The 144,179-nt window shown below is 39.5% G+C and overlaps 1 protein-coding gene across 2 annotated transcripts; it reads right to left on the reverse strand.

Moving 5' to 3' along the window:
* Window positions 1-14,435: 14,435 nt before the first annotated feature.
* JAKMIP2 (janus kinase and microtubule interacting protein 2) lies at window positions 14,436-70,659 on the reverse strand. 2 transcript variants are annotated; one of them, XM_068980926.1, is made up of 20 exons: window positions 70,531-70,659; window positions 58,009-58,506; window positions 54,336-54,545; window positions 52,405-52,503; window positions 50,552-50,698; window positions 49,496-49,636; window positions 47,397-47,453; window positions 45,951-46,070; window positions 44,615-44,743; window positions 42,099-42,182; window positions 41,360-41,422; window positions 38,764-38,862; window positions 37,295-37,393; window positions 35,128-35,181; window positions 34,010-34,075; window positions 30,740-30,808; window positions 28,124-28,201; window positions 26,049-26,252; window positions 18,214-18,279; window positions 14,436-14,486 (listed from the first exon to the last, which is right to left on the reverse strand). In XM_068980926.1, exons 1-20 carry the CDS (start codon window positions 70,657-70,659, stop codon window positions 14,436-14,438), a joined length of 2,463 nt encoding a protein of 820 aa, XP_068837027.1. The 2 variants fall into 2 exon arrangements, with proteins under 2 accessions (XP_068837027.1, XP_068837028.1); XM_068980927.1 differs by lacking the exon at window positions 41,360-41,422.
* Window positions 70,660-144,179: the final 73,520 nt, after the last annotated feature.

Consider the following 144,179-nt stretch of genomic DNA (forward strand, 5'->3'; position numbering starts at 1 on the left):
AAGCCTTTGACTGTGTGGATCACAATAAACTGTGGAAAATTCTGAAAGAGATGGGAATACCAGACTACTTGACCTGCCCCTTGAGAAATCTGTGTGCAGGTCAGGAAGTAACAGAACTGGACATGGAACAACAGACTGGTTCCAAATAGGAAAAGGAGTATGTCAAGGCTGTATATTGTCACCCTGCTTATTTAAATTATATGCAGAGTACATCATGAGAAATGCTGGGCTGGAAGAAGCACAAGCTGGAACCAAGATTGCCGGGAGAAATATCAATAACCTCAGATATGCAGATGACACCACCCTTATGGCAGAAAGTGAAGAAGAACTTTTCACTCTCCTGATGAAAGTGAAAGAGAAGAGTGAAAAAGTTGGCTTAAAGCTCAACATTCAGAAAATGAAGATCATGGCATCCAGTCCCATCACTGCATGGCAAATAGATGGGGAAACAGTGGAAACAGTGGCTGACTTTACTTTTCTGGGCTCCAAAATCACTGCAGATGGTGATTGCAGCCATGAAATTAAAAGACGCTTATTCCTTGGAAGGAAAGGTATAACCAACCTAGACAGCATATTCCAAAGCAGAGACATTACTTTGCCAACAAAGGTCCATCTAGTCAAGGCCTTGGTTTTTCCAGTGGTCATGGATGGATGTGAGAGTTGGACTATAAAGAAAGCTGAACGCCGAAGAATTGATGCTTTTGAACTGTGGTGTTGGAGAAGACTCTTGAGAGTCCCTTGGACTGCAAGGAGATCCAACCAGTCCATCTTAAAGGAGATCAGTCCTGGGTGTTCATTGGAAGGACTGATGTTGAAGCTGAAACTCCAATATTTTGGCCACCTGATGGGAAGAGCTGACTAATTTGAAAAGCCCCTGATGCTGGGAAAGATTGAGGGCAGGTGGAGAAGGGGACGACAGAGGATGAGATGGTTGGATGGCATCACCGACTCAATGGATGTGAGTTTGAGTAAACTCTGGGAGTTGGTGATGGACAGGGAGGCGTGGCGTGCTGCGGTTCATGGGGTCGCAAAGAGTTGGACATGACTGAGCGACTGAACTGTAACTGTTGTACACTATTGTTTGTTTCATGTATGCATGGGTTGTTTCTCACACAAACTGAAGCTCTTTGAGTGTCAAGCGTTCATACCAGACCACAGGGATGGAAACATGAGGGATGCTCCTATAACAGACTCCAGTTAACTTGTTATATCTAGTGCGTCTACAAGGTAGAGAAAAAGGTTGATAAAGGAAAAGAAGTAATAGCTAGATAAGAATGACAAATAGCTGGCAGGATTCTTCCCCCAACTGTATTCAGAGCAGGCATGCTAATGACCACAAACCTCTCCTCGTGAGTGTAAATTCTGCCTTGGACTCCTCACCACGGTGCCCCCTGGCAGGTACAATAAAAAGTTCAGAGTGGACAGATGAGAAGAAATCTATTTACCATCTCTGATATAGAGTTTGTTCTCTGACATTATAGGAATAACCCTGATTTCCCTCACCTCGTTTTTCAAAACTAGTTTAAGTAAAGAACCCACATGCTAATGCAAGAGATGCAAGAGACCAAGTTGGATCCCTGGGTTGGGAAGATCCCCCAGACAGAGAAATGGCAATTCGCTTCAGAATTCTTGCCTGGGGAATTCCACGGACAGAGCAGTCTGGTGGGCCACAGTCCATGGAGTCGCAGAGTAAGACATGACTGAGCACGCACACACACACACACATAAAATGAAAACGTACGGACAGTGAAGGTAAAGTTTTTAAAAATGCAGCTTTTTTATTTTTATATAAACTAAAACACCAGAGCTTATTGATTCCTATATTAAATACATAAATTATAAAATAACCATTCATAAAACTTTACATACAATAAGTTGGTTCCAATCTCTACGGTAATACATACAGTACATGTACATTTTCAGTGTACTTCAAAGGATCATTCTGGTGAAACTCAATTTATATTTTTCTTCCATTAATAAACAAGCACTGAAACAATCAATGGAGCCATGCTAATGAGATGGAGAGAAAGAATCCCCACTGCAGCAGATGATTGAATGAAAGCTCTGAGAAACTGACTCCCCTGGCGGTATTAACACAGTAGATGCCTGGGGAGTTATGTATCCTGTGCACTGGCTCTACCATACTCTGCTACATAAGTCCTACTGAGTCCCTGCAAAACTGGATCGTGAAGGTTCAGGTGGGCATGAACCCTTTTGGGAATGAGATTGTTAGCTGATACAAACATGGGACTTTGGACCAATGTTAATACTGTAGATTGTGCTGGATTCTGTTGCTCTTTCCAGAAGACCACTGGCATTATTAGAAGGCTAGGTGGCAGGTCTGAGTAATTGGAAAACCAATGAGTAGTTCTTTGCTTCAGTCAGAAACAGAGAATAGTAGTAATGGACAGAAGGTAGAGAAAAGGGAGGAGAGACAAGCAAGGAGGGGAAGACACAGATATCAGATGCTGAACAAAAACATGAGTTACCCAGCAGCCTCAGAAAACCCTTTCCCAATTCCTCAATCCTAGGACAGAAGTACATTCTGTAAGCACTCACACCATCATACTATATACAGAATATATATGTGTATATATCTACATCACATATTTATAAAAGTGTTTGGATTGTGATCTGCCTCATTGTGGGAAGTTATGGTTAATGGGGGAAAATAGGCACATTTTGTGACTTATCAATCAAATACAAGTGACTGCTATTATCACTGGATGCTGGGGACCTTGTTTTGGGAAACTCCTCATCCACACTAGAGTTAGTTCATGGAGGCTTGACTGTAGGCAGATTTAGACTCCAAGTTGTTCATCTACAGCGCTCTCACCCTACAGAACTTTGATATCACAAGGATGGAAATATAAGCATGGGAAGAAAGACCTCAGTGCAAAACTACAAAGATAAAAATAGGGAACTTCACCCAACCAACTACCTGTACTTCTGAGTTTGATATACTAGGTTGAATATAGCAAATTATAATCCTTCTATTTTTGCCACATTGCCCCTTGAAGTTTCTCTTTAGCGATTTTGGCTAAACATTGGACTTAAACTCTCAATAACAAAAGACTTATTTAGAAAGAACTAAACTGCCAAACTAAAGGCAGTAAAGGAATGTGAATCTGCTGTGCGCAGTACTGAAATGGGATCATAGAGGATGAATTCCAGCTTCTATTATGTCTGAACCCTCCTGCCACAATGCCCGAGGCTCAGTCTTAAGACAGTATATTATATAGAAATGACAAGGCAGTTGAACAGGATGGAAGTGTTTGGCGCTCAAGACCTTGTGCCCAACTTTCTTCCTTTTAGAAAGTGGGAGTCCACTTAAGGGGAGGATTGGGCCATCCTGGAAGGGTCAACTCACAACAAACAGTCATCCAAGACTTGCTCTGATAACTGATCTCTGAAGTTATACTGAACTATTTCAGTATAGTAGATAAGTATATATATACACACATTCATATATATATGACTATATATATATGCTGTGCCATTCTTTGATAGATCAAGAAATACAATTAAATATTTTAAAAAAAGTCTATGCTGCCCATCTATTTTGACAGATCAAAAAATGCAGTTAAATATTTTTTTAAAATGTCTATGCTGTGCATCTATTTTGATGTAATATAACACATAAGATCCAGTTATTTTGCATCAGCACAGAACTGATGAATATTATTTTTATAATTTCCATGAAAACCTAAGAAGGTTAAAAAGACACGCTTCATTTTAAAACAATGAACTTACGAACTAAGTTGAAGACACTGAATACATAAATTACACAATGGGCTTATAAAAAAAGTTGACAATCAATAGGCAAAAAAGAACAAGTTGGCCAGATTTATTTTAAACTAAAAACCACCAAAGTAAGTCGAAATAAAATACTGTAGCTAAAATCATTTGGCAAAACTTTATTTGTTCCATTACTAGTGGAGAATATACTTGTCCTACTTCAGTGATGACCCATGAGCCCTACATCATCTCTGTCCTCCTGAAGATACATGCCACGGATGTGAGCAGTTTTTTTTTTTTTCCTTTTTTAAAAATACAAAGCAAGATTTATTCTTCTACCACTAAAACTTCACTGTTGGCAAAAATTTCATTTATATGGCATAAGTTAAAAGGGATTTTGTAGCTATTTTTAGCAAATTCTAGTGTTACCTAAAACAACACTTGGGTGACAGCTAATTCAGCATCTGTTGATGCTTTCTGGTTTTACAGTCAAATATAGTCTTCAATTTCTTTTCCTTTTCTTGGGAAACTTTTCCTGTTCTGAATAGTTATGCTAAATTGGGGCTTTCATTTTATCTCAAACCTTTTTTTAATGTTTTTGGTTATGTTTATTTTCCAAGAGATGAAGACTTTAGGAAAAGTTAAGTAAAATGAACCCTGAAGAATGCTGTTCTGGTTGTTCCTCATTCATGGCCAAACATGTCAGGATAGCTAAGATGAAGAAATTAGGTATTAAAGATTGGAGTGAGGATCATCTGATCCCTGTAAGAAGTAGAGCCACAGTCAACCTCTCAACTGCTGAGACACTCTTTTTACTCTTGCTGATCATGACATGCAAGGGAAGCATTCATCTGGATATGGTCCATTTCCTTGGATCCACAAGTGACCGGAAAATACATGTACAATTTTGCTGATGATTTTTATAATTGTGGAAATGCATGACAAAATATTTAGCCTTACTCAAAGATTTGTTAATTTTGAAGATCATGAGTAAAGTATGATAAAAATACCATCTTTTAGCTTAAAATCTTAGAGAAATTTACTAACCTCCTTGATCTTAAGCAAAAAGAAAGAATTCCTTTTTTTGTTTTTCCTTGCATTTTCCCTAAACATATCTAAAGCTGCTTAGATGGTCATACTCACGGGGATTGCTCTTGTATGACTTTGTGTATGTGACACAATCCAATTTATAGCAGATAAGGTACCTGATTAAGCTACATTATTTGAATAAATATTTCTCATCACTCGAACCATAGTCAGTGCTTGAATATAAAACTTAACCTACAAGTTTCTTGGTGGGGAAAGCAAGATGAAGAGGAAGGAAGTAGGCTTGGTGGAGCAGATGGAGTATGAATTTTCTCAGATGCACCCTGGGATGGCCAATGGAAGAGACAAGTCATCTAAAATATGGGAGGGTAATTTATCCTCTTCCATACATTCTGAGATTTGAAAGTGTTGGGTCACAAACTGTAGCAGCACCCTTTTGTACATTGCTTGCACAGTGAATGTACTCTTCATATTTGATATGGAAACTACCTGTTGAACAGAGAATCCAGCAGAAGGATGGGTATATTGTACATCCCCAGTAGGACATCTACAAGACCTCCCCTCAAATGAAAGGGATATCCATCAGACTAATTATGTGATACTCTCAGTTCACTCCAAACCTTAATTTCATGTCTGACTCTCTTATGATAAGGGAGGACTTCTGTATTATGGCATGCATATGCAGTAAGGAGAGCTAGAAGATGCTTATTGTTGAAATGACACATTCTTCTATCTTGTTAAATAGCATGAAAATAATCTATTTACTATAGGTGATTAGAGCTCCTGGTTTTGGATCGCTCAATCTTTATTGCTAGTAATTGATGGGAAAGCTTCAGGAAACTGAAGCACTATTTTATTACACAGGGGACTCTTTTTCTCAACAACACAAGAAAGTCAGATATAGCAGTCATCATAATTACAAAGCACTTTGTGCTACTTTAAGCACCTCTTGTTCCAGAATTGCAAAAAAGAAAGAAAGAAAAACCTTATGAAAAAGCATTTTAACCTCATTTTGCAGATGAGGAAACTGAGGCACAGAGAGGTTAAGTGACTGGGCCAAAGATACCTGGGTCAGCAGTAAATATAAGAACAAAAAGTGGGACCCCTGCATTGTAGCTTTAATTGTACTTTCTTCAGTCACTGTTCTGGCTTTAAAAATGCCAGCGCCAAAACTGAAGAGTAAGATACTGAATTCACGTATGGAAAGACTTGTGTAGCATTTCATAGAAAGAGTTTCTGGCTCCCTACACACATTCTTAATGCATGGGAATGCTAGCCCTGTAAATAAAATCTTGACAATTTGAAACATTGAGGCTGTTTTGTTATCTACAGTAAATGAGGCTAAAATTAGCTTTTTTAGGAACTTTTATTTGCTCTCAGAGCTGAATCCAAGACTCAGTATTACATAACTTAGGAAAAGTACCAGTCTTCTAATTGTCTATGGTAGAAAATGACCTTCTCAGTAACACAATGTTACTTTTATATAAAAAAGTAGAGCTACCTTGTTGCTGTCATATCTCTGGGAAAAAAAAATTGTCAGTCTAAATAACAAGAGGTCAGAATGCTCTAAGCATATCAGGATACTTCTAAAAATAATCATATTTTCACTTAATAGTCACATCTCTGTGGAAAATTCATTTGTTGATAGAAGTTTACTTATCGCCTCTATTTGTATCAAATCACATGTTATTTGCAGGCAATTTTAAGCAGCCATTTGAAGACCAGTATTTTGGAAATGGAAAGATTCAGAGATGCCTCTGGCCCTATAGTCGGTGGCATTCTTAGACAGCACTAAGTCAGGGAGCTTGTGATCTAGAGCGTCATCTTCTTAATTTTCAATAAGAATGAGATCAGTTTGTTGTTCTTGGAAGACCACAGAAAGCCAAGGAAGCATCTGCTTTTATGCATCTTATGTTGCATTTGCCTGGATCTTTCACACTGGTTGCCAGTTTAGTCGGGGTCACTGTGATCCGCTTCTCATCTGTCATGTGTGGAATGCGTTCCACAAGCTCCACTGTTTGCAGAAAAACCGGACACTGTTTTTCTTCTCACTCACATTGCAGATGTCTCTGTTCCTGAGGTTTAAACAATAATAAAGACAGAAAAGCAAATCCCTGTAGTAAGAAACCAGACTTTTCAAATCAAACATTTTATTGTAAACAGCTCCTCATAGGTATTCCTCGTGCTTCGATCCCCACCCCCCTTATCTTTTTGTTTTGATTTTTTTTAATGATGTTTATTTCAGGACTAGTATTTCCATGGGGTGTGGTGTTACATTAAAATGACCCCCCCTGCACAGCAGGGGTAGAATGTTTCTTTGTAACTTTGGTTCCATGCCCAAGACACATCTTTGCTTGATCTGCTGAAACTGTTTCCCTTGCTGAATTGTTTTCTTTCACACAATATATGTCTATAGTTCTTTCCTTCTGGTTTGACATATACAGGTTTCATTAAATGCAGCATATATTGTAGATTTTCAACAGGGTCATGTAGGAACTGTCAAGTAAGAAACCTTGAATAATGGCTTTAAAATACACAGGTGTAGTCCTGGCTACAGGATGGGTCTTAGCTTTTGATCTCCCTTTCACTGCTGTAAACATTTCTGCCATCTTTGAAGGTTTAGAAGTATTTGCTTTTCTGCGGTCTTATCCGTGTTTTCGGTTTCTCTGTAAAACAGAGGGAGAAATGCTTTAATCATCATTTCAGTCAATAGCTGAAACAGGAAAAAAAAAAGCACAAATTCTTCTTTTTTAAATTAAAAAAAAAACACCATTTTTATTCTTTACCACCTCTTGAGACAGTATAATCTTGTGTGTGTTATGTAAAGAAAGTCTCTAAGCTTAATTTCTTTCCTTTAAAATGAGAGAATAGAAGTATCTATTTCAAGGGTTGCTGCAACGTAATACATATAAAGCAATTAACAGTTCTTGTCTCATATTAAGTTATTATCAATATTGTCTTTTTCTCTGGGACTTTCTAAGCCAACACCTTTAGAAGTTCAACTAAGATATTACTTTAAATTTAATTTTTTAAAATTTTATTGAAGTATAGATGATTTACAATGTTGTATTAATTTATTCTGTATAGTAAAGTGACTCAGATGTAAGTGTATGTATATCTATAATATATATACATATATATTTTATGTTCTTTCCCATTATGTTTTGTTACAGGATATTAAACATTGTTTCCTATGCTATATAGTAGGACCTTGTTGTTTATCCATATAATAGTTTGCCTCTGCTAATCCCAAACTCCCATCCCTTCCCTCCCCTACTTACCAACCCCCTTGGCAACCATAAGCCTGTTCTCTCTCTGAGTCTGTTTCTGTTCTGTAGCTTTGTTAATTTGCATTGTATTCTAGAATCCACATGTAAGTGATATTATATGGTATTTGTCTTTTTCTTCCTGACTTACTTTGCTTAGTATGAGAATCTCTACGTCCATCCATGCTGCTGCAAATGGCATTATTTCTTTTGGATGGTTGAGTGATACTCCATTGTGCATATACACCACATCTTCTTTATCCATTCATCTGTTGATGGACATTTACATTGCTTCCATATCTTGGCTATTGTAAATAGTGCTGCTGTCAACACTGGGGTTCATATATCTTTCTGACTTATAATTTTGTCTGGATATATGCCCAGGAGTGGGATTGTTGGATCATATGGCAACTCTACTTTTAGAGTTTTGAGGAATATTTTTACTGTTTTCCATAGTGGTTGTACCAATTTAAATCCCCACTAATAGTGTAGGCATGCATGCATACTCAGTTGCTAAGTCGTGTCCAACTCTTTGCGAACCCGTGGACTGTAGCCCGCCAGGCTCCTCTGTCCATGGGATTATCCTGGCAGGAATATTGGAGTGGGTTGCCATTTCCTCCTCCAGGAATAGTGTAAGAGGGTTCCTTCTTCTCCACATCCTTTCCAAAATTTGTTATTTGTAGACTTCTTAATGATGGACATTCTCATGGGTATGAGGTGGCACCCCATTGTAGTTTTGATCTGCATTTCTCTAATAATTAGTGATGCTAAGCATCTTTTCAAGTGCCTATTTGCCATTCATTTTCTTTGAAGAAATGTCTATTTAGGTCTTCCACCCATTTTCAATTTCTTTTTTGGGAGGCTATTGCTGTTAAGTTGTATGAGCTCTGTATATTTTGGAAATTAAGCCCTTGTTGGGAAAGACTGAAGGCAGGAGGAGAAGGGGACGACAGAGGATGAGATGGTTGGATGGCATCACTGACTCAACGGACATGAATTTGAGCAAGCTCCAGGAGTTGGTGATGGACAGGGAAGGCTGGTATGCTGCAGTCCATGGGGTCGCAAAGAGTCGAACATGACTGAGCGACTGAACTGAAGCCCTTGTTGCCCACATGAAATATTACTTTAAAAGCAGGTCTGTCTACACCTTTCACTGACTTACTTGTATGTCAAAATTTCTCTCCAACAACATTGTTTAATGGCAGACGGTCTCTATCCCAAAGTCCTGATCTGAGGCTTCCCTGGGAATTTGGCTACACAGGTTTCCTGTTTGGCCCCAGAGTATCTCTGAAAAGAAATTTCCCTGGACGGTGCCAGTCAATATATCTATCCCCATCCCTCTTTAATTCCATGTATCTGGGTTTTCACTTGGGTAGAAGCTTAGGACATAATACACTCCTCCAATAAAAGCCAGAAAATGGCACAAAGGATATTTTATCATTTACTGCATAAGGACGTGAGCTTAAGAGTCTGAATGGATGGATGCAGAAAATGAAATTTCCATGAAAAAGCCATTTAACTTCTCCAAGGCTTAATTTCCCCATCTATAAAGTAAAGATACTAATTCTGTAGCAGAATTTAATGGTACTCCAGAAATGGTGACAAAGATCCAAAGTGGTGGAAAAGGAGGCATGCAGTATCTTAGGATGCTTCCAGTTCACATACAGAGGCAAATCAGAGATTCAAAGAAATTTCTGCCACAGGTGCAAGTCACAACTATTTGGAACTCATATTTGCAGAATCACTTGGTTCATTCCCAAAGGCCAGATCAGACTGAGATAAAAAGTGACCGAGTCACAGGAGAGTGAGTAGGAAGGAAGTACAGAGATTGGGATGAGAGTATACTGTGGGAGGGAGGTGTAGGTGCCAAAGAGGCAGAGAGATTGGCGGTGCTGGGACAAAGGAGGGCATGCTCAGTTGCTTCAGTCATGTCCGATTCTTTGCAACCCCATGAACTGTAGCCCCCAAGTTCCTCTCTCCATGGGATTTTCCAGGCAAGAATACTGGAGTGGGCTTCCATTTCCTGCTCCAGGGGATCTTTCCTACCAGGGATTGAACCCAGATCTCCTAAACTGCAGGCAGATTCTTTACTGCCTGAGCCACCAATTCAGCCCTATAATATTCCCATGATTCTCAGTAAAGAAGAGAACTAATCTGAATGTGTATAAAGATGCATTAGGTGTGTGCATCTCTCTCTTCTCTATATATGTATACACACATATAGTGTATTTTTATATAAAATAAGTATGTAACACAAAATAACCAAACAAATATTTTCCTATTAGTGATTTATATTCTGTTCTTAAACCAAAGACTAACTTAAATTATATATAAAGATAGCTACATTAAAAATGAAATGACTTGTGCTTCTTTCCTTTTAGCAATTATCTAAGTCAACCTCAGAAATAAATCTTAAATTCTGTTTCAAAGCACATATGCACCATTTCTCCCCATCACAACTAAAGTAAAGCCCGTCATTTGAGGAAAATCATGTTGGCTTTAAAAAGCAAATGGACTTACAGGCAATCTCCCCGAATGTTAAATTTCTGTAAATTGAGTATCTGTGAAAGGAACTATGATTTTTACAGCAAAGCCAGGTTTATTCAAACTGGCATTATGAATAACTGAAGTATTATCTAATAGGTCACTATAGATGAGCAGTTTTCAGTGAGTTAAGGGTGAGTATTCTATAAATAAAACTGTAGAGAATACAAATTCACCTTTGATTCAGAAGCCCCTTCTGGATATCACAGAGCCTCAGGGATTCTTTTGAATGTGTTGCCCTGTAGAGCTGAGCTTTGAGAGTTTATGACATGCCACCAGACTCTAAGTCAGGGAATACAGTTATGTCACTGCTGACTTAGGACTCTAGTATCCAAGTACCTGCCGGCTTGTCTGTTTCACAGAAGACACTCAGCATAATGTGTCAAGATCAAACAAACAAACTCATAGAGAAAGAGATTGGATTTGTGGTTACCTGAGGTGAGGAGTAGAGGGGAGGGATACTGGATGAGTAGTCAAAAGCTGTTATACAGACTACCAGTCATAAGATAAATAAGTACTAGGGATATTATGAACAACATGATAAATATAATTAATGTGATTATATGTTATATATGAAAGTTGTTAAGAGAGCAAATCCTAAGAATTCTCATTGCAATAAAAACATATTCTATTTCTTTAATTTTGTAGATGTTCATTAAATTTACTGTGGTAGTTATTTCACAATGTATGTAAATCAAATCATTACGCCATACACCTTAAACTTATACAGCGCTGTATGTCAATTATATCACAATAAACCTGAAAGGAAAAAATGAATGCACGAAGCACATGGTATCTCTTGAAACCATGTGGGGTTCCCCCTTGCTGTGCTTAGTCACTCAGTCGTGTCCGACTCTTTGCAGCCTCATGGACTGTAGCCCGCCAGGCTTCTCTGTCCATAGGAGTTCTCCAGGCAAGAATACTGCAGTGAGTTGCCATGCCCTCCTCCTGGGGACCTTCCTAACCCAGGGATTGAGCCCAGGTCTCCCTCATTGCAGGCAAATTCTTTACCAACTAAGTCACCAGGGAAGCCCAAGAATATTGGAGTAGGTAGCCTATCCCTTCTCCAGGGGAACTTGCTGACCCAGAAATCGAACCGGGGTCTCCTGCATTGCAGGCGGATTCTTGACCACCTGAGCTACCAGAGAAGCCCTTAAGGTAAAAAGTCCCAGTCTAATGCATGGGACTGAGCTATTTAGTCAGCAACCACTGAAAGCAGTGAGGGTACCTTCTTGGGAGCCTGCAACAGTTTCTAGATCATCCCTGACCAAAATGACTTAGGTAATTGCTAAAAGGAAAGAAGCATAAGTCATTTCATTTTAAGGTAGCTATCTTTATATATAATTTAAGTTAGTCTTTGGTTTAAGAACAGAATAGAATATAAATCATTAATAGGACAAATATTTGTATGGTTATTTGCAGTATGCTTTTGCTACTTGCTAATAAGTGAAGCCCTTTTCTTCCTTACCTCCTCCTTCCTCTGTCTCACCTGCCTTGGGCATATAAGTAGAATTAATCAGTTGCCAGTAATGTCTTATTCACTTGTATTATTTAAATCCAGATTATTATCTGAAGAGAAGAGATGAAAAGGTAACTACTCATTTTGGCTTAGTTCCTAAACAATTGTACTTGGCAGTACTAGAGGTTTTATTTTCAAACTTGTATATTTGCAAACTCAGTATATGTGATAGCCAACTTTTATTTCATAATAATAGCTAAGAGTTGCTGATTACTGAACCATGTGCCAGTCAATCTGGCAAATTATAAGCATAATCTTATTTAATTCTTTCAACACAATACCATGATGTAGTTAATATAGTCACAATCATTTCATGGAACAGGAAACCTAATTTTGGTCTAAATCTACCATGACATGCTAGTATTTGGCAGGATTGAAACTTAACAGTATATTTAACTTCAAAGCCATACATGTTAAACTACTGACTTTTTCCTGTATGCATTTTATATTATCCAGATTCATGGTACCAGGAATTTGTTACATAATTATTATTAATTATAATTATATTTTTTTCATTTGACCACTCCGAAGTGTCAATTATGTGCTACTCTAGAGGAAAAGCAAATCAAATTTTGTATATCCCTCAAAAAAATTGGGGAAAGGTATGGGGGATGAGCATACAGCAATTTTAAATCCCAAGAGCTATGTAGTAGTATACAGATCATAGAAGACACCTCTGATTGCTGATATATATACACATAAGTGATGCTCAGAATGTGAGAGAAAGGCCTCTTTCATGTGTGAGGCACAACAGGGTTAAAAGTGGACTGTGGCATGAGGCTGCCTGGATACAAATCCTAGACCTGTCCACTGTAGCTATATGGTCCTAGGAAAGTCACATGTTGTAGTTTCTCCAATAGCAAAAACAAAAGAAATAAAAGCAATACCTACTTGCTAGAGGGGTTTGTGAGGATTAATGTATCTGTTACTTAGAACAGCATCTAGCATGTGGCTTTTAGTCATTATTGATACTAATGTTCAAACTTACTCCTTTGCTAGCTAGTATTTACGAGTTTACGAGGTTTGATTTTTCTTGCCTACACCGCCACGTAGTACTTGTGCCTCACTGAACTTTACTTGCCTCGTTGACCGATTGTTATTTGGGGGTGGGAACTGCTTGTTTTCTGATGCGCTGGCCATTCTGATCCTTTTCTAGAGAACCTTGCCCATTTTTCTTTAGATATTCTCATTCAGTTTAAGAGACTAAGTGCTCTTCTTTGTGTGCTGCAAGGCTACTACTCCTCTTGTCAGATAAAGGATAATTTTCAGTCTTAAAAGAAAATCTTTTGGAGTAAGGAATAAAGCCCGGGAATTGGCTCTATAAGGATACCACTTGCTGGGCATTTCTGCTTTACTTCTTTCTTGTGTCAGGTCATGCTTTCCTGTTCCACATCCAGGTAACAAAGTTGATACCCCCAGAGACAGAAAGCATCTCTCTCCCATTTTTCAACTTATTATTGAAAATGTTAAGTAACATGGGGTGGGAAAAGATCCTTGCGTAATATAACTTAATAAGACAACCAAAGTAGACACAGACCGTGGTAAATGAACTTAGAACAGCAGGTAGGCCTCCTTTATTTTTAAGTAATGGTGTTAAGGTTTCTGCTTTCTGTACCTGGGTAGACATTAGAATCACCTGGTTAGCTTCTTAAAAATATAGATCAATCTTATTCTCCACTCCTCTCATCCTCTGTCTCATCTCCGTGTCCGATAATCTGTTTCATTAAATTGGTAGTAAGGCTTTGAATTCTGTATTTTTACAAAGATTGAGAATCACTGTCTAAGATTCTTTTTACCTACATCCACTTACAAGAAATGGATTTGATAATATAATAATAGTGAGTCTTCATTTTTTTCTAGATTGACATTGAAAACTATCTTATTTGAAAACAAGATCCAATTTTCCTAAATATCCTGTTTTCCTGAATTCTGATGAAAATGAGCTAGGAGAAAGGGTTAAAAAAATCAGTCATTTTAACTTGTTAGATTTATAGGAGCACAATTTTCAAGCTGGAGGAGTCACTGAAAACATACTCCTGTTTCTTCAGTTTGTAGAGACAGAAGTGACTCTTTGAGTGTAATGAGAGGCTTACAATGAGAATTCAGAGATCCACAGACATTACGATTTTCCAAAGCAAGACACTTAGCTAGAAAAAGATTCTTGACTTTCATCATGCTTCATTTCTTTAATAATCACCCAAATGGACTGGATTGATTTCTCATTTTATGGCATTTAAGACTGGCATTCTTCTTATCATAGAAGTCTTAGAAGCACATTTTGAGAATTAAATGGAATCTTACCTGTAAGAGGCACCTTGACATCAAGGCCATAGAATGAAGGCAAGAGAGAAGAACAAGAATAGAAACAGAAACTGCAGAAGAAAAAGAAGAGGATTATGTACATCTGAACTCTTGCAGGGCCATTCAGGTTGTATAAAACCTCAGCTTTTCCATATCGCTCAAATCTGATCATTTCTCACATACACACAAAGTACCTTTTAGTTAAAAAAACCATACCTTTTATTCGTTCACTGGTAAAGCAATACAGTGACTAACTGGTGTTCAGCTAACATCGACTGATACATTTTTGAATTCTGAGAGGGTCTTACAGGTAATTGGTCTAAGCTCTGAATCTTATAAGTGAGAAAAATAAACACAGAGCAGTTAATCAACAGACTAATTGCATATAATTTGATGGTACAGTGAAGCCTAGAGCTTAGACTTCCTGAGTCCTACTCTACTATGTGTTATTATCTCTATTTTTAATGTGTGAGAATGTAATTAAAAAATTTAAAAATGATCAAAGCGTATGCTTTATCACTCAATGCTATCATTATTTGGTTACTATGGCAGAGCAGGAAGAATATTAATTTGCATGGTAAACATTGATTACTTATCCACGGTGGGCACTCCTGAGAGGGAAATGGAACAGTATTAGTAATTACATTGGGGTACCAGGCATAACCTGGGTCTGTCCTGGGTGAGTGAGGGTATGTGGTCCTCCTACAGGTATGAACTATGCTTCTACATCAGAGATAGCTTCAGACATATGAACGTATGCTGTTGCTCCAGCTTGTCATGCTTCTGAGATAGATGTCTCCTTATTTGACTCATAGAAGTTAAATGGAGTCCGAGCTGTCTCTCTTCACCAAGAACCTTCACCAGAGAAGCAAAAACTTGGGTGGAAAACATACTTTGTGTAGCACTGGTAGAAAACCAACTGTATACTAATTAGAAAATCTTACAGGTCAGATCAGTTTTCTCAAATACTGATTTCCCTGGGGATTTGCTCTTACAGAGTCATGAAGTCTTCTGACTTGTTATAACCCTTCAGGAGCATTCTGTTCAACATGATAGTTTTGAATAAGTCCTGTATGGCAGTCTCATATTGGGCATATTAATCTGCCTATTTCCTTGAATGGCACTACTTAACAAGGCTCTTGCTTCATGGTGGCAAAACTGCATGAACAAGTTATAAACATGGTGTGAAGAACTATGTATTAGAGACCAGTCTAACAGAATGAGGAGCAGAAACTCTTCTTTTTTTCCATTCCTTGAAGATGGGTAGTGATAGGATGTCACCTGTAGTGAGAGTGGATGAAGGAGGGGAATGGAAGGCTTCCACTATTCCCATGAGATGGTCAGGTACCAGGGCTACCTCTCTGGGCATAAGGGATGCTTATCACTTGATTTACGATGAGAGTCTAAATTCCATGCCACATGGTGGGCAGGCTGTGGACCTCAGGGTCAGACACCTGACCTCTGCTTTTGATTTGCCATAGACGGGTTATATGATTTTGTGAAAGTTGTTTGATGTCTTCGAGCCATTGTTTCATTATCTGTATAAAAGGGGAACATAATATCTGCTGTGTCTGTCTCAATAATCAGGAGAATCAAATGAGATGATGAATTTGGCAGTGCCTTGGATAAAGTGAAGAGCAGAATGTAGGAAGCACTGTAGCTATGTTTGTTGCTATCCCCTGATTTACACTGTGTGCGTGGGAATTGAGGACAAAGAAGGAATATTGTATGTGTCCTGAGGGGGTGGTCACGTACCCCACAGGAAAGAATGAAGACTATCTCTGACATAAGTGATCGTTAGCCTTTTTACTATGCTTGTGGATAAGCAGAATTGAGGTCAAGTGAATAGAAGTTGCTTTATAAACCTCATCTCTCATTCAAACTTCTAATCAGAAATCTACTAGATTGCCTTTGAAATGGCTTAGTTTAGTACTACATACGGAATTTGCTGATTTAACACCTAAATAATCCTCATTTTCTGTTAAGCGTGTTAACCTATTATAAATATTTAGGAAGTTCAGACCTGTAGAATGAAAAGTTCACCTACTTCAGCTAGGGTGGTGACATAACTAGATATAAAAATAATTCCTTTTTCTGTTTTCCCTAAGTTGTATGGGACTGAACTGAGTGAAGTTACTGGGGCAGAGCTGTCTTCTCTGCAATTTCCTCCCGGAGCCACTCCAGGACTGTTTAAGAATCAGCAGAGAGAGTGACTAGGATAAGGGCAGTTCAAAAACATCGGAAATGGAAGGCATCAGTGGTGTCCTTTGACAACCATGGAAACTGTGGATAATCCCTGCCTTCTTTGGGCCTTTCTGCCAAACAGTAGGAAACGAGACTCAGCTTTTAGTTTGTTACACTCTACCTTTCTCTCATTTAATCCCACAGAACTAAATAGGACACTTCAGAAATGAGGAAAATTCAAACTTGCAAGCTTACATAAGATATGCACTTCACATTTAGACATTTTAAAAATTATACTTTAATTTGACTTATACTTTCTTAGTGTTTCCTAATTTTCATGTAAGTGACTTCATTTTTTCCCTCATGGAACAGATGAGAGGAGGTGAGGGAGAGTGTTGCTGCTGCTGCTGCTGCTAAGTCGCTTCAGTCGTGTCCGACTCTGTGCCACCCCATAGACGGCAGCCCACCAGGCTCCCCATCCCTGGGATTCTCCAGGCAAGAACACTGGAGTGGGTTGCCATTTCCTTCTCCAATGCATGAAAGTGAAAAGGGAAAGTGAAGTTGCTCAGTCGTGTCCGACTCTTCACGACCCCATGGACTGCAGCCTACCAGGCTCCTCCGCCCATGGGATTTTCCAGGCAAGAGTACTGGAGTGGGGTGCCACTGCCGTCTCCAGAGGGAGAGTGTTACCACCCCTATATTTTAGATACAGCTTAGACACCGTGGATAAAGTCACTTACCCAAGCTTAAATAAGTACATGAAGACTCAGCCTATGTAAGAATCTAGGGGTCTGATTGTTTGGCTACTGGACCTTACCAACTTCCTCTGAGAAGGACAACTATAAAAGCAATTTGGGATGAACCAAATTCTAGTCGTTATCTTGGAAATGGCGGGTGGTTTACTACTTGCTCCTTGGGTGCCCATGGAAGATACTGCAAAACAACCATGATTTTTTGCAACACAGGGGTTCAGGCAGCTATTTCCAGTCAATGAGATTGGAACTCCAGAGAATGCCTCTTGCCATCTCTGCTGTGTCCCTCCTCAGGCCCAGGGGGCTCCTGGCATCCTAGGCAGGACAATTTTGTGTTAATTATGCAAGACTGCCGAACTCACTGCAGCCAAGCAGCACCCCTGTGTTAGTCCTCTCCCTTCTTCCAGAGCACACACATTTCCAAATGCCATCTTCACTCCCCAAGAGTGTTGGCTGACTAGGAAGAAGCAGTTCTTCTTTCAGACCACTGGGGAAATGACATGAGGGCAAAATTTTCATGTGTCAATCTAAGTTTCTGAACACATTATTTCAAAAAGGAAGAGGAAAGCAGAGTAATAAAACTAGAAGAAACTTTTGGAAAAGATGTGAAGATGGGAAAGGGAAAACTGAGGAAAGAAAACACTTACAGAAAAGAACAGGAATCAAAACAAACGGCAAAAATATATAACTGAAAGCAGAAGTTTTGCCAGAACCCTGGTGCCTGACTACAGGCAGAGATTAACTATACCTGCCTACACACAACACACAATAGCTGAGAAGAAAGAAACACAGTGAGTGAAACAAATACTACTGTCTGATCTAAAAAATAAAGATTGAAATACACACTGAAGTTCACACATACCTTTTCTTCTAGGTCCTTTATTTGTCTTTTCTGGATGTCTGTTTTATCTTCCAAGTCACGAATTCTCTGAAAAAAGGGGGAAAAAAACCAAATGCTTTACAAAGTGTTAAGTTAAACAAGACCATTCACCAGCCTAAAACACAGAACTTCCCATAAAAACATTAGCATCTGGAAATGTCATGTATACATTTTTCTGCATCCGGTGGGTTATTGCATATTTCAAAAATTGCTTGTATTCATATTCAAAATGATTGTCATTGAGTGTATTTTAAAAATATTTGCCATCCTTTTCCTTCTGGGTAAATCTATCTCTGCAGACCTCTTCCCTGTGACAGAGGTATGGTTCTCACCCCACTGCACTTGACCTTGGTCAGTTAGACCTGTTTTGGCCAGTGGAACATGAGCTGGGCGTGAGATGTGGGAAAGTCACCTTTTTGTGGAGACAGCTGTGTGTCCCAGAGCTAGAGAGAAAGAAACACACTTTGTTAACAGTAAACCATTTGGATTAAGTTTTTGATTGTTTATTGCCTCATTAAAAAATGGCTAAAAGTGGCTCACACAAATGCCACTAGTTGCTGTTCTACTTTTTTTTCAATCTTATTTCAAATTTGTTTCAGGGTACAATCTTCTCATAAAACCAAACTAATCAATTTTCATAAAACAAAGTTAGAGACTACACTTCAAAAAAGAATCCAAAGAAGGAACTGATAACTTAGGGGAAAAAACAAGTGATCTTGAAGATAAAAAATGCTCAGAAGCATCTTTGAAATTACCTGTAAACTGTAACAAAACTTCAGTAATTTGAATAGCACAGATTTGAAATCAACATTACATAGACACTAATTTGCAAGTGACAGAGGAGAGTGAAAATGCTGGCCTAAAGCTCAACATTCAGAAAACAAAGATTATGGCATCCAGTCCCATCACTTCATGCCAAATAGATGCGGAAACAGTGACAGACTTAATATTTTGGGGCTCCAAAATCACTGCAGATGGTGACTGCAGCCATGAAATAAAAAGACGCTTACTCCTTGGAAGGAAAATTATGACCAACCTAGACAGCATATTCCAAAGCAGAGACATTACTTTGCCGACTAAGGTCCGTCTAGTCAAGTCTATGGTTTTTCCAGTAGTCATGTATGGATGTGAGAGTTGGACTATAAAAAAGCTGAGCACCGAAGAACTGATGCTTTTGAACTGTGGTGTTGGAGAAGACTCTTGAGAGTCCCTTGGACTGCAAGGGGATCCAACCAGTCCATCCTAAAGGAGATCAGTCCTGAATGTTCACTGGAAGGACTGATGTTGAAGCTGAAACTCCAATACTTTGGCCACCTGATGCGAAGAGCTGACTCATTGGAAAAGACCCTGACTGGGAAAGATTGCGGGCAGAAGGAGAAGAGGATGACAGAGGATAAGATGGTTGGATGGCATCACTGACTCAATGGATGTGAGTTTGAGTAAACTCCGGGAGCTGGTGATGGACAGGGAGGCCTGGCGTGCTGCAGTCCCTGGGGTCGCAAAGAGTAGGACATGACTGAGCACCTGAACTGAACTGAACTGAACTGGTTTTGTAAGTGAATAAAAGTTTTCAAATTTCCTCTGGCAAATTAAAGGCCTTATATGTTCATAGTATAGGGTTACACAGTGTAGGCTTGTAATTTAGTATAATTAGTCTTTTGGGAATAATTAGAAAATGGAGAACTGGAGTCCAAGAAGAAAACAATGGAAGCTAAATGATGTGATAACATAGAAAGACCAGTTTTTACAGTGCAATGTGGGGAGACAAAAATGCAAGCTGGAACAAAGAACAGTTGAACTTGGAAACTACAGCCCCTCTCTCTGAACAGTGGTTCTCAACTAGGGGTGATTTTGCACCCCAGATGACATTTGGCAATATCTGGACATTTTTAAATTAGTTAAAGTGATCTTAGTATATTCACAAAGTTGTGCAACCATCACCAATAATTACCCAGACAGTTTCAAATCACATGTGATCACCAGTCACAACTAGCATCCAAGGGGCAGAGGCCAGGAATGCTCTAAATAGCCTGCAGTACACAGATCACTCCCCGCCAACTTCCACCAAGAAGAATCATCAGACCCAAAATGTCAGTCAGGCAGAGATTGAGAAATCCTGCTTTAAATGAAAGGGGGTGAGGTTTCTGCAGGAGAGGAAGGTGTGTTTTTTTAGAAGGACTGTGAAATTATATGACAATGAATGCTGATATGTGTGACAATGAATGATAAGTAAACGTGTGTGATGTGTGTGCTTGTGTGTATTTCCATAGTGCTGCTTATGCTCCAAAGCTACACAGTGAAAGACTAAATTTGTTAGCTATTTCTACCTTGAGTGTGCAAGTATTTCCTTGATATAGTCTATTGGATGTGGAGGCAAGCCTTACATCAAGTATATCATGGGCATGAGAGATTAGTGTAGTGTCTACTCAGCCTCCAAGTCTGTGCTTGCTGGGCACCTGCTTACATGTACAGGATTGTGCTGGATGTAATGGAGAACACAAGTAAGGTGTCACTTAGTTCTTGATTTCCAAGAACCATCACATCCAGATGGGGAGATAAAAATGGAAAACACAGGAAAAAACAGATTATGTACAAAGCGAAAACAGAGCAAAACTAAGCATAATTCCATCACCAATCTCTAATACCTCGTACAGTGCTTAGTTGTACAAAGGAGCTGCCTATACATATTAATTGAGTTAGGTCTGCTCCATTGTGTGCTGTGGGCTTTATTTCTTTTTCCTTCCCAGCTTTTCCCAGACTGCCGTCTGATCTAACAGGAAACCCTGCAGAGTCCAAAAGAGATCTCTTTTCTACCAAGTAGGAAGGGTTCTCCTGTTCTCAAGTGTACCAAGTCCCCCATCAGAACTGCGACCTCCCGCATCCTACACCCATCTACAGCAGCCAGTGTGAACTCTTAGAACGTGAAACGGTAGGCTTCCTTGGCAGTCCAGTGGTTAAGATTCTGCGCCTCCAATGCAAGGGTGTGGGTTCGATCCCTGGTCACGGAACTAAGATCCCACATGCCATGTGCCACAGCCAAGAAAATATCACACACGCACCAAACAAAGAATGTGAAATGATCACAGCAGTGCTTGAGCTTTAAGGGGCAAGGAAGAGGAAGAACGGAGAGTCAGCCGAGTTGCTCTTAGAATAAAATCCAAACTTCTTCAGGCCCAGCACGATCTAGCCCTGTCTCACCTCTGCAGATTCACCTCAGTCGCCTTTCCTCTGCTCTGTGTCCTCCTGCCATACTGGCCTTCTCTCTGCTCCTTGAGTATCTCAAGCATTCCCACAGTAGAGGCTTAGCCCCTGCTGATCCTAACTTCTGGCCACCTTGCCAAGATCTCTGTGTGGCTGGTTCTTTGGGATTTCAACATCTTCAGACCAGCCAGTTTGGAGTGGTTAACGCTACTCCCGAGCTCTCCTTCTCACACAACACACACACACACAGACACATGCATGTGTCTTCAGAGCACTCTCTGAAACTGCCTTGGCCGCTGCTTGTTTGCCTTGTCACCCCGTCTCTCTTCACCTGCAGGACACATGAGAGAAGTGACCTTTATGTCTTCGTCCGACATCACATTCCCAGCACCCAGCACAGGCAGGCCCTCAGTAACTGGTCTTGAACGAGTGCATAAAAAAGTATGGTATATATATATTTTTCCAGTAATAAGTGATCCATTGTTTTCATCTGGGAGAGCATCCTGAAGGAGATAGAGCTTACACTGGGATTAGAAAACATTCGGATAAACGCAGCAGACTTTGAAGGGCATTTGGGGGTCAGTAGTCAGGCAAACTGGAGAAGGCAATGGCACCCACTCCAGTACTCTTGCCTGGAAAATCCCATGGACAGAGCAGTCTGGTAGACTGTAGGCCATGGGGTCGCTAAGAGTCGGACACAACTGAGCGACTTCACTTTTACTTTTCACTTTCATGCACTGGAGAAGGAAATGGCAACCCACTCCAGTGTTCTTGCCTGGAGAATCCCAGGGACAGGGGAGCCTGGTGGGCTGCCATCCATGGGGTCGCACAGAGTCAGACACGACTGAAGCGACTTACCAGCAGCAGCAGCAGTCAAGCAAACGAAGGCTTACAAGTGGAAAATCATGGCCTCAAGGGTAAAGGAAGAGTTCTGCACAAATAGAGGAATGTAAGCTCTGGAGATTGTCTTAAATCCAGTTTTTAGGGGAGGGTTAGCCAGCTACTGAAGGACCTGGAGATTTCTGCATGACTAGACTCAACTGGAAAGTGGGATCATGGAAGCTTTTGAGGAAGAAGGTGTCATTGGAAAAGGTGAGAAGGATAAGAAAAACCCCAGCATTTTCAGCCTGAGTGCTTTGAGATATCGTAGTTCCACTTCCAAACATCTTGTCTGCTGTCGTCCCCTTCTCCTCCTGCCTTCTATCTTTCCCAGCATCAGGGTCTTTTCAAATGAGTCAGTTCTTTGCATTAGGTGGCCAAAGTATTGGAGCTTCAGCTTTAGCATCAGTCTTTCCAATGAATATTCAGGACTTGTTTTCTTTAGGATTGACTGGTTAGATCTCTTTGCAGTCCAGAGGTCTCTCAAAAGTCTTCTCCAATACCACAGTTTAAAAGCATCAATTCTTCGGTGCTTAGCCTTCTTTATGGTCCATACATGACTACTGGAAAAACCACTGCTTTGAATATACAGATCTTTGTCAGCAAAGTAATGTCTCTGCTTTTTAGTACCCTAAGTTTGTAACAGCTTTTCTTGCAAGAAGCAAGCATCTTTTAATTCCATGGCTGAAGTCACCATCTGACTTTGATCACCATCTGATACTGTAGCCCAAGAAAATAAAGTCTGTCACTGTTTCCATTGTTTTCCCATCTACATGCCATGAAGTGATGGGACCAGATGCCATGATCTTTGTTTTTTGAATGTTGAGTTTTAAGCCAGCTTTTTCACTCTCCTCTTTCACCTTCATCAAGAGGCTCTTTCATTCCTCTTCACTTTCTGCCATAACGGTGTCATCTGTATATCTGAGGTTATTGACATTTCTCTCGGCAATCTTGATTCTAGCTTATGATTCATCCAGCCTCGCATTTCACATGATGTACTCTGCATATAAGTTAAATAAGCAGGGTGACAATATACAACCTTGACTCACTCCCTTCCCAATTTAGAACCAGTCTGTTTTTCCATGTTCAGTTCTAACTGTTGCTTCTTAATCTACATACAAGTTTCTCAGGAGGCAGGTAAGGTAGTTTGGTATTTCCATTTCTTTCAGAATTTTCCACAGTTTGAGGTGATCTACACAGTCAAAGGCTTTATAGTGTAGTCAACGAAGCAGAAGTAGATATTTATATGGAATTCTCTTGGCTTTTCTATGATCCAGTGAAAGTGAAAGTTGCTTAGTCATGTCCAACTCTTTGAGACTGCTCCTCTGTCCATGGGATTTTCCAGGCAAGAATATTGGAGTGGGTTGCCATTTCCTTCTCCAGGAGATCTTTCTGACCCAGGGATGGAACCTGGGTCTCCTGCATTGCAGGCAGAGTCTTTACCATCTGAGCCACCAGGGAGGCCCTATGGTCCAATGGATGTTGACAATTTGATCTCCATTTCTTCTGCCTTTTCTAAATCCAGCTTGTACATATGGAAGTTCTTGGTTCATGTACTATTGAAGCCTAACTTGGAGGATTTTGAGCATTACTTTGCTAGCATGTAAAATGAGTACAATTGTGCAGTAGTTTGAACACTCTTTGGCAATACCCTTCTTTGGGACTGGAATGAAAAGTGAGCTTTTCCAGTCCTGTGGCCACCGCTGAGTTTTCCAAATCTGTTGGCATACTGAGTGCAGCACTTTAACAGCGTCATCTTTTAGGATTCGAAATAGCTCAGCTGGAATTCCATCACCTCTACTAGCTTTGTTCGTGATGATGCTTTCTAAGGTCCATTTGACTTCACACTCCAAGATGTCTGGCTCTAGGTGAGTGATCACACCATTGTGGTTATCTGGGTCATCAAGATCTTTTTTGTATAGTTCTTCTGTGTCTTCTTACCACCTCTTCTTGATATCTTCTGCTTCTTTAGGTCCAGACCATTTCTGTCCTTTATTGTGTCCATCTTTGCATGAAATGTTCCCTTGTATTTCTAATTTTCCTGAAGAGATCTCTAGTCTTTCCCATTCTGTTGTTTTCCTCTATTTCTTTGCACTGTTCACTTAGGAAGGCGTTCTTATCTCTCCCTGCTATTCTTTAGAACTCTGCATTCAGATGGATATATCTTTCCTTTTCTCCTTGGTGAAAGGCAATAGAAACTTGAGAATATAACACACCTAACAGCTCAGACCAGATTAACTTAAACAGAACCTTCTCTTTTGGGAGTAAATACCTTAGCTGATTGAAGAGACACTTAAAAGCATTGACAAAGTTTTAATCATAAATAAATTTAGATAACTATTTCTCCATCTTAAAAATAAACACTTCTACAGTTCTATGACACACCTCCCACTTCGCTGAAATTAATTAAATGCTACTGCATTCAAAGAAATATTTATCTAGAGGACAAGTTCATTCCCTTAGAGAAGCAATGATTCTATTGAGTCTATTATTAAATGCTTTAAAAACTCTCTTCAGAGCTGAAATCCAAAACTTTATGATGGAATCTCACGAAATGCACATGTTTATTATCTTTGGAACAAAATGGCTTTAGCTTTAACTTGGGTAATTTACTAGCCTATAAAGATCCACAAAATTCTTGGCCACAACTGAAGTGTGGTAAATGTCATGTTCCCCATAAACTGTTCTTACTGGTGTCATAAAATAACCCGTTCCTTTGCTACTCACCTTGATCTCTAAAGACCACATGATTCTCGCCTCTTATCTAGTGCATCTGGATTTCATACCAGTTGCTTATTACAGCTTATGAGTACCAAGTACTCTAGCCTGGAACTTTCAGTTCTGGAATTATTACAGAATCTGCTTTTTGACCAGCACCCTAGTCTTTGCCTGCCAAGGTATGATATGAAAAAATAGTTGAAATTAAGAATGCTGGTTATAAGTTAATCCTGGGTGTTTATTCTGAGCCTTGCTGGTCTAGAAAAGTCATATAAATGATATGACTCATGCTGTGGAAGACATTATACCGCAACGTTTATGTGCACTGGCCTTGCAGTTGGGCTGATCTGGGTTGTAATTGCTGCTCTGTGGCTTACTATCTGTCATCTTGGGCAAATGACTTAAGCACTTTTTTCTTCAGTATCATGATCTCTTTACGTTGCAATAATAAGAATACTTACAGCTGTGGGCTGTTATGAGGATTAAATAAAATGATGGAAGGAGAGCCCTTAATTTAGTTTCTGACCTACAGCAAATGCCAGTAAATCAGAGGTGGCTTCCAGGCTTTATTGTTGCTGCTGCTGTTTATTCTGAGAATAAAGAGAAAGGCCCTTGATCCCTTTCACCCTCTTCTGATGATTCCATCAGGTTTGGTTATGGACTGGGGTGAAAAACAGCATGATCTCTGTCCTGGAAAAAGTCCCAAAGAGTCCCTTCCCAGGAAAACGGATATGATCAGGTTCCATGAAATTCAAAGGGTATTATTTCCTGACAAAGTTGTTGCAAAAACAGTAGCATGACACAGTGGTTCTGAACTGCCAATTTTCTTCAGATTAATTCATTAAGAAACCATCACCCTGCTTCTGAGTGTAGGCGTAAAACAGCAGCTATTTATTTTGCTCTCTGAAAATAGCTTCTAGCTCTCAGGATTCTTCATACCCACATCAACACTCTGTACTAAGCACTAGGTCTCATGTGCTAAGCACCACCCAACACAGATGTAGCAACTCCATCCTTACCTGATGGGCCTGCTGTAAGAGCTCCATTCTCTCCTGGAGAATCTGACAGTCGTACTCTCTGCTCTTCCTTAGCATCTGCCGCCGTAACTTTTCCACTGCTGTCCTCAGCTCCTCCTGCTGCTTTTCACTTAATAATTCACCAAATTTGATAACAGTTTCTTGCTGCAGAGCATTGTACAAAGTTGCTTCCAGTTCCTGGATTCTCTGGAAAATAGAAAACTTTGGAGTTTAGTATCTTACAGGTAGTGTACAAACATACACCTGTGTATATGGGGAGGGATGTATTATTTTACTCTCACAGGATCATAGCAACAAAATAAATGTCAAAGCTTATCCAGCTTAAATATCCTTTTGATGATTCCCTTTATAAGAAGCCATAAGGGTAATCTAGCCAATATGTAAACTTCCCTGATGGAGGGGAATTTGTTTTTTTTCTTGGATCCTGTTTATTTCACATACTTTTCCTTTTCAGGAAGTCCTTACCTAGTTATAACTCTATATCCTTCTATTCTCAGAGGTAGCTGAGAATGAATTTGTTCTCTCTTTCATTTGGCAGATATTTAAAGATATCTATTGTGGCAGCATATTATTTAGAAATAAGCATTGCAAAGCAGTCCATGTAATAATATTTGAAATTGGAGGTATTTCACACACACACACAGTGCCACCTCTCTCCACATGACACACCTCTTAAGATGGCTTTATAGTCTCCATTTTTTTTTCTTAAAAATTGGGAAATAGAGCCTAAGACCCTTTGGAATTGGTCTGTTTGTTAATACTCTGAGGTTTGTAGTTGCTCTAGCTGTAAAATGCCTCCTTGAGGCTCTTCTTTTTTAGATGAGGAGTCTACAGCTTTGTACAGCCCAGTTTTCTTTTCTTTCACATGCTTCAGATACAGTTACCACAATCTATAATCTGATCCCCACAACTCTAACAGAGGTGAAAGGACATTGCCTGGAAAGGGATGTCCTCCAAGCTCCTGTCCTGGACTAAGTGGGTTGCCTTACCTTTTAAAAGTTAAAGATAAAGTCTTCAGTCCTGGGACACACATACATGGTCTAACGTTATCATGTGTAGGTAGAGGAGGCAAGGTTGAAAGGGTAGGTAGGGAGGGAAAAGTCACCTCCTTCTTTATTCTCTAAGCAGAGGGCAACTCCCTTTCCCCATCAGGCAGTGTTCAGAATCCCTTACTCAACTTGGAGGGGAAGTACCAACTCATCTTTGTTATCAGCAGGGGCTAAGTGCTTCACTCTTTTCCCAACAGCAATTCAGGTTGCTTCCAGGAAAGCATTATAAAAACTTTTAAGTTTCCTCTTTTTGTCTTGAGTCATTACACTGTGTTATGGTGGCAGGGCAGGGTGGTGCCCACTCAGAGAGAAGAAATCCAAGCTGCAGTCCAACATTAAGAATGATGCTTTATGAGTTTGTTACAGGGGAGTGGATCAAATGTGCTCCCAAGTCAGCATAATCTGGAGGAGAGAGAAAGATACAGCCCATTTCCCCCATACAGCCTTACTCACTGAAGCTGGATTATGGTAGTTACGGCCACAATGCCTGGACTCAAACCTAAGCACTACCTACTCACTTTCCAAGCTGGGCCAACGTCTTCCTCTCTCTAAGCCTTCATTTTCTCTTATGTAATATAGAAATAATAATATTCCCTATACCTCATAGGGTTGTTGTAAGAAATAAATGAATTGAAAATATGTATCATGTTACATACATTATTATTCTACCCTTAGATTAGGATCCCCAACAATCAGATTTTATTTACTAAATTTCTCTGTAATCAACACTGTCATCCAGTCTGTCTTTCATTTAAATATTATTTAACATAATTCAACTGTTTGAAAAATGAATTACAATGAAATATTTATTAACTATTATAATAGTATTATAACACAAAGGGCTAGAGATGTACATTTGGTCTAAAATGAGAACTGGAATCCTCTGGATAAGCGAGCTGCATGTTGTGGTCTATTCACATACATGACATGACAAATTACACAGGATGGTTTACTACAGAGCATTTAACCATCCACACTCAGAGTGTCTTGAATGTCTCTTGTACCTACCATATATGCTTGGTCGAGGGCTTGTTTCCTGTAGTCTAGCTCTTCCTCCAGATAGCCTTTGATTTTGCAGAATTGTTCCTAGAAAAAATGGCCACATTAGTAGATGGAGTCAGCTTAGTTAACAAGAACGTGATACCTAAATTGTACTGATTAATGTTTTCTCTAATTCCACTGTAAGACAAATCACTAGTCTTTGTAGGGTCAGAGATCTTGTCTTTCGGGGAAATAGTTCAACTTTTACAGTTTCACACAGGGGATGTAAAAATCAGTGGAAAGAAGCATAAAATGACAAACAATCCACATGGAATGTCTAAAAGAATTTTCATATCAATTTAAGAGTGTGCCACTAAGGACAGACTTTTTTTGTTTGTTATGGCTTCACTGCATAACATATAGGATCTTGTTTCCCTGACCAGGGATCGAACAGGAGACCCCTGCAGTGGAAGTAGTCTTAACCAATAGACTGCCAGGGAAGTCCCTAAGGATAAATTTTTGACAAGATAAATGCTATAGATGCTAACTAATAAGCATATCTGTGTAAGTATACTATGAGAGTATATTTTTATGAGAATGTTATGAAATGTAATAGAGCAGAGTTGTATAATAAGAAACTTAATTCATTCAAACTCAACTGTGAATCATTAGCAAACGCAAAGCTAGATAGTAATTCAGAGAGTGGGAGTGATTCCACCCACACTGCTACTTAATGAGTAAGTGTCTGCCCTTGCTATAGAGCCACGGTGATCCAGGAGATGTAAGGCTGATGTTACCTTGCTTGTTCTCAGTTTCTGAGTGGTTCTCATATTGCAAGCATCCTGTCATTTGCATTAAAAAATATATCTTTGTACAGAACATAGCCCTAAACACGAGTTAATTCTTTCTTTGTACGCTTAACAAGGAACAAGGGTCTCTTCCAATGCTGAAGGTAAACTTGACTGCACCAACTTTTTTTCCCCTGTTTTTATTTTTGACTGTGCTGGGTCTTCATTGCTGGGTGGCCTGGACTTTCTCTAGCTGCGGTGAGCAGGGGCTACTCTTCGCTGTGGTACACGGGCTTCTCACTGAGATGGCTTCTCTTGTTGTGGAGCATAGGCTCCAGGGCACACGGGCTCCAGCAGCTGCAGCTCTTGGAGTCCAGAGCACAGACTCAGTAGTTGTGGCACATGGGCTTACTTGCTCAGCAGTATGTGTCATGTTCCTGGACCAGGGATCAAACCCGTGTCCTCTGCATTGGCAGGGATTCTTACCCACTGCACCGCCACGGAAGTTCTGCGTTGATTTCAAGAGAGGATATGTCTGCATGCAATTTTGCTGTTGACTTCCAGCTGATTGCATCTGAGCTCCAGTGCCTACAACAGTGCCTGTAACCATCTGATTGCCTAATAAAAATTTTTGTGTTTAAAGTGTTCAAGGGTATTTTGAATATAGACAGTTCTTATTAAATCTTTTGATTTTAGAGCCTAACCTGTTGGTACAATGTAAGTTCTGTGTAAAATATCAGCAAATTTTACAAATTTACAAGCTGTCACGTGCTATAGAAATTCAAGTTGTTTTTACTATAAGATTCTCCAGCCGAACAGGAATTGCTGCCTGTTTTTTAGTAATAGTGACAACAGTAATAAGGACCAATTCCCAGGCTAGCGGATTTAAACAAAAGTTAACTGTGGCAAAATACATATAATAAAAACTTTATAACCATAACCATTCTAAGTGTGCAGTTCAGCAATGTTAAGTATATTCACAAGGTTATGAGACCAATCTCCAGGGTTTGTTTTATCTGCAAAATTGAAACTCTGTACCTATTAAACAACAAGTGCCCATTTCTTCCTCTTAGCTCCTGACAGCCATTATTGTGTCTTCTGTTTCTATGAGTTAGACTACTCCAGGTACCTTATGTAAGTAGAATCGCACAGTACTGGTCTTTGTGTGATTGACTTATTTCACTTAGCATACGTCCTCAAAGTTCAGTCTTGCTGGAGCATGTAGGAGAACGTCCTTCCTTTTTAAAGGCTGAATAATATTCCATGGATGTATATACCACATTTTGCTTATCCATTCATCCACTGATACAGACACTTGGCTTGCTTCCATGTTTAAGCTATAGTGAATAATGCTGCTTTTGAACACAAAAATCTCTTCAAGAGCCCACTTTCAATTGTTATGAGTATATCCCCAGAAGTGGTGTTGTTGTATCATGTGGTAATACCATTTTGAATTTTCTGAGCTATCACTAAGCATACTGCTTTTCATAGCAGCTGTACCATTTTATACTCCCAGCAGTATTGCACAGGGTTCCAATTTCTCCACATCTTCATCATTGTACATTACTATTTTGTTTTGTTTTGTTTTTAGTAGCAGCCATCTTAATGGGAGCGAGATGGCTTGGAGATTTTTAATACCAAAGTCATACCCATCATTTCTGTAAAGTTTACTATAATTATATACGGTAGAAAAATTATTTAGCCTAAGGGGGAAAAAAACATATAACTGGATTTTCTTCAGCATTAGTTTTGGAAATACTACAAAATTACAATGTGACATTTTTAGAGACTGTAACTTGAAATTGACGGGTATTTCAATTTTTCTCTGTTTTTATGATACCTCATCTTTACTCACCATGTCACTTTCCAATTCCATCATTTTCTGGTGCAGGGCAGCCTCTGCTCCTTCAATTTGCTGGATCCACTATGGAGTAAAACAGACACAGGGTTTGACATGACTGCTTGATGTGGTCTAGATGGTACTATCTCCTGAGCTGCCGATTTTTCTGAAGTTCTTAGTCTACTAAGGGCATTTTATCTTGGTGCATTTTATCTCTTAGCTCAGAAACAAGTTTATAATTTCCCACTCATCCATTAATTCACTATTCATTCAACAAATGCCTTCACTGTTATCCACCATGTGTCAGGCAATGTGCTAGGTACCAGGGATGTGAGGGTGAATAAGAAATACATAATTTGCCCTCATTGGAGATTGCCATGAGAGGCTTTCTTGGAAATGACATTACACTGAAGTGTAAAAATTGAGTCAGTGATGACCAGGCAAAAGTGAGGGGCAAGTTCCAAGCTGAAGGTATGTCTAATTCCCTATGACTGGAGGAAGCACGAAGAGAGAAAGAGCAACAGGTGAGATGGAGAAATGGCAATTTTTCAGTATATGAAACTGATCACAGCTACATGTTGAAGAATCATTTTGTTGAGTACAGACACATTTTAAATCACACAGAGAATTTACTTTCTTAATACTTAGAATATATTGTTCTAAGTATTAGAACATCAACATTAGATGGCATTAATATTAGCACTGATCAACACCCTGAATAAATTCAGACTTCGAATAATATAGTGTGACCCTACCACATATATGGTTTCAGAGAATAAATTATTATAATGGGTCTTTACAAAATTAACCAACAGTTTGTCCCCCAGGGAGGCAACTGGGCAAAATAATTAAGTGTGTGGGTCCTAGAGGTCAACTTCGTTGTTGCTCAGTCGCTAAGTCATGACAGATGCTTTGCAACCCCATGAACTGCTGGGCCACCCTGTCGGCCTCCCTGTCCTTCACCATCTCCCAGGAGTCTGCACAAACTCATGTCCATTGAGTTGGTGATGCCATCTAACCATCTCATTCTCTGTCATCCCCTTCTCCTCTTGCCTTCAATCTTTCCCAGCTACCTTGGGTCTAATCCCAATCTTAGCTTTTCACAGCTGTGTGGGTTTGAAACATTACCTCGTTACTCTAAGTCTCAACTTTCTTATCTGTGAAATGAGATTAATAATAATGTGAAGTGTAAAGAAGATAATTAACCTAAGGCCCCATTCACAGTGTATTGCATCTACTAGGCACTCAACGGGATTCTAGTTTTTTTGGTTAACATTCATTTTTATACTTCTGCACTGTTAGAAATTTGCCTCACTACTAGCTATTTTTTCTTGGTTTGTGATAAATTATGCGGTGTACTGAACATTTTTCTATATATTAAAGCCTTGATATTCACAAGGGACTGCCACTAACAGCTGTTTGGCTGTAAGGAACATGGGGAAATACAGACAGACATGGAGACTGGAGAGATGCTAGTCTCTCAGCTCTTGAACATACACAGAACTTCCCTCATGAAACAAATTTCAGTCCAAAGTCATGGGTTTCTTGTACACAGCCTCATATTGCAATTGTGTACCACCCAGTTTTATTAAAACGCTCCCTCTGGCTTGCTGCCCACTTACATTGAGAAACAAATTCTCTTGTACATCATGTTTTTAAGAGAACTGTCAAATGAAGTAGTCTCTGCCTTTCATAGAAACTTCCCCAAGTTTTCTTTGCAGTCCTAAACTAAAGTGACTTTTCTTGCAATAAAGAAAAGCCCTTTATGACCCCAACTGGATGAGATGCTCTGGCTATCACTGCCAAATAAATGTAGCAGAACTGGTGGTAAGACTGTGTTTTCTTTATTATTGTATCACTAGAACAATGTCTTCATGAATTCACTCATTCAGTAAACGCTGATTGATCTCTTATTAAATATGCTGGGCTGGGAAACTAGGAAAACAAAGAGTGAAAAACAGAATCCAGAGTTGCCTCATGGAACTCATAATCTAGTGAACAACAGCATAAATTAAAATTTAAAAAAAGGTGTTTGTGTTACAGTTGTTAAAATCCAGGGTAACAGAAGCACAGGTCACTGAAGAAACACAGAGAAAGAAGACCTAACTAGACTTGGGTGAGTAGGAAGGCTTCCCCATGTATGGGAGGGTCTGATGATTAATATTTAGCCAGACAAGGGTAAAAAAGGGAAGAAGGGAAAGCTTGACAAAACCAATAGTATAAAGGACCAAGGGGTATAAATACGTACAGGTAGACAGAAAGAGTTAAACAGCAAATTCCAGATATTTCCCATGATCTACTTCAGGATGTATCCCTAACACTTCGGGTCTTAAAAAAGAATACAACCACAAGACCATTTCCACACTGCAAACTTAACATTAATTCCTTTTATCATCTGGTACCTGGTCCATATTAAAACTTCCCTAGTTGTCAGCAAAACGTTGCTTTTTTCACACTTTGCTTGAATCAGATGTAAAAAAGGACTGTTTCAATATTTCTTAAGTACCTTTTTATGTTATAGAAATCCTTCTACCTCTGCCATTTTTTTCTTGATGTCATTATTTTGTTTGAGTAACTAAACTAGATTGGTGCAAGGTGAATGCTTGCTCAAGGTTTCATTTAGTTTACAACATGATTTCTATGCATTTATGAAATCAAAAAAAAACATCTCAAGAAACTTATACGACAGTTCTCACTTTATCCAACTGTGTGCACCAGTTAACTATGTGCCGATTTTCAAAGCACCCAGAATACAGCCAGTTACCAGGCTTCTTCACTTGGCTCTTTCCTTTTTTCTCTCCCTTGCATTTACCAGATGTAAACACAAGGGGGCAAGAGAACGCTCAGCGCTGCCCGTCTGACAGTTCCCAAGTTAACGTTTTCTGAATGAGGCCGCAGGGAGCCACCAAGTTACAAAATCAGTTGGAACAACTGGTTATGTACACATCCAAGGAAAAACCCGTAGAAAGAGCCATGCTGCTCCAATTTTCCACCTCTTAACGAAAACGTCTTCTTTATTGGTTTCCCAGCTTGGTAAAACAATGGCTTCAGTAATGTAATCCAGGTTTTGCATTTTTACATAAGTATATTTTTAAGAGGCTTCAAAGTACCCACCCCAAATCAGTGTGTAGACTCTTATTTTGTATATTCTCATTCTAGCTGGATTAAGAATAAAATATTTATTAGGTATTCAATAATGCAAAATCAGGTGCAAAGAGAATGTCCTTCCACCCCAGGCGTTAAGTCAGACACTGAGATGATTTGAATGTTAGTACAATTTATTACCTTTTCTGCCAGGGACAGCACAGTGCTGGCCTGAATTATAGCCACTTGCTCTTCATTTCTTAAATTCTGTGCGGGGTGATGGGGAGAGAAAGAAAATAAGCTGAAGACGACATTTACACTGTTAGAAAATACTACCTAACTTGCCTGCCACATATACATGCATGGAACATTCACAGTCTATTCTATTCAGTAATAATTCCTAACAACGTGTTCATTCAAAACCTGTAAAAAGTACATTAAATGTGATGCTTTTATATCTCTCCAGTCCTGACTTGATTTTATGTTTCACTGTAAATGTACTTCATTAACAGTCATAAGAAAAGCAGAAACCAAAATGAAATAAAATCTCTTCATAGCAGTTTGATATGATTTAATTGATTTTGTTTTCTGCTTTGATAATTTTTCAAGGGAAAAAAATAGCATGACTATTTCAACCTACATGCGTCATTCATCGAGTATCTCAATGAATGGTCCTCCCACTGAATTAATATGCCTTGACCCTGTCAGGAAGGTGTTTTAGAAAGAAAAAGGATTATAGTTTCCTGGTACATTTTTATGGGGCTGCCACCAACCCTACTATTTAGCAGTATTTGCAACTGCATGACTGATTAATTTTATGGCGGATGCCTCCCAGCAACAGTTAGAAGGTAATTAGCTTTAATCACCGCTGATGTCGTCGGCATGCCAACCTGAAACCTGCCCAAGAAAAGCACCTTCTGCGTTCCCACTTCTGCCACTACCTTGCAGAGACCCTTATAATCCTTAAACCGAGTGGCCTGATAAGTTGTTGATTCTCTTCCAGAATTCATAAGCTTAAGCGAACCTGGAGTCTGATTTGTCACTATTTTTTTTAAAGTTTTTTTCAATTTAGGTATGTATGTAAGAATGTATGTATTTCAAGTATAGTTGATTTACAATGTTGTGTTAGTTTCAGGTGCACAGCACAGTGACTTAGTTATATATATTCTTTTTCAGATTCTTTTCCCTTTTAGGTTATTACAAATTAGTGAATAGAGTTCTCGTCACTTGCTCTTATTTTACGCATGATGCATTGGCAAGTATTTCTTGCTTCTCTTTAGACAAATTCATATTTCTACTGCACTTTATTTATTACTTACCCCATTATCACCCAAGATATCAAGCTGCTTTATGAGATCAGGGATATTCACATCCTGCAAAATCAAGGAGTTGCATTCAAGTCAAAGGCGCAAGAGTGGCTTAACCATTCTATCAGTGCCCTAACCTTAATGAGAGAGGACATTTTAAAGCCTGTACCTCCTTGAGCTGTTTTCAATCAGTCACAACTGGTTTTACATTTCCACTCTGCTTCTTATGAGCTGTGTGAACCTGGCAAAACTCCTTAACAATGCATTTTCAATTCAGCCCATTGCAAAATGGAGATAAATACTTCCTTCTCCTTCACAGGCTGATTTGAGGATAAAAAGACTGTATATAAAAGGGTCTAGGATGTATAAGAACTCAAAATTTTCTCGGTAAATTTTTTTCTCATGATTACTGAACCTTTGTTCCGACTGTGGTAGATTTCAAATATAAAGAAAAGTAACAGTAATAAATTTAAATAACCAGCCAATTTCACTCTAATGGGATCTGACCTGGTTGAGATTTTGACAGCTGCATAGAAAACTATAGTGCAGTTTCATTTTTGGGGTATTTAGTATTAATTCCATTTATGGGAAACAGCTTATTTTTATTATATCGCCCCACCCCAGTCAGTTTGAAGCAACTGCACCATTTAAAGTGCTGTTGGGTATAAATTACATACACTGGATTAGGTTGTCTGTGATTTATTTAAAAACAAAACATCTAAGGAAAAGACAAGGTGAAGTGCTTCTCATTTAGAGTTGAATCGAAAAATTGCTTTGGTTTACAAATTTTCATGTAGGCCAGAAGTTTAAACAACACGAGAAGGGTTTACGATGGAAGTCAAGGAAGCACAATTTTCTACCTGATTTCCCCATTAGTACCACTTTCTCCTCTTCCTTATGTTCAGATAACACTATGTGTGTGTGTGTGTGCTAAGTTGCTTCAGTCGTGTCTGATTCTTTGTGACCCTATAGACCGAAGGCTTCCAGGCTCCTCTGTCCATGGGATTCTCCAGGCAAGAGTACTGGAGTGGGTTGCCATGCCCTCCTCCAGGGGATCTTACCAACCCAGGGATCAAATCCAAATCTCTTTAAGTCTCCTGCATTGGCAGGCGGGTTCTTTACTACTAGCACCACTTGGGAAGCCCAGAGATAACAGTATAGCAGATCCCTATCGGCAGAAATACAAAAGTCTAGCTCAGTCTCAGAGGTAAAGAGAAGGCAACTAAAGCAGGTATATTTGGCAGTCAGAGTGGGAGCAGGCGGGGCCGTGCAGAAGGCACGAGCAGGAGGACTCCTAGCCTTACATCTGGAACAGACCGTTGCTATGTGATTTTGTCACATGCAAGGACAATATATTTTCCAGGAGAAGGAGCCACTTCCACTAGACCTTAACATTTAAAATGTATTCCAACATCACTAAAAATAAAATTACATACTATGTCTACGTGGACAACATGTTATAATCCCTAAAACCTTCCAAAAGGGAGTGTGTCAGTTGCTCAGTCATGTCTGACTCTTTGCGACCCCCCCATGGATTGTAGCCCGCCAGGCTCCTCCATCAGTGGGATTTCCCAGGCAAGAATACTGGAGTGGGTAGTCGTTCCCTTCTCTGGGGGATCTTCCCCCTCCCCAGTAATCAAACCTGGGTTTCCTGCATTGCAGGCACATTCTTTACTGTCTGAGCCACCAGGGAAACCCCAAAGGGAAATCCTACCTAAAACACTCACAACAAAAGAGATGGTGGTGAGATGATTTCTAGATTTCTTCTAATACTGAAATTCCAAGATAACGAATTCCACAGCCATCAGAACAGCACAACAAATACCTTTTTATCTGGCATGCTTGAAATATGTTTCTTCAAGCACTGAATTTATTTAATATTTCCTCTAGATAATCAAGGGTAATTATCTTTACACATATTTTGATTCTATATCACTCTTTTTAAAATAATCATTGCTTCCTATTTTTTTTTTGCTGTTACCATTCATATATCTGTCACACGTTTATTTGTGTACATTCTGTTAATTCTCCCATAGATGTGACTATTTTCAGTTCCTACATGGTTTGTATCAAAATGACACCCAGTGACTGAACGACCAAACGGTGACCAGCAACCTCCCCTTTTCCAATTCCCAGATCTTCTACTGTCCACAACACACACAAGGAAACGTCTGCCTACCTTGACACCTTCTTTCATACAGTAGATCTGGAGAGCACTCACACCATCTGAGAATGGGTGAATTTGTAGATTAAATGGAGGGGATCGTCTCTCTCTTTCCTTGAAATACAGTGAAGAATATATAGGAATTGAAAAAAAAAAAAGCATCAACTGATTAACCACTAAACCAGTTTTCTGTGTTCTCTATGCTATTTCAGCAGTTTATCAATATGCCATTTGGCAAAAAAAAGAAAAAGGAAATTGAACTCAAGATGTTCATGCTTGAATGTAATGGAAAAGAACTGATTATCACCATGTCATCCAGGTTTGCAAATTTTTTTGATCAGGGAAATGTGGGAAGTGAAGTTCCATTTTAAACTGTATGAATAGTTAGAGCTTTCAGGTGTCACAAAGAATCTTCTGACCATGAAGCTTTATGGCAGCTCAGGGCCTTTTGCATATTCAGTTCACTCAAGCTTGATGAGTATGATAAGTGGGCTACCAAAATGACTTACTTCTTTCCTGAAGCATACCAACTGCAAACTCTACTCAAACCTAATGTTTGATATTATTCAAACCTAATGTGAAATATCTTCAAGAAGAAATTGCTGGCAAAATAACAAAGAAATCAAATGGGAAATTTTCTTATCCTTTACATATCAGCATACTTCAACCAGACCCTTAGCCAGATTCTGCATGATACAATCAGAATATGATTTGATTATGTTTTACTTTAAAAATATAGACTCTGAAACTTAAGTTAACCAGAGAATTTCCTAAAACAAATTACCTTGCTTCTTAGCCTTTTGCATAATGCACTACAGAATAAAAAGTTTACTTACAAATTCAAGAGTCTAACAATAAAATACTTTTGTATATAGTATATTTTGAAATATAATTTGAAATATATAAAAGAAATTTTTCTGAGTCAGAATTCAATGGAGGATAGAAATGATTATGTTAAAGAAATGAAATATTTATGAAGTTTGAAATCTACTTGCTGCTAAGTCGCTTCAGTCACGTCCGACTCTGTGCGACCCCAGAGACAGCAGCCCACCAGGCTCCCCCGTCCCTGAGATTCACCAGGCAAGAACACTGGAGTAGGTTGCCATTTCCTTCTCCAATGCATGAACGTGAAAGTGAAGTTGCTCAGTTGTGTCGTGACCCCATGGACTGCAGCCTACCAGGCTCCTCTGCCCATGGGATTTTCCAGGCAAGAGTACTGGAGTGGGTTGCCATAAAAATTATTCATTAGTCTTATTCATAAAGGCAGACAATTCTGAGTTGCATCAGTGTTTCACCACTGACTAGTCACAGGAGTTGGGCAAGTTATTTAACCTCAATTGCCTCATCAGTCAAATCTTGGTTGTGGCTGTGAGGTCCAGGGTGTGTATGTATCTGAAATGCTTAATTCGGCACCTCACACCTAGAGTGGGATCAGTGTATGTTAATTGTCATGATTATTTTTATCATCATCATCATTTCCTTACTTCTAGTTCTAGGTTTCGAAACTCCAGCAGCTCATTCTGGTCTCTGGCATCCTGTAGTTCCTGTTGGAGACGGTGATTTTCTGCCTCTTGTTTTTCTATCTAATAAAGTAAATCCTCAAGTTAGGTGGACATTGCAAAAAAGCATCTACAACTTTGCAAAGCGAGCATGGACAGCATTCATTTACTCAGTGAATAAAGCATCTAGATTATGAAGAAAAAATCCCAAGTACATGTGAAATCTTTGGCTTTCCTTCTAGTTACCCTTTGGTTGAATTGTTTGGGTCATAGAGGAAAATGCTGGAGGATACTCCATTCATTGAGATCAAGTCTAGGGACCCTGTGAAAAATGAATCTGTCCCATGTGGTCAGGGACAGTGTTCAAGAACTAGATTATATGATGCAAACAACGGAGACTGACACCTCTTATTTCTGGAGTTACAAGTTGCTGAAGAAATATTTTTTATAAAACAGCTCTGATCCTATACAAAACTTTGTTGAATTCTAGTTACCTTCAGAATAAAGCCAAAGTCTCAATATGGAAATAAAAAACTTTAATAATCTGCTCATCATATTTAGGTGTTATCACTGTTTGTCTACATACATACACACACTCACTCACATGCGATTACATGCACTTGGATCTAGAAACCCAGATCTACCCTATGGTCTGATTACTCCAGGAGCTCTGTCGGCCCATCTCGGCCTGAAAAGGGTTCTCCCATTTCCTTTTCTAGGTTAGGAAATCCTACACTTCCATGACATCTCCTACCATAAGAGGCTTCCCCTGGCTCCTCAATCCAAAATGACACCTCTCCGTTCTGTTTTCCCACAGGGTTTTCCTGTAGGATGTCTAGTATAATCTGATGAAGTATGCCATTAAGTTTGTTTGTGTACAAACCTGCCTTGCCCTGCATATATACTATATATATACACACAGAACCCAAGTGCACAAGGCATCAGAACATTTCCATGGTCTGCAATCGGTTTGACGCTGCCTTCAATATTAGCTGTGTGAGTGGGCCTTCTGTGCGGTGACTATTTAAAATCTTGAATTTAGAAATAAAAAATCAAGGGCTTTTTAATCTAGAGCAAATCTTACTTTCTTAAGCGTAAACACTTGAAGTAGAGTGTTTAGTTTTATTGTCGCTTTGGTTTTCTTTTACTCTTGGAAGGCTGAGCTCAAAAATTCCCTTTATAGACCAAAGGAAATCAGACAGACATAATGCGAGTTAGTTTTTAGATGATAAACAGTGTGATAACACTTATTACTGGGCATCTCGGAGACTACTAAAATTCTCTTTTCACTTAGCCTCCTGATATAGAAAAATAAATATAGGGGGAAGTGAGATACTATATGACATTAATTTATGTAGTCAACCAAGTTTTTTACATTAGATTTTTGTGGTTTAGTAAACATTCGAAAGTTTTTATAAGTTGACTATTTCCTAGAATCTTGGATTGAGATCAGAGATGGGATATTTGCGGAAATTCCTGGATCTGGTGCGTAGCACTAGCCATCATATTAATGATTCACAGGTGGCTGCAATTGAAAAACGAGGGCCAGTGTCCATAAAGTTTCTTTACGGGGATCATTAACCTTTCTGAGAGTACCAGTTCTCAATCCTGGGATACCTACCCTGCTTCTATACATCAGCTCTGTCTCTTATCATGCAGAAAGTGAGACACGACCAGCGGGAAGGGAGGACAACCATCTTCTTTCCCTTACCATGCTTACCAGGGTGTTGCAGTTCATTTTTATTACTTGTCAAGGCCAGTGAATATTGGTAGAAACAATTCTAAAATAATTTTCACATAACTCTGTGTCACCCTTCAGAATTACTTCCCTTACTCACATGGTCTTTCTCTTTTTGTCAAGAATAATATACGGTTATTTTGTAATCACTTCACGTAATCAAAGGTAAATGTTAATACCAAAGGAAAAGCCATGTTTGAATGTAAAATGATCTCTGTTGTATTTCACTGCCCCAAATCCAAAGCCTACGTTCAGCTAACCCAAATTAATTCTATCTATTGGGCCAAAACTACGGCTCTATATCTTGATTTGTTGAACAACCTCTGGGACACGCTCCTTTATGCTTTGGATGTATCTTTTGAAACGTTCTTTCATAAAATAAATACATGAATAAGCAGCCAAGATTAGCAAAAAGTTAACAGTGAGAACCCAGTCAAGGCTAGGTTGCAGCATGTCTTGGAGTCACTTCCTTGTACAAAATCATCAGTCCTATTCATAAGTGTTCTTGTAGACGGACAACCACATAGGATGTGTGTGCGTATGGGTATATATATATGTACAGTAAATATACAGTATATATATATGCAACAAATCAATAGGTTTCAGGGATCACATCTTTCAAGTCGGCACAATGCCCAGCACAGAGCCATGCACACCACGGGCCACTCAACTGATGGTGATGGCAGTGACAGAGATGCGGTTGGGCACGCAGCAGAGGGGAGCACAGCCGGAAAAGCCTCCCCGTCCCCTAGCCCCTGTGCCACTCCTGAGAGGACCCCCTGCTGCTCCTGGATCTCTCATCAGTCTCTCCTCTGCCCCATTAGGGTGTTGCGCCCCACATACCTTTTCTAAAAGCTCCTGGTTTCTCTTAATGAAAAGTTGTTTATCTTCTACCCAGTGTGAATCCTGTTTGACAAAGAATATCGCGCAGTCAGCATTTCAGAGTGGCACGAAAGAGCATGTGTCGTCAAACCACTTTGCCAGAGCTGTCTTCTCTCCACCCGGTTTGTTTGCCTGCCAACGACTGGTAAATGTCACTCACCCCAGCCAGCTCCTCATTCTAAGATGTTGGGGCCAAAGTTGCCAGGAAAATTTAACCCCCTTTTCACTGTCACTCGCTAACTCTATCTTTTTCAGTCTGAATAATCCAGGACCAGCCTTCTGGGGACTCAGAAGTGACCACACAGGCAAAAAGTGAAAGGGGTCAGAATGCACACAGGCTAGATACATATGGATGGAAAACAGTAAAATGCAGAACCATCAATGTAGCATAGAGGCAAAGAATGCAGCTTGAGGGGCGGGTCTTGGTCTTAGCAGTTCATGATCACTCTAGGCTAAGTGTGCAGCGCTCCTCTTCCTTGGGCATTCTCTCTCTTGCCCAGCCTCATTCGCTCTTGTAGCTGGGTTCACGCTCTGGCCAGCAAAACACCAGGGACAGAAACAGAGAGCTCAACATTCGGACACAGTTTGAGAAGATCACTGTGGAGAGCCAAGCCGTGTCCTGAACGGGCACAGGGTGATCTAGTGGAAGGTCAGATTGAATCGTCTGCATCTGCAGAAGTGCGAGCAACCAAATGCCTACCTGCCCTTTCTGAGCCAGAGTCGCTTCCAGATCTTCTATTTTGGCTTTATACCTTAGCACCTCGGCCTGGAGTTGTTCTTGAGCCTAGCGAAATCAAAATTCCAGAACTCAATAAGTAAAATGGTAGTTCTACATTTTTTCTTCCCGTCATGTTCCCTGATTAGAACTCAACAATGAGAGAGAAGAAAAAATAATTTTCTACCATTGAAGAAACTTTTAAATCTATTTTTACATTCTAAATTCTCTGCATATAACTTTCAGTGGCTCCCTTTACCATCAGGTTAAAATTTCAACTTTAGTTTGGGATTCGAGAACTGGTCTTACATTTCCAATCTTTCCCCACCATTCATCAGTTCAGGGTCCACTCCTTACCGCCTAGTGATCTCGTTTCCTAAATATGCCTTGAACCTCTCCATTTCTTTCTTTCTTTGAACAAGTGCCCTTCTGGAAAAGTCTTCTCGCGTTTGCCTCTCCAAAACCTTTCAAAGCCAATTTTGTGCCTTATATGTAAGTCTAAATGCAAATCGGTGTAAGTATTTATGTATGTATCTATCATGTGCTTTGTGTGTGTGTGTGTGCATACGCATACACATCAGCAGTTTGGGACACTGATTTGGATGGAATGACCTTATTTCATTTAGTATAGTTATTTTTTAGATTCTCTTCTATTCTCTCTCTATATGATCCTATTATCTGTTTTTATTTTCTGGCCATACACATTTTTTGTTTTTCATTGTCTTATGATCTGGATAGCTTCTTTGGTATAAAGTTGAACAAAATCAGCGATGGTAAGGATTATTTTCTTATTGTTCACTTGAGGAAAATATTTCTTTGAACTGTTAAATATTATATTTACCTTTATAAATTATAAAAATTATATTTACCTTTATAATTACCTTAAAAATTTCAAACTTAGCTGGCAATTATTTTAACTTTGAATGAATTATTTTATGTTACCTTTAACCTATTTATTTCTTGTATTGAAACAACTGTCTTCTGTTTTCTCTGATAACTTTTTCACCTATATTAACTATTTTTGTTATTTCTAATTTCTTTAAATTTATTACTCTTTTTCCCACATGTTGATTTGTTTTAGACTATTTTGCTTAGAATAGTAAGTTTTCTTACTTTAATGGCCATAAACATTTCTAAACCTGTATTTTGATGGGAGAGTGAGACTAAAGAGAGAACTGGTTTCTACATCATCACCTCTCCAAAAAACAAGGCATATGCTGTTATTTGCATTGACCAATCCTATGCTCATAAGAATGGGTAGTAAATACTGATAAAAGAATCCACAACTCTTATAGTACTTGGGCATAGACATGAAAGCACACACACATCCTTTCCTAATGATTGCTTATCTGTTTATTTCAATTCACCATGGGTTTTTTTAAAAAAAAAGTTTGCTCTTTTAGGTATGTGTGTATGCATGTACGTATGTATGAATGCTACCATTTAAACATATATAGTTATAATATCTATCCTTTCCCACTAACCAACTTAACATAGTTCCTACAGCACTCCTCAGTACACTGTAGACCTTCTAATACGGGAATAAGATAAAATCACTGGATGGTCACATTCATTTCTGACCCATGTAAACTAACATATGAGGCAGTTATGGCACGGTGGTGATGACTGAACTCAGGAGGACTAGGTTCGTATTCTAGCTTTCCCATAAGCTACATATCCTGGCCTTAACATAACTAAGCTACATTTAACTTCTACTAAGCTACTATTTCCTCCCCTCTAGAAAGGAGTTAATAATAGCATCTAACTTATAGAGTTGTTTTAGGATTATATAAGATAATGTGTATAAAATACTCAGAACAATGCTTGAAATACAGCAAGGACTCAGTAAATGTCAAGTATTAGTACTGTGTGTGTGTGTGTGTGTGTGTGTTTTAATAGACTTATGTGAGGCAGTTGCAAGATAATGGAAAAAAATTACTGACCTAGTAAAATATGACTTGGAATCAACAGTTTTCCATTTATTAGCTGTGTGATCTTGAGCAATTCAATTAACCTCTCTGAGCCTCAAATTCCTCTATTATAAAATACCTACCTTAGAGGGCTGGCACAAGGGTTAAGTGAGATATTATCAGTGACAATTCTCAGTAAGCTGTCAATGTAACGCTGGGCACTTGTGAACTAAGAAAAGGAACTGGCTAACCATTGCTTTTGAAAGATGATTTTTTTTTTCAAGCAAGAAACTAAACAAAAATGGATTATCAAAATTCAACACTGTCTAACTTTGAAAGTGTAAGCTTTCAAATAGCATAAATGAGAACTAGGCACTCAAATGTCTTTAAAGGAACAAAAGCATTGATCTAAGTTGGTTCTAATGTTTCTAGAGCCAGCGTTTGTTGACATAAAAGATAAAGCAGTTCAAAAGCTGCATTGGAGAGAAGGGTACAAGGAAAGCTATCCTACTGATACTTTTATGTCTGTGGCACTTTTATGCTACGGCTGTTGCAAGCCCATTCAGGGCACTTGCGCAGATGTACACTAACCTTGGCTTCTCTTTCAGCATCAATGATGCCTCCAGTCTGCTCCTGCAGGAGGGCATATGCTCTTTGGAGAGCCTGGTATTCTTTTGTTAATTGTCGGAATCTCAGCTCAGATTCTTCAGCTGCCAAACTCTTGAGGTTAAAAAAAAAAGCCAAAAAATAATTATGTTATGTTTATGTCCTGTGTCCATGCATATTGTTTAAAGAGAAATAAAAGTTTGCATAATTTTGGATTCTATGTAATTTTATTCTTAATTTTAAAGGATGTTACAGGCACAAACACTATAACACTTTTAAGATGCAAATTGAAGAAATATTTAAGTATTAACAAATAAAAGAAGCATTTACTTATTTATATATTTCTGATTATTACCCATTTGGGATTGGATTACAGAAAATTTTGGACTTATACCCAGATTTTGGATGCAAATTTGAGGAGATATTAATCAGAATTTTAGTCTCAGTTCCTTGTAATATATTCATATCTAACAACTTCTTCCCCAGGTAAATTACAAAAACATAGTTTTACAGCTTTAGGTCTCAAACTTGAGAACGTAACACAATTATCAGAGAGGTTTGGGGATTCCATCCTCAAGATCCTGAGTCAAGAGTTGTGCGGTCCAGGAACTTCCACAGTAACTGAACACCCTAGATAGTTCTGCTGAAGGTGGCCTACAGAGCACACTTTGCTAAACACTGTCTTAGACTTAAATTCAAAAGTTTGTTCTTCTTACGGTTGTTGGAGGGAAGGGAGAGGGAAAGGAATAGTTAGGGAGTTTGGGATGTTCATGTACACACTGCTCTATTTTAAATGGATAACCAACAAGGACCTACTATATAGTACACAGAACTCTGCCTGGATGGAAGAGGAGTTTGGGGGAGAACAGGTACACACACACACATATATATATATGGCTGAGTCCCTTTGCTGTCCACCTAAAACTATTACAACATTATTAATGAGCTATATCCCAATATAAAATAAAAAGTTTAAATAAAAAATAAATAAAAACAAATCAGAAAAAAAAGCTTGTTCTTCTAAGCTTGTCATTTGGTTCACACTTTCTCTGGATGAAGAATTTGGGAGAGTAATTATATATATCTTGAAAAAAATCTTCAAGCTACAGAGCTGAACTTCAGAGAAGTTTCTACAAGGGCTACATAACTTAAGTGTAGCTCTTTTCCAAGAGGTAATAAAGCCAGGCAAGATCTCAAAACTGGTCACTGTTATGAGAGTATGTGCTTTTCATAAAGGAGATGAAAAGTGAAATGCTTTTTCTCTCCCTTCAAGGAAAGATGTAACGATATCAGAAAAAATGAGAAAAGTAAAAAAGCTTACCTCATCCAAGTCATCATCAGGAGTAGCTGGTGTTCGGTCTGTTCTAAATGAGGCCATTGATGATGTTTCTGAATCCATGGAGTCCTCATCATAGCCAATAAATGGGTCCAAAACAGGCCTCTAATGGAGGGACAGCACACATTTACCAAAAAAACTAAGTGGGGAAAGTCGACACATTACCAACACACTGTCAACTGCAGACATGCAAATGAACAGGGAACACATAGCTCCTTTAATGTTTCTTTGATAAAATAAACATATTAAGCATGAACACAATAATTCCAATAAATGTTTCTTCCATGTTATTTCACTTTGATACCTTGGAGGAAGATTAATATTTGGCTCTCTTCATAAAAACCTTGGATGCTCTCTTACGTTACATTGTATATCATGCTGATTTTATGTGATTTCTTCTGTTGGGTATTTAAGCTATAATCAAGAAGTTCTGAAAGTTCAGGTATCTATGAGAAGGGATTATCGAATCCTATCATCTTCATTCCACACACCCGTGGTGGATTCATGTCAATGTATGGCAAAACCAATACAGTATAAAAAAAATTAAAAAAAAAAAAATAAGGCAACTGTTTTTTTGTGTTTTTAAATACTATAAACATTTTCCCATATCTTCATTATTCAATGGTATCATTTTAAGTGGCTTTATAATTTTTACTTAATTACTATTTTGTATTTTTTAAAGTATAAATAATGTGATTAATATCTACTACAAATATTTTGCAAAGTCTATAATTAATTTTCTTAGAAGACTTTATGATTAAAGAAATAAACATGTATTTGGGCTTTGGATACATCTTGTCATTCTATCTTTCTAGAAAGTAGGAAACATTTGTACATTTCACTGGTAGTAGATTCAAGCCCCCATTTTTTTGTACCTCAATGTGCGTTATCAAATGAGGCAATTGTTTAAAAAAATCAAACAAACTGACAAATTAAGTAGCAAAACTTTGTGGATTTTAAGAGGCTATACAGATATTACAATTGGCATTATCAATACTATTGCCCAAGTGAATAAAGAAAATATAATTTAATCAATTATAGGATGGGTATCAGATGCTAATATTATTCATGGGAGACATAAAATCATATGTCATGCATGTTCTTGAAGCATGACTCTCCAGCTTGTCAAATAACAGATAACCCTTTCTACGTCAAATCTAGTGGGTTCTTCACTCAGAAAACCTGTACTAAAGCAAACACTTTCAGCTTAAAATCCACAACACAATTGTTTTTTTCAACAACACAATCACTTTTGGACTTCTAAGAACTATCAAGAGGAAAGATTTTCTTCTGGCAAATAAACCCCATGCTCTGCTGCAGCTCAGGAATATCTGATTTATCATGTCTTTGCAGGAAGATGCCTTGGCAAGCCTCACTCCTCTGGCTGTGCTTGTGTGTGGCAAAAGCCTGATAACCTAGTTTCCTCATTACCTTAATTGGCTTGGAACTTCTTCTATGCTTTCTTCTACGAATGAGCTTTTCCCGGTCCTGGAAAAGAGATGAAAGGCTTTTTAGATCTTGAGTTGGTACATATTTCCCTATAGGTTTTTGTTTTGTTTTGTTTTGTTTTGAAAGACAGAGTTGTTTTTTCCATGAGGCATGACATATTTCTATTTAAAATAAGATTATGTTTAGTAAAATTGGGCAATTTTGGATTTGATACTTAAGTATTTTCAAAGGAAGAATATTTTACAACTTTTCATGATAATCTGTGTGGATCTGAGAGCCTCACAGTCAGAAAGTACACTGTGCTCCTAATTGGCATCCTTTATTTTATACTTGAAATGAAGTACAAAATAGCTATTCATTTTTCTCCTAAAGTAGGATTCTTCAGTTTCCTCAGATCCCTCCAGGCCAGAATACTAGCGTGGGTAGCCTTGCCTTCCTCTAAAGGATCTTCCCAACCCAGGGTTTGAACCCAGGTCTCCCGCATTGCAGGCTGATTCTTTACCAGCTAAGCAACAAGGGAAGCCCAGGAATACTGGAGTGGTTAGCCTATCCCTTCTTCAGCAGATCTTCCTGAACCAGGAATCAAATGGGGCCTCCCGCATTACAGGTGGATTCTTTACCAACTGAGCTATCAGGGAAGCCCAGATATAATGACTGATTTCTTAATTCATTCTTTTTGCGAAAGGAGATACTCTGGGAATTTGGTGTCCACCTTCTAAGTATTCCATATGGTTATTGTACAAATTCAAAAGTAGAAGAAATAAGTAACACTTATGTCTGTCTGAAAGTCTGGTAGAAATGCCTCAACATCTCAAAATTCTACTTAGCTTAAACCGAGGATACTCAAAGTCAAGCAAATTCTTAGACTAGTGAATCTGTGAGATTTATGAGTTATTAAGGATGTGGAACTGAAGTGAGGGGCATAGAGATTTGAAGGGCATGTTTAACAAATAACCTAGATTAAGCCAGTGGTGTTAATTTTTTCCCCACCTTTATAAACAAAAATAATTTGATCATCCAATCTCAATATATTCAAAACTTTAAAAATTTATACTTAGATGACTCTCCTTAATGTGGCATATGCATTATAACATACACTCAATATAGAAAATTTTTAAAGGATGAACCATAAATAATTATAAGCAGAATTTATAATCCTTTTTGTCCTCAATAGCAGTAAATCATGTTGTTCACACTACTCTGGAGAATACTGTCTGAAGTTCTCCCATCACATCTCTGTAAGCCTTGGCTTGGTTGTGAAGTTAGAGTAATCACAGATGTCACTTGCAGAATAAAGACAGAGAGGCAAGGGGGAAAAACCAAATGCAGATACAGGTCTTAGTCCAAGCTGTTGGTAACACAGGCTTCCCTTGTGGCTCAGCTTGCAAAGAATCTGCCTGCAATGCAGCAGACCTGGGTTCAATCCCTATGTTGGGAAGACCCCTTGGAGAAGGGAAAGGCTACCCACTTCACTCTTCTAGCCTGGAGAATTAGAGTTGGACATGACTGAGTGACTTTCACGTAACATAGGTCTCAGCCAGATGCAGATGGGAGTAACAACTGCTTGACCTACTTCAGCAGGTACTGAAGTCCTCAGAACATCTGGACTGGAATTTCAGCTGTCATGTCATTGTGACATTGCTGTTCATTCGACAAATATTTATTAAACTACCAGACACTGAATCAGGTGTTGGGAAATAAGAGGCCTATAGTCCTGTTATTGTAGGCAAAATATTTAATCTCTGAGCCTCAGAATCTTGATACTAGAAGGTAAATTATAAGATATATCACACCATCAACCTACTCATATATAATACATTTGGGAATTCTTTTAATGTGCTCTGTAGCTATTATTTGAGTTATCAAATTAGTTAACAAAGGATTATAACTGAAAAGAGAGAAAACAGTTAAAGGATATAAAGGAGTTTTGGAATAGTCTTTTGAACCTATTTACATATTGATCACATGAACTTGGACCTTTGGGGCTAATTCAAAATTATTAAGTGCTTCTAGCGTATGCTGATTTCTTGCCTACTTGTCCTTGAGAACAGCTTAGAGTTTACAGATTAACCAAGACCTACCCTTGTGAGCTCATCAATAATGTTCTGTTGCTCAATGACCTGAAGTTTTAGAAACTCTGTCTCTTGTTCTTCATTAGCTTGATCGAGGTCATTTAGAGATTTTAATTTCTTCAAGGGTGGATGGGATGTGATTTTTTCTCTCTGAGTTGAAAAAAAAAGAAAGTAGAGGTGGAGACTTTAAAAATCCCAAACTTCAGTGGTTAATATAAAATGTTTGTAGAAATTTTATGAGGTTCCAGCTAAATGTGAAAACTGCCTAGCTTCAATACATAGACACACACACCAACTAATATCTTCACGTATATTCTATCTGCTATAATAGGTGGAAATCATTGGGAATGTCTGAAGACCTCTACAGCTGGACTAGAAGTCTGAAAGAGTACATTAGCACATCACCTCTCTATATAAGGCAAATGATGGCATCTATTTCCAGTTATTATGGAAGATCTTAGAAGATGTGGGTACTTACTATACTGTTCTATAAAGAATACATTAGTAAAACTCTTGGAAGGGGGCTTCTTTTTAAAACATTTTATTTTTAAAAAATTTTAGTGAATCATATTTGATTTACGATGTGTTAATTTCTTCTGTAGAGCAAAGTAACTCAGTTATACATATGTATACATATGTATTCTTTTTTCATACTCTTTTCCATTCTGGTTTATCATAGGATAATTGTGATATCACAGGATATTGAATACAGTCCCCTGTGCTGTAGGAGGGCCTTGTTGTTCATCCTGGAAGCAGGCTTCCATGGCTGAGGAGACAGGTGGGAACTCTGCTTCTCTATTTTGGAGCTTTTGGAGAGTGTGCGGATTCCTGGCAGTGCTCCTATCGTTCTGCAAAATTTAGAAACTCCATAAAATTCAGAGCCAGCAGCCTGCTCTTGATTTCTTCCTTATGGGTTCTTCCTTCCTTCTTATAAGGGAAAAATCTAAACTTTCACAAACAGCACTGTATAACATTTTAAACATAAACTGGGGAAGATCAGGAAGTCAGGTTAGTGGCATAATAAAAACAAGGACGCTGCCCTTTTGCAGAGTATGTGATACACACCATTTCTGAATTTTCCTTGGTAACGGCTTTTAGTTTCTCTTCCATGCGCTGCAAAGACACCATCAGTTCATCATTTCTCTTGGCGAGGCACTTGTTCCTTTCCAGAAGAGGTTTACATTGTTTTTCGGTTTCCCGCACACGCTTTAACTGGGAAGACATAAGACAATGTGTCCCTCTGTTTAGAGTCTGAAAATAACTGCATTATAGCAACAGCCACCAAAAAAAGTGTAAACTATATGCAGGATATTTTAAACATAAACATCTAAAAATTATGAAAACAATTCCTACTACCAATAAGCAAATGAAAGTAGCACAAAAGAAAACGGGCAAAAGACAAAGGGCAAATCACACAGGATATCAAAAAGGCCACTAGGTATTTGGAAAGTTACTCTGCCTCATTAGTAAGAAGGAAAATAAAAATGAAAATTTTATAATAAGAATACACCTCATACCCACCAAAATGACTAAAATGATCTATAATATTATCTTTACATGTTTATGAAGACAAGGAGAAAATGCAATTCATATATTATTGGAGGGAGTTTAATTGTCACAACAATTGTGGAAAACTGCTCGGTAACAAGTGCTGACACTGACTGCATGTATACTCTATGATCCAGTAATTCTGCCCCTGGTATAGTACCCCCAGACATGAACATATTTCTCACCAGGACATGATGTAGTAGAACCATTAACAACTTTAAACTATCATAGAACAACAGATATGTCCATTAACAATAGATGAATAAATAAATACATATACTTACCATATGTAATTGTATATACATATTGTACCATATATTTTTATAATAAAATATATATATACCATATACTTCTATAATGAAGAAGTGAAGTGAAGTGAAGTCGCTCAGTCGTGTCTGACTCTTGGCAACCCCATGGACTGTAGCCTACCAGGCTCCTCCCTCCATGGGATTCTCCAAGCAAGAGTACTGGAGAGGGTTGCCATTTCCTTCTCCAGGGGATCTTCCCGACCCAGGGATCGAACCCGGGTCTCCAGCATTCCAGGCAGATGCTTTAACCTCTGAGCCACCAGGGACGAATAGGATGGAGTTGTGAACATGAATGAATTCTATATGCAACACAATGAATGACTCTCATCAATGTAACACTGAGCAAAAAGCCAGACACAAAAGGATAATTATTGTATGATTCCATTTACAACACATTTTTTTGGTGGTTATTGGACACACTGCACAGCTTGTGGTATCTTAGTTTCCTGATTAAAGATTGAACTTGGGCCCTGGCCATAAAAGCATTGAGTCCTAAGCACTGGAACTCCAGGGAATTTCCTACAACACATTTTTAAAATGGCGATAGACATCTATAGTAAGAGAATTCAGTACCAAGGTTAACTTCAGAGGGATGGTGATCAAGGATGGTGATCGAGAGAGGTCTCAAGAAGGGGAAGTTCGGAGATGCTGGTAGTCTTCCACTTAACTCATCAGGCTAGTAGTTACATGAGTACTACACATTGGGCATATTTATTGAATTGTACCTTTATTATTTATGCACTTTTCTTTACTATTCTGTACTATAACATCATATATACTACTATAGGGGCTTTCCAGGTGACTCAGTGGTAAAGAATCCACCTGCCAGTGCAGGAGACAAGGATTTGATCCCTGGGTCAGGAAGATCCCGTGGAGTAGGAAATGGCAACCCACTCCAGACTTCTTGCCTGGAAAATTCTATGGACAGAGCAACCTGGTGGGCTATAGGCTATGGGGTCGCAAAGAGTTGGACATGACTGAGTGAATGAATGTGGACATACTACTATAACAAAATGCCTAAAAAATAATAAAATTTGAAAAAAAAATCTGCTTAGAACTCACCAATTCATTTCGTTCATCTCCAAGCAAGGTATTCCTGTCTTCTAATTTTCTTATTGTGGCGTTCAACTCAGCTATTCTCTTTTGATTTCTTCGCAAATCCTACCCAAGAAAATTAAAATGGGAATTTCTTCAACAAAACTTTTCACAAAGTTTCAGAGTACTGCTCTTAAAAGTTAACAGGCTTAGTTCCTTTCATCTGGCTTATGAGTTGAGAGTAAAATGTCCTCTTATTCAGAAGAGAGTAAATATTTACCTTATTCCAAACCCCCAAATTCACTGCTTGGGTTTAAGATCACGCCTGGTTGAAACTGCAAATGAATTCTATGTGGCAGATACTCCCTGGGGCCCTGACTCCTGACAAAGGAAGTGGTAGAAAGCTGGATCAGTCTATGAGACCTGTGAGCTGTGAGATCAGGGTCATGCTGTGATTACATGAGGCCCAAGGAGCATCCCTTATGCCATGGCTGCACAGTGCTTCCCACAGGTTAGAGAGGCGTCCTGTTACTACATTCAGCCAAAGAGAGTCTAGAATAGGAGGTGGGGATGGGATCTGCAAATTCCTGCATACCTTTGGAGAAAAAGGTCAGATTCAGAAGGCTGGTGCATTACCTCCATGTATGAGACACAGTAGATTAATGGACAGACTTTGCTGGTAGATTTTGCCCAGATCAGCTGGCTTCCACACTGGTGTAACAGACATGGAATCACTTCACACATAGCAATCATACATTAATTCTGTGCTCTAGAGTCGACAGGACCATTACACACTTACATGTCCATTATCATCTTACATGTTGATAGTGCTCTACTGTTGACAAAGCAGTTCCACACACATTATATCTCTGGATTCATAGTATCCTGGAAGATTTTGCAGAACTGAGAAGATTTAGGGAGGTCTAAGTTGTTCAAGGCCTCTAACAGTAGCTCAATAACTAGCATATATTGGATGCTATGCACCAGACTCCATGCTCAGTATTTTGCATATCTTTTCTCCTAACCTCAGACTAGCTCTGTGCAGTACCACTATTGCCTCTGTTTTACAGACGAGGGAACTCTGAGCTGTCAAAGGATCTGCTAAAGTCACACAACCAATTGGCAGATCCAGAATTTAAACTAAAGGGTATGACTTCAGAACATATTCTCTTGACAATTTTGCTACACTGCAGGTAGGTGTCAGTGATAGAACTAAAACTTACATCTGCTAAAATCTAGTTCAGTATTCTTTCTCCCACCTACCAGGAGAGATATATATATATCCATAAATTATTCATTACTGAGTTCTAAGTATTAGCAATACTTTGAAATCTATCTTTGTTCCTAAATAATACATTGCCATCTTTTTAGCAGGTAAATACTTTGAGAGATAAAAGATATGAAAGTAAACTATATACAAGCTGATTTCTATCACTACATTTCTAAAAATACTTTCTCATATAAAATGATGAAAATACAGGAAAATAAGTATCAAACTCAACCAGACTTGAAGTTTTCAGATGACGGTTACACAAGATTTAGTCTTTTACACAGTTACACATTTTGACCCCTGTACATGATAACCACTTTTACCAGTTTCCAACTCAATTGTTCATACAAGGGAAAATTCCCAGTCTTGGCAAGAGGCAAAGTATTTTCATCTAATTGATGATTCTTAAAATACACTGATGTCGGACAGGTATCATTTGGCTAGAAAAATTCTATGAAGAATTTTAAAAGATCTGTAATTCTCTTGTGATCTGCTAATAGCAGTTCCGATCACTTTGTTGTCTATGAGTATAGAAAACCCTGCTCCCAAGATACTCCCTGGTTTTATAGCAGGAGATAGAATTGATTTCTCTGTAGTAAACAGGAAAAGAGCTTAAGTGAAAAGTAAAACTTAGGTACTAAATAAAAGATGACTCCTGAGTCTTTAACTTCAATTTGAACAGACTTACCGGACTGCTGCAGTGTTCAGAGCCGTCTCCTGCCCTTCCTGGGATTTCTCGTTTCGGACTGCTCATGTTACATTCAGCCTCCTTGACCAGAAAGAGCTGTTCATCCAAAGCCTCCTTCTGGAGCTGGAGCTTCTGTACATAGCCTGTTTGGGTTTCCAGTTCCTTTTCCAGAGAAAAGATGATCCTGTCCTTGGCTTTGATCTCATCCATCTGAATTAAATGACACCCAGGACATTTTATTTAACAATGCTGCAAAGAAATGCATCTTCACAATGGTATGAGCTTAGCTTCTTTCTGCTCATTGAAACAGGAAAAAAGAATCATGAATATGACAAGTATATTTAATTCAGGAATAAGGCAAAACTGGTGTCAAGGAGGGTAATATTTTTCTCTCTAGTATATTCTGTGTAGATGCTGTGATTCAGTATGTTGTTTGAAATAGTCTGAGTGGTTGGATATAGAAAGCAAAAGTTAACTCGAAGACAGGTTATTAGTGTTAATTAAAGACAGATATTAAATATTCCACTACAATGTCTCCCAGGACAATGTGTGATGTTACTTCCTATTTGGGGGAATGATCTTTGAATTCCTTTTAAAAAGCAGTAACAACAATAAACAGGTCATTTGTAACTGAAGAAGCTTCAGTATTTCTAGTAGCCTCATCATTTTCTAAGGCCAGTATGTTTGCATACAGGTGGTGAATTTGTCCTTCCATGGTTCATATTATATAGCTCCTTTCATTCCTATCCATTTTCCAGAGCAGCCAGTTCTTAGCAACCATTTTATTACTACCATCAGAAAATCATGGTTGGGACAAGAACACGAATGGAAAATACCTGGCAATATTAATCACTGTTTTCCCACCTGTATCTGTGGGATATATTTATTGTTAAGTCTGAGCACGGTCTCAGAAATACTTCTCAACTAAAGGCCAAAAGTACTTGGTACCCGTTGATCAGATTTCCACCAGACTAAAAACTTGCTGCCCCCTGAGTGAGGGCTAGTGAAATTATTGTCTATAAACAATCTTTGAAGAAAGCATAGCCTTTGGGTAAAGCCTTTCTTCTCATTTCATTATATTTTATGAGAATATTAAAAATGGAAATAGAGTAGGCAAGTAGACACATTTAATATAAATAATATGCTGTTCTCCTCTTTATAAGAGTGTCTCCTTACACATAACAAATCACTTTGTATAAATATTTCTTTGCTGTGTTCCTAAGACCAAAATACATTTTTGAACATATCTGAGACAGAAATTGTGTTATATAATCACATTTCCCCACATGTAACTATTTGTGAGCTAATGCCTCCAAGTCACATGATTAAATTTTAGGTCATTTTGGGGAGGTCATGGTCCTGGGATATCATCTGATAACTTGGCAAGTAATCAAACACTGTCCTGTTAATTTGGGAGTAAAAGCTTTGTCTTTATTTTTATCTCCTTGTAGGAGATGAGTCTAGTATTATTCTTATCTAAGAAGCATGTTCATTTGTTAGATCTGTTATCCATGGTTTATTTACAGTTTACCAGAGCTCCAGATCTGCATGTTCCTAGTTGGTTTTGAGGTACCCTACATAAATAAACCTGCTGGGAAATCATCTCGTCACACCCATATAATCATTCTCATCATCATAACTGAAATTTATTGATCTTTTAATACATTTAATGCATTCAGGGTCTTACATATCTTATCTCATTTTGATACAATTCTATTATGTAGTTCTGTTATCACCGCTTCACAGGTGATGAAAGGACCCAAAGGGTAAAGAGCTTGATCATGGTCATATGGCTAATAAATGATGAAGCCTGATTTAAAATACAGACTTATGACCCTCGAGCCCATGCGATTAGGCACTGTGCTATACTTATGCCAAGATTATCCTTGCAGCATTTTCTCAAAGTGGTTTTCTGTAGACTATCAAGTAACTAGTGTCAAGGAGTCTCAACTGCATACTGGTTATAAGCATGGACTCTGGTTTCAGAATACTGAAACTCTTCCAAATTCCTAGTTCTTAAGTAGGGAGAGGGTACATATCAGAATTCCCTGGGGAAATTTTCGACACAGGATCGCTCCCATTTATCTCCCTTTCTGTTCCACAAATGGAACTGGGTGTTGGGGTAAGAACAAGATTAGAAGAAAAAAATGAAGACAAGTACATCTGTATTACTGAAAAAGTTTCCCGTTTTTCTGTTTGCACTCAATTTTTGAACTAAGATTCAGAGAAACTAGATTTTACACTGTTACTCAGAGAGATACCATGCCTGTCTCTGCAATGTGCCAGTGAAAAGAAGTCATGAAAAAAATTATAACCATGGATGGGTGGATATATTAGTAGACTTACATTGAAACCATTGACAAATAAAAATATTTAATGTAAAATATTTAATTTTAAATATATTTAAAAAATATTTAATTTCATTTACCTACCTGGTGACTCCAGAGTTCACATCCTGATTCTTTCTTCAACAGCCATTGGTGTTTTAAAAACCAAAGGCAGGGCAGAGACCAATATTTCTGCACTGCGTTTGGTCTTTATTGTCAACCAATACAATAGCACGAATTGCAGATAAAAAAATTTGCAAAGTTTGGCAAAGGCAACATTTACAGTCACACTGTATTTCAGTACAAAGAAAATTACATATTTAATTTTGTCTAATATGTCCTCTGATAACCACTTTTTACATAAAATTGAAATCCTAGAGATATCGTCCAAGGGACATAATTAGAATTCTCAGAATATAAATGGTTAGACTCAATAGATACAAGAAGGAAAGTGTTTTTAAAGTTCTTTTCTAAGAAAATATTTTTAGAGAAGCACAAAGTATACTTGAATAGGTGATAGCTAATTTGATAATATATAACCCAGCTATAACTGGTGCTAAACATTCTGAATACAGATGCAAATAAACACTTCTTCTAAGACAAGGTCAATCTGCAACATTATATCTTTTACACAGTAATTCTATTTACTTTTAAGCATAGTGAAAAGACTGATGTGGCTTTTGGTCACACATATTAAAAAAAAGCTTCAACTCAGTAGGGGTTGAAGTAAGTCTTAGAAATTGGTAATAGCAAGTAAGCCTGGTAGGAATGACAACCAATTTAAGAATTACAATGGTCCTTGTTTTGAATTGCCTTCATTTACTCTAGGGAAGAAGATCTATTTGTAAAATGACTAGGGATTTTATAGCTCTGCTTCTTGCTTTCAGACATGGTTCCTGGGGAGAAAACACGTGAATTCCTCAGTATGTTCCCAGTGGCTGCCATTTTCAGACAGCTTGAAAGCCAAAGAAAATCCCCCAGCCCCTGTAAAAACATTTTACAAATGGAAAGCCTACAAAACATGCTGATGTTGGAAGAGTATATCATTCAGAAAATTTTTATATACACCCAAGGAAACGAGCTGTTAAATAAATACCTTGCCATACGTGTGAGGCTAGAAATTTCCAATCTTTATGAGAAAGATGACTCCAAAATCTTTTACCTTTTACAATGCCAATTTTGGCCTGGGTGCATCTATTTGCCTATCGACTTATATTATACTTTGAACAGCACTAGACAGAAGAGGGGCACTGCTTGTAATCCACTCACGAAAAAACACCTGAAAAAGCAAGCCCCACGGCTGTCTGAAGCCTGGAAAGAGAACGGTTCTGCCCTGGGTTACTAACCAGCCTCCGAATATCCCGTTCCGACTCCCACTTGATCTTGGAGATGGCTTCCTGGTGGGACTGATGCTCACTCCTGAGGTCCCCAGCCTTGATTTTATCCGCTTGGATCATGTTGCTGAGCGCCTCATCCACCTGCTTCTTGGCCGTTTTCAGGTCCGCAATCTCCTGTAAGAGCTTAAGGCGCTCGGCATCGAACAGTTTCCGGGCCTCCTCACGGGCCTCGATGGTGAGCGCTGTCCTTACTTTGTCGCTGCTGCCGTCCCGGAGCGCGCACAGCGCTGACTTGAGCCTCTGGATCTCGCCATCCCGCACCTTCACTGTCCGGGCCATTTCCTGCTCGTGCTGCTTGATGAGATTCTCCCGCACGGCCTGCAGCTCCTTCATCTTCTCCTCGTGGAGCTTGGCTTTGAGTTCCGTCACCAGGACCGTGTGCTTGCGCTGCTCCAGCTCGCGGATCCTCTTGGCTTCTTGAGTCTTCTCTCGTTCGAGTTTAGATACCTGAGAGGTGAAAGGAGGAAGCGAGGTGAGCCTCATGAGAAAGATGTGCTCCTAGGCAGGCTTGGCAGCTCAGATCCCTGGGATCTCCTAATGCTTTATCTCTTTTCAAATTCTAGCCCGCAGTGGTAGGAGGGAGGGTGCCCGCGGAAACCCACAGGCCTTTTTATGCAGGGAGGACAGCATGTGAGGGCTTCCCTGGTAGCTCAGCTGGTAAAGAATCCGCCTAAATGCAGAAGACCCCAGTTTGATTCCTGGGTTGGGAAGATCTCCTGGAGAAGGGATAGGCTACTCCAGTATTCTTGGGCTTCCCCTGTGGCTCAGCTGATAAAAACTCGGCAGGCAATGTGGGAGACCTGGGTTTGATCTCTGGGTTGGGAAGATCCCTTGGAGAAGGGAAACGCTACCCACTCCAGTATTCTGGTCTGGAGAATTCCATGGACTGCACAGTCCAGGGGGCCGCAAAGAGTCGGACAAGGCTGTGCCACTTTAACTTTCACATTATGTGAAAGGAGGAAATACCCAAGGATGCTTCCAATACTTTGTTCAGACAAATATTTGATGTTCTGGGGCTTTACTATTTTGTGTGGTCTTCAGGCAAGCAGCACAGGCATCACCCAGAGGCTTATCAGAAGTGCAGGGGATCCATCCCAGACCTATGAATGATAACCTGCAGTTTAATGCATCCCCAGGTAACTGACATACACATTAAAATTAGGAAATTGTGCTCTAATGTTTTTCATCTTGGTGAGGAGTTCAAAATAGATCATCTGGAGATCATTCTAGACTATACATCCCTGCTGCTGCTGCTGAGTCGCTTCAGTCGTGTCCGACTCTGTGCGACCCCATAGACGGCAGCCCACCAGGCTCCCCCGTCCCTGGGATTCTCCAGGCAAGAACACTGGAGTGGGTTGCCATTTCCTTCTCCAATGCATAAAAGTGAAAAGTGAAAGTGAAGTCGCTCAGTCACGTCCAACTCTTAGCGACCCCATGGACTACAGCCCACCAGGCTCCTCCGTCCATGGGATTTTCCAGGCAAGAGTACTGGAGTGGGGTGCCATTGTCTTCTCCAACACATCCCTAGTGAGGGCTAAACTGATAACTGTGCATGTCCTAGGACACCCAGGAGAGTCCATAGTTCAATATTTTGATCAGACTAAAAAACTGGTGCCTAAAGTGATAGCATAAAACATTTCCCTTTCTTTTTCTTCTCCTTTTTTTTGAAGAGAAGATAACTGCTGCTAAGAGGGAAGTGAGGAATGAAGATGGTTGATATGTGCTCAACTTCACCTTCCTTACCATAGCAACTTGGTTCCATCCCCCAAATTTTTACAGATACACACACACCAGTAAAAACCCCTGCAGTACAAGGACTTCTCTGTTACAGGAGGTCAGTGGCTGTTATTTCAGCTACATGGGTGTCTGTCTGCATTCTTCAATACCTCTTATCTCCATCTCTCCCCCACCTATGTCAACACTCTGAGGAATTTAATAAAGTATTGCTTCTAATCTTTTTACTTGCAAGGAGAAAAGAAAAATTCTCCTGTGTTTTGTACTATTTCCAATGGTAATACAGGTCTTTATAGCAATAGCACTGCCTTAATTTGGCTGGGAGTTCGTCTCTGATTTAGTAGGTAAGTGTGTGGCCTGGCATCTGTAGCTTAAAAAAGCCTCACTAGGCTCCTGTACTGTCCTCCTCCTACTGTCATCTCTGCTGCCTGTCTTTGTTCCTCTGTCTCAGTCTTTTGCACACATACACACACAGGCAGTAACCTAGAAAAAGGGAAAAACCGGGCAGCGCCGGGAGTAATATCTAGGTGAGTGATACTGAGTCTTTGCCATTTGTAAAATTAGAACATTTTGTGAAATAATTGCTGAGCCTTTCCAGCTAAAATATTGTAAGATCCAGATTCCTTATTGAAACAATTGTAATTATGAAGTAAAGTGTCTGAGATTTTACTTACCTTAATGGTTTACTTACCTTTAGCTAGAACAGAATTTTCTAAGTCCACATGGCATTCTATGAATATTTGATTTTAAAGGTACAACAATTATTCCCATGTAGGTTATTCTAAAAGGATTCAGGACACAAGGAGATTTGGCGAAATAAAGAGTCAGGCTTCCCCACGACTGTTCTTGGGTCTTGCCTCCAGCCCAGCCCAGGTCCCCTCCCCAGTGTCTGTTAGTGCGTACGTCCCAGAGCAGCGCTGTCCCTCACGGTGGCCATAGCCACAGCGAGCACTTGTGATACTGGAAAGTCTGAACTGAGCCTGGCCACAGATATAGAATACTCATCCCATTTCTAAGACTTAGTATGAGGTAAACATTAATATATCATTAATAACTTTTACATTGGTTGAAACCATAATATTTTGAAGTTTTTTGGCCTTGTGGCATGTGGGATCTTCCTCAAGCAGGGATCAGACCCATGCTCCCTGCATTAGAAATGTGGAGTTTTAAACAATGGACTGCCGGGAAAGTCCAAAACTGTATATAGTATTTTGGATAAATTAGGTAAAATAAAGTATACTATTACAATTAATTTGGCTTATATTTACTTTTTAAAATTGTAGTTACAAGAAGTTTTAAAATCACATATGTAGCTTGCATTATATTTCTTTTGACAGCATTACTTCAGAGTTCTTGGAGGTTCATTTAATGAATCGAGCTTTCGTCACACTGCTGCTGACATTCTCTTGGCAAAATCTTGTTATGATCTATGTGCCAGGGCTTCTTCCTGTTGGGGGATAGAATCCCAACATTTCAGCTGCCCCTTTCAGCTCTCAGAAGACTTGGTTGGACTTTCAGGTCCCATTTTAACTCCTCATTCGACATCTCAGGCATAGGGCAGTATTCTCTACACTTTCATGCCTGCCTAAGTTTCTTCTTCCTGGTCTGCCCTTTCCTCAGCTCCTTTTGGGATCCTCTCATTCCTCCTGACCTAGCTAGATGCTACCCTCTCTGGTCATATCACCCTGATCACCCAGGACCAAGCTCATTTCTCCTGCATTTTTCTTCTCTGTGCAGTTTGCTAACACCTCCTTGCTGGTCTCTTCCACATTTTTCTTTATGCTGTTTTTTTTTTTTTTTTTTGGCACACTTGTCTGTCTTCACCATCTCCTCTCTTACCCCACCTTGATTGAAAACTCCTAGAAGGCTGCCAGTGAGCCTTGTTCATCTTTGTCTACCCAGTGGTTGTCAGCACAACACAGAAGACAAAGAGCATGTGTGAAATTAAAGAATGTAAGCCAATATGTTTCCTTGGCTAGCCTCGTAACTAGAGGCAGGAATAATATATCCTGTCACACATTTTAGAGAACATGGGCTTGCACTGTTACCCAGAGCAGCCCTCATCCATCCCTTCCCTGTATAAAACAATAAAAGAAAAATACCCCCAACATATAATGTCTGCCTGTGTTCTTTTTGATATTTCTCCCAATGCTTCAGTAATGACAGCCTAAATCTTTCCATTTTTTTTTTTCAATGAAGTGAAGAAGGACTTTCTAGACTATGAGTGAGCAAATAGTACCCCATGAGCCAAATCTTTCCCGCCCCCTCCCCCTTTGTGAATAAACTTTTATTGGAACATAGCCAGGCCCATCCATTTCCATGTTGCCCATGGCTGCTTTCATGCCACAATGAAGTTGAGTAGTTTCACAGAACCTCTCTGGCCCACAAAACCTAGAATATTTACTATTTTGTACTTCACAGAAAATGTTTGCTGATTCTTCTTTTATATAATGTAAGTTTTGAAAAGAGGGGCCTTATTTTTCACTGAGTTAGAATCTCTGATAATTTACCTTCCATCTAATTTACCTTGGGGAAATTAACTCAAGTGATAGGAAACTATCATCTCCAATTTCAGCAGGATGTATTTACGTTCCTTAGGCATTTGGAACAGTATCGTGACCTTAAGAGCAGATAGGTACTGACTTACTAGGGGAATTTTAGCAGCTCTTCTTAGAACAATGAAAAGCTGTAGTAAAGATGGATAAAGGGTAATGAATTCTGGGTTTGTATTTGGATTTCACCATCTACTCTCTCTAAGAAAGTTGCTTTATCCTGAGGATCTTTGATTACCCTTTAAAAAAATACCTGTAAAAGAGATATTTTTAGGATTAAATTAGATAATGAATGGGAAAGTAGCTTAAACTGTAAAGTACTATAAAATGTAAGGTAATATTATATTGGATATAAGAGGAAATACTCATGATCTGAAATTATTATGTGAAGTTCTCTGCAGGTATATTAGGTTGTACCAGTCTGTGATGCTGTAATTTCTCTCAAGTTATAAACAATAATCTTTTATGTGTAGACTGGAGAGGAGATGAATGAAAAAGAAAAAAAAAAGTGAAAACACAGGTGTATGGAAAATATACTCTAGCATGAAGACAAAACAAATAGGAACACACACTGGCATTTTTTTCCATCACTTAAAGGAGAGCAGAGTATTCAAAAAAAAAAGAAAAAATATTGAATTACTTTTGGCACTTTTTAATGTCTACTTATTTGGTTGTCATGGCAACTGTCATTTTTGGCAGTATTTCTAGGTACGGTTTTTTTAACTTGAAAAGAGTTTCACTATGAAGGAGATACAAAGAATGTGACTGACATCTGGGAGGAAAAAAAGAGCCAATAAAAATTTTGTAGTAAAAACATTTTCTGAAAATTATTTATAGCTTAGGTTGTACCGCTAAGAAATAGATTTTAATATCTTAATGTAAGTCATGAAAATGAGTATACAAAAAGATGAAGAACTACCCCTGAGTAATATGAAAAAATATGAAGATAATACTTCAAAAGGTAAAAATTAATTAGTTGATTGAAGAGAGAATCAATTTTTACTTGTGGAAATGTTATATGGACAAAAATTTCAGCTCCATCACCAAAAATAGTAGGCATTTATCGGGGGCTTAACTTACTATGTATGAATTAGGCACTTTTTTAAAGGCTTTACACCTATCAATACACTTAACATCCTAGGCAGCTCTATGATATAAATAGTATTTATTACATCTGAATTTCTGATGAGAAAAGTGGGGAACAGGCTCCCAGAAGCACAACATAAAGAAGGCTGATCGGAGTCCAGGTGGGCCAGGAGCCAGGTCAGGGCAGATCTCAGATCTCCTAGTTTGTTCTGAAAGCTTTGGCAAGCTGGGGCCCCAGACTCAGCCTCAGTTTACTCACGTGTAAACTAGGATTGGTGATATCTTTCTCATATGATTGTTGAAAGGACTGACTTCCATAATCCAGCAAAGTACTTTGGATAGGTTAGAACACATGGGCAATTAATAACTATTAATACATGGTAGATATTAAATATTAATTTGATGAGCATTATTACACATTAATATTTTATCATGCAATGTATACTAATACCATGAACAACATAAACCTAAATACCCATATTATGGTGCTAAGATGTGTGCTACTATTACATTATGAGACCTTAGCAACTATTTTCCTAATAGAGATGTTCAAAGATAAAACTGGGTTTCCTCAAGATGTCCTGAATTTCTTGGTGACATCTCATCTTAACTTGGAAAACACTGCTTAATGTATACAAAGAAGTTATAGGGGGTAGGGTGGGACAGGGCCAGAGGGTGAGCACTGAACAGAGATTTGAATAAAAGACTTCCTATATCCCTTTTACCCCAGGGGTTTTATTAAAAAAATAATAATAATTAGGAAAATTTAATCCTGCTTCCATGGTGACAGAAGGAAGAAAATTCATGACTAGCTTTCCAGGCTTCCCATTATATTTTCTTCTTTTGTCCTAATTCTAGTGTTGCCTTTGAAAAATGCCACTGTAAATTCTGCTAAGATAAAGAGGGTGATATTTGAGCTTTAATGTGAAATCTAGGATTAAACGTTGGACTGCCTATCAAAGGTAAGGAGGGTTGAGAGGTTATCAAGACAAGACAAGCCAGCAAAAGGTTCAGCTTGGAATATCTGCATCAGATGTAGCCAGAGACCTAAACGCACAGTGGGCTGGCAGGGGTTTTCATGGGCACGAAGTAATTCTCCAACAGGAGATGTGAAGAGGGAGAGGCTGCCACCATAGGAATGGGGCTCATAAGGGCTTCTCCGGTAGCTCAACTGGTAAAGAATCCTCCTGCAAAGCAGGAGTTCCCAGTTTGATTCCCGGGTTGGGAAGATCCCCTGGAGAAGGGATAGGCTACCCACATCAGTATCCTTGGGCTTCCCTGGTGGCTCAGTTGGTAGGATCCACAAGCAATGCGGGAGACCTGGGTTTGATCCCTGGGTTGGGAAGATCCCCTGTAGGAGTGCATGGCAACCTATTCCAGTATTCTTGCCTGGAGAATCCTGAAGGACCGAGGAGCCTGGCGGGCTGCATTCCATGGGATCCCAAAGAGTTGGACACAACCGAGCAACTAAGCACAGCACAGCCTAAGGGAGATTTTATACAACCCGGGGAAGTAATAAAAGCTTCTCTCTTTTCATTTGTTGCTTTTAGTTACTTAGGTTTCCTGAAAACAAAACTAAATTTGCAGAAAGCAAGAAGTACTGGATGCCCAGTGTGGGCCCTGAACCTCCAAACTCTAGAGTACTAGCCTAAGGAGAGAGAAGGTTGGCTGGTTTTTGAGAGCACCCTGGAGGCAACAGAGTGCCGTGGAGTAAGAAAGCACCACCTTGATCACAGCCTTAGAGAAGATGGGAGTTCCCATGTTGGCTCCTCCTCTAGCTGTGTCACTGGGAGCAAATGAATTACATAGAACTTGTGTTCTTTCTCAGTGAAATCAGAATAGTAATCAGATGCTGCCTTTGTCCCAGGCTCTCAGTGAGGACTGCTTTGCAGTCTAAAGGGCTGTTGTAAGGGTGGAAACTCCTTTCTGGAGCTGACTCTGCCCAAAGCAAGCATCCCAGGCCTGCCACCCTGCAGACTTGACCCTCAGAGGCCTGTCCTCTGCTCCTGCTTCATCCCCTCTGTGACTGTGGGCTTCACGGTAGCAGCAGGCTGCCTCTGAGGGAGAGAATGACACCCTGGGGAACTGGGTGGGTGGATTTCACGTCTCACAGCAATCCCTCGTGTGCTTGCACACCCTGAGCGGCAGATCAGTGTCCACAGAGGAGACACACAGGAAAATACCATGGCTTCATGGCTCAGTGCTGGTCCAAGAAAGACAGATCTGGTGGAAAGGTTTCCTCCACCCAAGCCTGGGGTGGCCCGCCTCAATCAATACTATATTGTACTTATGCCATGGGGTTTTGGGGAATGTTTTAAAAACAATCATGATAATTCACTCAACAAGTAGGACATGTCTCCCACATGTCGGGCAGCACTGTAAACACTGGGGATCCCTTACTTAGTGGGTCCCTGAAGCAGACATGGAAGCATACATTTCATTAGAGCAGGGACAGCAGGCAAGAAACAAGCAAACAAATAACATAACTTCAGACATACGTTTCAGACTTTCACTTTCTTCGTAAGTACAGAGTCCTGTGATTAAAGCACCACAGGGCGATGTGCTAGACAGAGTACATGGAACGAAGGGAACGGTGTCATGTAACTGGGTGATCAGGGAAGGGTCCAGAAGAGCTAGAGCAGATTCCTTTCCTGATTAATCTCGACTATTTTGAAAGGATCTTAGCTCTTTTATGTTATCCATAACCTGCTCATTTTATAGACGCACAAATGCAGGCCCAAAAAGGTCATCCAGCAGAGAGACCCCACCTGTGTTCTTTCCTCTCCACCATAGGCCGCCATAGTTACATCCTTTTGGCCCCTATGATTGGAGTCCAGTCAAAATGACCTACATATCTCCATGTTTTTTCCTATCAGTGCTTTACAAATCTTTCAGATAATTTCTACTCACCAGAAGTGGGCTGTGTCTAATATTTTAGTTTCATTTCCCTGCAGTGGAAATGCAGGCATCTAAGGGGGAAGGATAGGGGCATATCCCCCACTCCCCCAACACACACACACACTTCATTTCTCCATTTGAAATTTGCATAATAGTATAAAAAAAAGTTCTGACATTGTCTCTTCCTCTGCCTATGGTTTTCAGTATTTTCCAGACATTCACATGTTTTAAGTATAGCACTGACTCTGCAAAACATGTAAACAACTTAAATGCCCACTGATGAATAAATAGATACAGAAAATGGGATATATCACCTCCTATACACACACAATGAAATATTCAGCCATAGAAAGGAAGGAAATTCTGTCATTTGCAACATTATGCCAAGTGAAATAAGCCAGATAAAGACAAACACTGTATGATCACACTTACATGTGGAATTAAAAAAAAAAAAAGAGCTCATAGATATAGGGAATGGATTGGTGGTTACCAGAGGCAGAATGGTTACCAGAGGAGATGGTTAAGGTGGTTAAAAGGTACAAACTCCCAGTTACACAGTAAATTCTGAGGATGTAATGTATAGCATGGTGATTATAGTTAACAGTCCTCTTAACAATATTTGAAGATTGCAAAAAGAGTATATCTTAACAGTTCTAGTCACAGCAGCTGAGGGTATAGCTCAGTGGTAGAGCGCACGCTTAGCATGCATGAGGCCCTGGGTTCAATCCCTAGTTATCTACATCTTCAGGGTTTCCCTTGTGGCTCAGCTGGTAAAGAATCTGCCCACAAAGCGGGAGACCTGGGTTCAATCCCTGGGTTGGGAAGATCCCCTGGTGAAGGGAAAGGCTACCCACTCCAGTATTCTGGCCTGGAGAATTCCATGGACTGTATAGTCCACGGGGTCACAAAGAGTTGGACAAGACTGACAGACTGTCACTTTCACTTTCCTCACAAGAGCAAAAACTTTGTAATTCTGTGAGGTGATGGCTATTGACAAAACTTATTGTGATAATCATTTCACAATTTATACATATATCAAATCGTTATGCTGCACACATAAAATCAACCCTGTTATACATCAATTATATCTCAGTAAAACTGGGGAAAACATTTGAAAAAAGAGCACAGACTTGGGAGGAGAGGGAAGGGGACTTGAAGACCCAGCTCCGTCACCAACAAGCACGTGACTCCGAGTGAACTGCTTTATCTCACTGAGCCTCGGTTTCCGCATTTGTAAAATGTGGGTAATGACAGTGCCCACCTCAGAGAATGGTAGTGAGGGTGAAATGTGATAACTGAATTATAACACAACATATCTGATAATATCCGCTCAAAAAATACACACACATAACTTAGGAAGTAAACACGACTATTATTCCATGCGACAAAGGAAGACACGGGTATTTCATAACCTGCGCAGGGTCACTCAGGTGCTAAGGGAAATAGCTGGGATTATGTGAGGAGGAAACGCAGTTCTTATCATGTGTGACAGATGGTAAACATTCACTAAAGTCCAGCATGTGTGACCCTGCTCTATCTGCAATATTTTCTGCACATGTCAATGGGATGATCTGTCTTTCTGGAAAAATGAGTAATATCCCATCACTCCAAAGGTTTCCACTCTTTAACCAGTCCATTCCCCCGAGGTTAAATTGTCATTTTATCATCATCCTAGCCTTGGAGTCAAACTGAGAGTGTGAATTCACATGTCGGCATTGTTCATGTTCTCTCTCTTAGAGCCTCGGCCTTTGGTAACACAACCGTATTTATTTTAATAAAACTGCTTTATGACTTGTTTGCCCTCTAAATTCGCTTTGCTCTTTGGGGAATGCTGCTGACAGCAGTGAGGCTTTGCTGTCGCCCCTGTGCTAGGATTATAATTAACTGCCATGGAGAGGGAGTCTGGGGGAGGGGCAGAGGGTGGACGACAAGGGCAGTGCTTTCATTTCAGAGCCTGGCTTCTAGTCTCTTGTCAGAGGAAAGGGAGATGACCCCTGACTGCTGGCTTAGACACCAGTGCCCAGCCCTGGATAAACAGGCACGATAAACAGCTCTGTCCCCAGTCAAGAGTTACCCCTTTTAAAAGGCTAGCACATGTGGGAAATGGCAGGGTTGGGATCTGCAGGGCCTCTGCCTCTTTAAAATCACATGAGCTTGGTCTCTGTAAACCAGGGGCAGGTTATGGTTCCCAGTATCCAGATGGACAGCCTTCTTCCCATGAAGGTAGTTTGTCATTCTGTTGTTACTACAATTAAAGCAGCCTGCCTCCCTCGAAATGCTATGTTGCCCCAGGGAAAGTTAAAACCAATAAAATGTTCATAGCTTGTCGACCTGAAAGGAACTGTGGAGTGGAGTGTTTGTCAACACGAAGTCAAAAAACCATCTCCACGGGGACTGTCTGGACCGTGTGCTGGAATTGCAGTCCTGAGCCTCATCACTCCTACTTTATCAGAATCTTTGGACTCTGGGCCCAGGGATCTCAATTTTTAATAAGTTCCCTCAGGTTATTCTAATTTCCAGTGATGCTTGAGAGACAAGAATATGCAGAAACAGATTCAGTCATCTGAATTACAGATCGACACACTGAGAAATTGAAATTTGTCCCCGAGGAGAGAAAAAAGCAATATTCTGGTTTTCTGACTCTTACACAAACATTTTTGACTTTGTTTTTGTTTGTTTTATGACACCACATTCTTTTTAACTTTATGGAAACTGAAAAATACCCTTCACAAACTTTACATTGGGGCCTGCTTATCCAAGGTCAAGGCTTAACTGAGACAGGGGGCCAGGAGCTTTGGCCAATTCAAGCTTTATTATTGTTCAAACCAGGAGAGATACATTTGGGAGAAAAGAACTAATTAAAATGTAATGGTAAAGTCAAGGAAGAAGAGGCAGTAAAAAAGAGTAAGGATATACGTTATTTGTCACTTGATTAAGAACATTCCCTTACTGCACAAAGAGTTATCTCTTTAAGGCAATTTTACACTGACATGATTGTCTCTACTTTGCAAAAATGTCTCACGCCTGTCACATATTTCCAAATGATTTCCTGTCCATGACTCTGTTTGATACCCATACCACTCTAATAAGAGAAGCATTAGCATATTCATTTAATGGATGAGACTTAGAAGCACAGAAACTTTCCTAAGTCTAATTAGCAACTGACTCAAGCATACCAGATATGGAAGGGATATTACTATGAATTATTTTTTCCAGAATTTACTATGTTCCAGGCAGCTCTCTGAGCATCTGACATGAATTTTCTCATACACTCCTCATCACTCCTTTATGTACGTGTCTAATTTAAACCTCCTCCCAGCTCTACAGGATAACACTAAGGTAAAAGGATAGAAATCACCTTTCAGTCATTCATCTACTCATTCAACAAATATATGTTGAGCTTTTCAGTCCTGGACATTTATTTAAGCTCTACTGATAGAGAGGTAAGTGAGGCTGCTGTCACAGAGATTACACTTGACTGGGGGGAGAGAAGCATTAAACAAGTCAATATATAAATACAAAAACCGCGCTGAGATGAACCAGGAAAAGGCAGCCCTTAGGGAGTGTGTGGACCCAGGAAGTGCTCTGCTTTGGAGATTGTAGTCAGATGCTTGACTAGAGCTGACACTTGCAGGAAGTGTGCAAGGAGCATGCTGCTGGCTGGGGAAGAAGAAGGGCAAAGGCCCACATGTGATGGGCGTGTGTCCCCTGGTTCAGTGAAGAGGCTGGAGCAGAGTGATCCGGGGACAGCAGTGGTAGGAGTTGAGTCAGATGATGGGCAGCTGGAGGGGGGAGGTCCTGATGTGGTGGGGGAAGTCCTGTGACTGACAGAGGTGGGCAGCCTTGCAGGGTTCTGAGCAGTAGAATGGCAGGATGGACATGCTTTACAAAGATACCTCTAAATGCCTCAGGGGGAATGACTACAGAAGGCGAGGGTGGGACCCATCAAGGCCACATGCTTATTCACTGGCCCAGAGGTGGTGGTGGTGGGGAGTGTGCTCTCAATTTTTACATCTGGCTTCCTGGGCAGGCAGAGCTCATGAGCAGGGCTTTCTCATTTTGTGTGTATCCTGTGCTCAAATCCCCTCTGCCACACGCAGGGAATCTCCCCAAGTGCAGGGGTTGTTGCCCCCTCTGGCAACCAGCAGACAAGAGTCCACCAAGGCAGGGCGGCAGAAGGGCCTCAGGAAGCCCCACTCACCTTGGACTTCTCCTGATGCAGCTCTATCTGGATGTCTGTGAGCTTGGTCCTGAGGTCTTCGTTGGCAGCTTGAAGGGCGACAATGAGCGCCTCGGGCTTCTCGCCCTTATTTCGCCCTTTCTTGGACATTATTCCTTTCTGAATGGAGTCTGTTGGTGTTGAGTTCCTCTCAAGCAGGGGCTGCCATGTTCCTGCGGCTTCTCCTGGGTGCGATGGCTCAGCAGCTACTGCGTGTTGCTCCTCGGGAAGGTCTCCTCAGCCTCTGCCCTGGAAGCCCTGGGGGAGGCGGAGACAGTAGTTACTGCCCGACCGAGACCTGGGCCGCGCACTCGTCAGGCACTCAGCCTGAGCTGCCTGCGAGAGCCGCCTGCTAAGGGCTCCCGACCACTTGGCACATGAACTTAGGGCTGTCTTCCCGACAGGCTAGTCTGCTCATGTCGGTGCCCCGCTTAAAATCCTTCAAAGACCTATGAGTCCATATACGAGTGTATCTTTCACATCTCAGAGTGCTCTTTACACCTGAACCTGCCCATTCTCCTAGGCTTACTTCCTCCACATCACTCACTTATATCCTGGGCATAAAGAGTGTCTTTTAATTTTCTGATTCTTTCTCTCTTCCCATAGGACTTTTCATTTCCCCCCATCCTCTGCCCCGCCTCCTCTCATGGTCCTCAGCCTCACATGCCGCCACACAGTTTAGTCTGACCAACCCTCATGACTCCATCAGGTCTTAGCTGGCAAATCAGCTCCTCCTGGAAGCCCCCCACCCCATCCCACCCCAGGTAAATACAGGTCCCTGTTTTTTAAGTGTGGTCACCTCCTTTAGTCTGTTAGCTTTGTGAGGGCAGGAATGTGTTCATATTTACAACTTGCTTCTCAGAATGCATCTCAGGGACTGGACATATCTGCTATTTAATTCAGTATTTGTGAAAGGAAGTCACCTATGTGATGATCTATGGTTTCCTCACAGAGTTGACTTTAAGAAAATCCAATATATAAAAAGACCTAGAATTATACAATAGATAAACTGTGAGACACGGAGATTTACTATACTTGGATAATTGAGTCACTCATTTATTTAGTCAATATAGGTAAAAGGTAAAGTCGCTCAGTCGTGTCCAACTCTTTGCGACCCCATGGGCTGTAGCCTACCAGGCTCCTCTGTCCATGGGATTTTCCAAGCAATAGTACTGGAGTGGATTGCCATTTCCTTCTCCAGGGGATCTTCCCGACCCAGGGATCGAGCCCGGGTCTCCCACATTGTAGACAGACACTTAACCGACTATTTGTAAACTATAGACTTTTTAATTTTTTTAATTTGTTGGTTGCCAGGACTTAATTGCTGCACGCAGAATCACCACCTTTGTTGCGGGATGCTAACTCTTAGTTGTGGTATGTGGGATCTAGTTCCTTGACCAGGGATCAAACCTGGAACCCTGCATTGGGAACACGGGGTCTTAGCCAATGGACCAATAGGGAAGTCCCTATAGGCTTCTATATGTTATGCTAAGTACAGTATGTTGAAATTGAAAATGCTAGTTTTCCAAGGCAAAAACAACAAACCTTTATCCCTACCTATCTTGATCACCATCACCATCATCTATATGATAATTGCCTTTTAAAAAACAACACTTGTTTCAAAAACATAGACAAGAACTTCCCGTTCCTGTGGGGTGAGTGAGGAGGGCTCCCTGAGGCATATCCTGGAAGTCGAGGAGTGGGTAAGATGGTAACAGGTGGAGAAACAGGTGAAGCATCCTGGGTGAATGAAATGGTACGTGCTGAGATACAGCAAAGAGAAAGCATAGCAACTGTTTTAGAGGAAACAGGGGCCTGATAGTTACAACCCAGGATATAGTTGATGGGCACCGATGCTGGAACACTGGCCTGGAAATGATTAAGTCTGGGAGATCTGGGATGCCATCCTTAGAAGTTTGGCATTTTTTCCCCCCCAGTAGGTAACAAGGAAGCTACTGAAGTTCTTGGCAGGCAGGTGCCCTAACAGAGCAGTGCTTCGGTGCAGTTGTTTTGGTGGCATAGTGGGGAGACAATGAGGAAGGAGGCCAGACAGGCCACTAAATTTCCAAGATGAAGCATGATGTAGACCCAATCAGAACAGCAGTGAGAAGAAGAAGAAAAAAAGATATGTCTCGATTTACAAATCTTTAAATGTGTCACAGGATCGAGGAGGTAAGAAAAAAATATAAATCCTAAACTGTTAAAGTCAGTGCAAAAAGTATGACTAGATAAAGAAGATACTAGAGAGTTTCCCATGCAACCTTCCAGAAAATTGAGCATTTTGTATCTCTAGATGCTTCAGTCCAGAACTAAGGGGAATTCCTACTGATGATCCATATGTTCCAGTAGCTGCTGCTCTGTTGAGACCCCTGCTATTCAGCCTTGAGGACCATGCTGGGATCCTGGGCTTTCTGCCATCCACCATGACCACTGGGCCATGTCTTTTAGAGACTGCCTCTAGGGAAAGGGGGTAGGGAAAGGTTAGGAAGTTAGATCAGTCTGTTGCCAGCAGTCATGGAACTGTCCACCGTATTGTACTCTAGGGTAGATGTTGGAGTGGTCCTTCATGCTTAGTTTGCAAATGTTGCAAAATCATTAAAGTGTATGGCTGAGAGACTTCTAAGTGGTTACAACTCTTTGTTTCTAGAACTGAAATGAACTCAACAAGCATTTATTGAAAATTTGTATGACTAACACCACTAGGCACAAAGATAAGTAAGACAGTACTTAACTCCAAGCAGGTTTTGGGTGAGAAAACTCCCATATATACAGTTAACAGGTCTCTCCTCTAGCTTGTTCTCTAGATGTTGCTCGTTCCCCAGGCTTTGTCCAGGTTATCTCTACTGGTCCCACCTATAGGTTTTATGATCCTCTGTGTTATATTCATAGCCCTGACCATTCCCCAAACCCCAGACTTATATATTCAACTCCTTCTACTAAATCCACCTGGATATCCTATTGGTATCTCAAACTTAACCCAACAAATACAAGTGTCTTTTTTTTAGTCCCTCAAAAACCTTATCCTCCCCAAGTTTTCCCATATCAATAAATGGCAGAATCACATGTCCAGTTGTTTCAGATCTTAGCTTAGAAGTCATCCTTTTTTTTTTTTTTTTAATCCCCTATTTACTTTATCCAGTCCACTAGGAAGTCTGGTTTGTTTTACCTATAAAATATGACTCACTTTATTGTCAGCTTCTATCAGACCTTTATAGTGCTGTCACAACACAGGGAAAAGCTATTTGGGAAAAGGTTCCTAGCCATATTGTTGTCTTGAATGAAGAATAGGCTTTTCATTTTCTCTTTTCCTCCCAATGCAAACAAACCTTTATTAGCATCTACAATTTACTTGCTACAGTAAACAGTGCTGAGGGCTCAGAGATATATCATATAGCCCTGGAGGAGCTCACAGTTGATTGGCTCCATCGGTTAGAGTTGCAGCAGAAAAAGGTAGTCCTGCTCAACTGAGAATTTAATAATGGGACTATGTACCAAAGGGTGAGCAAAGCTAAGGAAGCCTATACGGGCTGTGGAGGTAAACATCAACTTTAAAAGGAATAAGCCATCTCAAAATGGCTCTATGTTAAAAGGGTAAGTGAAATATAGGTATGTCCCACAAACATGTCTTGTCTTGAAGCTTAAAGTGATTGAGATTTATCAGTTAGTTTGTTTAGCATCATCAGTTGGAGGGGTCTCTCCCTTGTGCCTGAATGAAACCATCCTCTGTTAACCTTTTCAACATAACCTCAAGAATTTTGACCTCAAAGATCCTTAATTTCCTCTCACCATTGTGCTACCTGCAGACATCACGAAGATGGGTCTTCCAATACTTTCCACTGTGGTCGACTTCATGGTGTGTGTTGGAGTGCATGTATATAGTGTGGGCTTGGGACTCTTTAGAGCTAGCCCTCTTCAACTATGCCTTAGCCCAGTAGATGTCCCAACTTTTGGAAGCCAGATGATCACCACTCCAGATTTCCTGAGCCAAGAATGGGCTTTTTCAATTAGAGATACTCAAATGGGGGCTACCCAGGTGGCTCAGTTGTAAAGAATCCACCTGACAATGCAGGAGCCTCAGGAGATGTGGGTTCAATTCCTGGGTCAGGAAGATCCCCTGGAGGAGGAAATGACAACCCACTCCAATATTCTTGCCTGGAAAACTCCATGGATAGAGGAGCCTGGCAGGCTACAGCCCACGGGATCGCAAAGAGTTGGACACCAGTAAGCAACTAAACAACAGTAACAACATACTCAAATGACAGAGGCAGAAGCTTGAGAGAAACTTTGGAGTCGCACAGTTGATGTATGCAGAGGAGGTTATAAAACTAGGAGAAAACACTCCAGGGTTAGATTGCACAGGCTCTTGCATAATCGATGATTACATTTAATTTAAAATGATTTCATTGTGTAGAAATGGAGAAACATGGCAGTATGTGAATATAAGTGTAATAATAAGTTACACTGACCAATCTGAATTTAGCACTTAAAATACTGCTCAAATCTAATGTGCACTAAAGATGTGGTGGGGAATAAAACTATTCACAGAAAGATTAAGTAACTTGCCCAGGATGACTGAGTGGATAGCTAGTGGGGCTGAGATTCAAATCCAGGCAATTTGAAACTGAGACTCAAGGTGTCTACCCTGGGCTACTCTGTTTGCATTTTAGAAAGGTAACTCTGGCAGTGTGATGGAGGATGAGTTGCTAAGGAGGGAGAGACTGGAAGCAGGAAATCCGTGAGTCTGCTTCAGTGGTCCAGGTGACAGATAATGCAGTTCTAAATGGGGCCAGCCATGGGGATGAAAAAGGAAGCACCAACTCTGACCCTGCAGATGTTGATGGAATCACATTCTACCTTTAAACATTACATTCTTCTCCCCTGTTGTAAATAACGAGGACCAGCTCTCTGTCATTGCTTACAGCAAAAATGTGAGACGCAACTGCCATATTTTACATTTTAATTTACAATCCTTTCCCCAAAATATAACATATGTGCCTGACTTAACACATTTTTAGTCTGGAAATTATTGTGAAATTAAGTCCCATAAGAGCCAGATAAAAGAACAGGATTAAAAAATTAGACATGTTCAGGAGAGAAAAAAATATCACAGGAATTTGAGGGTGGGGTCAACTTATAGACACCTACCTTAATGTAAACAGCTGTTCATATAAGTATGGCCCTATATAACCCTCTGAAGTGAAGTGAAGTCGCTCAGTCGTATCTGACTCTTTGCGACCCCATGGACTGTAGCCCACCAGGCTCCTCGGTCCATGGGATTTTCCAGGCATGAATACTGGAGTGGGTTGCCATTTCCTTCTCCAGGGGATCTTCCTGACCCAGGGATCGAACCCAGGTCTCCTGCATTGTAGGTAGACGCTTTCCCGTCTGAGCTACCAGGGAAGCCCATATAACCCTCTACTGGAGGGCAATTTTCCAAAGTCTTTTCCAGTTGTGATGAGTGCCTAGAAATCTTGCGATTCTCATATGTAATTTCACTAAAATATTTCTGTTGCTTTGTACTTCCCCTTCCCCCTTTTGGACAGTTTTATTGAGATATAATTCACATATCATAAAATTCACCTATTTTTTAGCATACTCACAAGGCTGCACAATCAATACTACAACTGATTTTAGAACTTTTCATCATACCAAAGAGAAAGCCCATACTTATTAGCAGTCATTTCCCACTCTCACAAACTCTCCCAAGCCCAGGCAATCATTAACCTACTTTTTGTCTCTATAGATTTGTCTATTCTGGATATTTGTGTAAGCAGAATCATAAAATATGTGGATTTTTTTTAGTAACTGGCTTCTTCTACTTTAAAAGAGTCATCCATAATATAGCCTGTATCAATATTTTATTTCTTCTTATTGCTGAATAATATTCCATTGCATAACTAAAACTAGATTTTATTTATTCCTCTGTCAGTTGACGGGTACTTGTGCTGCCTTTGCTTAAGCAGTTTGAGGTCAACCTTCCAGAGAGGCTGCCACATGCAGAGAGACACGGCCTCTCAAAGCAGTGTGCTCCAGAGCATAAGGGAGAGCTTGAAGACATCACTGCAGATGCATGGAATGTTTCTGGACCACCCTCAGAGCCTCTGTCATTGATAACACCTGATGCAACAGAAGATCTGGAGGAGCGACAGAAGTATTTTCATCGATGGGCCAATCTATCAGGAAGGAGGGGGAGATGGCTTCTCCACTTCAGACCACTTGAAGGCATTTTAAATGAGCCCTAGGTTTCCAGCTTTCAGCTGCTGATGGCAGTGCTGGCCCCAGGGATCATTGTGAGGTACCAAAGGTGAGAATTTTAGCTTATCCTCTAGTCCTACCCTGTCATTAATCAGGTACCTCCCACAGCCACCAAGGCTGAGTTTCCCTGCAACCAAATTTCAGATAAAGATATCAGAAAATTTAGAGACAGGCTCTTATGAGCAGTTGCATTTTAAAATAAGGATCACTGCTTGAGAGCAAATCTTAATGAAGGAATATATTATCAATGGAAGAGTTTTGGCCATCATTCATTCATTCACTCCATAGACATTTATTGAGGAGGAAATACAGTGTAGTGTTTGAGAGTAAAGCTTCCCAAATTTTTGGTTTGGTTTTATTAAAATCTATTAGAGAGCTTTAGTGATTGGAGCTCCACTCTGGAGATTCTGATATAGTAGTTGCTGGGTGATTCTGATGCACAGGAATCTTCGAGAACTCCTGGGTAAGAGTATGGACTATGGAGTCAGACAGACTTAATTTTAAATTACACCTGTGTGTTTAGTAGATGTGGATCTTGGATAAATCATTAGTTCTCAGGTTTTCAATATCCCTCATCTCCAAAATGGGGTCGAGAGGTGCAGGAATACGTAGAACTATGGGACTGGATTGTTTGACAATCACATGAAAGAATGTAAAAGATGCCCTCACACAGCTCATGATGCATGAGAGGTAACACTTATTGAGTGTTTTCAATTTCAACTATTGGCTAAGGTGGTGGAAACAAAATAGCTAATAGGTGCTTTTCTCAAGATGCTTAATTTGAATAAAAATGACAGGGGATATTACAAATAATGATTATTTAAGTGCCACATTTACGGAAGGCCTCGAATATTAAAAAGCCATTTTTATTCTTGATCCTCTACAGACTTATTTAGGCATTGGTACAAAACCCCTGAGAGAGAAGCCACAGAGAGGGGGAGAGTGACATTAACACGAGCAGATGAAACTTTTTCTTTCCTCACTATGGTTTTTCCTCAGGTACCACTTCTGGAGAGTAAAAGTGGGATGCTGCATTTGAAATAATCTTAGGATCATCTGCTCCCAGTTTTAGCCTTTTTATGTCTTTTTGAGTTTAGGGAACCTCAATATCTATTTTTTATAACAAGATGTCCAGATTTTAAAAATGCCCATTCAGCTGAACAGGGAAGATGGAATGCTACTCAGCCATAAAAAGAATGAAACCATGCATTTCAGCAACATGGATGGACCTAGAGATTATCACAAGTCAATAAGTCAGAAAGAGAAAGGCAGATACCATTATGATATCACTTGTATATCAGATCTAAAATATGACAAAAACAGACTCCCAGATATAGAGAACAGTTTTGTAATTGCCCAGGGGAGGGGTAGGGAGAGATGGATCGAGAGTTTGGAATAGCATATGCAAGCTATTATATATAAAATGGATGGAGGAGGAAATGGCAACCCACTCCAGTATTCTGGCCTGGAAAATTCCATGGACGGAGGAGCCTGGTGGGCTACAGCCCATGGGGTCTCAAAGAGTCGGACGTGAGAGATTGAGTACATATATAAAATAGATAAATGACAAGGTCCCACTTTATAGCACAGGGCAATATATTCAATATCCTGTGATAAACCATAATGGAAAATAATAATGTATAACTGAATCCCTCTGCTGTACAACAGAAATTAACACAACATTGTAAATCAACTATATTTCAACAAAAATGGATTTTTAAAAATTTCTATTTGGAGCATTGTTGATATTAAAAACACAGATTTCAAGATTAAAATCAAGAAATTGGAAACATTTATTGATATTAAATCAGTTTATCAATATTTAAATATGTTGAATCTGTGCTGCTGCTCTTTGGTTATAATCCTGGTTACACAGTCTGTCCAGGAAAGTAAAAATATCCTAGAAATCCCAATATGATGTCCAACTACATTTCCTATTTTCTCTCACATCCTAAAATACCACCTAATTCTTTATCAGAAACGCGGTCAAGAAAGCATGGCCATTATTTATTGAGCACTGTTCTTGGTTTTTCATAGACACAAACAATTGCAAGCATCAGTCATTCCCACCTGCCAGTGGCTTCTGGATGGTAAGGGGAGGCAAACATCTTTAGAGAGCAAACAAATCCCAGAAAGCAGTGAATGATACAGTTGGTAAATGCTATGGGAGTAGCTTAGATCAGACTGCAAAAGCATGAAGACAACAAAGTAGGTGAGCTGAGCCTGAATGATGCTGATGTTGAATAGTGCTACCTAATTTATTGAGTTCTGACTCTGGGCCAGGCACTGTTCTAAGGTACACTCATCTTAGGTACAGAAATTTATCCCAGTCAACCCCTTCAGACATTTATTCTTATTATTTTTTTTAGGTAAGAAAACTGAGGCTCAGAGAAGTTAATTAACTTGAAAAAAATTAACACACTTAGTGAAATGGCTAAGCTGCAACTCAAACACACATCTGCCAGTCTCCAAAGTTTCTTAGCTATTATTATAAATACTTGAAGAAAGGGCTGGATTCTTCTGCTCTGGTCGTGAGGAAGCTCAAGAGATGGCAAAGGCATGAAAATATCAGTGGGCACTTACAAAATAGAATTGTGGGATGTAGTGGTTAGGAGCTTGGGATCTGAAATCACACAAACTGGTTTTGAGTCACACTTCCTGGATGTCTATTCTTGAGAAATTAAACTCTCTAAACTTCTGTTACTGTAAAATGAGGAAACAAATATGTCTACCTCACTGAGCTCTTACAAGGAGTAAATGAACTATGTGTGTAAAATGATTAGAAATTATTATCATTGTTATCATTTTTTCCAGGAACTATCCAGGAAAAGCCAGCTTAGATTTCAAGGGAAGAAGAAACAATTTATCATTCCTTTGTGTTAAAAGAGACAGACCAGGAAAGGCACAGAGATCCCTGAAAAGACTAAAGCAATTCTTGCCTATGCTTTTGGCAAAATAAGATCTGCACTGGCAAGGTCAGTATTCCCAGGAGTCTCGGCTTTGCAGATGGTTCTGCCCTAAGCTATAAACTGAATAAGGTTGTTATTAATCTTAAGAGTTTCCAATAAGGCTGTTGCCTCTGAGTTATGATTTGAAAAGCAACTGTAATATAAAATTAACTGGAGTTCACGTGTATGCAACACTTCTCCATAATTAACACTTTGATACATCCACTGCACCGAAGCCTTGCTGGTTTGGCTAAGCCCTTCCCCGACTTCTTTTCCAAAGATGATGTTTTAGAATTAGATGTTGCAATGGCAACCCACTCCGGTGTTCTTGCCTGGAGAATCTCAGGGACGGGGGAGCCTGGTGGGCTGCCGTCTACGGGGTCGCACAGAGTCGGACACGACTGAAGTGACTTAGTGGCTTAGCAATGTTTAAAACAGATGAATTAAACTCATTTTATTCCCAGTGACCTGCAGAGACATGTTAAGCCCTTCTTTATGCAGGAAAATACATTTGTGAACCGTGCACTCATGAACCTAACACAGAAATTTAATATAAAGGAGGGGAACGGCTATATTTAAAACGGGTAATCAACAAGGACCGACTGTACAGCACAGGCAACTCTGCTCAATGTTGTCATGTGGCAGCCTGGATGGCGGGAGGTATATGAATGGCTGAGTCCCTTTGCTCTCCACCTGAAAACTATCACAGCTTTGTTTATTGGCTATGTCCAATATAAAATAAACAGTTTTTTTAAAAGAAGGGGGACTGCTATTTAAGTTAGTCCAAACCTGGAGTTCTAGTTTCCTATATAAAGGGAATGTGGTGGTGTGGCTATTGGGTCAAAAGATTTTAACCCTTTATACATCTGTTAGAAGAAAATGAATCTAAAATGCTAACATTCAACACAGTATCAGTTAAGCATCTTTAGGACTGCAAGGTATCAGTCTTGTATGATTTTTTGTGTTATTTTTTCTCTTTCCTGTTCTTCCACCAATTACCCTCTTTATCACATATAATAATAGCAATTATTTTATTACTACAAATTATTTAGTCAACACATAAATTTTTCATATGAAAGAATGTAATACAACCAATGCTTTGGCCACCTGATGCGAAGAGGTGACTCATATGAAAAGACCCTGATGCTGGGAAAGATTGAGGGCAGGAGGAGAAGGGGACGACAGAGGATGAGATGGTTGGATGGCATCACCGATTCAATGGACATGGGTTTGGGTGGGCTCTGGCAGCTGGTGATGGACAGGGAGGCCTGCAGTTCTGCAGTTCACGGGGTTGCAAAGAGTCAGACACAACTGAGCGACTGAACTGAACTGAATACAACCAAAAACCTATTGTTCCTGATGCATTTGTTTTTTATATCTCAGGTTTACATCTTCATATTAGAAATATACCCCCTGAAATGCAGTAAAATCATTCTCAGCACATATATAATAGACGTCTAACCTCTTTCAGAGGCGTTGTCAGGAAGGCTTGGTAGAAGTGACGGCTAAAATTAAAGGCAAAGCAAGTAGGAGGATCCTTCCAGAACTAAACTACTCTGCAGACTCTTCTAATGCAGTTCCTTGTTTGGCTTCCTTTCTCCTCCTCAACTCTCTGGTGAACTCCATCCTACTCATCTTTTAGGGGTCAGATCCAGTATCATCACATATCACTTTCCCTCACACCTCTGCACCATTCCCTGGGTGGAATAAATTACTCCCTCATTTGGGTTTCCATTTGCACTTTAAAGACACTTCTTATAGCATTTATCACTGTTCCCTTAATTTAATGATTCATCAACTCACAAGTATTTACGAAACATCTGGAGGGGGGATGTCTCTCTGGTAAGCAAGACAGACAGGGTCCCTGTTCTTCCCAGAAGAGGAATTAGCAATTTCATGCAGTCTGATAACTGCACACATGATAAAAGTTGGGAATCAGGAAAGACTTGGGAAAAGTGATCTGTAACAAAGATCTGTAGGATGTGAAAGAATCAGCTAGCTAAGAGAGTACCAAAAATGCATGCTCTAGGTAGAGGGAGTACTGAATAGGAAGGTCCAGGGGTAAAAAAGAATATAAATGATGCTCTGGAGAAAAACATAGACAAGATCTTGGTGGAAAATATGGGAAAACTTCAAAGATGAACTCATGTAGACAGGGAGCAGTTGGTAGAAAAGAGTATAGATTATGTTAAAGGGTTTGGACTTCATCCCCACAGTAATGTGTAGTCACCAGAGTTTCATACAAAGGAGTGACTTATCACATTTTGGTTTTAGCGACAGAGGATGAGATGGTTGGATGGCATCATCGACTCGGTGGGCATGAGTTTGAGAAAACTCTGAGAGATAGTGAAGGACGGGGAAGTCTGGCGTGCTTGCAGTCCACAGGATTGCGAAGAGTCAGATACGAATGAGCGATTGAGCAACAAACAGTCCTTTGGCCATTGAGAATGAAATGGACTACAGGGGTAAACACAGACACTGAAAGAACATTTAGCAGGCGGTGGCCGTGATTCATTTATGCATGGTTATTCTCCAGGTGACTGAGCCCACAGGAGGGAAAAACTGCCTCATTCATCTTTGCACTCACAGTACCTGTCACAAGGACCACCACGAAGTTCAGTTTAATCAACACTGGCCCAGATTCAAGGAAAATACTGAGAATGAGGAGCATATTTCACAATTTCAACCAAGACGATTTATAATAAGAGTTCTTATGGAAAATGCCTTTTGCTTTGTGAAAGCGCCTGAATGACTGTTTTGATTTCAGGCAAAAGTAAAAGTTTGGTGGAAGAGTTAAGTAAACGATAAAGTTAAGTAAGTTTTCATTTAAGCCGTGTTCTGAGATTTCATGATCCTTGCTGCTATTCATCATATTCAGATAAAATCAAGTTTAATTTCATTCAGCACTGAGTAAGTTATCTTGCATTGTACTACTGTGACTGGATTTAGAGGACTTTGAAGGATGAGTTCAGCAAAGTAAGTTACTCAGTGCTATACAGTCTTAAATGCAGTGTTCTTTCTCTCTGGATTGAAAGTACTTTACAGCTACTGTAGAATGAAGAGTTCCAATGTCATTGGACATGGGGGAGAAATATCAAACCAGCAGGAAATCACTGAGTTTTTAAGGTCAGAGAGAGAAACCTAGGCCTAAAGTAGGCACTTGCTTCATCTGTACAGTATTAAAAAAAAAAACTGGTATGTAAAATTAAAGAAAAATATCCAGATCACTAGAGGGAGTGAGCTTCAGAGAAAGTGTATTTATAACTGAGAGCAAGCCTTTCTATTTTAGGTATATGTGAAACACATATACCTTATGCTATCGTTTCCTTGGTGACTGCTCTCAAAGGCCACGAATTTTTAAAAAACTATCATAAAAGCACCTGTGCACAAATGAGCAGAAATTTCTGTATATAGGATAAGAAATGAATAACCTGCTATTTAAAAAGAGACAGGACAATTTCTGTATAAAGATTTATACAGACTAATATTACTTGAGTAAAAGCATGTAAAGTTTGAATATAATAAAGATTGGATATACAGTACAGTTCTACTATAATATCTTCCCTATGTTATAATATGGTATCATGTATCAATAATAAAATAAATGATAGAACATAGAAATTATTATTTTTTTATCATTTAGATTCCTATTTTGAGTTCTGTTCCTGAGGTCAATGTTTAACTATATTTTTAAAAATGATAAAATCTTAGAAGCAAGACAGTGAGGCTGGCTAATGGAAATTAGTTAATCTAGCCCCAATGTGTAGCCATATGCTATAGGTAAATCACTGTGAAACACAGATCAGCAACTACTTCTTGAACCATAATCATGTGCAAGCTATTGTATTAACATCGAAGATAGTACAATATGTATCTGTCAAACGAGGCTGCATATGCCATGTGTCAAAGGAGGAAACACACACACACACACACACACACACACACACACACAGGAGAATCAAAGGGATGGTAGCACGAGGGCAAGGATTATGTCTGTCTGGCTCCTTGCTGAATCTCAGTGCCTAGTACAGTGGGGCCAGGCACAAAATAGACTCTGAATAAATATTTCTAATTAAATAAATGACTTCACCAGAAGAAAAGCCTTTATGATAAGGCTGGAACATGAAGGATGACTGGGAGGGATTAAGAAAAGGCAGAGAGGTAGGACAAGCGAAGGAATAAATTGCAGACTACAATATCTGGTGTGGAAGGTTTGTCCTGGGGAACAAATGAATGCAAAGGAATGGTAAATTATGGTGTCTTGACTGCCTAGATACTGATTTTACATTTTGTTAAAAACCTACTGAGAATCTGAGAAATATTTTTAAGAGAAGAGGAATGATGCAATGTTTCTTTAAATTAATCTTGTCATTATATGGAAGGCAGAATGAAGTAAAGAAACTAGAGGTTAGAGGTCCAGATATGGATCCATTATCAATGTTCAGATACAAAGAGATGAAGTTTGGATTAGGATGGAAGAATAGAAGTTCCTTTTTCTCTCCAAGTCAAAGAAAGGAAAGATGGGAAAGATGGGAAAAATTCTTTCCCATCATCATTTTCTTCATCATCATGCCATGTCTTCTCTTTATTGAGCATTTAGTATGTGCCGACGGTAAGGAGTCTGCCAGCAATGCAGCAGACCCAGGTTCAATCCCTGGGTCAGGTAGATCCCCTGGAGAAGAGAACAGCAACCCACTCCAATATTCTTGCCTGGAGAATCCCATGGACAGAGGAGCCTGGAGGCTACAGTCTACAGGGTTGCAAAGAGTTAGACACAACTGAGTGACTAACGCTTTCACTTTTTAAAGTGCTTTACAATGCAGCGTTTTACATGCATCCTTCCATTTCAGACTTAAAACAAGACTATGAGATATATATATATATATATATATTTATTATTCCTTATTTATAGATGAGAGAATTAAGGTGATAGGAGGTCAAGCTTCTCACTCAAAGTCACATAGCTACGTAGGAGACATGGTCAAGATGTATTTGAGCCTGAAGTTTCTTTTGGACTGAAACCACTACACTTCTCTCCAGATGATCTGTGATGTGTGAAGAGTCCCCACAAGTGCTGATTGTTGAGAAGCAATGAGAGAGAGAAGGGAAGGTTGAAGATGACACCCAATCCTGGTGCATGGGATGTTGGAAGAATGTCAGTATCATGAACAAACTCATTGGGATGAAAGGAATCATATGTGTACCCAGCTATGCGGGTGTGCTGTGCTAAGTCGCATCAGTTGTGTCCAACTCTTTGCAGCCCCATGGACAGTAGCCCGCCAATCTCCTCTGTCCATGGGATCCTCCAGGCAAGAATGCTGGAGTGTATTGCCATGCCCTCTTCCAGGGGATCTTTCTGACTCAGGTATTGAACCCTCATCTCTTATGCTTCCTGCATTGACAGGTGGGCTCTTTACCACTAGTGCCACCTGGTAAGCCAAGGCTTAGCTATAACAAGAGCTAATATTTTCAGGTCCTTGGTATAACCCAGGTACTATGCTAAATGATACTCATTTTCTTGTTTAATCCACAACATTATAAGTATTACAGAAAAGGAAAAAAAGTCTCAGAAAAGAACTATGAATTGTGTAATATTATATAGGTAGTAAAAAGGCAAGTTAGGACATAACACAGACACCATATCCCAGAGTCTATAAATCCAGTAATGATTCTGTAGCAGAAACACTCCAGTTTGTTTTTAGAGAAATCACACTTGAGGGACAGCAGTACCATCTTTTCATTACTGATTGGTTGATTGGTTTATCTATCTTTAAAATTTACTACATAACTTCTTTGAAAACAATTTCCAAGCACTTTATAGAAATAATAGACTTCAACAAAATAAGATTTAAGACATTTAAAATTAAGTAAATAGTACTTGTGTGAAAGTGTTAGGCACTTAGTGGTATCAGACTCCTTTGTGATCCCATGGACTGTAGCCTGCCAGGCTCCTCTGTCCATGGGATTCTCTAGGCAAGAATATGGACTGGGTGGCCATTCCCTTCTCCAAGGGATCTTCCTGACCCAGAGATTGAGCAGGGTCTCCTGCATTGCAGGTGGATTCTTTACTATCTGAGCCACTTGCATATGCATATAAAGATAAGTGCTCAAAAGGCAATAGTTTTAAGCAAATAGTAACGATGTACACACACAAAGAGACTGATGTTCAAGTAGCAATAGTTTTCTTTGTGTGGTACATGGTAAGAGGTCTTAATTTGAACTTAAGTATGGCTTTTCTTATTATTATTAATTGCTTTAATATACAATCAGTTGTATGTTAAATTACACAATATAATATTGCATACTTAATATAATCCAAATGAAATAATATTTCTGAGGAAAAAAAGGAATTCAGTGAGGAAAGTGGAGCAAAGAGAAATTAAGGGTAAACAACTAGCTGAAGCTAGGGGTGAAGCTGGAATACATTGTCATGCTTTCAACACACATCACGAAAAGCTGGATTAATTCAAGCATAGCAATCTCATTTCTAAATCTGAAATGCTTCAGAGTCCAGCGCCTCTCCTCTCCACTGAAGAGAGAACCAGCCATTGGGCACTGAGAGTCACAGCGCAATTTTCCACTCCGCAAATCCTGACAATGGTGATCAAACAGAAGGGGAAGAAACTGTATTCAGGGCCCCTTCTGGTAAAGAACTCTTTAAACTCACAAAGCCTTAATGTTATTCTTCCAAAATATGGACTACTATAGGAGGAAGTGTAATCTATCATTGACTAAATAACAATGTTATTTTTACCCCATATTAAACTCTGCAACATATTAATAGTATCTAAGTACTTAGAAATTTAAGCAAGATAATTTCACGTGTAAGCAATTTACATCTGAGAAACACACTTTTCCCCAGTATTTTCTTTGGCTTACTACCTACCCCATGGCACAGAAACGAGCTACAGTTTCTCACTTAACATTTCAAAGTATTTCAATATACAACTTTGTTAGGAAAAGCAAACTCAAACGCGCAAATTGTTTTTCGGCACACAGACCCACAAGGAAGGTTGTGAGATACAGTATTTCCTCTCTGTGTGGTAAGCAATCTTTGATATTTTAAATCCTTGGAGTGCTGGCCTAAAATATTCTAGTTCATCATAGATTTTGTACAGATAATTATTATACTTCATTCACTTACTCACCTCATACTGTGACAGATGGGCTGGCCACTGTGCTAGGCTGTTCACGTGCATTTTATTTGTAATGCTCTGAGGTGGGTGTACAAGTCATCTAGCCCAGCCTCAGATCTGTGACTTATGAATCCTCTTTACAACTCTCCCCACTGGGGATGACTGCCATGTGGATAATGAACTGCAGGCTTGAAAAATGTAATGAGTGCTATAGGAAGAAAGCAAGCCGCGCACTACCAGAGCACAGAGAAGGAGATCTAATTCCCCGGGGAGGGCCAGCACTGCCAACAGAAGGGATGGCTGAGCAGAGTCTGGAAAGATGACAGAGGATTTGTCATGTGGTTGAAGAAATGAGGAAGAGCTGAATAAATGTCATATGAGGAGATTTAGTAAGAATTACAGATATGCCAAGAATATTGCTTAACTGGAGTTAGAGGGAGGATGGAGGCGAAAGAGAGAATTTTGAAAGGGCTCATTTTTGTATCTTTACTGAGCTTATCTCTATTCTTACACCTCATTAAAACATTAAATTTTGGGGAGAAGGGTTCCTCATGCTAAGCTATAGACTGAAAAGCTGTTTAACAATAATTCTATTGAAATCTTTCTATAGGTCAAGCGCAGTGTGAACCACTGCACATACAGTCTCTCTCTAAAACACACTCATGATGTTGATATAATTTTCCCATTGCACAAGAGAAAAAATTAAAAGCTGAAAATTTGCGCAACTGTACAAAGTTTGTATGTCTATGCCATTCATTGACTCAGTTGTTTCTGAGAACCTACAATGTGTCTGACAGAATTTAAAATCAGGTCAGCCTGACTCAACAACATTCATTTTAACTAATACACAGCACTTGTCTTTCCTTTAGAATCAGAAAGGGAATATCTTTTTTTTTCCTTTTCTATAACTATTATTAGCTTTAAAATTCTCAGATGAATCAAAAACAAGTCCTGCTCTATAGAAATCAAAGCATAAGGTTGCAAACACATTTCTTATCCAGAGCATTTAAAAGATTTAACACAAGGTTGTGTATCATTATTGTAGCAATGCACGGAGCCCTGATTGAAGTAGTCACATAGGGCATTTCACAGATAAATCCCATTTTTCAGGGTGCTTATAACCTAGCAGTTAATGTTTTTCCTGTGTGAAACAGGGTAAGACAAGGGAATGCTTTACTCCTGCAAAACAGTGCACACAAAATAGCTATTAAGTCCTAAATGATCACATGAGATAGATAATTAAGATGGTATTGGAAGCCTGAATCTAGGGCTGTGAAGAACTTCTTATAATGTTGATCTGACTGCTTCAGAGTTTGACAAAAAATAACCAATGGTAGTAATCAGTAATATTTCCCTCGTATTCATTCAGATGGACTGTCGGTGACTTAGTGAAGATGAATGACTGACCTTCATCGGCTCTGAGCTGGCAAGTACTGACGGGGGAAGATTTATTCCAAGATGTTTGACTGTAGAGCCCATGTCTTCACTGTCATTCAGGCCTCCCTTGGCCTGAATGGAGGGTGGTAGTGAAAATTCCACCGAATAATGCAGGTGAAGTATTTAGCAACGTATTCATCAAGTAAGAGCTTTTTTAAAAAGTTGGTTTATTCAACAAATGTCTATTGAACACGTAATAGCTGCTGAACACTGGTCTTGGCACTGAGTAAATAAAGGAAAACAGACATATGTCTCCAGCTCATGGAGGTAATGTATTAGTGTGGAGAGGCACACAATAAAGATAATAAGTAAGTACTCTGCTAGATTATGACAAAGTTTTATGGGAAACAATAAAAGCACGGAAGGTGATGGGAAGTGTTCACGTGGGTTCTGATTTTAGATAACAGAAAGCCTAGACAAGTATGTGCTATCTGGCTGAAGATTGGATGGGGTGAGCCACTCAGACGCCTGGGCAGAAGTGTTCCAGGAGTGCAGGACAAGTACAGGAGCTCTGCAGTGGGCACAGACATCCAAGTTCCAGGAACTGCAGGAGGATAGCCAGGCTGGAGGGAATGAGCAAACTAGGACAGCAGCCAAGTTGAGGGCAGGCATTAATGGGAGGGCAGTGTGTGCAAACCACACTGTACTTTTTAGGCCATTTTACATCGACTTGGGCTTTTACTCAGAGTGAGGTCCCACTGTAGTATTTGACAGGAGGGGTGCCCTCAGCTGACTTCAGTTTTAGCATCTCACTGACTCCAGTGGTTAGAGTAGAAGAATTTGCATAAGAGTGGAAGTAAGGAGATTGCCTCTGAAGCCTCTGCAAAAATCCAGCTTAAAGATGGTGGTGATTTAGGTCAGGGTGGGAGCTGCAGAGTTAGTAAGAGGGACCAGATGTAAACTGCTGTTAATCCTTTCTAAACTGGTGTTTGGTCAAAATTACAACCAATCAGTTGCTAAGCTGAGATGCAAAGTCACATAGGGTTAACTCAATTATTAAAGAGTGCACTATATTATTTGTCTGTGAAATTTATTAAGCTCCCACTGGACTGGGAAGATCCCCTGGAGAAGGAAATGGTAACTCACTCCAATGTTCTTGCCTGGAAAATTCCATGGACAGAGGAGCCTGGTGAGCTATAGTCCACGGGGTTGCAAGGAATCTGAAGTTTCTGAGTAAACACCCTAAGAAAGGCATTATGCTAGGCACTGCAGCTATCCCCACCACTTGGAGAGCTTAAATCTATTAAGAGGACAGTACACCACAACTATAAAGTGGAAGCAGGGACAGATTTTATTTTCTTGGGCTCCAAAATCACTGTGGACAGTGACTGCAGCCGTGAAATTAAAAGACGCTTGCTCTTTGGAAAGGAAGTTATGACAAACCTAGATAGCATAATAAAAAGCAGAGATATCACTTGGCTGACAAAGGTACATATAGTCAAAGCTATGGTTCTTCCAGTAGTCATGTATGGATGTAAGAACTAGATCACAAAGAAGGCTGAGTGCCGAAGAACTAATGCTTTCAAATTGTGGTGCTGGAAAAGACTCTTGAGAGTCCTTGGACTGCAAGTAGATCAAACCAGTCAATCCTAAAGAAAACCAACCCTGAATGTTCATTGGAAGGACTGATGCTTAAATTGAAGCTCCAATACTTTGGCAACCTGATGGGAAGAGCTGACTCATTGGAAAAGACCTCGATGCTGGGAAAGATTGCAGGCAAAAAGAGAAGAGGGTGGCAGAGTGTGAGATTGTTAGACAGCATCACCAACTCAATGGATATGAATTTGAGCAAACTCTGGGAGACAGTGAAGGATAGAGGAGACTGGTGTGCTGCAGTCTATGGGGTCACAAGAGACAGACATGACTCAGTGACTAAACAATAACAATGTATCCAGTCTATAAGCTAGTATGCAATAGTTATAACATACATACCTAGATATAAAGACCAACGAGACTAGATGAACTTCAAGATGTATCATTGAGTCAAAAAAGCAACATGAATGAAACACAAAGTGTAATCTTTAATAAACATACACATACACTTCTATGTGCACATGTATGTATATGAAATCACAATACATTTTGGAAAGATATGGGGGAAGGGTTCCACCTTGTTTAGGAATCAAAATGGTTTCCTACAGAATTCCTTGGCAATCCAATGTTCAGGACTATGTGTTCTCACTGCTGAGAGCCTGGGTTTAATCCCTGGTTGGGGAACTAAAATTCCACAAGCCATGTGGTCTGGCCACCTCCCACAAAAACAACAAACAAAAACAAAATGGTTTCATTGCAGTACTGTTTATAATAGCCAGGACATGGAAACAACCTAGATGTCCATCAGAAGATGAATGGATAAGAAAGCTGTGGTACATATACACAATGGAGTATTACTCAGCCATTAAAAAGAATACATTTGAATCAGTTCTAATAAGATGGATGAAACTGGAGCTGATTATACAGAGTGAAGTAAGCCAGAAAGAAAAACACCAATACAGTATACTAACACATATATGGAATTTAGAAAGATGGTAATGATGACCCTGTATGCGAGACAGCAAAAGAGACACAGATGTGTAGAGCAGACTTTTGGACTCTGAGGGAGAGGGAGAGGGTGGGAGGATTTGGGAGAATGGCACTGAAACATGTATACTATCATGTAAGAAACGAATCGCCAGTCTATGTTCGATGCAGGATACAGGATGCTTGGGGCTGGTGCACGGGGATGATCCAGAGAGATGATATGGGGTGGGAAGTGGGAGGGGGGTTCAGGATTGGGAACTCATGTACACCTGTGGCAGATTCATGTCAATGTATGGCAAAACCAATACAGTATTGTAAAGTAAAATAAAGTAAAAAAAAAAAAAAAGGGATCCTACATGCTTCCTTTCATTTACTCCATACCCTCTGGGGAAGATCACTCAACCCCGTCCTTCTCAAATGTGGGTTAGTCTGCAGGCCATTCTCCAGAGCTGTGTGGCAGTGTGGCCACTGCAAGAAACACTGTGTCATCCTCTGTGTGATAAGCCCCACCCTGACGACAGCTCAGACAATGACATGCTTTAATCTGTCTCTGGGAAAGCTGAGACCCTCAGAGTGGACAGGTCAATCCTGGGTGAAAAAAAAAAAAAACTCTTCTGTTTCTTTTCTGTCTCCTAGGATTTTCCTGGGGGGTTGAGGGTGACTGAAGCCTCCTTCTGGCCTCTTTTCTTATACTCTTTTGTCACCAACTTTTGGCCCAGTGCTTCACTCCACTCAGCCTTCCAAAGAAGCGTAAACATGATAAACCACTCCTGCCAACATGCAAGCAGATAGTTCGTGTTTACAGATGCTCCCATCCCCCAGATACATGAGTTTTATTTTGAAAAGGGAACTTGGTGGCTCCCTCAGGAAGCCTTTTAAAGAGTGTAAACAATAGTCCCCAGAATAAGTAAGGGATGTTTCTGGGCAGACAGATGTCCATGCTGATTATTTCTTATGATCTGTGGAGCCTACTTTGAACTCTTCATTCACCTCTCTTTGCACACTTTTAAGAATGTGATGCTCTGCTATATTTAAAATGGATAACCAACAAGGTCTTACTATACCACACAGGGAACTCTGCTCAATGTTATGTGGCAACCTGGATGGGAGGGAAGTTTGGGGGAGAATGGATACATGTATATGTATGGCTGAGTCTCTCTGCTGAACACCTGCACTTATCACAGGATTGTTAATAGACCATACTCCAATATAAAATATAAAGTTAAAAAAAGTGAAAAGGGGTTTAGGAGATGTAAGTATTGAGGGAGATTTTATACGAGAAAACTAGTGTTACCCATAAACCACTGTACATAAACTCAGTTATCAAAATGATTAATATTAACTCTTGTTTATTCCTTTGCTTTTCCTACTGTTCTTTTCCTCTTGTAGTTAATCTTTAATGGGAGACTGAGCGACTTCACTTTCTTTCTAGAGTTCCTTTTGGAGAAGGAAATGGCAACCCACTCCAGTGTCCAGTGGAGAATCCCATGGACAGAGGAGCCTGGTGGGGCTGCAGTCTATGGGGTTGCAAAGAGTCAGACACAACTAAGCAACACACACACACATACAAATAGAACATATGTAATTATTAAAATGCAAAAGGGCATACTTTAAGTATTGAAGCAGAATGAGCTCTGAATACCATTTTGGTTTGAGTTTTAATCCTTTGTAATTCCGTAATTCAAGAGTAATAATGCTCATGAAAATTTCAGATGATTCAGAAGTATGTGAAGAATGAGTGAAAAAATGTTCTTTCTTCCCATGCTATCCCCGAGAAGTAACTGTTGTCAACACTTCAGTATTTCCTTTATCTATAGCTAGTCTCTATATTGGAGAAGGCAATGGCACCCCACTCCACTACTCTTGCCTGGAAAACCCCATGGACGGAGGAGCCTGGTAGGCTGCAGTCCACGGGGTCGCTAAGAGTCGGGCACAACTTGAGGGACTGCACTTTCACTTCTCACTTTCATGCACTGGAGAAGGAAATGGCAACCCACTCCAGTGTTCTTGCCTGGAGAATCCCAGGGACAGGGGAGCCTGGTGGGCTGCCGTCTATGGGGTCGCACAGAGTTGGACAAGACTGAAGCGACTTTGCAGCAGCAGTAGCAGCATCTTTACTTAACTTTGCATATCTATTCTTTCTTCCCCTTAACATATTTGTTAGTTTTATTTTCATTGCTTTATTTCCCGATTGTCACCTTGCTTTAGTTCTGTTTTCCAGTTTGTGCTTCAGTTAGTTTTGTTCTGATAGATATAATTTTTGGTTTCCTTTGTTCACCAGGTCGATATACTGTACTTTACTTTTGTTGGACTGTTCTGATTTTGTTTATGGGTGTATATGCGTAACTGTACATTCTATTATTTTAATTATTATTTGGCTGATGTAACTGCCATTTGTCTGGGGTTCATCTTTGGTTTCTCATTTTTGGATATTTGTTTTAATCTCACTTAACGCCATAACAAACCGCTTGTTGAATCTTCATTCCTGACTAGAGATCAAGCCTTGAACCTTTGGAGTGGGAGCACTGACTCCAAGAACCTAGACTATGAGAGAACTAACCCTAATTCAGTTCAGTTCAGTTCAGTCACTCAGTCGTGTCCGACTCTCTGAGACCCCATGAATCACAGCATGCCAGGCCTCCCTGTCCATCACCAACTCCCAGAGTTCACTCAGACTCACGTCGATTGGGTCGGTGATGCCATCCAGCCATCTCATCCTCTGTCGTCCCCTTCTCCTCCTGCCCCCAATCCCTCCCAGCATCAGAGTTTTTTCCAATGAGTCAACTCTTCGCATGAGGTGGCCAAAGTACTGGAGTTTCAGCTTTAGCATCATTCCTTCCAAAGAACACCCAGGACTGATCTCCTTCAGAATGGGCTGGTTGGATCTCCTTGCAGTCCAAGGGACTCTCAAGAGTCTTCTCCAACACCATAGTTCAAAAGCATCAATTCTGCACTCAGCTTTCTTCACAGTCCAACTCTCACATCCATACGTGACCACTGGAAAAACCATAGCCTTTCTAGATGGAGCTTTGTTGGCAAAGTAATGTCTCTGCTTTTCGATATTTTCTTCCATGGAGTAAGCGTCTTTCAATTACATGGCTGCAATCACCATCTGCAGTGATTTCAGAGCCCTCCAAAACAAAGTCAGCTGCGATGGCGCACAAGCGCGGGGCGCTGTGCACCGTCGCACCCACAAGCGCGGGCGGCTGTGGTTGTGCGACGGCGCGCGCACAAGCGCGGGCGGCTGTGCGACGGCGCGCGCACAAGCGCGGGCGGCTGTGCGACGGCGCGCGCACAAGCGCGGGCGGCTGTGCGACGGCGCGCGCACAAGCGCGGGCGGCTGTGCGACGGCGCGCGCACAAGCGCGGGCGGCTGTGCGACGGCGCGCGCACAAGCGCGGGCGGCTGTGCGACGGCGCGCGCACAAGCGCGGGCGGCTGTGCGACGGCGCGCGCACAAGCGCGGGCGGCTGTGCGACGGCGCGCGCACAAGCGCGGCCGAGAGGAGCTACCCCATGTCCAAAGTCAGGGGCAGAAGCTGGGAGGACTCCATGCCCGAGGGGAGCTGGAACGGCGCAGGAATGGCGGAGAGAAGCTACCCCACATCTGAGGTCAGGGGCGGCGGCCAGGAGGAACTACCCCACGTCCAAGAAGCGGTGGCTGCGCGGGTGCAGGAGGACCTAGAGGAGCTACTCCACGTTCAAGGTCAGGAGCGGTGGCGGTGAGGAGACACCTCTCGTCCAAGGTAAGGAGCAGAGGCTGTGCTTTGCTGGAGCAGACCTGAAAAGATACCCCACGTCCAAGGTAAGAGAACTAACCCTGCTGCTGCTGCTGCTAAGTCACTTCGGTAGTGTCTGACTCTGTGTGACCCCATGGACTGCAGCCTACCAGGCTCCTCCACCCATGGGATTCTCCAGGCGAGAGTACTGGAGTGGGGTGCCATTGCCTTCTCCGAACTAACCCTAGGGGTATCAAATAGTGAGAACTCACACAAAGGAAACCACTTCAATAGAAGACTCCACATCACCCAACCACCAGTAGCACCCTGTGCAGGATGCCTCATATAAATAACAAAACAAAAATACAAACCCAATCATCAGCAATTAGGATTACCACCTCACTCAGCCTTGCTCATCAGAGGAAAAACAAACAAAAATTCAGCACAAATTTCACCCTATATGAAGCTTACACAAACCACTGGACCAACCTTAGGAGGGCAGAAACCAAAAGAAAGAAAGAATTCAACCTTGAACCTTGGGAAAAGGAGACCTCAAACACAGTAAGTTAAAAAAGAATAATGAAAAGGCAGAGAAATACTACACAAATGAAGGAACAAACTAGAAAAACAGAAGTACAAATAAATGAAGAGGAAATAGGCAAACTACCTGAAAAAGAATTCAGAATAATGATAGTAAAGATGATCAAAAACCTTGAAAATAGAATGGAGAAAATGCAAGAATCAATTAACAAAGACCTAGAAGAATTAAAGAATAAACATAAAGAGAAAAACACGATTACTGAAATTAAAAATACTCTCGAAGGAATCAATAGCAGAATATCTGAAGCAGAAGAACGAATCAGTGAGCTGGAAGATAAAATGGTGGCAATAACTTCTGAAGAGCAGAATAAAGTAAAAAGAATAAAAAGAACTGAGGATAGTCTCAGAGACCTCTGGGACAATATCAAATGCACCAACATTCAAATTATAGGGATCTCAGTCCATGGGGTCGCTAAGAGAAGGACATGACGGAGTGACTTCACTTTCACTTTTCACTTTCATGCATTGGAGAAGGAAATGGCAACCCACTCCAGTGTTCTTGCCTGGAGAATCCCAGGGACGGAGAAGCGTGGTGGGCTGCCACCTATGGAGTTGCACCGAGTCGGATATGACTGAAGTGATTTAGCAGCAGCAGCAGCAGAAGAAGAGAAACAGAAAGGGTATAAGAAAATTTTTAAAGAGATAATAGTTGAAAATTTCCCCAACATGGAAAACGAAATAGTCAATCAAGTCCAAGAGGCACAAAGAGTCCCATACAGGATAAACCCAAGGAGAAACACACCAGGACACATACTAATCAAGCTAACAAAGACTCAACACAAAGGAAGAATATTGAAAGCAGCAAGGGAAAAGCAACAAGTCACATACAAGGGAAACCCCATATGCATAAGAGCTGATTGTTAAGCAGAAACTCTGCAGGCCAGAAGGGAATGGCAGGACATATTTAAAGTACTGAAAAGGGAAAATCTACAACTAAGATCATTATACCTGGCAAGGATCTCATTCAAAATTGATGGAAAAATCAAAAGCTTTTCAGAAAAGCAAAAGTTAAAGAGAAGTGAGTACCACCAAACCAGCTTTACAACAAATGTTAAAGGGACTTATATAGTTAAGAAATACAAGAGAAGGAAAAAGAGCTACAAATCAACCCCAAACAATTAAGAAAATGGCAATAGTAACATATATATCAGTAATTACTTTAAATGTAAATGGATTAAATGCTCCAACCAAAAGACACAGACTGGCTGAATAGATACAAAAACAAGACCCATACATATGCTGTCTACAAGAAACCCACCTAAGACCTCAATACATATAGGCTAAAAGTGAGAGAATGGAAAAATATATTCCATGCAAATGGGAAGTAAAAGAAAGCTGGAGTAGCAATCCTCATATCAGACAAAATAGATCTTTTTTTTTTTTTTTTCAAAATAGATCTTAAAATAAAGAAGATCACAAGAGATAAGGAAGGACATTACATAATGATCAAGGGAATCAATCCAAGAGGAAGACATAATAATTGTAAATATCTATGCACCCAACAGAGGAGCACTTCAACACATAAGACAAACACTGCTAAGTCACTTCAGCTGTGTCCGACTCTGTGAGACCCCAGAGATGGCAGCCCACCAGGCTCCCCCATCCCTGGGATTCTCCAGGCAAGAACACTGGAGTGGGTTGCCATTGCTTTCTCCAATGCATGAAAGTGAAAAGTGAAAGTGAAGTCGCTCAGTTGTGTCGGACTCCTTGTGACCCCATGGACTGCAGCCCACCAGGCTCCTCCATCCATGGGATTTGCTAGGCAAGAGTACTGGAGTGGGTTGCCATTGCCTTCTCCAAAGACAAACACTAACAGACATAAAAGGAGAAATTGACAGTAACACAATAATAGTAAGAGACTTTAACACCCCACTCACACCAATGGACAGATCATCAAAACAGAAAATTAATAAGGAAACACCAGTCTTAAATGATACATTAGATGAGATAGATCTCATTGATATCTTCAGGATATTCCATCCAAATGCAGAAGAATACACCTTCTTCTCAAGTGCACATGGAACATTCCCAAGGATAGACCACATCTTGGGTCACAAATCAAACCTCACTAAATTTAAGAAAATTGAAATCATATTACGCATCTTCTTCAACCACAACGCCATGAGACCAGATATCAATTACAAGAAAAAACTATAAAAAACACAAACACATGGCGATTAAACAACACATTTATAAGTCATCAACAGGTTACTGAAGAAATCAAAAGGGAAATCAAAACATTTCTAGAAACAAATGACAATGAAAACATGACAACTCAAAACCTATGGGATGCAGCAAAAACAGTTCTAAAGGGAAATTTATAGCAATACAATCCTACTTCAAGAAACAAGAAAAACATCAAATAGACAACCTAACTTTACACCTAAAACAACTGGAAAAAGAAGAACAAGCCCCCAAAATTAGTAGAAGAAAATAAATCATAAAGAAATAAATGAAAAAGGAAAGAAACAATAGTAAAGATTAATAAAACTAAAAGCTGGTTCTTTGAGAATATAAACAGAATTGACAAACTTTTAGCCAGACTCATCAAGAAAAAAGAGTGAAGAATCAAATCAACAAAATTAGAAATGAAAAATGAGAGGTTACAACAGATAATGCAGAAATACAAAGGATTATAAGAGACTATTATGAACAAATATATGGCAATAAAATGGATAACCTGGAAGAAATGGACAGATTCTTAGAAAGGTTTAATCTTCCAAGACTGAACCAAGAAGAAATAGAAATCATGAACAACCCAATTACAAGCACTGAAAGTGCAACTGTGATCAAGAATCTCCCAAAAAACAAAAGCCCAGGACCAAATAGCATCACAGGAGAATTCTATCAAACATCTAGAGAAAAGCTAATGCTATGCTTCTAAAACTCTAAAAAAACTGCAGAGGAAGGAACACTTCCAAACTCATTCTATAAAGCTACCATCACCTTGATACCAAAACCAGACAAAGACAATGTACAAAAAGAAAACTACAGGCCAATATCACTGATGAACCTGGATGCAAAAATCCTCAACAAAATTTTAGCAAACAGAATTCAGCAACACATCAAAAAGCTCATACACCATGATCAAGTTAGGTTTATTCCAGGGATGCAAGATTCTTCAATATATGCAAATCAATCAATGTGATATACCATATTAACAAATTGAAAGATAAAAACCATATGATAATCTCAATAGATGCAGAAAAAGCCTTTGACAAAATTCATTTGTGATTAAAACTCTTCAAAAAAACGGGCATAGAAGGAACCTACCTCAACATAGTAAAGGCCATATATGATAAGCCTACAGCAAACATTATTCTCAATGGTGAAAAACTGAAAGCATTCCCCCTAAGATCAGGAATGAGACAGGGTGTCCACTCTCACCACTATTAGTTAACATAGTTCTGGAAGTTCTACCTATAGCATTCAGAGAAGAAAAAGAAATAAAAGGAATTCAGATGGAAAAAAAGAAGTAAAGCTCACTGTTTGCAGATGACATGATACTGTACATAGAAAACTCTAAAGATAGTATCAGAAAATTACTAGAACTAATCAGTGAATTTAGCAAAGTTGCAGGATACAAAATCAATACACAGAAATCACTTGCATTTCTATACAATAACAATGAAAAGTCAGAAAGAAAAATTAAAGAATCAATCCCATTCACCATTGCAACAAAAAGAATTAAATATCTAGGAATAAACCTACCTAAGGAGACAAAAGAACTATACATAGAAAATTACAAGACACTAATGAAAGAAATAAAAGATGACATAAACTCATGGAGAGATATTCTGTGTTCCTGGGTAGAAAGAATCAATATTGTGAAAATGACTATACTACTAAACATAGTCTGCAGATTCAGCATGATCCCTATCAAATTACCAATGGCACTTTTCACAGTACTAGAACAAAAGTTTTCACAATTCATATGGAAACACAAAAGACCCCGACAGCCAAAGTAGTTTTGAGAAAGAAGAACAGAGCTGGAGGAATCAACCTTCCTGATTTCAGATTATACTACAAAGCTACAGTCATCAAGACAGTATGGCACTGGCACAAAAACAGAAATATAGACCAGTAGAACAAGATAGAAAGCCCAGAAATAAACCCATGCACCTATTGGTACCATATTTTTGACAAAGGAGGCAAGAATATACAATGGGGCAAAGAAAGCCTCTTCAATAAAATGGTACTGGGAAAACTGGACAGCTACATGTAAAATAATGAAATTAGAACACTCCCTAACACCATACACTAAGATAAATTCAAAATGGATTAAAGACCTAAATGTAAGACCAGAAACTATAAAACTCTTAGAGGAAAACATAGGCAGAACACTCGAGGACATAAATCAAAGTATGATCCTCTATGACCCACCTTCTAGAGTAACAGAAATAAAACCAAAAGTAAACAAGTGGGACCTGATTAAACTTAAAAGCTTTTGCACAGCAAAGGAAACTGTAAGCAAGGCGAAAAGGCAAGCCTCAGAATAGGAGAAAATAATAGCAAATGAAACAACTGACAAAGCATTAATTTGCAAAGTATACATACTAGCAGCTCATACAACTCAATGCCAGGAAAACAAACAACCCAATCAGAAAGTGGGAAAAAGATCTAAACAGACATTTCTCCAAATTAGACATACAGATGGCTAATGAACACATGAAAAGATGCTCAATATTGCTCATTAGAAAAATGCAAGTCAAAACTATAATGAGATATCACCTCACACTGTTCAGAATGGCCATCATCAAAAAGTCTACAAACAATAAATGCTGGAGAGGATGTGGAGAAAAGGGAACTTCTTGCACTGTTGGTGGGAATGCAAATCGATACAGCCACTGTGGAAGATGGTATGGAAATTTCTTAAAAAACTAGGAATAAAACCACCAGATCCTGGTGGGCTGCCGTCTATGGGGTCGCACAGAGTCGGACATGACTGCAGTGACTTAGCAGCAGCAGCAGCAGCATGACCCAGCAATCCCCCTCCTAGGTATATACCCTGAGGAAACCAAAATTGAAAAAGACACATGTATCCCACTGTTCACTGCAGCATTATTTACAATAGCTGGAACATGGAAGCAACCTAGATGTCCATCAGCAGATGAATAGATAAAGAAGCTGTGGTATATATACACAATGGAACATTACTCAGCCATAAAAAAGAACGCATTTGAGTCTGTTCTGATGAGATGGATGAACCTAGGACCTATAATACAGAGTGAAGTGAGTCAGAAAGAGAAAGATAAATATCGTATTCTAACACATATACATGGAATCGAGAAGAATGGTACTGAAGAACTTATTGACAGGCAGCAATGGAGAAACAGACATAGAGAACAGACATGGACATGGGGAGAGGGAGAGATGTATGGAAAGAGTAACATGGAAACTCACATTACCATATGTAAAAGAGACAATGGGAATTTGCTGTATGGCTCAGGAAACTCAAACAAGGCTCTGTGTCAACCTAGAGGGGTGGGATGGGGAGGGAGATGGGAAGGAGGTTCAAAAGGGAGGGGTTATATGTATACCTATGGTTGATTCATGTTGAGGTTTGACATAAAACAACAAAATTCTGTAAAGCAATTATCCTTCAAGTAAAAAAAAAAAAACCTCTCCACCTTCTCCACTGTACACAGGTTAAATGTTACTGTTATCATTAACCTTCCCACCTCCTCCATGGTATACACATTAGGAAATGCTATTAATAAACCCCCCTTCTCCAGCCCTGCTCATTCTGTCACTGGGAAGATATTTGCGTGAACTGCGCTAGGCTTAAAAGGCCAAGGGTTTTTAATCGTCCTTGTTCCTGGCACTGCCTAGCATTCTTTCTCTCTCTTTCTCTTCTTCTTCTTCTTTTTTTTAAACAAGTTTATAAGCTTACAAAGTGCTTGAACATGCTTTATTTCATTTAACTTCACAATGAAACTCTGAGATAGATACTACGCTCCCCACTTTACAGATGACAACATTGAGGCTAGGGAGCATGAAATTGGTGCTACAACGCTGGGATGTAACCTAAGTTGTCCTCTTCTAAACTCTGTGTTCATGTATCACAACCCAAGCCTAGACTTTCTCTCCTACAGCCTCTCCCAGAAGAAGGGTGTGTTTTCCCTCTTTCTGTTCAGGGATACTGGAGGCACTGGTTGAACAAGAGGGAGCAGGGGAAGGAGCCCTGGAACTGCTTGTACTGTTCACACCTGTGGGAGGAGACTCCACGTGGGAGCCTGGGTGCACCTGTGCCTCTTAAGTGAGGCCCTGGGCTGGAAGATGGTGACAAAGGAGGAAGAGAGAAGAGGCCAGAAGGACGCTCTGGTCACCCTCAAACCCCCTGTACATGTATCTGTTTCTGTGTCCTTCTCTCAAGTAGAATTCTTTTTCCCCAAATAGAATGCCCCTTCCTGCCTCAGGGCCTTTACACCTCCATTCCCTGTGTTAAGGTCCTCTCTTCTTCAGAGTCTAATGATATCAAGTCAAATGTAACTGACTCAAGGATGCTGCTGTAGGTTGAATTGTGCTCCCTAAGAAAGATATGGTCAAGTCCAAATGTCCAGTACCTATGACTATGACCTTTCTTATGAAATAGCATCACTGCAGATGTAATCAATGAGATCATGCTGGATTAGGGTGAGCCCAATTCAAGGACTAATTTCCTTTTCAAGAAAAGAAAAACTTACCCACAAACACACACATGCACACAAAGGAGAGAAGGCATGGACAGTGGAAGCTGAGACTGGCAGGACTTCCTTACAAGCTAAGGAACACCAAGTATTGGCAGCAACCCCCCACAGCTAGAAGAGACAGAACCTCCAGAAAGAGCCAACTCTACTACTAACTTGATTTCCGATTGCTGGCCTCTAGAACTGTAGGAGGATGCATGTCTGTCATCTTTGCCACCAAGTTTGTGGTCATCACGGCTGCCTCAGGAAATTACAACAGAAGCAGTCTTGGCTTTTCCAGAACAGGCCAGGCTCATCTAGTGGAGGTTTTCACAGCATCAGCTATTTTCTTCTAAATAGAATTGTATCACAGCCTGTGGTTATATATTTATTTGTTTTTTGATCAATATTTATACCTCACTAAAATGGAAGCTCTATGAAAATGGATAGTGTTGGGTTTTGATCTCTAGTGAGGGGAAAAAAAAGCCAGTAGTGACTAGCATAAAAACAGCATGGTATATGATGAATATTTTTAAAATGAAAGATTGAATGGATTGAGGGTTGACTAGAAGAGAGAACAGCACTTGTAGTTCTGGCCTGGGAGTATGGAAAAAGCATCCATCTGAAAACAAAATGAAGCTCGCTCTCTCTCAAACTCTCTCTTATTTTGCTCTCTGTCTCAATCTTGGTCTGGTTTCTTGCTTTTGTCAAGTTAGATTCACAACATTTGTCTTTTTAAAAGTCTGTGGGGACTGATAAGACTGACAAAATAGTTTGTGATAACAGGAGAAACTGTCAACACCAAGGCTGATGATAAATAAAGTAAAATGGTGAAAAAATGAAAACAAATGATTTCTTTTAAGTTAGAGACAGTGGATGCTTTTCTTTCACTGTCTTATTAAACAGTACAATAACAATTATTTGTACCATCAACTTTGTATACAATTGAAAATGGTAGATGATTTTTATTTAATGAAAATAGAAGTCATATATATATTTTCCTATCCTTAGTGTTAGCTATTTATAAACATCATCACATACTCATACATCTTAAATAGTACAGGAAGATTATGCTGCATAATGGTTAAGGGCAAGAACTCTGCAGTTAGAATCCAAGCTTGATAACCAGCTCTAACCACTTAGTGGGTGACCTAGGACACATTACGTAACTCCTCTACTTCCCAGCTTTTAATTTCTGTCTCAAAGGGCTGTTGCATAGATGAAATAAGCTAATATATGCAAAACCATAAAATAGTAATTGGCACATAGTAAAACTCAATACATTTTAGCATTATTATTACTATTAGACATCTGACAGTTGATGAGACCATGGAAAGTAGTCATTGAAAGAATCTCATCTATTTATGTCATAGGTACAAATTATAAATCATTTGCCTTGTTCATCTTCCAGAATTAAAAAGCAATGAATAAAATAGACTGGTGAATGATGCGTGGAGTCAGGGACAGCAAAGAGATTTTGCAAACACATTTCTTTGTAATAAGAAGCACTGAAAGCTTAATTCATCTTTTTATTTTGGTGAGGGGGTTGGGGACATAAAATATCAAAGAAATGGAACTAAAATTAATATGCCCTATTTGCATTCTTTTAAAGACATTAATTTATTTTGATGGTAATTTTTAAATTCAAATTTTTGCACTTTAGTCTTAGCCCTGTCAGGGAAAAATTTCAAAGGACTGTTAAAAACTCAGGTTAGCAGAATGATTTAAATGGTTTAAAGACTCAGAATTACAATTAATTTCACACAAATCAGATTTTAGTATAAAATCAAGTCCATCAAGCATATCTGTGGTGTTCACTCCTTCTCAAAGAAATACTGACTTCTAACAACATTTTCAATAACTAGTTTATTAAAGAATTTTATGTCCAATTAATTAATATACTTAAACTGATAATCAGAATAGCCACATTAGAACTTAGCTTTTCTCTTGGTGTCAAATTAGGATCACTCTCATTTGATCTCAGATTTAATGTTGAGTTGTCTGCTGGCAGTTGCTAAAACTAAACTGGAAAAATACTGAGCTTTAAAAAATTCCTTTAAAGTTCTATTTTGGCTAGAGAAGATTAAGTTCATTTGAGAGAGATGCCAGCAGCTTGCTTTCTTTTAGGGTGCTTCCTATCTTGACTTTGTGGTTAATTTGGGGATCACATTCAGATTATGGGCAACTAAAATAGAAACGACTCCTTGGTGGACTGCCTACGTCACAAGTAGTCATTACCTAAGGCCAGAAGTTCCTGAGAGAAGGTGAGACCACACAGGAAAATGAGCCACCTCAACAAGATTCCTACAGATCCCACCAATGTCTAGAAAATGGATAAGCTATGCTCGTCAAAGCTACTGTTTGTCATTCTCCCCCTCTCCCTCTTTGTGGCTGACGATTTCCATCTGCAGCTTTTGCAGTCTGACGTGTAATTTAGTCTCTCCTGCCTCCCTGAATGTGCCTTCATGTTACATCTCCTTTTGAGACTGCATCTTTCTCAAGCCTTTCTTATCTCTTAGAAATTGTTCAGACTCATCCTTCTTTGTTGCTGAGAGTCAGAGTTCAACTTTGAAAAAATACAGTAAAGATGGAACCAACTGATACATGAAAGAAAATAACATATAGAGAACTAAACTCTTTGGACAGGCACAGAAGTCAAGTTTTACGTCCTTTTGGCCTTCTGACCAGAATAATACATGAATATGTGACTCAGAGCTTATTGAATTATGACAAAGGTTGTGTTTGTTTATGGTTCTACAACAGAGGCTAACTTGAAGGCTTAACAGAATAAAACAGTATATGCAAGCAAGTCAATTTGTTTTACTAGGTGACCATTCTTAGATACAGGGCCAGAAGGATTTTCTCCCCTCATTCTCAAATTTAGACTAAAGATAAGTATTCATGATCAAGTTTAGAATCATACCAAGCTGATGTTCAGTATTAACACTCAGAACTCTTTTTTAAAATTATAGTTGCATTACAAAATAATATTAATTTCAGGTGTACAACATAGTGATTCAGTATTTTTATAGATTAGACTCCAAGTTATTACAAAATAATGGCTGTATTTCCCTGTGTGTACAATATATTATTTATTTTATACATAGTAGTTTATACGTCTTAATCCCCTACCCTATCTTGCTCCCCCCCTTCCCTCTCTCCATTGGTAACCACCAGTTTTTATCTGTAAGTATGTTTCTGTTTTATAGATAAACTCATTTCTATTATATTTTAGATTCCACATGTAAGTAATATCATATATTTGTCTTCATATGGTTTACTTCACTGAGTATGGTAATCTCTAGGTCCACTCAGGTTGCTGCAAATGGCATTATATAATTTTTTATGGTTGAGCAGTATTCCATTACGTGTGCATGTGTGTATATATATATATATATAATATATATCAATATATGTATATATATGTGCTATATATATATCAGTATATACATATATATCACATCTTTATTCATTAATATGCTAATAGATTATTTCCACATCTTGACTATTGTAAAAAATGCTGTCGTGAGCTCTATTTACAATAGCTAAGATACGAAAGCAACCTAAATGTCCATCAATAGATGAGGTACATATGTACAAGCTGAGGTACATATGTACAATGCAGGAGACAATGGAATATTACTCAGCCATAAAAAGGAACGCATTTGAGTCAGCGCTAATGAGGTAGATGAACCTAGAGCCTATTATACAGAGTGAAGTAAGTCAGAGGAGAAAAAGTATATACTCAGAGCTTATTGAATTATGACAAATGTTGTGCTTTTTTAAGGTTCTACAACAGAGGCTAACTTGAAGGCATAGAATAAAATATTTGTATACTAACTCAAAATTCTCCAAGCCAGGCTTCAGCAATATGGGAACTGTGAACTTCCATGTTCAAGCTGGTTTTGGAAACGGCAGAGGAACCAGAGATGAAATTGCCAACATCCGCTGGATCATCAAAAAAGCAAGAGAGTTCCAGAAAAACATCTATTTTTGCTTTATTGACTATGCCAAAGCCTTTGACTGTGTGGATCACAATAAACTGTGGAAAATTCTGAAAGAGATGGGAATACCAGACCACCTGACCTGCCTCTTGAGAAATTTGTATGCAGGTCAGGAAACAACAGTTAGAACTGGACATGGAACAGACTGGTTCCAAATAGGAAAAAGAGTATGTCCGAGGCTGTATATTGTCACCTTGCTTATTAAACTTATATGCAGAGTACATCATGAGAAATGCTGGGCTGGAAGAAGCACAAGCTGGAATCAAGATTGCTGGGAGAAATATCAATAACCTCAGATATGCAGATGATACCACCCTTATGGCAGAAAGTGAAAAAGAATTAAAGAGCCTCTTGATGAAAGTGAAAGAGGAGAGTGAAAAAGTTGGCTTAAAGCTCAACATTCAGAAAACTAAGAAGGTGGCATCCGGTCCCATCACTTCATGGCAAATAGATGTGGAAATAGTGGCTGAATTTGTCTTTTGAGGCTGCAAAACTCACTGCAGATGGTGACTGCAGCCATGAAATTAAAAGATGCTTACTCCTTGGAAGGAAAGTTATGACCAACCTAGACAGCATATTCAAAAGCAGAGACATTACTTTGCCAACAAAGGTCCATCTTGTCAAGGCTTGGTTTTTTCAGTAGTCATGTATGGTTATGAGAGTTGGACGATAAAAGAAAGCTGAGTGTCAAAGAATTGATGCTTTTGAACTGTGGTGTTGGAGAAGACTCTTAAGAGTCCCTTGGACTCCAAGGAGATCCAACTAGTCCATCCTAAAGGAGATCAGTCCTGAGTGTTCATTGGAAGGACTGATGTTGAAGCTGAAACTCCAATACTTTGGCTACCTGATGTGAAGAACTGACTCATTTGAAAAGACCCTGATGCTGGGAAAGATTGAAGGCAGGAGCAGAAGGAGACAACAGAGGATGAGATGGTTGGATGGTATCAACTACTCAATGGACATGAGTTTGGGTAAACTCTGGGAGTTGGTGATGGACAGGTTGGCCTGGCGTGCTGCGGTCCATGGGGTCGCAAAGAGTTAGACATAACTGAGTTACTGAACTGAACTGAACCAAACACATAAGTGTGGAATCTAGAAAGATAGTACTAATGAACCTATTTGCAGAGCAGCAATGGAGACACAGACATAGAGAAGAGACTTATATGGACATGGCTTGGCAGGGAGGAAGGAGAGGGTGGGATGTACGGAGAGAGTAACATGGAAACATACATTATGACATGTAAAATAGTTAGCCAATGGGAATTTGCTGTATGACTCAGGGAACTCAAACCGGGGCTCGGTGACAACCTAGAGGGGTGGGAAAAAGGAGGGAGGTGGGAGCCATGTTCAAGTGGGAGGGGACATGGATAAACTTATGGCTGATTCATGTTGATGTTTGGTAGAAACCAATACAATACTGCAAGGCAATTATCCTTCAATTAAAAATAAATAAATTTTAAAAATAATGCTGCTATGAACACTGAGGTGCATGTATTTTTTCAAATTATAGTTTTGTCTGGGTATATGCCCAGGAGTAAGGTTGCAGGATCACATGGTAACTTTATATTTTGTTTTTCTGAAGAACTTCCATAGTATTCTCCATTGTGGCTGCACCAATTTGCATTCCCACCAACTGTGTATGAGTGTTCTCTTTTCTCCACATCAGCACTCTGGATTCACACATAATAATTTTTATACTAAATTTGCCAGTTTATAGACAGCTACTAATGCAATTAAATCAAATGCTAACACAAGCTTAAACAAAGAAAGCTTCCCTGGTGGCTCAGAGGTTAAAGCATCTACCTGCAATGCGGGAGACCTGGGTTCGATCCCTGGGTTGGGAAGATCCCCTGGAGAAGGAAATGGCAACCCACTCCAGTAATCTTGTCTGGAGAATCCCATGGATGGAGGAGCCTGGTGGGCTGCAGTCCATGGGGTTGCAAAGAGTTGGACACGACTGAGCAACTTCACTTTCACTTTCAAACAAAGAAAAGCCTATACAATTGCTTGAGAGAATAAAAAACAAAAGCAAAATGGCACTAATTGCCAAGTTTTCTCAATACTTATGGAATGAGCAGAACACTGCAGGGCCCCCACCAAGCAGTTAATGATTAGGGCAAGAGAGACAGACACTCAGCGTCTGGTGCACACTCTTGAGTTGTTTTACAAATACTATAATTACTGCCAGACAAAAAGCTAACTGTGTGATGACCAGATGTTGCCATTGCATAAGCTGCTCCATTTTGTGCAGTACTGAATCTATGGCTAGTACAATTTGAAGAACTGGCCTCAAGAGAGTAGGATTAAGATCACTACTCACAATAATTCATATCTTTGTGGGTATCAAAATAATTGCAGCTTGCTCTGCCCATAATGTAAGTGGGCAACTAAAGGTCAGTAAAGAGATGTCACAGACCCATGTCAGCACCTTCCACTCTGAGCTTCCCTGGTGATCCAGTGGTTAAGAATCCACCTGCCAATGTAGGGGAACAAGTTCAATCCCCAGTCCAGGAAGACTCCACATGCCACAGGGCGACTAAGCCTGCATGCTGCAACTACTGAAGCCTTCAGGCCCTAGAACTCATGCTCCTCAACAAAAGCAGCTATCGCAATTAGTGGCCAGAACACCTCAACTTGAAAGTAGCTGCCACTCATTGCAACTACAGAAAGCCCGCATGCAGCATTGAAGATCCAGAGCAGCCAAAAATAAAATAAAGAGCCCTATGTCAGTGTAAAGAAGTTACAGAAGATAGACCTTGCCCCTAATTCCATGGAAATGGGTTGATGTTCTGACAAGTGGGGATTTCTACACAGCATTTTGTGGGAAACTACCTTCAGCCAGAAGCTCCTTTGCTTGTCACTTTAGCAAAGCTATATTGTAACTAACTTTTAACCAGGCACTCCCATGCTCTACTCATCTCCAGCCAAGCACACTTTTCAAATCTTTTAATCACACACTATCTGCCTAACTTGTCAGTTCTTTCCACAGACCAAAGAAGTAGGTATGAAGAATAAGTAATTAACAGATGACCAGATGTCTTCCTTAGCTTCCCTTCGGTGATTTCCGGAACAAATTGTGTGACCAACCTGTGTTAGCAAGATAACATCTAGAGGAATATCACAAGATGTTGACAAGCCTGCAGGCAATGGAGGGATGCCAATGACTGTGACGCCCTATCCCAATGGTTAGCTGAGATTATTTCCCTGTTTCCCTTTAAAAGTTTCATGGCTGTGCAGAATCTTCAGTGTTTTTCAGTTCAGTTCAGTTCAGTTCAGTTGCTCAGTCGTGTCTGACTCTTTGCAATCCCATGAATCACAGCACGCCAGGCCTCCCTGTCCATCACCAACTCCCGGAGTTCACTCAGACTCACGTCCATCAAGTCCGTGATGCCATCCAGCCATCTCATCCTCTGTTGTGCCCTTCTCCTCCTGCCCCCAATCCCTCCCAGCATCAGGGTCTTTTCCAATGAGTCAACTCTTCGCATGAGGTGGCCAAAGTACTGGAGCTTCAGCTTTAGCATCATTCCTTCCAAAGAAATCCCAGGGCTGATCTCCTTCAGAATGGACTGGTTGGATCTCCTTGCAGGCCAAGGGACTCTCAAGAGTCTTCTCCAACACCACAGTTCAAAAGCATCAATTCTTTGGCACTCAGCCTTCTTCACAGTCCAACTCTCACATCCATACATGACCACTGGAAAAACCATAGCCTTGACTAGACAGACCTTAGTCGGCAAAGTAACGTCTCTGCTTTTTGAATATACTGTCTAGGTTGGTCATAACTTTTCTTCCAAGGAGTAAGCGTCTTTTAATTTCATGGCTTTTTAGGGTATGCTAAATCCACCGTCTCTCCAGATTGCCAGCATTCTGATTAAAGTGCCTTTCCTTTCTATTGACATTTTGAGTATGTATTAATAATTGATTTTGTAAGCAGTGAGCAGCAGGACGCCCACTTGATAAGGCTCCACAAGGAAGAAGACTCTCAAGGATGCAGGCTTTTTCCCTTAGATTCAAGGTAGGTGAAATTTATGATGGTTTCTTATAGTCTGCAGTTTGGCTTCAGCGGTTCCTGTATTTCCTCTCCAGACTAGAGTGCTAGAGGCACTGGAATCCCTCCCCTGGCATTATCTAATGGAAACAGCACCTACCAACTGCAGCAGCCCTAGCCTGTGGCCTAGGCCCAGGTGTGTACTCTCCTCCCTAGCTTCTGACCTGCAAAGCAAGGCTTGTTTCTCTCTTCCCCTGTGTTATAGAAGTGGAAGGTCTATTTTTGTAGGGGTAGAGGGAGAGGGAGGGGAAAGAAAGAGAGAGAAAGCTCAGGGGATTTTTTTCTTCATTTATACTCATATAATGCACACTGATTTATAGGAATTGCAGACTTACTAGACTTTGAGACATAAATTATATAAAATCAAAACTATTTTTCTGGAAAAGTTATGCTGAATAATACATAATTATAATGTATATTTTAAAGCCACAATGGATCCAGTATCTAAAATCTGAATATAATATTATGTTAATTTGCTTCCATTTTAAAGGAGAGACAAAATTGAAACAATATTCTATGGCGATCTTCCCAATATACAGACTGTTACTTGTCTTAACTTTTCTTATCTCAATAAAGGTTAGGTAATTACAAAAACAATGTTAAGACAACTCCCTGTGGAAGTTGGACAAAACTTAGTAAGCAGATAATGAATGCCAGCCATGCTTAAGACTTGTTTCTACATGAAATGAGGTTTATTGAGATTGACATGCTGCATAGCTTCAGAGGATGTCACTGGTGTGTGATGTCCAGTGACATTTGTACAGCGCTGTGCAAAGTGGTGATACCAAAATGTATGCAGTGTGGTCTTTCATTGGGCATTGTGGTCCACAAAATAATGACTACATTTCAGCATTAAAAGCTATTTGCAAACTGGCCCAAACCTGATTTATAACCATCTATGTAATCTGACATGTGGCTGTAAAGACCTATTTGCTACTCATCTCATCTTTTGCTGTAACTAGCCTGCCCCTCTTGTCTTTGCTCATGGTGGTAGGATGCCCATCTAATACAGCAGATAATACATACGTACCCAACTAAGACATATGGTAGGAAAAACACTAAGGCACATCAAGTTTGGGTATTGGTAAAAGAAATTAAAAGAGAATAGAGCTGGAAAGGTCATTTAGGCCAAAGGCCTTATTTAGTAGGATTTGCTAATGGTTTGAATAGGTGCATGATATGAGCAGAGTTGTACATTAGTAAGACAAATGGGTTTGCTAAGAAAATTACAATTGTTAAATAAGACAGAATCAGGATCTAGTTACACTGGATATGGAGAAGAATAGATGTAGCGAGATTTCCAGGGTAAGGAAAGGTAATTGACAGACACATTCTAGGAAGATGTCTACACTGGTAAAAAGACAATTAGAGAAAGACTCTTTTAAGAATAAAACCATGATTAAAGAGAGTGGGTAGAAAAACAAGTGAGGCGGGAATAGGGCTGAGGGGCTTGGGTAATAGAAATTAAGGAGAATTTCTTTTCCATCCATACAGTGAGCTAGTTTTCTTGAAGTCTTACCCACATAAAAATTACCTAAAATTTACAGATCAACAACAATAGCAGTAGCCAATAACAGAATAAAAACGAGATGCCAGAAACATAAATAAATACCACAGATGGCTTTATCCTAGGAACATCTGCCAAAATGTGGTGACTGTTGGGCACTGGGGACCAGAAATAAACCCTAGTGTTTGCCATGAGTAAGGTCTTACTCTTTATGAAGGCGCCTGTGTAAAATTTCAAAAGAAAACTAAAAATCAACCTGCTCTATCAGAAGAACATGAAGGCAAACACGCCTGTTTCAAACTTATCAATTCCCTGAGATGGAATCAGATGTCATCCTCCATGGGGATGTGTGGCCTGAATGTATACTATCTCTGTTTAACTACCTGTGTTAGGTAAAAACATGTTGGGTGAAAAACCAGAAGTGAGCAGAGAGAAGCAAACTCAAAAACACTTTGGAGAAACATACCTTTAACCTAAACTTCAAAGAATTACCCCAAATAAAGTTCCAAGTTTACTGAGGAGGCACAGACAACAAAATTAGAAGAACAAAGATTCAAGTGATGAAATTCTTAGGCATACTACATAAATTATATATGCTAAAAATACTTAAAAATAAGGTAAGGGATTAAGAATACCAAGTGCTAGTTATAAAAGTACAAAATTTTTACAAAATAATGAAAATAACTATATAAATAAGATTTATAAAATAACCAAAATTTAACTTAAAAAATGATTTTTTAAAAATATTTTATTGGCTGTGCTGGGTCTTTGCTGCTGTGCACAGGCTTTCTCTCATTGCAGTAAGTGGGAGCTTCTCTCTGGCTGCAGTTCACAAGCTTCCCATTGTTGCAGAGCACGGGCTCCAGGGTGCACAGGCTTCAATACTTGCAGCACATAGGGTCCGCAGTTGTGGCTAGCAGCTCCAGAGTGTGGGCTCAGTAGCTGTAGCACAGGGGCTTCGGTGCCCAGCAGCATGTGGAAACTTCCCAGACCAGCGATCAAACCCATGTCCTCTGCAGTGGCAGGTTGATTCCTAACCATTGGACCACCAGGGAAGTGCCAAAATTGAACTTTTATAAATAAAAATAACTCAAACCTTTCCATAGAAAAGAATATAGCTGAAAACTAAGTTGGTGGTAAATATCAGGTTAAATACAAATGAAGAAACATTTAGCAAATTGGAAGGTAGAACTGAAGAAAGTTTTCAGTAGTATGAACAAAAAGTGACTGAAAAAACATATATGAGGTTAAGACAAATGGAAACTATAGTAAGGAAGCCTAGTGTATATTACATGATATCTCCAAAGCAAAGTGAAGTCGCTCAGTCGTGTCCGACTCTTTGAGACCCCATGGACTGTAACCTACCAGGTTTCTCCATCCATGGGATGTTCTAGACAAGAATACTAGAGTGGGTTGCCATTTCCTTCTCCTGGAGATCTTCCCAACTCAGGGATTGAATCTGGGTCCCCCACATTGTAGACAGATGCTTTACCATTTGAGACATATCTCCAGGAGGAGAAAACAGACAAATCTGGGGAGAAGTAATATTTGAAGAAACAACGGTAGTTTGAGTATTTAGCAAGAGTCTAGTGAAGGAAATTCAGCTGTGTGCTTGTGTTTCCTCATTGAGTCACTGCTAAAAGCTCTAATCCGGACCAAACCGAGATTCTTAGCCTATAGCCAGAACCAAGATTTAGCAACTTTCCAAGGGAAAAAAGCGCTGCAGATCTTCAGATCACCTCTGTGGAATTTTAGTTCCTCTAGTCTTTCTTGTTTATGCAGCTCTCTAGAGCCTTTAAAATGTAACTTCTGTAACATACCCAGCTTCCCAGTTATTTTCAGTGGGAGTATGAACATGTCACGAACTACTTCATTCTAGCAGGAAGGCAGAATTATGGAGGCTTCTTACTCTTTTACACGTATTCAGCTGGTTAGGGCATTATGAAGGACCCATTGTAGCTAACGAAATAGAGAAAGAAGTTGGTAGCTGGGAGTGAGAATATGTAGAACCTTGTAGGCTGTAGTAAGGATGCAGTTTTAGAAGAACCGTAGGGACAAAATATGTTAAGGACCAATATCATGAATGAAAACAATTCTAAGAATAGAGCAAAACAGAGAAGGAATATGATCCGGGGTGTAAAGAGTATATCCTGGGATTATACTGAAGAAGAAAGCTTGGATCCAAAGACAGAGGCACAAGTTAATTCACTTTGCCATCAGACACTGTTTTCTTATTGAGTGATAAAGGCAGAGTATTTTAAAGATAAAGAGAATACCAGTTCTTTATTCTTATCCTCATGATTAGTGCAAGTAAGATGAAAAGCAGTCTATTGGAAAAGTAAGGAGAGAATCCTCTTGTTAGCAAAAGTTAGACTTTACTGCCCACTCATTTTGCTTGTTCATCATTTCTACAGTCTTCTGATAACAGGAATCTCCTTCAAGGAAACATCCCTCTTTCACCCCCAGTTAATGTGATTTCAGTAGAGTCAATTGCTTTTCCCTTCTACTGTTCTACTTGCCTGGAAAAATATTGCTACATGATCCAGAACTGACCACAGCAACTGATTCTAGGATAAACACAAAAACTCAATTCCAGGACTTTGATGGAATTATTTTGCTTGAGTTGATGGAATGTTGGTCTGGGTCAGGTAGTGGCTACCTTGCCAACACAAGAGTTAACAGAGTGCAGTAGAACCTAAGAAGAATAATACTGGGAATCAGCAGGACAGAACGCTGAGAGAGAAAACAGCACTAACAACATGCCTGTGTATAGCTCTCTCCAGACTCTCCATTTGAATGACATAATAAATCACCTTTCTGCTTACATCAGTCTGAGCTGTGTTTCTGGCGCTTGTCAAAGAATAACTCCTGACAAATGCACTTGGCGAAATCTGAAATGGATGGAACTTATTTGCAATAAAATAGGAGCTTTACAAGGCATTAAAAAAAGCCAATCTTAGAATCTCAAACTAGTATAAAACCTCAGAGATAAAGATACCCCGGAAAATATTTTGCTTTGCTCTAAGTTCTGTAGTCAGTTCATGGTATACCTACTACTAAAATCCATGTCTCCCATACTGTCTTCTCTTAAGAAGAGATGGGGGCTTCCCTAGTGGTCCAGTGGTTAAGAATCCACCTGCCAATGCTGGGGACACGGTTTGATCCCTGGTCCTGGAGGATCCCACATGCTGTGGGCAATGAAGCCTGGGTGCCTTAGAGCCTGTGTTCCACAAAAGAAGCCACAGCAATGAGAAACATTGGTTTGATCCCTGTCTGGGAGGATCCCACATGCCAGGGGGCAACTGGGCCCGTGTGCCACAAATACCGAAGCCCTCATTTTCTAGAGTCCATGCTCCACAAGAGAAGCCACACAATGAGAAGCCCCAGCACTGCAATGAAGAGTAGTGCCCTCCAGCACTGCAACTAGAGAAACCCCGAGTGCAGCACTGAAGATCTAAAATACATGAACAGATAAGAAGAGATGGGGTTGTACTTTCCCCTCTCTCCTTGCCTTCCCCTACTCAAGCTTTTGGTGCTACAGAGGATAAGAGGAAGAGTCTCCAACATCAGCGGTGGAACGAAGTAAGAGGAAAGGCAAGCAGGGAGGAGGGAGTCACTCGTCCCTGGGGACTAAATTATCTGTTAATAATCCGTTAGCTTCCCCATGGAAAATCAACTAGATTCTCCATGATAACTAACAAGGCCATTTCTCAATAAAGAAGCGTGGCAGAGGTTTAGCTTCCTTAACTTCTAAACATCTTTGGCTATCAATAATCATTTGTGCTTTATATTGCTGATGACCCTGACTTTGCAGAAAGGTTCTGGGGTGGAGTTAGGAAGCTTCCCTAAAGAAACATCATCTCACTGTATAGTGTGTGCAGGCAGTCAGAGGCCCGCTGGAACCGTGTTTGTTCACTTCTCCGAAAAACACAGCATTTATTGGACAGAACCAGAGAGAGAAAATAGCACTAACAACATAACAGAGTGTGAATAGCAAGGTACAGGCAAACATCTGCATACACACAAATCAGCTAGGATAATTTTATCTCAATCATCTGCTATGCCCAAGATGCAAGAGTAAAATCTCTTTAAAATCCACTCATTGGTGCTGCAAGAGTAAATATGCCTTGCTCTAAAAGATAATTGTCCTCTGATTTCTTGATTGCTTGGAATGTCTAAGTCCATTATGAATGTATAGAAAAACATGTCTTGCTCAGTTCAGTTCAGTTCAGTCACTCAGTCATGTCCGACTCTTTGTGACCCCATGGACTGAAGCATGTCAGGCCTCCCTGGTCCATCACCAAATCCCAGAGTTTACTGAAACTCATGTCCATTGAGTTGGTGATGCCATCCAACCATCTCCTTCTCCTGTCATCCCCTTCTCCTCCTGCCTTCAATCTTTCCCAGCATCAGGGTCTTTTCAAGTGAGTCAGTTCTTCACATCAGGTGGCCAAAGTATTGGAGCTTCAGCTTCAGGATCAGTCCTTACAAGGAATATTCAGGACTGATTTCCTTTAGGATGGACTGGTTGTCTTACTGAAGCTGTGTTTAAACCTCAGAGTTTTATATGAGTTCGCTATATGTGACATCTTTTCTGCACCGTAAGCAGTGGGTTGTTGGATCTAGAAGGGAATTCAAAGAGGACTGAACTCAAAGACAATGAGTGGTCGTTTGGTAAGTAAGAATATGTTTGAGGTACTGTGTGACACTTGGCAGATTCCTCTTCACTTTGGGCCTCAACTCTCAGGTATGCAGAATGAGGGAGCTGAACTAAGTGAAACCTACAGTCAATTCCAGAGCAGAAATGATCTGACTCTAACCTTAGGATAGTGTGTGGTTGGGAGGTTGGTCATTAGGTTAGATAGATATAAAGCACTGGAAGACAGCAGAAGCTCAACCTTATCCATGATTAAGGACTTGCAATTTAAAAAGACAATTCCACTTTTTACCTACCAGAAGGCAACATTTTTTAAATGTACTGTTTGGGCATGGATGTGGGGAAACACTCCTAGTTTGTATTAGGGGTGTAAACCAGCAGTCTTCTGAAGAGGAATAGGGCAACACAATTAATAACTGAAAATACATACACCATTTGGTATAGACATTCTATTTCTAGGAATTTATGCTATACATGTACTTACATATGTGAAATTACGTTTGTATGAAGGTAATCATTATAGCTTTATTTGTAGAAGCAAAATGCTAGAAACAACCTAAATACCAGTATCTATGAGAAAAAATCTACAGTGAAATATCATTTAGCTTTTACAAATAAACGGTAACTCTGGAAGAAAAATCTTAAAATATGTTAATAAGCAAAGACTTGCAGAAGTGAATGACCTTAGCTGACTGATTTAAGAAAGGATCAAAACTGATGCTAGCTTTTAAAATTTTCCTTAAAACTTGAGTATCAGGAATCATTCTAAGGCCAGCAAGCATTAACACATTTCAGCGAAGAATTGAGTGGCCAACTCTTTGGTCAGCGTTGGCAAGGATGGAATCTGGGGACTCTGACTGAGGTTTCCACTCATGATGTCACCCCCTACCTTACCCCTCTTCTTACACTTGCTCCCCTACCAGTGTTGTCTGTGTGTTAATACTTTCTACCTTGCAAATTTTTTCCTAACACATTCTTGTCACCTGATAAATGATAAAAATTTATAAAACTTTTAATAAAGTCTCTTTTAAAAACATAATAACAATTATAATATTGAGTACCTACAATGTGCCATACAGTATGACTGGAAATTTATATCAGTTCAGTTCAGTCAGTCAGTCATATTCGACTCTTTGCGACCCCATGAATTGCAGCACGCCAGGCCTCCCTGTCCATCACCGTCTCCCGGAGTTCACTCAGACTCACGTCCATCAAGTCCGTGATGCCATCCAGCCATCTCATCCTGGGTCGTCCCCTTTTCCTCCTGCCCCCAATCCCTCCGAGCATCAGAGTCTTTTCCAATGAGTCAACTCTTCGCATCAGATGGCCAAAGTACTGGAGTTTCAGCTTTAGCATCATTCCTTCCAAAGAAATCCCAGGGTTGATCTCCTTCAGAATGGACTGGTTGGATCCCCTTGCAGTCCAAGGGACTCTCAAGAGTCTTCTCCAATACCACAGTTCAAAAGCATCAATTCTTTGGCACTCAGCCTTCTTCACAGTCCAACTCTCACATCCATACATGACTACTGGAAAAACCATAGCCTTGACTAGACGGACCTTAGTCGGCAAAGTAATGTCTCTGCTTTTGAATATGCTATCTAGGTTGGTCATAACTTTTCTTCCAAGGAGTAAGCGTCTTTTAATTTCATGGCTGTAGTCACCATCTGCAGTGATTCTGGAGCCCAGAAAAATAAAGTCTGACACTGTTTCCACTGTTTCCCCATCTATTTCCCATGAAGTGATGGGACCAGATGCCATGATCTTTGTTTTCTGAATATTGAGCTTTAGGCCAACTTTTTCGCTCTCCTCTTTCACTTTTATCAAGAGACTTTTTAGTTCCTCTTCACTGTCTGTCATAAGGGTGGTGCCATCTGCATATCTGAGGTTATTGATATTTCCCCCGGCAATCTTGATTCCAGCTTGTGTTTCTTCCAGTCCAGCGTTTCTCATGATGTACTCTGCATATAAGTTAAATAAGCAGGGTGACAATAGACAGCCTTGACGTACTCCTTTTCCTATTTGGAACCAGTCTGTTGTTCCATGTCCAGTTCTAACTGTTGCTTCCTGACCTGCATACAGATTTCTCAAGAGGCAGGTCAGATGGTCTGGTATTCCCATCTCTTTCAGAATTTTCCACAGTTTATTGTGATCCACACAGTCAAAGGCTTTGGCATAGTCAATAAAGCAGAAATAGATGTTTTTCTGGAACTCTCTTGCTTTTCTGATGATCCAGCGGATGTTGGCCATTTGATCTCTGGTTCCTCTGCCTTTTCTAAAACCAGCTTGAACGCCAGGGAGTTCATGGTTTATGTATTGCTGAAGCCTGGCTTGGAGAATTGTGAGCATTACTTTAATAGCATGTGAGATGAGTGCAATTGTGCAGTAGTTTGAGCATTCTTTGGCATTGCCTTTCTTTGGGATTGGAATGAAATCTGACCTTTTCCAGTCCTGTGGCCACTGCTGAGTTTTCCAAATTTGCTGGCATATTGAGTGCAGCACTTTCACAGCATCATCTTTCAGGATTTGAAACAGCTCAATTGGAATTCCATCACGTCCACTAGCTTTGTTTGCAGTGATGCTTTCTAAGGCCCACTTGACTTCACATTCCAAGATGTCTGGTTCTAGATTAGTGATCACATCATCATGACTATCTGGGTCGTGAAGATCTTTTTTGTACAGTTCTTCTGTGTATTCTTGCCACCTCTTCTTAATATCTTCTGCTTCTGTTAGGTCCATACCCTTTCTGTCCTTTATCGAGCCCATCTTTGCATGAAATGTTCTAGATCCTGTCATTTATCCAAAAAGCTGTAATCTACCTAAATATTTTCTTCATTTATCATATGAGAAAACTCAGCCTCCAATTACTTAAATAATTTACTCAGAGAATGACAGTTAGTGAGGGGTTGAAATTAGTGCTTCATCCGTTCTGCTATGAATGCTTACATGTATGTGTTCACCTATAGGTTGCACCTCTAGGCCTTCTTTGAGGGCCTGTGTATGTTTTTCATACAAGAAGTGAAACAGTTTATACAAAGCGCGCGTGCTTCTGTGAGTGCTAAGTTGCTTCAGTCATGTCTAGCTCTTTGTGATCCTATGAACTGTCACCTGCCTGGCTCCTCCATCCATGAGATTCTGAGTGACTGAACAGAAGGAGGGGGTTGCCATGCTCTCCTTTAGGGGATCTTCCTGCTCCCAAGAGCAAACCCCCATCTCTTATGTCTCCTGCGTTGGCAGATGGGTTCTTTACCACTAGCACCACCTGGGAAGCCCTTATACAAAGCATTGTCATTTAATTTATATTAATCCTCTGTCCCATGCACAGTGCTAAGTCCCAGGAAAGTGCAGTCCAGCTGTAGAGTCTTAGGACAGAAAGGGACACATTCTCTAAACGATGCTGGCTGCCCTTGATAGATAAGCAATTAGTATTGATAAATGCAGTGCTTCCCCAATGTCAGGTATTTTCTTCTCTCATGATTTTCACTGTATCTACACACATACTATGATATTATTTCATTATTTTTTCTTTCAATCAATTCATTTTTTCCCTTAAATTCTAACAATTTTAGCCTCAATCCAAGTAAAACCAAAGTTGTAGTATGCTGGTAATATTTTTTAGTGTATGCTACAATATACAGTCAGCAAAAACAAGACCTGAAGCTGACTGTGGCTCTGATCACGAACTACTTATTGCCAAATTCAGACTTAAACTGAAGAAAGTGGGGAAAACCACTAGACCATTCAGGTATGACCTAAATCAAATCCCTTATGATTATACAGTGGAAGTGAGAAATAGATTGAAGGGACTAGATCTGATAGACAGAGTGCCTGATGAACTATGGAATGAGGTTCATGACATTGTACAGGAGACAGGGATCAAGACCATCCCCAAGAAAAAGAAATACAAAAAAGCAAAATGGCTGTCTGAGGAGGCCTTACAAACAGCTGTGAAGAGAAGAAAAGTGAAAAGCAAAGGAGAAAAGGAAAGATATACCCATTTGAATGCAGAGTTCCAAAGAATAGCAAGGAGAGATAAGAAAGCCTTCCTCAGTGATCAATGGAAAGAAATAGAGGAAAACAATACAATGGGAAAGACTAGAGATCTCTTCAAGAAAATTAGAGATATCAAGGGAACAATTCATGCAAAGATGGGCCCAATAAAGGACAGAAATGGTATGGACCTAACAGAAGCAGAAGATATTAAGAAGAGGTGGCAAGAATACACAGAAGAACTATACAAAAAAAGATCTTCACAACCCAGATAATCACAATGGTGTGATCACTAATCTAGAGCCAGACATCCTGGAATGTGAAATCAAGTGGGCCTTAGGAAGCATCACTTCAAACAAAGCTAGTGGAGGTGACAGAATTCCAGTTGAGCTATTTCAAATCCTGAAAGATGATGCTGTGAAAGTGCTGCACTCAATATGCCAGCAAATTTGGAAAACTCAGCAGTGGCCACAGGACTGGAAAAGGTCAGTTTTCATTCCAATCCCAAAGAAAGGCAATGCCAAAGAATGCTCAAACTACCACACAACTGCACTCATCTCACACACTAGTAAACTGATGCTTAAAATTCTCCAAGCCAGGCTTCAGCAGCATGTGAACGATAAACTTCCAGATGTTCAAGCTGGTTTTAAAAAAGGCAGAGGAACCACAGATTAAATTGCCAACATCCCCTGGATCATCAAAACAGCAAGAAAGTTCCAGAGAAACATCTATTTCTGCTTTATTGACTATGCCAAAGCCTTTGACTGTGTGGATCACAGTAAACTGTGGAAAATTCTGAAAGAGATGGGAATACCAGACCACCTGACCTGCTTCTTGAGAAACCTGGATGCAGGTCAGGAAGCAACAGTTAGAACTGGACATGGAACAACAGACTGGTTCCAAATAGGAAAAGTAGTTCATCAAGGCTGTACATTGTCACCCTGCTTATTTAACTTACATGCGGAGTGCATCATGAGAAACACTGGGCTGGATAAAGAACAAGCTGGAGTCAAGATTGCTGGGAGAAATATAAATAATCTCAGATATGCAGATGACACCCCCCTTATGGCATAAAGTGAAGAAGAACTAAAGAGTCTCTTGATAAAAGTGAAAGAAGAGAGTGAAAAAGTTGGCTTAAAGCTCAACATTCAGAAAAAGAAGATCATGGCATCCAGTCCCATCAGTTCATGGCAAATAGATGGGGAAACAGTGGAAACAGTGGCTGACTTTGTTTTTTGGGGCTCCAAAATCACTGAAGATGGTATTGCAGCCATGAAATTAAAAGATGCTTACTCCTTGGAAGGAAAGTTATGACCAACCTAGACAGCAACTAGACATTACTTTGTCAACAAAGGTCTGTCTAGTCAAGGCTACGGTTTTTCCAGTAGTCATGTATGGATGTGAGAGTTGGACTATAAAGAAGGCTGAATGCAGAAGAATTGATGTTTTTGAACTATGGTATTGGAAAAGACTCTTGAGAGTGCCTTGGACTGCAAGGAGATCAAACCAGTCCATCCTAAAGGAAATCAGTCCTGAATATTCACTGGAAGGACTGATTTTGAACCTGAAACTCCAATACTTTGGCCGCCTGATGCAAAGAGCTGACTCATTTGAAGAGACCCCGATGCTGGGAAAGATTGAAGGCAGGAGGAGAAAGGGACGACAGAGGATGAGATGGTTGGATGGTATCACCGATTCAATGGACATGAGTTTGGGTAAACTTTGGGAGTTGGTGATGGACAGGGAGGCCTGGCGTGATGTGGTCCATGGGGTTGCAAAGAGTCAGACATGACTGAGTGACTGAACAGAACTGAACTCAACAATAACTACATGCTTTCTCAGGTGGCTCAGTGATAAAGAATCCACTTACCAATGCAAGAGACATGTGTTTGATCTTGAGTCAGGAAGATCCCCTGGAAAAGGAAATGGCAACCCACTCCAGTATTTTTGCAGGGCAAATCCCATGGACAGAGATGCCTGGCAGGCTACAGTCCATGGGCTCACAAGAGTGGAACACAACTTAGCAGCTAAACAACAATAACAACAAGAGTAAATACATTGCTTAAAAAAAAAAATCAGTGCATGTCTCATCTAACCATATACTTTGAGAATGACTAGATTAATGCTAGATTAAGGCAGAGTGACAGGGTACCTCCTTTGCCCCTTGAAATTCTCTCAGTCAACTTTGTGATGCTGTTGCTCACAGAAATACAATATGTAGGTCCTAGAGTTTGGCTAGCAATGGTGCACATTCCCTGGTGACATATTCCACTCCAAAATAGATAGACATTCACATGCTCCAGCATGCACTCTCCTTTAAATGTTCAACTCAGCCTGTTGGTGTGATATGTAACAGTGGGTTTGTGATACTGAATCTGTGGTGAGTCAATGTTTGATATGAAAATCAGGTCAGAAATAGTAAGAGTCTTCTTTAGAAAAATGGAATTGGATCAAGACGTTGCTGGCAAGGAGCCGTTATCTTCACCAAATGCTTCCACAGAACAGAACTTCGACTGTTCTGATGTAGGCTACATTGACTGATCTGGGGAAAGTCAGAAAAAAAGCTTAAGCTTTTTATGGATGATTTCTGAGGAAGGTTTCCCAAGACACTAAGTCAGAGAGAAGGGAGATTTACATATATATTATAGAATGCGTGCTAAGTCTCATCAGTTGTGTCAAACTCTTTGTGATCCTATGGACTGTAGCCCAGCAGGTTCCTCTGTTCATGGGATTTTCCAAGCAAGAACACTGGAGTGGGTTGCCATGACCTCCTCCAGGAGATCTCCCTGACACAGAGATCCAACCTGCATCTCCTATATCTCCTGCATTGGCAGCCAGGTTCTTCACCTAGCGCCACCTGGGAAGCCTATATATCATTATACACATATCAATAAATATTTCCTTAGGAGACATTTTTGGGAGTGTGTAATTATTGAGTCAAAAATATGAAAATATTTTACACATTTAAGTACACATGGTGAAATGTGTATCTATAGTAGCAAGTGGAGCCCAGCAACAAATGAGGGTTCAAGTGACAATGGAAGGATGCTGTCAATTTGAAAATAAAACGAAGAAACAAAATAAATAAACAAATAAAACAAAATAAAATAAGGAATGTGGACCAAAGAAAGATTCACATTTCTCTCAACACTTGGTTTTAGGCACTGATTCTCAAAACTTGAAAAGAATTAGTGTCTTCTGGGGGGTGGCTGAACACTCAGAAGTTAGGTTCCACCACTGTAAATTCTGAAGTAGGAGTTCTCCGGTGAGAGCGGGGAGTCTTATCTTCAGTGAGCTCTCAGGTGGTTCAGATGTGCAGTTCATTCCAAACCTCTGACTTAACTGATAGCTAGTTACATGCGAGGTGGGACAAGCCAGAATTATGATTACCACCACACAGATTAATTATCACCAGTTTAGTAACCCATCTGCAGAATAAATTGCTCTTAAAACTTATTTTCATTCAAACTTCTAACTCCTGTTCCTTCCATTCTAATATGAACTCCCCCTACCCTCATGTTACTATGTTGCTGAAACTAAGATACTTCTTACAATTGACATTTTTTTCATAAAATGATCAGTGTCACATAATACAGTGAACTGTATCTTAATCAAAGGACATTCAATTAAACGTTTGAGTAAACATTTGCAGTGACCTCAAATGTCCATGCCAGAGGCCATCCGTCACAGTGTTGTGGATTCCTGGATTTGAACTGTGAGTATCTTGAAAGCAGAGTGTAGCCGAGGTGACTGGTTTTTGGTGACCCAGGCAACTGCCTAAGATCCCAGGTATCCCTTTTCTTTAGCAACACAGTGCTTCTTCTAAAGTGATGAAGCCCATCAGCACTCCAAAAATAGCCCATTGTGCTTCCTTATGAAAATCAGCCTCCAAATACTGCCAATGGTTGGTATTGGTGGTGGGTGCAGAAAGGTCCGGAGAAGGCAATGGCACCCCACTCCAGTACTCTTGCCTGGAAAATCCCATGGACAGAGGAGCCTGGTAGGCTGCAGTCCATGGGGTCGCTAAAAGTTGGACACGACTGAACAACTTCACTTTCACTTTTCACTTTCATGCATTGGAGAAGGAAATGGCAACCCACTCCAGTGTTCTTGCCTGGAGAATCCCAGGGACGGGGGAGCCTGGTGAGCTGCCATCTATGTGGTTGCACAGAGTCGGACACGACTGAAGCGACTTAGCAACAGCAGCAGCAGAAAGGTCCAAGAATAATATTTGAATCTAAAAAGAGGTATTTTGAAAAAATTGAGGAGCTTAACTGTGGCAGCAAATAAGATCTACCAAGTGAATGATATAAATAGTTTAGACTCATGGAGTTTTTCAGTGTTTAAATGACATTTTAAGACTGTGTTATGAAAATTTAATTATTTTAGGAGAGTTGAGATGATTTTAGCTTTTCGCTGAGAATGTTAAGGACGTACATAATGAAACTGTTATATGTACTTGCGTGTATATATTTGTATATGAAAATACATTTGTGTATGAAAATACAAGAGACAAAAGAAAGACAAATGCTGTTATGACCTTATTTTTGGGGACTCTACAAAACCCAAACTCACAGAAACAGAGATCACAATGAGGGCCGTGAGGTGAGGGGCGTGGAGGATGGAGGGTGGACAGAACAGGTGACGGTGGTCAAAAGGAACAGACTTTCAGATATAAAATACAATATACAGCATGTTGACTATAGTTAACAAGACTGTAGTGCATATTTGGATGCTGCCAAGAGAATAGATCTTAGAAGTTCTCATCACAAGGAAAAAAACTGTAACTCTGTGAGGTGATGGAATCTGACTAAAGTTAATGTGACAATTATTTAGTGATACATATACATATCAAATCACATTGTTCACCTTAAACTTATACAATGTTACATGTCAATTCTGTCTCTATAAGACAGGAAAATTTAAATTGTACACTGAAGAAAATGTACATGTAAACAAACCCTTAAATGTGTATGTACACAGCTTTGATTATATATACACACACGCCTGCAATTGTTGTGCTGTGCTGGCACAGCACAGTGAGTGCTTAGTGCTGAGTGCTTAGTCGCTCAGTCATGTCCGACTCTTTGCGACTCTGTGGACTGTAGCCTGCCAGGCTCCTCTGTCCACAAGGATTCTCCAGGAAAGAATACTGGAGAGGGTTGCCATGCCCTCCTCCCCCAGGGTATCTTCCTAACCCAGGGACTGAACCCAGGTCTCCTGCATTGCAGGCAGATTCTTTACCATCTGAGCCACCAGAGAAGCCCAATTACACATATATAAATATTTCTATACATATGCACATGGATTTATATCTCTACATAAATATGTTCTATATACTGATGTGTATATAGCATGCATTATAAGATATTTTAAAAATGCAATTAAATATTTTCTGTAGTCTATCTTAAATGAGCAAGTCACATATTAATGACTTACTCTGAAATCAATAAAAGTAAATAGGAGGTGAAAATATTATTCTAGTCTTTCATTTCTTATTCTCTTGTTTGCATTTTTTCTTAAGAACAAATCATACTCCGCTTTGCACTTTATTTATCAATGTGCCTGCCTCAGCTCTCCATTGGACTACAAATAATTTAAATTCTACAAATTTTTGAATCCTTCAAGAGCTAACAGTGAACTGCATATAACAGAGGCTTAATAAAATCAGAAGTACTAAATGAATAGATGAGTCAGGATACATGAGTGCCATTCTGAGCTCTTTTATTAATTACCTCCATAATCTTGAGCAAGTCATTTAATTTCCTTGGAATCCAGTTTATTCACCCTTAAGTTACAGAATTGGTTTAGTTAGCCTCCAAGGGATCTTGGAGATTTTTTGTTTGACATATTTATAATTTTTAAAAATATAAATAAATATTTATATTTACTTTAAAAATAGTGTTCCAAAACACTATGGAGATATATAGATTCTGCTGTGACACACAACTTTATCATTTGTTCCATTATATATATTTATTTCAAATCAGTTCAGTCACTCAGTTGTATCTGACTCTTTGCAACCCCATGGACTGCAGCACGCCAGGCCTCCCTGTCCATCAACTCCCAGAGCTTGCTCAAACTCATGTCCATCGAGTCAGTGATGCCATCCAACCATCTCATCCTCTGTTGTCCCCTTCTCCTCCTGCCTTCAATCTTTCCCAGCATCAGGGTCTTTTCAAATGAGTCAGTTCTTCACATCAGGTGGCCAAAATATTGGAGTTTCAGCTTCAACATCAGTCCTTCCAACGAATATTCAGGACTGATTTCATTTAGGATTGACTGGTTTGATCTCCTTGCAGTCCAAGGGACTCCCAAGAGTCTTCCTTCTTCAGCATCACAGTTCAGAAGAATCAATTCTTTGGCATTCAGCTTTCTTTATAGTCCAACTCTCATATCCATACATGACTACTGGAAAAACCATAGCTTTGACTAGACAGATATTTCTCGGCAATTAAATATATTAGCTATCAACAAAAGAAAATTGAAAGGAAATATCTAAAACTAACAGGTATGCATTATACATACAGTGAAGTGTCAAGGAAATGTAGAAAATACAATTTGTGTTCTTTTGTGAATAGTTTATTTCATTTAAAAGTCAAAAATCCTAGAATCTAGTCTGGATTTTGTCATTTACTAGTTGGGTGACTTTCAGAAACAAGTCAATTGACTTCTGAGGCTCCATTTCCTGGTAAAATAAAGATTATGATGCCAACGTTATCTCATTCTCAGGGTTGTCGTGAGATCCATTAAGATAACATAAGTGATAGCAGTTTATATAGTGCTGTACAAATGAATGCTGTTGTTTCATCCCTCAATACCAATGTTTTAATGGTATTCAGCTGTATATTATTATGGCCCAATAACTCAAAATGCACCAAGGCTCTGCTAAAGAGAAACATAAAATAAAATGATAGATGTGATGGGAAGCAGCTCTGAAAGCTTAATTACATTATGCAAATATAAGGTAATATTATTATCTTATATCTTGATGCAGATTTCTGAATCAGTTAGAGGGATACATTCCCAGTAGTAAATGTCTAAGTAACAAATTAATGTATCTGAACAGAGAGGAATAGAAATCTTTATACTATTTCTTAAAAACTCTTAATCATGTTCTTAAGTCTTTCTGAAAATTAGTCCCTAATGTTGAAAAGATAACATGAAATGGCATGTTGTGACAGTAGAGACATAAATGGACCTACCTTTAAAAATATCATCTTTTTACTTTTATTTTCAGAGAGACTTTGAGAACATGGGCTTCATGGCAAAAGAGAATATGACTATTATTACTAAGAAATAGATGTCTGTGCCTATTATAAGGAGAAGCATACATCAAACCCAGGGCTGCAGTTTCCTAGGATCATAATGAGGTAGTTCCTAGTCTGATGTAGTTCCTAGAGTGATGATAAAATGGTTTATATTCTATCATTTACTCACTTATTAGTTCACTCAACAAGTATTTATTTTGCTCTGAGTACTGAGCTTAGACGTAGAGACTCAGTAGTAAATAAAAAGGACAGGTTTCTTTCCTTCCCAGACTTTTCAATCAGGCAGAGAAAACAAATGTTTAAAGAACATGGACCAGGGCAGCATGTTGGTGAGAAGGCAGACAGCTTAAAGAGAGAGATACTTATGGTGGTCAACCAGTCAATCCTAAAGGAAATTAACCTCAAATATTCATTGGAAGAACTGATGCTGAATATGAAACTCCAGTATTTTGGCCACCTGATGTGAAGAGTCAACTTATCAGAAAAGACTCTCATGCTGGGAAAGATTAAGGGCAGAAGGAGAAGGGGGCTACAAAGGAGGAGGACGTTGGATGGCATCACTGACTCAACGGACAGGAATTTGAGCAAACTCCTGGAGATAGTGAAGGACAGGGAAGCCTGGTGTGCTAAAGTCAGTGGGGTCACAGAGTCAGACACGACTTAGCAACTGAACAACAACAGGTTTTAGTAAGTCTCAGTATGCTCATGGATAAAAATAGAATAGTGCTATCACTGATGTCATGAATATTTTAGAAGATTAAATGGAACGATGGAGATAAATCATAGTGTGTAATACACAGTAAATTCTTACTACACAGTAGACCAGTTGAACATACTTTATTTATGCCATGTTAGAACCTACAAAGAACCTTGTTTTATTCATAATTCAGATCTCTAAAACGTATGCCATGTTGCACTTGCAACTCAGTTTTCTGATCCAAGTTTCTGAGTTCTGACCTTTGGCTTTGTTTCGGGTCTCTAACGTCACACTTACCTTGAGACCTATGTTTGAAACTGCTCCTCCTATTCTGGACTTTCCTTCTTGGCCATAATCCACACTCAGCTACCGCAGCCATGTTTTCCACCTACTCTGATAACAGCTGGGCTCATCAGATCAAGAGTCCCACCTGGTTTGCCCCATCCTGACAAAGGTATTTAGCTAATTTTATTTGTAATAGAGAAAATTATGCTCCCTAGGTCTCATTTTGTACATGTTGTTAAATGACAAGATTTGACTAGAAAATGCCTTTGTATCCATCATTTTATAAATTCCTGTTTCTTTTTTTTTATTTTATTGTGAAAATGATCATATTTTGCATGGTGAAGTTGCTCAGTCATGTCCGACTCTTTGCGACCCGTGGACTCTAGCCCACCAAGCTCCTCCATGCATGGGATTCTCCAGGCAAGACTTCTGGAGTGGGTTGCCATTTTGCATAGAGTCCTTTGTAAAATCCTATGAAATCTACTGAAACAGTAGGAACACACAAGCCAGGAAGGAAAATTTTGGAGTGTCTTTCCAATAATAATGCTTACCCAGGGCTTTCTTCTCCTCTCTTTGTGTGGCTTTCTCACATTATAAAATTGCTCTGCCAATATCAGTTAGTGGAGGGGGTGATGGGACATTCTAAAGCTAGGAACTGGATGTTTCACTCAGTCGCTCCCTCATCCATCTTAATGTAGACATCATGACCACACAGCACCTAGCGCCCACTGCTTCCACACTGATGGCAATAGTGGCCATGCCTATGAATGTTTGAAAGCAAAAATGGAAGGGCACACACTTCAGCTTCAAACACAGACACTTTCCGTTCTCCTTCTTAAGTCAAAGCTTAAGCAGTAACTCCTTTGAGAAAGTGAAGGGTTGAAATAAATAGTCTTTGCTATGCTGAGTTCATAAGTCCAAGTAATTCTAGTTAGGCAGGGCTCCTTCAAGGAATGTGGCTAACAATTTAGATATGTGCACAAGGAGGGGAGAAGAGTCAGAGTAAAGGAGACTGTCAAAACTGGCAATCTCCAAAGATAAACCACATCCTAAAGATTAATAATCCACTGTATAAATTTAATTTATTGCATTTTATATCCCTGGCTACATATTTCAGATTTGTTTTCACTTCAAGGACTGTAGATTGTAGAATTAGTATGTCTGTATTATACTAATAAAAACTGCTTAACATTCATTTAATTTTTTGACAGTTGACTATATCTTTTTGCAAATGTGAGCCTTCCTTAATATCAGGTTTTCATTTTTCACATGAGATGTTTTTAACAAACAGCAATAATGTTAGGGAAAACAATATAAGTTAAATTTTACTGAACGTTCACTGAGTACCATATATTATTCTGGGGGCATTACATGCATCAATTCACTTAAAACAGTTTACAGGAGCAGAGAACTCCTTTTGTATTTTGATTGCCGGTTTTGACAGTTTCCTTTACTCTAACTCTTCTCCCCTCCTTGTACACATATCTAAATTGTTAGCCACATTCCTCAAAGGAGTCCTGCCTAACTAGAATTACTTGGATTTATGAACTCAGCATAACAAAGACTATTTATTTCAATCCTTTGTTTTCTCAAAAGAGTTACTGCTTAAGCTTTGACTTAAGAAGGAGAATGGGAAGTGTCCGAGGAAATTAATCATAGGAAAAATGATAAATTTATAAGTACATTGAAGATTCTACTTAATTAATGCCAGACTGGATAATTCTGACCAACTCTCAACCAATAAACACAATTTTAAAGGCTGGGGAAAAATCCCAATTTTTAAAAAGCATTAAAAAACAAGTAAAATTTAAAAGAATTAGTGGTCTGAAATCTGGGGAGAAAGAGTACTCAGAGAAAAGAACATACAGTACCCTGGGGCTTTTGGTCTGACTATATTTGCTGATTCAGGAGAGAATGGCTAAGAGGCTGAACTGAGTTTTTGATATACTAACAAATCTAGAGGGAAAAATCTGGAGTCCAGCTAAACTGTCCGTACTTTGGGTTGAGACCTCAGAGTGCTGCAGACTAAAAGAAAAGATGAAATACAAGCAATTGAATACTCACAAAGACTCCAGGCTGGCTGTGAGTCATCTGGATGACCTAGAAAATCTCAAACCCCAAATACAGATTTTGGTAAACCCAAATTGCCATTATCCTCAGGAATTTGGGAAAGGCAAAGGGAAACTGACTTCAAAAGCTCAAATAATTTCTATTAACAGTTACTGAAATACCATGCTCAACATACAATCATAGGTGACCAAACACATTAGGAGACAAAACAGCGTATGTAAGACACAACAGAAACGCATGAACTTCAAATACGGTGATATTATTAGAAAGGCCTGTAAAACAGCTATGCATACTTAATTCAAGGAGATAAACATCAATTCAAAAATTTTTGAAAGGCAACCTGAAATTATAAAAAGTGATATAGGAGATCTGGGGAAGAATAAACTAGAAAGGACTAAAACTGAAAAAAACAATCAAAATTAAGAAACCAGTGGATAAGCCCATTGACATGTTAGGTACAACAGAAGAGAGAATCAGTAAATGAAAGTAGGTGAAAAGCACTGAGAGATCGAATGATGGAAAATGACTCGAGATAAAAGAAGACACAGGATTTTGAGCAAAAGTCTGGCACATTCAACAGAGTCATGGAAAGATCCAAAAGACAGAATGGGACAGAGGTAACATTAAAAGAGATGATGGCTAAGTTTTTACAGAACTGTTGAAACATACCAACTCACAGACTCAATAATTACCAACAAAAATCAAAGATAAAGAGGAAATCTTGAAAGCTGTTGGAGAAAAAGAGAAATGGCTGGCATACCAAAGAACAGTGGTCCAGACAGCTAACTTCTCAATAGTAGCATGGAAAGCAGAAGACAGTGGAATGATATTTTCAATAAGGTGAAGCAAAGTGCCAAATGAGAACACTGTATCCGCTGAAAATATCCTTTAAGAATAAAGGTAAAATAAAGACATTTTTGGTGCATACTAAAGAAAATTTCAAGACTTCCATGGAGGCTCAGTGGTAAAGAATCTGCCCACATGTAGGAGACCTGGGTTCAATGCCCAGAAGATCTCCTGAAAAAAGAAATGGCAACCCACTCCAGTATTCTTGCCTGGGAAATCCCACGGATGGAGGAGCCTGGAGGGCTTCAGGCCATGGGGTTGCAAAGAGTTGGACATGAACCTAAAGCCTATTATACAGAGTGAAGCAAGTCAGAAAGAGAAATATAAATATCATATCAGTTCAATTCAGTCACTCAGTCATGTCCGACTGTTTGTGATCCCATGAGCTACACAGCATGCCAGGCCTTCCTGTCTATCACCGACTCCAGGAGTTTACTCAAACTCATGTCCATTGAGTCCGTGATGCCATCTAATCATCTCATCCTCTGTCATCCACTTCTCCTCCTGCCTTCAATCTTTCCTAGCATAAGGGTCTTTTCAAATGAGTCAGCTCTTCGTATCAGGTAGCCAAAGTACTGGAGTTTCAGCTTTAGCATCAGTCCTTCCAATGAATATTCAGGACTGATTTCCTTTAGGATGGACTAGTTGGATCTCCTTGCAGTCCAAGGGACTCTCAAGAGTCTTCTCCAACACCACAGTTCAAAAGCATCAATTCTCTGGTGCTCAGCTTTCTTTATAGTCCAACTCTCACATCCATACATGATTACTGGAAAAACCATAGCTTTGACTAGATGGACCTTTGTTGGCAAGGTAGTGTCTCTGCTTTTTAATAAGCTGTCTAGGTTGGTCAAAACTTTTCTTCCAAGAAGCAAGTGTCTTTTAATTTCATGGCTGCAGTCACCATCTGCAGTGATTCTGGAGCCCCCCAAAATAAAGTCTGTCACTGTTTCCACTGTTTCCCCATCTATTTGCCATGAAGTGATAGGACCAGATGCCAAAATATCTACTGACGCATATGTGAGGAATCTAGAAAAATGGTACTGATGAATTTATTTTCAGGGCAGCAATGGAGAAACAGGCATAGAGAGCAGACCTAAGGACACAGGGGAAGAGGAGAAGGGAGAGGGTGAGATGGATGCAGAAAGTAACATAGAAATCTGTAATACCATACATAAAATAGAGAGCCAATGGGAATTTGCTGTATGAGTCAGGGAACTCAAACAGGGGCTCTGGGATCATCTAGAATGGTGGGATGGGGAGGGAGATGGGAGGGAGGTTTGAGAGGGAGTGGACATGGGTGTACCTGCGGCTGATTCTTGTTGATGTATGACAGAAAACCACAAAATTCTGTAAAGCAAGTATCCTTCAATTAAAAAATAAAGTGGCAAAAAAAAGTTGGACATCACTTAGCAACTATACCACTACCACCACCAAAGAAAATTTCAAAGAGTATTCTACAGGCAAAATGAAAATGACACAAGAAGGAATAAGGAACAGAAAAAGTGACAAAAGCCTAAGCAAATTCTAAAGGAACACTGATTACTTTACAATATGAATATGTTTATGATAAATCTATATAATTATAATTCACAAAAAAGCATATAATTCTACAACTCAAGAACAGTAAGTACAGTTTTAAGGATGAGAAGGAAGATAAGATATACAGATTAAAATTAGACTTTGGTAAGTCAAAAATATGTTATAATTACTAGGGTTAGAATGAAAAGAACAGAATAAACAATCTATAACTTCTAATTTAATAAAAAGAAGAAATTCAATGATCACAAAACTTCCTATCAACACAAAAGAAGTTAAAAATAGAGAAGGAGAAAAACTAATATAAAATTCCTGGGGCAAACACAAAACATTTAATGAAGGAATAGATACAAATCCAAATATCAGTAAACATTAAATTTGGATGAATAAAACATATCAATTAAAAGATAAAATTGGCACACTGGGAAAAACAAAAAACATCCAAAATCATATGTGAATTTAAAGAGTCCTATCTATAAGAGTAAAATAGTCTTTAAAAATTGTATATTTATGTGAATTTGTTTTGTAAGATAAAAACAAAATAGAAAAGGTTGTGGTGGCTATATTCACACTAGAAAAATACATTTTACTAGAGATGAGTAGGGTACATTTTTAATGATAAAATTCAAATTTCCCAGGAAGATTTAACAACCCTACATTTGGGTTTATATATCCACATAGCCTCAAAAAAGCACAAAGCAAAATTTGACTAAAATATAAAGAGAAATTGAAAATACCAAATTACAGTGGGAGTCTTTTTTTTTCCTTTTAAAATATTCCTCTCCAAGTAAAAGATAGCCCCTTCAAGGCAAAAAATAATAGTGATACAATTTTAAAATCTTATTTCTTCCATACTAAAGTGTGGGAGGAAATGGATGTTACTTTTCTTATTTTTCCCCATGGCTCGTACCTCTAGGAAGGATTTCCCCTACAAATGATAGGTATTTATCATTATGGAGCATCATATTTTACCATACTTTCAATAGGTCCTATTTATATAAGGTATTCATAGTTTACAATACAAAAATATTTGAAAGTGCATCAATTTTTTTAAAAACGCGGAAAGTGTCTGCATTTATTTGAATATGCAAATCTACAAAATCAGATTTAGAATGATCATAGATTGCCAAGTCTCTCAAAGCTACCTTTTTTTAGCTCTTTCTTTTTTAAAATTGAAGTATGTGCTGTGCTAAGTCACTTCAGTGGTGTCTGACTCATTGCGACCCTATGAACCGTAGCCTGCCAGGCTCCTCTGTTCATGAGATGCTCCAGGCAAGAATACTGGAGTGGGTTACCATGCCCTCCTCCAAGGGATCTTGCCAACCCAGGGATAGAATCCAAGTCTCTTAGTCTCCTGCATTGGCAGGCGAGTTCTTTATCACTAGTGCCACCCAATCAACATACATCTAAAGGTGCAATAGTTTAAAGCCAATGAACTAAATGACTTCTAAAGGGTCCACCATTGCTTAACATTTTAATTGCTAATTGTTACTTTTACTCTCTGTCCAACTTTGCTGCAAACGACGAATCTTAGTATTTTGCTGTTTGTTGACGTTATCACACTGAACTGAATATATCTGTGCAATCTTTCAAGGATGCCGTTATAACTTGCTATCACATATTTTGGGGTTGCCTCCTTGCTCTCTTTAGTTATCTCTCTCACCTTTTTCTTTCTCTTTCTTCTCTTCTCTCTCCTTTTCCCTCCTACCTCTTCCTCATTTATTTTTTTCTTTGTTTTTGATTATGTGCTTTGCATATGGCTGGTTCTTTGAGTAAGGCGAGGCTGCTCCTGGAACATTCCTCTCTATGATTTCCCAAATTTCTAAATCCTTGAGGATTTGTACCAGTAAGCTCCAGAATATCATAGAAGGAAATTTCTTATTTCTTTTTTATCTCATAAAGAGAATTTGACCTGAGATTTTTTTTTTTAAGTATGTTACCAGCCCCAGTAAAGTATAGCTAATGAAAGGGTAACATCTTAGTAATACGAGAATGGTGACAATATTTAGGCTAGATTAGAAGTGAAATAAGTAAGAAACTAAATCATCTGATGCTGGAGATACCAAGTTTTGTCTGATAAATCTAGCTGTAACTTATGGTTCTGTAATGCCACAAAAGCTAATTTTCTCAAAGAATTATCTACTTTGAAAAATTAAAAGTAGAAAATATGGTTCATTTCCATTTGTACTCTTTTCTTTTCTTTCCCCTGCAATCTCATTTCATGTTGCTATTGTAGGAGAGAATTCATTATTTTTACAGTGCTAGTATACTTGGTTACACAGCATCAGCAAAGCATTTCTGGGAGAGGAAAAATATGAATATTATGTGACTAAATTTTCAATTTTGAAAAATTTAATCATGCATCATTAGCATAGTATTGAACCTACAGAAGATAGTGGGAATTTACACTCCACAAATTTTACACTTCAATAGGATTGACTTTTCTAAGCTACTCAGGTTTTATGCCTTGTTACTTCCATTTTATGTGGGTTTTTTTTTTTTTTTTGGTTTGTTTTTTTTACTGAAGTAGTTGATTTATAATGTTGTATTAGTTTCTGGTGTACAGCAAAGTGTCTCAGATGTACTTATATACATATATATATTCTTTTCCATTATGGTTTATTACAAAGTACTGACTATAGTTCCCTATGCTATAAAGTGGGCCCTGTTGTTTATTTTTATATATAGTTGTTGTATCTACTAATCCCAAACTCCTAATTTATCCCTCCTTGACCTCCTTTCCCCCTTGGTATTCCTAAGTTTGTTTTCTATGTCTGTCAGTCTGTTTCTGTTTTGCAAATCAGTTCATTTGTATTATATTTTAGATTCTCCATATAAGTGATATCATGTAGTACCTTTCTCTGTTTTGACTTATTTCACTTAGCATAGGAATCTCTAGGGACCATCTATATTGCTGCAAATGGCATTATTTCATTGTTCTTCATGGTTGAGTAGTATCCCATTATATATGTATATACCACAACTTCTTTATCCATTCATCTATTGATCAACATTTAGGTTGCTTCCACATCTTGGCTATTATTAAGTATTTCTGCTATAAACATTGGGGTACATGTATCTTTTTGAATTAGTTTTATCCAGATACATGTCCAGGAGTGGGACTGCTCGATCATATGGCAACTCTATTTTTAGTTTTTTAAAGAATGTCCATATTGTTTTCCACAGTGGCTGCACCAATTTACATTCCCACCAATGTAGAAGGGTTCCCTTTTCTCTACACCCTCTCCAGCATTATGTTACTGCCACTTTAATACTATACATGGGAGAAAAATATTATACATATCACATAACACATACAGAAATATGTGTATTTTATACATTGAATTATATGACAGTGAGTATCCTAACTAAACATTCTATAAACCAGCATATAATACTGTGATTTTAATACTCACTTTCTAGCTTACATACGGCTTCCCTGGTAGCTTGGACAGTAAAGTGTCTGCCTACAATGCGGGAGACTTGGTTCAATCCCTGGGTCGGGAAGATCCCCTGGAGAAGGAAATGGTATTCTTGCCTGGAAAATCCCATGGACAGAGGAGCCTGGTGGGCTACAGTCCATGCTTGAAGACATGGAACAGTTCCATATCTGTACTTAATTTGTGACAGAAGCTCTCATTTTAGGGAATAAAATACAATTAAATTCAACAAATTAGCAGACTCTCACATATGCTAACTGGAATATAGAGACCATGTAAAATAGCTCCTCCAAAAGTAGGAAACATGAGTGTGATTTTTTTAAAAAAAATATTCAACCGAATAGGGGAACAGTTTAACACAATGACTTTATATATTCTAGGTGGTATGGTCTCTTACAAACTACCCCTTTGGATTATTAATATTAATTTTGGGCAGTGCCATGGGATGAAGTTTGGCCACTTTTTTCCAAACAAAACAGAATTTCTTTTCTCTCAATGTTGGGTATTCAATCATAGGAAATTTTTGTAAAATAGGTAATTATCAATCCAAATATAATAAAAAGTTGATACTCCTTAATATTCACAAGATGATTCTCTATTACTCTTCTATGCCCTTTGCTGTAGTTATTTTTAGCAATTACAGCTCTGCCTGTGTCTCATTCATTATGCAGTCTGCATAAACCATCATTAGACATTACAGGAAAGAAGAGCACATGGCTTAAAAAGTGCTCATTCTATCTTATCCATCAGCTATGGCTGTCTGGGGATAACAATCTCACATTAACTCTTTAAAACATGTGATGAATGGTCTAAACCCCAAAGAAGATGCATAACGTATCTGGGAGATGCTGTGTTAAAATGATTGTATAATTTTCCACTATCTGTGGGAAGGTATTTTCATTTTTCCAAAGGGGCTTCAATCAAATTTGATCTGACATATAATAATAGAAGATGTTATTTATTATAAAGAACAATCCATTTTACGATACTTAATTAAAACCTGATTTTGTAGCAGGCTCGCTGGAAGATAATAGGGTTAAAAAACAAATGAGAAGTTAATTAAACAAACTATCCCTTTATTCATAATTCTACATTTTAAAAAAACACTATTTGTCAAGCATTGAGCTAAGTCCTGAGAATACAAGACACTTGACCTCAATTTACATTTTTTACAAATTCTAGAATACTTACAATGCAAGGCAGTTTCCTTTTACCATCTAATGTACCATATGCTCATAAATGAAAGCCCCCTGTAAACATGTCAGATATGTATTTTCTAGCAATGTTATTTTTGTCGTCTTCCTCTTATTTGTTACCACACCTGCTGCTTAAGATAATGAGACAAGGTGTGTAGACAAGTATTTTTAATGTCCTTCTTGCTTTTCAGTGACAATAACAACAATAAAAAGAAAAGCATCTAATGTACTGTGTCCTTACTGTGTGCCTGGCACTGTGTATATGCTGTATAGGCATCATTGCTTTAAATCCATCTGAAAAACTCTTATTAGGTTCATCATTTGGATTTAATGAGAAGAAATGAGATTCAGGGTGATATACTAAATCCCTTGAGTTAACCAGGTAATGAGAAGCTCAGCTCAAACTCAGCTCTGCTACATGAAATAGTGATAAAGAAGGAAGATTTTCTGGTGCCCACTCTATCTTCATGATGTTTTCACAAGCTGAAGCATTTTAAACTGATTTGTAAAAGAGCTGGATCAGCAGTTTTTCTTTTTGAATCACTGTCTAGATAGATAATTGCACTCCTATGTGATAACATGGAGAGGGCAATGGCACCCGACTCCAGTACACTTGCCGGGAAAACCCCATGGAGGGAGGAGCCTGGTAGGCTGCAGTCCATGGGGTCGCTAAGAGTCGGACACGACTGAGCGACTTCTCTTTCACTTTTCACTTTCATGCATTGGAGAAGGAAATGGCAACCCACTCCAGTGTTCTTGCCTAGAGAATCCCAGGGATGGGGGAGCCTGGTGGGCTGCCGTCTCTGGGGTCGCACAGAGTCGGGCGTGACTGAAGTGACTTTTCAGCAGCAGCAGCAGCATGTGATAACAAAGGGTATCCCTGAATTAAGAGTTGGCCAACATAAGTTTTACTCACAGATGCATGACCTTGACAAGGTACTTAGCAGGTCTACATTTGCTTGCTCATCTATAATGTCTTAATTCCATCCTGCCCTGCTTACCTCCTCACTTTCAGGAAGATAAAGTGAGAGAATGTTTTGAGACAGCACTTTGGAAACCAAAAGGATATGCTCAAGTATCATCAATAATCCTCCGCCCAAATCAGCAAGGTTTACCCCTCTAAAGTGTTATAATTTCAAAAGGCTAAGGCAGGGCTGGATGCTGTCAAATAAAAAGCTTTGCTCTTTGGAATGTTTATTCCCTGAGAAACCTTCCAAGCAGAGACAGAAACACATGAATTTCTCCTTAGTGAGCAAGCAGCAAGTTCAAGGGTTAGGGAAGGGGAATTTGGGTCAGCTTCCCAGGTGGCTTAGTGGTAAAGAATCCACCTGACAATGGAGACACGGGTTTGATCCCTGGGTAGAGAAGATAAAGGAGGAAATGGCAACCCACTCCAGTATTCTTGCCTGGAGAATCCCATGAACAGAGGAACCTGGCTGGCTACAGTCCACGGGGTCACAAAAGAGCTGGGCATGATTTACTGACTAAGCACGCATGCACATATGTGGTTTGAAATGGGTTTGGCCATTTTACCATCTATAAGACTGTCGAAGTTGTTTAAATTCCCTAAGCCTCCCTTTTTTGTCTATAAAATAACCATTTTAGGGGCTTCCCTGGTAGTTCAGTGGCCAAGACTCCGTTCTCCCAATGCAGGGGGCCCAGGTTTGATCGCTGGTCAGGGAACTAGTTCTCACATGCCACAAGTAAACATCCCACATGCCACAACTAAAGACCTCATACAAATATATAAATAAATGTTAAAATAAAAAATTAAATAGCCATAATAACATAATAACAGCTGCCTGAAAATATGGTTGCAAGAATTAATACAAGTAATGTATGTATAACGTATGGCATTGTGTTTGGCAGTGAGCCTGGCACATAGAAAACTCTCAATAAATGGTCTCTGCAGAGTGGTAGCTTGGGTGATTTCCTACCAATACGCTTGTGTTTGTTTTCCTAACTGTGGGCCAAGCCTGAGTGATTTCAGGTCATTTTAAGTTAATAGAAAATGCAAGCAGATAGAGATGCTGGGAAGAACAGGCGCATTTGTTAGACTGGAACAAAGTGAATGAACAGGGAAGGAAGGTAAAGGTTTCAGACCAGATGCACAGGGCAATGTGATGCAGAAATAAGAACTGTATCAGTTTCATTCTGAATGGTCTAGGGGAGAGATGTCAATAAAGCCACAAAGATCTAATTTGGCAGCAAAGGGCATTGCTTGAAATTTTTAGGGGGAAAGAAATCATTAAAGATAAAAGAAGTCCTTTGGGTATGTGAGATAATTTTGACTTTTGAGTGAAGCAATGATAACATTCCAGTTTGCTTGAGACAGACCTGCTTCATAGCTGCTCTCTGGTGTAACTATTAACAGCACTCTAAAAGTATCCAGGTCTGGACAAGGAATTATACACACTTTCCCCTTCTGAGGGCCTGACACGCTTCTGAGGTCTGACATTATTGGGGGCTTATTTAGAAGGATTCTGGTGAGGTTTTCACAGGAGTTGTGAAAACAGCAGATCCTCGAATAGCATGCTGTATGTTAGAGGTTTTGCATCATCTCTTAAATTCATGCTCATGCTTACCCAGGAAAAAGAGCCTCCGAGTTAGAGTTAACTAACTAGTTAACTAACTAGTTTAAGCCTCAGAGAACACAGCAGTGCTTCCTTCATCCTTTTATCTAGATTATTTTGCTTCAAGATAATCACAATAGTTTTGAAAAATAGGTCACCTAAATTTTAAAACTATTTTGTTTCGAGCCATCTGGGATGGCTTTGAAATGAGCCGTTCTCGGTATCATGGCTGCAACCTGACATGACACATTTGTCTGTACATCTGCCACTGTGGCAGCATCATTCTGGGTATTTGATATTCAGAAGATGTATCAAGAATCTGAACCCCGGAGAAACAAACTACTCAGCATTTCAATTAGGATCAGTGTGTCATGCAGACAAAGCATCACTACAGAAAATCTTGGAACATGTTGGAATATGTGAGTTTTAAAAACTAATGCTGCTGAGCAGCTGCAAGTTAGATGATATTCTGCATGGACAACCTCTTTCTTTGTCCCTGAGTTGTTCAAAGAAAGGTGATTAATATAGACTCTTAATTTGCATCTCCAAATTCCAATCACCTTAGCTTTCTAGTCCATATTGAGTACGTTATTTTCAGCACATTTAATTGATTCTGTATAAAGCTTTGATCAAATGCAGCTAAGAGAATAGGTTATGTGACTCCAGGTAGTTCCCATAACACCCAACATAGCTATAAAAAAGATTAGTGGCTTCATTTGGAATCACTGCCATTTGTATGTCCTTCCCTATCTTGTTGGTGTAGTTCTTAACATCCTTCTCTTTTACCATGTGTTTGTGGGGCTTCCAGAGTTCTAGTCTAAGCTGCTATTATCATCACGGATAAAAAGAGATGGCTCCATTTCTTATAAAAAGTAGAGTGTGTTAGAATTTAAATATGGCTGTTTCTCCCTATCTGCCTTCAAAGTGGATATAGGAGAAAACATAGGGTTTAATGTTATCTTTCAAAAATAATGAGTGATACTGCTATTACTGCTGCTACCCCTACTACTAGCAACTGTGTATTGAACGTATACTAACTAGGTGCCAAAGATCTTACTTGCACCGTGTCGTTAATCCTCACAAAAAGCTGAAGAGTAAACACTATCAGTCTTGTTGTGTGTTTTTTTATTTAATTGAAGGATAATTGCTTTAAAACGTTGTCTTGGTTTCTGCTATACGTCAACGTGAATCAGCCGTAAGTACACATATATCCCCTCTCTCTTGCACCTCTCTCCTACCGCCTCCATCCCACCACTCTAGGTTGTCACAGAGTAGAGTTGAGCTCCCAGTGTTATACAACAACTTTCCCCTAGCTATCTATTTTACACACGGTAATACATATGTTTCAATGCTACTGCTCCCTCAATGCCCCACCTCTCCTTCCCCCACTGTGTTCACCAGTCTGGTCCTATTGTCTGAGTAAGGAAACTAAGGCTTAGATAGGTTAAGAAGCTTGCCAATGTCACACAGCTGGTTCTTTTTCATGAGCTGGGGATTTAAACTCCGATCTGCCTGAGTTTGGAATTTGCTCTTAATCTCATGCTAGGATATTTCTTTTATAATATGAACTTCTGACACACCTAACACCATCCTGTCATTTGATCTTACAATGTTATATTGGAATTCTTCTGTCTTCCCAGCACCTTCAAGGAAATATCTGAAATTAAAATCTTTATGAAGCTTAAGAATTTAAAATTGATAAGAGATTACTCATAATTAAACCGTGGTTGAAGTGAGAATTTTTTTTAATCCATTAAACGCTGAGGTTCTTAAGGGGAGAGATGCTATCAATCATTTCATCCCCACCGAGGAGCACAGTACTTGACAGGTAGTTGTTACCAGGTAATGCTTATTGAATAAATGTGAATTAAAAAGAAAAAACTTTACTCACGATAATATCACTCACTGTGACTGTAAGAGCATCTCTTTACAGAAAAACTAAAATTGCTGTTTCAGTCCATGCTGGACTCTGTCTGACAAAGGAAGGAAGAAACAAAGAAGAAAGTCTGTCTCCATGTTTATGCTGTTACTCTACAACCTTATCCTTGCCTTTTCTAATTACTATCATTTTGTGTTGGTATTTTCCATTTTGATCTCCATGCCCTCCTATTTATTCTTGATATGTTTTCCATCCTTTCATTTGCTATTGCTATTTCAGCATCTTTGTAAGTAAGGTTATTGACAAAACAGATTGCTTTCCAAGAAGAACAACAGAAATTGATTTGGGGGTAAGATTTACAAACTACATGCAGATCATAACAAACTGCTAATAAACTGTTTTCTGTTTCTAATGAGTGTGAACAGAGTCTGATTTATCCTCTGTGTAAGAGGAGGAGGTGTGGGGGGTACCCCGAGGGCCCTTGCAGACGTCTGTACAGAAGGCAATGCTCTATTACAGGAAACAGCAAACAGCCTTCTCCCAGGCAGACTTCCTACCAGTTTTTCAAGGTTCAGTGCAGAGGGTCAGAGTGGAAGTCCTCTGAAAACTGACTCTTTCGGATCTGCATATGCTGGTATTGGCTCTCGGGAGATCCTTGTTATTCAGGTGTCTCTATTTCGATGTGTTTTTCACCTGCCAGACCTCAGTTTGAAGGCTAGCTCTGCCAACAATGTCACCATGGTCAAATTACCAAAAGTGTCTTAGTTCCGTTGTCTGAAAAAAAATGAATAATAAGAAACTCAAATCATATCATATGATTACAGAATATGAAAGTAATTTCAAACAGTAAAGCCCACTTCAAGTGTTGCTTGTTATTATTACAGGAATCATCTCCCAAGTATTTTCACAAACTGAATTCTTATATTTGTTAATGATAAGCATTAGTTAATAACTGGCTATCTCAAAATTCCATTTGTTAAGCATGGTATTAAGTGTTTCTAGCTATCGTACTTTCTAAGAAACACTGTTGTTGGTAGCTCGGGTACCGCTTGTGTGAAATAAAGTCACAACGGTGAACTAGAATGAGCACTGGTTGAGAAGTAAAGAGTCTGATGGTTCTGGTCTCAGTTTGCAGTCCAATGTATTACCACTCTGGGCAAGGCATTCTCTCTGAGCCTCGGGGCAGATTAAATGAGGCAGTTTCTATAAACTAATGCTTTTTTCCACCTCCTATTCCTTATCTTGATTTAAGAAAGAAACATAGTAAACTGCTTCTCATCTACCATTTTTAACAGATGCGATCTTCTAGTTCATTTAATTTGCGGATTAATTACAATTAAACTTTTGTTTCAGTTATCACCAAGAACATTCTAGGAAGATTAATCCATTTGATTTAAAGAGCATTTAGCTATTAAGGCGTATCTTAAATTTCATTTCATCGAAACCCTAGATTTTGAAGGTTTCTGATATTGAGTCTTTATATGGATCTTTTACACAGATCCATGTAAGCCCTCTATTGCTTGTTAAAATGTTGAAGAGATTCTGGTAACTGTCAACAATTTAAAGAATTCAAGGTCAAGTCTTCACATACATCTGCCGAGAATTACTATTCCTCAGCTGATTTCCAACGGAGGAAAGAAGTTGACTAGAAGAGATACTGAGCCCGAGGGAGATGTGAGGTGTCCATAGTTACTATTATCACATGAGATTGTGAATGAAATATTACATCCTATCATGCCATATCAGTAAAAAAAGGATGTTGCAGCCATCACATTATGGCCGCCTCAACAGTGAGCCCGGAGGGAACACAGGATAGAAAAAGGCTGCCTGCCTTTGTCATCAGTCACTGCAGCCCCTCCTCAACGAAGCCCCCTGAGGAGACTCTGGATGAGAAGCACAGAGTCTGTGCTGGCCCAGACAGCTGAGGTGCATATCAAAGAAGTGATTTCAGTGAGCGCAAACTCTTGGATCTTCCCATAGACAGAAAAGTGCTAAATTCCTTAACTGAGGTGTCTGGCTTTCTTTAGCAAACAATAATATTTTGATGTTTTGACCACTTGCCTTTATTATAAAAACTCCTCTATATCCTGGCTCCTCCCTTGTCTCTTTGGAGCAGCTTCTCAGAGTTATCTGCAGTATTAAAAAAAAACCCATAATTCTCAACTTTCAGGTTGTGTATTTTTTTCCCCATTGACAAGATACACGATTTCTAAGACCTTATAAGTGTTAATTTGCCTTTCTTACTACTGGGATGCGCATTTGCCCTTTTAGGTAAGATTTGCCAATTACCTGAAGGCAGATCCAGTAATCTCTGCTAAAGAACACAGGTTTAGGGGGAAAGCCAGAATATTTCCAGAA

Source organism: Capricornis sumatraensis, chromosome 9 (genome assembly GCF_032405125.1).
Source record: "Capricornis sumatraensis isolate serow.1 chromosome 9, serow.2, whole genome shotgun sequence".
Taxonomy (NCBI): Eukaryota; Metazoa; Chordata; class Mammalia; order Artiodactyla; family Bovidae; genus Capricornis; species Capricornis sumatraensis.

What these genes read in the sequence shown, in the direction of transcription:
- JAKMIP2 (XM_068980926.1), bottom strand. Translation starts at nt 70,659, where the DNA reads ATGTCCAAGAAAGGGCGAAATAAGGGCGAGAAGCCCGAGGCGCTCATT. An exon ending in GAGATGAACGAAATGAATTG is followed by an intron (nt 50,699 to 52,404) that starts GTGAGTTCTAAG and finishes ATGTCTTCCCAG; the next exon opens with TTAAAGCGTGTGCGGGAAAC. An exon ending in GAAGTTCCAAGCCAATTAAG is followed by an intron (nt 46,071 to 47,396) that starts GTAATGAGGAAA and finishes TCCCTCCATTAG; the next exon opens with AGGCCTGTTTTGGACCCATT.